The 144,179-nt window shown below is 32.5% G+C and overlaps 7 protein-coding genes and 4 non-coding genes across 17 annotated transcripts; 5 read left to right on the forward strand and 6 right to left on the reverse strand.

Moving 5' to 3' along the window:
* Positions 1 to 21,716: 21,716 nt before the first annotated feature.
* LOC107903019 (uncharacterized) lies at positions 21,717 to 26,309 on the forward strand. The gene is made up of 2 exons (XM_016829091.2): positions 21,717 to 22,028; positions 25,986 to 26,309. Exons 1-2 carry the CDS (start codon positions 21,747 to 21,749, stop codon positions 26,175 to 26,177), a joined length of 474 nt encoding a protein of 157 aa, XP_016684580.2. The 5' UTR covers positions 21,717 to 21,746; the 3' UTR covers positions 26,178 to 26,309.
* Positions 26,310 to 46,905: 20,596 nt separating this feature from the next.
* On the reverse strand, positions 46,906 to 51,194 carry LOC107904185 (ALA-interacting subunit 3). Of its 4 annotated transcripts, none has more exons than XM_016830468.2 (9): positions 50,922 to 51,194; positions 50,571 to 50,678; positions 50,113 to 50,171; positions 49,935 to 50,009; positions 49,714 to 49,827; positions 49,316 to 49,386; positions 48,423 to 48,720; positions 47,838 to 48,127; positions 46,906 to 47,224 (listed from the first exon to the last, which is right to left on the reverse strand). In XM_016830468.2, the coding sequence occupies exons 2-9, from the start codon at positions 50,656 to 50,658 to the stop codon at positions 47,170 to 47,172; spliced, it is 1,050 nt and encodes a 349-aa protein (XP_016685957.1). In that variant the 5' UTR covers positions 50,659 to 50,678; positions 50,922 to 51,194; the 3' UTR covers positions 46,906 to 47,169. The 4 variants fall into 4 exon arrangements, with proteins under 4 accessions (XP_016685957.1, XP_016685958.1, XP_040950583.1 ...); XM_016830469.2 differs by having other exon boundaries at positions 50,571 to 50,673; positions 50,922 to 51,114; XM_041094649.1 differs by having other exon boundaries at positions 50,864 to 51,017.
* Positions 51,195 to 58,119: 6,925 nt separating this feature from the next.
* LOC107904186 (nifU-like protein 4, mitochondrial) lies at positions 58,120 to 63,760 on the forward strand. The gene is made up of 6 exons (XM_016830470.2): positions 58,120 to 58,461; positions 58,569 to 58,730; positions 60,451 to 60,626; positions 62,354 to 62,457; positions 62,573 to 62,684; positions 63,440 to 63,760. Exons 1-6 carry the CDS (start codon positions 58,251 to 58,253, stop codon positions 63,512 to 63,514), a joined length of 840 nt encoding a protein of 279 aa, XP_016685959.1. The 5' UTR covers positions 58,120 to 58,250; the 3' UTR covers positions 63,515 to 63,760.
* A 709-nt stretch (positions 63,761 to 64,469) lies between these two features.
* Positions 64,470 to 64,543, reverse strand: TRNAI-AAU (transfer RNA isoleucine (anticodon AAU)). Its single transcript has one exon. It is a non-coding gene; the product is annotated as a tRNA-Ile (tRNA).
* An 88-nt stretch (positions 64,544 to 64,631) lies between these two features.
* Positions 64,632 to 64,705, reverse strand: TRNAI-AAU (transfer RNA isoleucine (anticodon AAU)). Its single transcript has one exon. It is a non-coding gene; the product is annotated as a tRNA-Ile (tRNA).
* Positions 64,706 to 64,798: 93 nt separating this feature from the next.
* TRNAI-AAU (transfer RNA isoleucine (anticodon AAU)) lies at positions 64,799 to 64,872 on the reverse strand. Its single transcript has one exon. It is a non-coding gene; the product is annotated as a tRNA-Ile (tRNA).
* A 90-nt stretch (positions 64,873 to 64,962) lies between these two features.
* TRNAI-AAU (transfer RNA isoleucine (anticodon AAU)) lies at positions 64,963 to 65,036 on the reverse strand. The gene has a single exon. It is a non-coding gene; the product is annotated as a tRNA-Ile (tRNA).
* Positions 65,037 to 65,288: 252 nt separating this feature from the next.
* LOC107904187 (ribonuclease H2 subunit A) lies at positions 65,289 to 70,379 on the forward strand. Its single transcript, XM_016830471.2, has 9 exons — positions 65,289 to 65,361; positions 65,445 to 65,544; positions 65,654 to 65,725; positions 66,250 to 66,373; positions 66,464 to 66,551; positions 68,871 to 69,008; positions 69,092 to 69,179; positions 69,277 to 69,397; positions 70,050 to 70,379. The coding sequence occupies exons 1-9, from the start codon at positions 65,329 to 65,331 to the stop codon at positions 70,225 to 70,227; spliced, it is 942 nt and encodes a 313-aa protein (XP_016685960.1). The 5' UTR covers positions 65,289 to 65,328; the 3' UTR covers positions 70,228 to 70,379.
* A 1,148-nt stretch (positions 70,380 to 71,527) lies between these two features.
* LOC107904188 (50S ribosomal protein L9) lies at positions 71,528 to 74,580 on the reverse strand. The gene is made up of 5 exons (XM_016830473.1): positions 74,170 to 74,580; positions 73,936 to 74,070; positions 72,860 to 72,964; positions 72,221 to 72,325; positions 71,528 to 71,896 (listed from the first exon to the last, which is right to left on the reverse strand). The coding sequence occupies exons 1-5, from the start codon at positions 74,314 to 74,316 to the stop codon at positions 71,732 to 71,734; spliced, it is 657 nt and encodes a 218-aa protein (XP_016685962.1). The 5' UTR covers positions 74,317 to 74,580; the 3' UTR covers positions 71,528 to 71,731.
* Positions 74,581 to 76,409: 1,829 nt separating this feature from the next.
* Positions 76,410 to 87,755, forward strand: LOC107904189 (nicastrin). Of its 4 annotated transcripts, XM_016830475.2 has the most exons (16): positions 76,410 to 76,690; positions 76,978 to 77,091; positions 77,222 to 77,336; positions 79,211 to 79,293; positions 79,398 to 79,474; positions 79,609 to 79,686; positions 80,568 to 80,639; positions 80,752 to 80,825; positions 82,738 to 82,870; positions 82,959 to 83,030; positions 83,126 to 83,245; positions 83,475 to 83,543; positions 84,328 to 84,468; positions 86,060 to 86,144; positions 86,241 to 86,679; positions 87,368 to 87,755. In XM_016830475.2, exons 1-16 carry the CDS (start codon positions 76,621 to 76,623, stop codon positions 87,630 to 87,632), a joined length of 2,007 nt encoding a protein of 668 aa, XP_016685964.1. In that variant the 5' UTR covers positions 76,410 to 76,620; the 3' UTR covers positions 87,633 to 87,755. The 4 variants fall into 4 exon arrangements, with proteins under 4 accessions (XP_016685964.1, XP_016685963.1, XP_040950585.1 ...); XM_016830474.2 differs by having other exon boundaries at positions 86,060 to 86,679; XM_041094651.1 differs by lacking the exons at positions 76,410 to 76,690; positions 76,978 to 77,091; positions 77,222 to 77,336 and adding an exon at positions 78,695 to 78,849 and having other exon boundaries at positions 79,398 to 79,492; positions 86,060 to 86,679.
* Positions 87,756 to 92,626: 4,871 nt separating this feature from the next.
* LOC107904191 (serine/threonine-protein kinase CTR1) lies at positions 92,627 to 99,112 on the forward strand. Its single transcript, XM_016830476.2, has 15 exons — positions 92,627 to 93,017; positions 93,547 to 93,848; positions 93,937 to 94,078; positions 94,237 to 94,340; positions 94,599 to 94,807; positions 95,144 to 95,560; positions 95,713 to 95,753; positions 96,067 to 96,135; positions 96,221 to 96,321; positions 96,422 to 96,506; positions 97,017 to 97,115; positions 97,603 to 97,671; positions 97,750 to 97,881; positions 98,476 to 98,570; positions 98,716 to 99,112. The coding sequence occupies exons 1-15, from the start codon at positions 92,742 to 92,744 to the stop codon at positions 98,813 to 98,815; spliced, it is 2,241 nt and encodes a 746-aa protein (XP_016685965.1). The 5' UTR covers positions 92,627 to 92,741; the 3' UTR covers positions 98,816 to 99,112.
* Positions 99,113 to 144,179: the final 45,067 nt, after the last annotated feature.

A 144,179-nucleotide genomic window follows, 5' to 3' on the forward strand; every position in this document is an offset into this window, starting at 1 on the left:
ATTGAAAATCATTATCTATCATAATATAAGTCATTCAGAACAAATTTAAACCTTTCTCGAACAAATTTGGATCGAACACAAACCAAATTGTAAAGTTTGAAAAATACAGGGTCAACATCGTGAAGTTGCCAAATAGTATGTCACGTCACGACGTTGGAGCACTAATCGAGTTGCTTTCGTAATGGTATATTGTTAGGGAGAGCTCAGTCACGATACTATAGTGGAATGACTTCGTGACTAAACGAGTTTATAATTAATAGATGAAAAGTTAGAACTTAATTAGAAATCATTTGAGTCTCAATTGCATATGTCCAATCAGTCTCCCCACTAGCTCGTTGAAACCAGAAATGAATCGCATAATAAATCAAATGAAGAAATAGAAAACATTTGGAAATGATTAAGCTTTTCTCCAAATAAAAATGAACATGGAGAAATGAAAATATTTGAAAATGAATGTGGTTTTCTCCAAAATGAAAATGACAATGAAAAATGAATTTATATTTTTTGAATAAATGAAGTTCAAAGATGGAAATAAATCATTTGGTCAGAGTGAACCGTTGAATGCAAAAATATTAAATATGTTTTCTCATAAATTCTTTTATGGTAAAGTTGTCGCGATTTTAACAAAATTAGAATTGGGTTGAGAGAATTATTTAATTAAAAATATATTGAAGTTTATATTTGGGAAATAGAAAAAAATTGAGTTAGATCAAATAATAAAGTATTGGATTAAAAACTCAGAAAGTACTTGTAATTGAATCCAATATGGAAATGCCCAAAAACCCCTTATGTAATAAGGGGGACGACCGGCCCTAGTAATAATTAACTAGGGTTGTCGCCCCTACACCCTAGTTGAATCTTTAAGAGTTCAATATATTTAGAGGTGATCATGAGCAAGACTAGATCGGGTTCAGGCTGGGCCCAAACAAAAATTTAAGCCCGTTTGCTAGGCCCCAGACTCGGCCCAGCCCGAAAAATAGGCCTAAAAATTTTTTCAAGCCCAACCCGGATAAAAATGCTAAAACCTGGATTCAGCTCGTCCATATTAATTTTTTTATATTATTTTATTTTTTTACATAATTTTTAAATATATATAATACATCAATAATACTAAAAACATTAAAATAAATATTTTCAAACAAATTGAAAATAAATTTTAAAGAATATGTATACTTAAATAATACTAAGATAGATGCAACTTAACAAGAAAATGTCTCTAAAATAATAACAAATTTAACAATAAAACAAGTTTTATACAATATCCAAACAATAATAACAAAATAATAGCAATATAATAGTGAAATGGTAGCAAAATAGGGAGAAAACAACAAGAAAATATCATTAAAATAAAAAAAATAGCAATTTTTTTTGTCATTTAGTGAATTTAGGTCGGCTCAGGCTCGGACAAAAAATGTCTTACTCGAGGCCTGACTCATTTTTAAAACGGGACTAATTTTTTTGTCCAAGCCCATTTTTCGAGCCTATATTTTTGCCCAAACCCTCCCACTTTTCAGGCAGGTCTTCGGATCAAATCGGGTGGCCTGGCCCATGAGCAAGTCTAAATATATTCTCCAAAAAACTATTTCTAAGTTTTTGTGTTTGATTTGTTTTGTTCGAGCCCACACTCGAAGCAATTCGTGGTACAAGAATAGCAAAGAGGATCATTTGGCTGAAAGCTGAGAACGACAAGGATCCGTCTATTCTAGAGGTGCTCATGAGCCGGGCTGGGTTCGGGTCGGGCCCAGAAAAAAATTCCGGCCCGCGTCCTAGGCCTTGGCCCGGCCCGGCCCGAAATATGGATCTAAAATTTTGTCCAGGCCCGGCCTGGGAAAAAATTTCCTAAGCTCGAGCCCGGCCCAGCCTATTTTTTTAATAAACACCAAAAATTTATTTTAAAAATAAAAAAATAAAAAAAAGTATTTTAAAAATATTTAAAATTTAAAAAAAATAAAAAAAATATATTTATTATATATTCGGGCCGGGCCCGGGCCAAAAAAGTTGTGCCCGAGGTACGACCCGTTTTCTAAACGGGCCTCTTTTTTTGCCCAAACTCATACTTCTGGCCTATATTTTTACCCAAACCCTCCCATATTTCGGGCGGGCTGTCGGGTCGGGCCGCCAGCCCATGAGCACCTCTAGTCTATTTGAAAACACATGTACAATTTCGGTCTAGGTTTATTGCTAAAAATATCACAAACCAAGTCAATTTTCAAAAATTTTATTTTCTGCTGTGTAGAAAAATAGTTTTCGAACCAAAATTTTTCCAACAATTGGTATCAAAGTTACGATTGTGCTATGTTTATAGTGTAAATGGAGACCGAAATTCTCTCTCTTCTTCATGTATGATTATATTTGATAAGATGTGGCATTCTTGTAATTATATGCATGTTTAGGGGAATGTATGCGAATGAATGTATAATGTTATTTTATTATTTTACTATTATGGATGATAAAGTAATTTTTGTCAAAGTTGTACTTCCTAAAAATTCAAATGTAATTCATTATTATCTCGAACATGTATATTTTAGATCCTGAATTATCATCTTCACACAAAGTTTTATTTTATTATTTATTTAGAATAAAATATGTGAGTCAGAAACAGACATAGAAATTTTGTAACCTAATTTTTCTTGGCAAAACCCAAAAGACAAAGATGCATCCAAACTGATCGAGACGAGACGAACCCAACCCAACCAAACTAGGAAGTGACCAACAGTGGTCCGACAGTTGCAGGTGGTGGTTCGACAGTAGTGGCGGAAGTCGACAATGATGACACAAAAATGGCGATGGAAAGATGACGATGGTAAAAACATGAATCGGCATCGCAACAGAAGTTCGTGGTGGCAAAATTGACGACCCAAAGTATGCTTTAGGGTGAATTTTGTAATTTTTCAAATTTTATTTTTCTAGGATAAAATCATGGAAACTTTGGTTGGTTAGATTTATTTAATTTTATGCATTTAATTTTTTGAGATAAACTTGATGAGAATTATATGACTGTGAATGTTTGTTCATGCATATATAAGATAAGCATGCCATATAGATTAGGGAGAATTTCACATGTACTTGTCATGCATATATTGACCATTCATGATTGAAACTAAAATTTAAAAACTTTGCATGTTTTTAAAATATTGAGTGGGAGAAGGTCCCTTAACAAGACCTATGACCACGAGGTAGATGTTGTCATGTGGATTTCACTGAGAAGACTTCCTGAAAGTAAGCAAAATTTTCTTATAATCGTATAATAGTTAGATCGGCCTTTGTGGTAGGTATTATCATATGATATATCAAGAAATTTTTTCTTCAAAGAGAACAACTAGTCACCACATGTTACTCGGTAAGATTGTTCTAATATAACTCATTTGTGGTGCATGATACGATAGGTGTTGAGTTGATGGTTATACACTCAAGATCTTCTAGTTAAATAACTCTCCAAGGAGTTATGCTTAAGTTAGAAAGATGGTCAAACGTTACATGATTATTAGTACATGCGAATGCCTTAGGAATTAGGTTCATCTAATTGGATGAAAATCTGTGTTCTCACTAGTTGATCATGATCACCCCTAGGTGAATTGATTCAATGGGTGTAGAAATTATCGTAGCAATGACTTCCAAATCTTTTCAAGGTTTAATGTAAGACGCATACATTATCTTAATTCATATCGTAATGTTGCAAAACGATTTCAAACATTTGCTTAATACATAGATATTAATATATGAATGTTTTATTTTTAATTTGGAAATGGCACCAACTCCCTTATTGAACATACTCACTAAAAACAAATTGAACGAAAATAACTATAATGAATGAAAAAGGAATCTGATAATTGTCCTAAGCTGTGAGAAACATAAATCAATTCTTGATAATAAGTGCCCTCCAATCACTCAAGCTAAGGCTAGAAAATGTTGGGAGGAGTCTGATGAGATAACTCATTCCTATATGCTGGCAAACGTGACCAACACTCTTTATAAGAAGCCAGAGAGCTATAAGACTGCCAAAGTGATTCTAGATAAGCTAGAGGACATGTTCAGAGGCGAAGCTACCTTGGCTTAATAGTCTGCTATAACTAGCTTGATGAATGCCCAACAACGTTTTGTATAAATAACAATGCATAAATCAATTTAAGCATATAAACTAGCCATAACTTCATAAATATAACAAATGTATAAAATGGATCATTGTCTCTAATTCATTAGCTAATGCTTCCTTATAAAATTCGTATTTGATTAACTTTGGTACACCATTGTCTTGATAAACCTTAAAGCTTTACATTACCATGTCTAATATCATAGTTTGATATAATTTGCCATATCATTAGCATCTCAATTTCAATAGTGTAACACATGACATTTTCATGTTGATATACATGAAACATAAATTGTGTTAAATTATTCGGGTTAGTGTAGCATTCAATACCCAGACCTAGCGGTCGAGTCAGGTAGAAGGCGTTACATTATCAAAAACACCCAATGCTCTAGAGCTAATAAAACGTATTCTCACATACACCCAATGATCTAGAAATACTACTCAATAAATTACATTCACATTTCCATTTCATATTACAAGCATACATAGATCATTTTTAACAATGTCATTAATATCAGGAGCATAATTATACACTTCATATCTATTCATCAATCATAGGTTGGTATCTATTTATCAATCATAGAAACATAACTCATTTCTAATTCTACCCACAATATTTATATATACACACTTCTTATTTACCATTCAAATTTTCAATTAATAACTAAAGATATATTCATGACGATTACTTGACACCAAATATTTGTAAGGTAATTTACTCAATGAATATGTGTATTTGAGGGTAAATTATACTAACACAAATCAGATTCATTGTTTGATTTTGTTTTTTTGTTGTCCTTCAATGTTCCTACCTTGTTTTCAACCTCATTCAATAAACTGACTATATAAAATATATTGAATCCTCATTTATAAACATATAAATATTCAATTTAAACACATTTTACGTGCTTTCCAATTTAGTCCCTTATAACCCTATTATTCAAAATTTTTGTATTTAACAATCCACTCGATCGAATCTAAATTTGACTTCGTAATTATACTCCAAATACCTCAAATTATTCTTTAACAATACATCCCAAAGTTTTCTTTCCTTGCAATTTGATCCCTAACAATTCAACGATGACTATAAGGTTCTAACTCAATTCAAATTACCCTTAGTTAACCCACTTCACTATCAACGTGATCTTACACAAAACTAAGCTTAGCCACCCTTCATCTCGTGGTAAAAAAATGGGCCTAAAAATTAGTCCAAGCTCGATCCAAATAAAAAATGCTAAAACCCGAGTCTGACCCAGTCTACCCGTATTAATTTTTTATATATTTTTTTAAGAATATAAAATAGTAAATACATTAAAATAAATGTTTCCCAACAAATTGAAAATAAATTTAAAAAATACATTTATACTTAAATAACACTAATATAGGTGCAACTTAACAAATAAATGATTCTAAAATAGAAGCAAAATTAACAATAAAATAAGAGTTATACAATATCCAAACTATAACAATAAAATAGTAGCAACATAATAGTGAAATAGTAGCAAAACAGTGAGAAAATAACAGGAAAATAGAAGATTTTTTTTTTTGTAAATTCAGGCTGGACTAAGTCAAGCCTAGGTCAAAAAGCTTTACCCGAGGCTCAGCCTATTTTCTAAATGGCCTTATTTTTTTATCCAAATTTATTTTTTGAACTTATATTTTTATTCAAATCTTCCTATTTTTCGAGCTGCCTTTGAGTCGGGTCGGCCCAGGACAAGTCTAATTGGGAGGACCAGACGGAGATGTTTCCAAATGCTAAAAGACCGCTGCTAGGCGGTTTTTTTAAGTCTATTCTACAAGCTATCCTTACATAGGTGATTCTTCCGCAATCAATGTCGAGAGATGGAAAGTATTATTAGCCGTTTTCTGTGGCAAAAATCTGATTCAAGAAGAGTTATTCACTGGTAAGCATGGTCTGACTTATGCATATCAAAATTTAATGGTGGTTTAGGATTTCGCAATCTAGCAGAGTTTAATATTGCCCTTTTAGCTAAGCAAGGTTGGCTAATCTTCTCAAACCCTTTACTTGTGGCAAATGTTTTGAAAGCTCGTTATTTTCCACACACAGATTTTATGAAGTCAAATTTAGGGTATGGTGTGCAAAAAGCCTTCTGGAAGCAAGTTTGAGGTGAAGGTTGGATCGGGTCACGTCATGACTATTTGGGATGATTTCTTGTTAGCTGGTAAGGAGTGCAGACGTATTCAAGAACTAAGGGTCAATACTAACATACAATGGGTATCACAACTTATTGATCAACCTACTAAAACCTGGAATGAAGAGCTCGTTTGTACCTTGTTCTCGAGAATGACGCTCAACAGATTTTTTGTATCCCTCTTTCCCAGTCTCGACCAGAGGATGTCCTGGTTTGGAATGATAAAAACACGGGTGTCTACTCTGTTCGCAGTGGTTATAAGTTGTTACAGATGGGGGTTTACATGGAGCGTTACAAGCTAATTCTACTAAGCCAAAGGAGTTCTATAACAAGCTTTAGAGAATAAATGCCACTGAAAATATCAAAATAAATGAATGGAAGTTCTCTTTAAATTTTATTCCTACTTTACAAAACCTTCATATTAAACGGATTGCCTCGACTGTTTTGTACCCTCGGCGTCGACAGGGATTTGAAGATTCCACTCATGTTGGGAGAGATTGCTGGCTCGAGAGTGTTGTTTGGTCATCTTTGGGAATTTCGTGGCTTTTAACGCCTGCTGATAGTAATTTCGTCGACTGTTCTAAGAATGGTTGTGAAATACATTGTAGATTGGCTACTAGAAATATGTTGATTCATGAAGGGTTGGAGCAATCAGTGCAAGAGGTGTCCACTTTTGTACAGTACCTTATGTGCGTGAACTGGTTGTGCCAATGGAAAGATTGATTTCTCACCAGCAACCTCTGGCTGAGCGGTGGAGTGTGCCGCAAACCCCTTTCACCAAAGTCAATTTTGATGCAGGATTTTCCAGAGAGAATCGGGAGTCAACAACTGGGGTTGTAATTAGGAATCATCAAGGACTGGTTATGGGTTCCTGCACTCATTTCAACAGAAATATATCAGACCCATGTTCAGCTGAGGCCATGTCATGGCCATACAGTTTGCTAGAGATATGGGTTTTCGCTATGTAATAATTGAAGTTGGATTCTAGAACAGTGATTCAAAAGATGCCGATGGTGACAGCAGATATAGATCCCAAATAAGTGCGTATTTGAATGATGCTAGATTTTTGTTGCCTTATTTTGCAAACTGTACTTTCTTACAGTGTATATAGACCCATCTAACCCAAAAAATTTAATATTTAAACTCTGATTCAAAAACATTCACTAAAATGACATGAAATAAACAGTAAAGTTGAGCTTTGAGAACCCCGACACTACCTAGTATTTTGGCCCCATCATTACTTAATAATTGTGTCAGACTTTAAAAAAATAATTTTTTTTAGTTTGGGAACCCAATAGCCAGTACCAGAGTATTGTTTTTTTAAAATCGTATCATACTGATATACAAAAATACTAATATTTAAAAATGTAATGGCCAGCACCAGGTACAATTTTCGGTTCCCAAGACACTTATTTTTTTAGTTTGGGACACTAATGTCCGGCAGCAGTGTATTTAAAAATAAAATTTTGGGTGCTGGCCATGTAAAATACGTTGGTACCGACCATTAGTGTCCCAAAGTAAAAAAAAAAGTGTCTTGGAAACCGAAAATTGTACCTGGTGCTGTCCATCTACTGGCCAGCACAAAAAAAAAATTATTGTCTCTGGTGCCAGCCATTACATGGCCAGAAACAATTTTTTTTTTTAAATATTGGTATTTTTGTATACCAATATAATACGATTTTAAAAAACAATAACCTGGTGCCGGTTATTGAGTTCCCAAACTCAAAAAAAATTATTTTTTAAAGCCTGATACAATCATCAGGTAATGATGGGGCCAACACACTAGGTAGTGCCGGCCATTGGGTTCTCAAAACTTAAATCTACTGTTCATTTCAAGTCATTTTGGAGAATATTTTTGAACTAGGGTCATTTTTATAAATATTAATTTTTTAGATTAAATGGGTAAAATAACCCCTTGAATGGTTTTATTGTAACTGATGGACTTTCCCTATTCTTTTAATATCTTATTTAAAAATATTAATTATCTAAAGCTTTTTATGTTATCACATTGATTTATTTCACCCTTAAACTTTATGTAAAAAGTTATTTTAGTTTCTCATTCATTTTTTTAAATCTTTTTTCATCCTTAAATTTATATTTTATTTCAAATCACTTTTAAAATGGACAAAAATTTAACTTTTTTTCAATTTTATTAACGTGACATATATGTGGATTGTTATGTGAATGATATATTAATATTTAATTAATTTTTTAAAATTTAAAAATTCAAAAAATTTATAAAATTTATAAAAAAAATTTTAAAAAAACATTAAAATGATTTAAAAAATATAAACAAAACTGATCAAAGGTCAAATATTTTTTTTATAAAATTAAAGAATCAAATAAATTATTATGTGATAAACTAATAATTAATTCCATTAGTATTGTGATGATAACATATATGTAAGAGAACAAAGCATGGATTGTGTCAATTGCATCTCCTTTTTATGTTGTTGGATATTAGTATATTTTATAATCATTTTATGGAATTTTATATAATTATGGTGACCTTTATTTAATTAAATTGAATTAGACTTCATGTTATAACTTTTTATAAATTATATTAAATCTTTAAATGATAATTGAACATTGAAAAAGTAAAAACCCTAACAAAACTTTAAAAACATATAATATAACAATTTAAAATTAATTGGTCATGATATAAAAATACAAGAGAAGACAAAAGTTAGATAGTTAGAAGAATATAGTACGTGTATTTGGACTTACAAACAACAACAGATTAGAGGTGTCTATGGCCAGATCAGGTCGGGTTCGTGTTAGATCTAATCAAAATTTTAGGCTCATTTTCTATGTTCGGGTTCAATTTGACTCGAAAAATGGGCTTGAGATTTTACTCAAGCTCGGTTCGGATAAAAATGTTCAAATCTGTGTCCAGCCCACCTGTATTATTTTTTTATATTATTTATTATATAATATTTTTTAAAATATAATACATCAAAAATACTAAAAACATTAAAATAAATATTTCCCAACAAATTGAAAATAAATATATATTTATACTTAAATAACACTAAGATAGGTCCAATTTAACAAGCAAATGTCTCTAAAATAGCAACAAAATTAATAATAAAATAAGAGTTATACAATATCCAAATAATAATTACAAAATAATATCAACACAATAATAAAATGGTAGCAAAATAGTAATAAAAAATAAGAAAATAGCAAAAAAGAAATAGTAAAAAATAGTAAGGAAAAGCAATAGTTTTTTTTTTTGCGTTACTCGAGGCCTAAATTATTTTCTAAATGAGTTTTTTTTTCTGTCTAAACCCATTTCTCAGGCCTATATTTTTACATAAACCCTCTCACTTTTTAAGTGGGCTTTCGGGCCAAGTTGGGTGACCAAGCCCATATACAGGTCTACAACAAACTCTAGAAATAAGTTTTGGAGAGTTTAATAAAAATTTTAGGAATTTAATGAGAATTTTAAAAAAAACTAAGGATTTAATTAAAATTTTTGTAAGATTAATGAAATTTTTCAAAAGTTTTAAAGCAAGTTTAATTAAATTAAAAAAAAGTATAATGAGAATTTTCAAACATGAAAGAAAATTTGAAGAGAAAAAAATAAAATTTCGCAAAATTGGGGAGGGGAAAGGCCCCATAAGGATCCACCTTAGCTTACAAAATTTTTACTGCTTCGTTTGTGAATAGATGACAGCGATTTCAAGTCGCTAAAAATGTTTAGAATCTGAATTTGAAAATTAAACAAACTATTAAAAAGAAGGAAAATAAAATAGATTTGAAAATGCTAAATTAAATTTTATTTGATAAATGTTTTGATATAATAAAGATAATGTTTTTGAATAAAAATTGATAAATTCAAGTGACAATTTATTTTAAATTATTTTTAAGAAATAAATTTTTAAATTTATTCATCAAACCCTTAGAAAATATTTTGAACAAGTTTAAATTGAGTAACAAATTTTTCTAACTTTTTTTAACAAGTGAAAATTGCTCCCTAACTTAAAGTATCGATCCTTATACCAAGAATCGATATCAATTTGAGCTTCAAAGCTTAGAAAAATCGAACAAAAATAAAAAAAATATCAAAACCCTTAACAAAGAGTCGATACCTTTCAAAATTTACCGATACCCTGCCTAGTATCAATACCGTTTTAAGTATTGATGTTTTGAAAATTTTAAGAAAAATTGCTCGAGTATCAATACTTTAGCAAGTATCGATATTTTCTCTATTGTATCGATAATATAGGCTTTAGTGGTCACTAAATTGAGACAGTAAATGTCCAAAGTATCAATATCCCTTAAAATGTATCGATACCTTTTGTTGCAGGAGTTGTTAATACTCTGATTTTTAGACCTCCAATGGTTCAATTCAATTTCCCATCAACCCAAACAGTTGGAAATCAATTAGGAGCTATAAATATCAATTTCCAAAGCTTCTACAATTACAAAAGAGATTACAGAAGATCAAAAGCTATCAAGAAAGATCAACAATTCTTTTATCAGTCATTTGTGCTCCGATTCTTCATATATTTTTTTACAAACACTTGTGAGCAATTCTTTGTATTTTTATCAACTCAAGTGTTTTTATTGTGTGAGTGCTTAATTGGCAAATATCCTAATATAGTAAGGATTGTTTCTTTATTTGCTCATTTGTTTACTCTTTTGAGAGGGTTTAAGTCTTAAGATATAGAGAGAAATCTTAAGGGAATTGTAAGGTTAAACATTGTCCTCAAAGGTTGATCAAATTAGTGAATTTGGGAAAATCCTTAGTTGTAAAAAGCTAAAGAAGTAGAGTAGGCAATTTGGGTTGAACCACTCTAAATTCTTGTGTTCATTGTCTCACTTTTTTTAATCTTACTTCCACAATTTTTTAAAAGGCTAATTCACCCCCTCTTAGTTATTTCGGTTGATTGATCGAGCGAACTAAAAAGAAAGAGATTGAAACAAGAGGAGATAGTGATATGGAATGAAGTGGAGGAAGCGAAAAGAGGATTGAATTCAAGTTGTTCGACTTGAAAAGAAAAGATTTGGATCTAATCTGTAAAAAATATATATATACAAATTTTGTAATAAAGAAGTTGAAAACAATAAAAGAAGAAATTTGAGAATAAATAATAATAATATAAAAATAAATAAATAAATAGACGAAATTTAAAAGTGGAAGATGGATTGAATAAACTGATGGCTGTGATGGATAGAGGATAAATATCCAATTGAACCCTTTGAGATATAAATCCCAACAAACTCAATTAATGGCTCTAATCAACCCTCCAAAAAATAATCCTTGGCAAATTGAAGGGTGAAGAATTGATTCCCATGACTCCTTGAAGAAAATCGAGAAGAAAACTACTTCTAAAAACTACAAGAAAGAAATCTTGCACGAGAAGTAAACTCCTAAAGTTGAAAATTTTATTAATGAAAACAATTGTCTACTTAATGAACAATGAAGAAGCTTTTGTATAGGCTAGCTAAATATATCTAAATAAAACTCTAAAATATACTAAAACTCTAATTAATTTAAATAAGAAGTAGTTTTAAACAAAACTTTCTTGTTATCATAAAACTCCTAAATAATTTAAAATACCTAATAATTATTAAAAAAATCGTAATAATAAAATAATAAAATAATAAGAGATAATAAACACAATATTGGGCTCATGTATAATAAAAATTAACCCTAGGACCCGAACCAAATATGAAACGCCTAAGCTTGTGGAATTGATTAGGGTCATTGAAATGAAACGCCTAAGCTTGTTAACATTCTCCACATGGGCTTGTCATCATAGATTAAGTGTTTAGGCCCACAAACAAAATTAATCCCTTCTAATTCATCATCGCTCCAAAATTCATCGTCTTGAAGCTTCAACTCTTCTTCTTGAATTTTTTTTGTGATAAAGTTTTGAACGAATAAGTTGAGATTTGACTTTAGCTAATTAGATTCGGATCTCATGATTGGACCTTGAGGGAAACTAATCTCATCTCTATTATGGCCTTTGAATTGGACCAAGCTGCTCGTATCAGGTAGATTTAGCCAATGCGTGATGAATTTTTTAAAGAGAAAAGTAGAATATTGTTATCTAAAAAGACTAGGTTGAATTTGAAATTAAAAGATAAATAAGTTAAGAACTATTCAAGAGTTATAACAATAATAAATAAAGAGAGATTGAGGATAGAAGGATGATAAAAATGATGATGGTGAGATGAAGAAGAAAGATATCTAATGGAACCCCCTGAAGAACAATGTAACACCCTGACTTTTGGGGTTACAACTTTGAGCTTTTGTGTTTAGGGTTAGTAAGTAGGTTGAGCTATTATTTTTAGTTTCGCATTTTAGTGTCAGAATGGGTCTGCTGGTCTGGTGGTTGGTTGTGTGTTAATCTAGCTTGGGGTTTCGGTTTCGAGTCCTTAAGTGTGTTTTGAGGGAACTATTTTGATTTAGCTTTGTTTTGGTTTTAAAAGCTTAGATAGTTATTTTTATTTGTGGTACTTATTTTACTTTTATTTTTTTTGGTTTTGAGAAAAAAAAGGGGGGGAAGTAACAGAAGGTTTTCATGTTTTTGTCTGTACGTTCCACTTTTCCCTTCTCCCTCTCTTCTCGCAAATTTTCTTTCTTTTTGGTTGTTGTGGTTTCGTCGTCTTGATTTGGTTTCGGGTTCTAAAGGGAGACACAATTGAGCAGCAAGTGAAGGCATTGTAATTCTTTGATTGTTGAGGCATTTTATCGCGAATTAAAGTGTGGGTTTCGAAACTCTTTTAGTTTATTTGTGAATTGATGACTCAATTCGGTGGCAATCTATATTTGCGTGTGTGATCAGAAACCCTTCCCTTTCGTTGTCAAATTTTTGATTTGTTTCGGTGAAATTTGACATTGTTTATGTGCTTGTGAAATTGACCATTCGAAAGGTCGAATATCGTGGGATGGCTTAAAACTGGGTGTGATTTTGATTTATTTCTGAGTTATTAAGTATTTGGGAACGTTTCGACAACAAAGACACATTAGGTAACTTGTTTTAGTGCGGTTTCGTGACCACACGAGCGGTTCACACGATTGTGTGCAATTAGGATTTAGGGTTTTCAGGCTAATTTGGGTGCCACGCGGTCATATGGCTAACTTGGGGAAATTAGTCGATTTTTACACGGCCGTGTACCATAGGCACACGGGCGTGTGTATTTGGGAATTAGGTATTTAGTGATTAGGTGCTACACGTCCTGGCCGTGTGGCTAATTTGGGGATTTAGGGATCTCACACGGTCGTGTTTGGTGGGCACACGGGCGTGTGAGATCCTCACACGGGCGTGTCTACCCTGTACTCTATTTTAGCACAAATGGATAGAGAGTTACACGGCCTATTCACACGGCTATGTCCCTAGCTCACATGGGCATATGCCTTCTCCCACACGGCCTAGGCTTTTCCACACAGCTGTGTGGCCCTAAGCCACTAATTTTGGTTCTGTGCATTTTTTTATCTGAAAATGTGTCTATGTGTTTCGACCCTTGACTAGGCTTTTGTGAGGGTAGTTAAGACTCTGATTTGGGCTTTAGCTTATGTGTTATTTATGATTGTTGTGCGAGATATCTGATTCTGAATCTGATTAGCTGGGTGTGTGCATGTTTGTTCCTGTCTGACTGTCTATCGATGTGTTCATTGTTTCTGTGAGGTTGTAAGCTTACATGCACTTACATGAAGTAATTTTTGGGTTGGTAATGAACAGTAGGAAGACTAATTCTGATATGATCTAGCAGTTTAACTGTAACTTATCAGTACAGTGGTTTACCGTACTGTACCGTATGTACGTCAGCTTTGCTGCGTACTATTATCTGATCTGACAGTTTAAACAACGATATATCTATACAGCGGTTTACCGCAATGCACTGTACGACATATACGCCAGCCTTGCTGCGTATTATTATCTGAGTGGCTTAATCCACATACATGGTGTCTAAGGTTCGAAGGGCCTTTCAAGGTCCTATGTGGTGTGTTTGGTTGGATGAGCTTAAACAGCTCTTTTGGGGTGTGATTGGGGGATGGAGAGGTGTTTTGGCTGGATGGGTGGGTTTTTAATACTTGACTACGTTCATATACATATGGATGTGAGCTACTTGTATGTAATCTGTCTGTTCATCATAACATTTATGACTGATTCTGCACGCATTGAGGTGTTAGCGTAGTAACATTTTGGATTATGATGATAAGTATTATTGTATCAACCCATTGACGGGTTTATCTGTCGAATATTCTGTGTGTGATTTGGTCTGCTTTGAATGTTACGTATATTTGGGACGTTAGTTCCGAGGTTACTTTTTGTTTTTGCGTATCTCTGTAAGTATTTTTTGTTATCAAACTACTATTTGGTTTCTGATCTGTAATTCTGTTGTTAGATACATTTTGAACTCACACTGAGCTCGTGTAGCTTACCCCTTAGTGTTTCCCCTTGTAGGTACATTTTTGAATTCTAATGCTGGACTCGGTATGTGGAGGTCTCAGACAGGCAGGATTAAAAATAGGCTTTAATAATATTTTAATAATTTTTGAGTTTATAATTAAACACTTTGAATTGTAAGTACTGTTTTGAAAACTATGGTATGGAATTTTGTCTTTTACGCACGTAAGTGTCATTGGAACTGTATTTTCTTTTGAAATATCAGGATTTTATAACTGAGAATTTTACGTAACTTAAATACTATAATGTTTTTCAGTTTGTTAAACTAAAATTTTTCTACGACCACTTTGGTGATCAATGTGACCTCCGAAATTCGGCCACAACTTCTAGGTCAATTTTAGGGCGTTACATTTAGTGGTATTAAAGCCAGGTTTGCAAAAACTTGGCCTATGTTTTTACGTAACCGTATGCGCGTGTGTTCGTCTTTTAAAAAAAATTCATAAAACTATACCACAGTGTTTTGAAATTATTTGTGTTTTTGGAATAAGTTTTTGCAAAAATGAAATGTCCGAGACTCTGATGCCGGTCCATACGAAACTTGTGAAAATGCAAGATTAGTTCTGTAATTTTAGAATTGTAACATTTTTGTGTGTGATACATAAATAAGTATCTGCTTCAGTGGTTAAATGTTCTGATTGTGTGCTTGAGGTATTGGGTTTAAGTCACGTTTTTAGAAAATACGTGTGTAAAATTCTAAAGTCTAGTATGGTAGTGCTTCGAGATCAGAGTGCGCAGTGGAAGTGTAATGGTGTAGTTGTGTTAGACAACTGTTCTGTTAGTGGAAATTTTGGGGATGAAATTTCTTTAAGAAGTGATGAATTGTAACACCCTGATTTTTAGGGTTAGAAGTTTGAGCTTTTGTGGTTAGGGTTAGTTAGTAGGTTGAGCTATTGTGTTTGGTTTCGCATTTTAGTGTTGGAATGGGCTTGCTAGTCTAGTGGTTGGTTGCGTGTTAGTCTAGCCTGAGGTCTCAGGTTCAAGTCCTTAAGTGTGTTTTGAGGGAACTGTTTTGATTTATCTTTGTTTTGGTTTTAAAAGGTTAGATAGTTATTTTTATCTGTGTTACTTATTTTACTTTTTTTTGGTTTTGGAAAAAAAACGGAAAAGTAACAAAAGGTTTTCACGTTTTTATCTGCACGTTCCTCTTTTTCCCCTCTCCCTCTCTCCTCACGACATTTTATTCTTTTTGGTCGTTGTGGTTTCGTTGTCTTGATTTGGTTTCGGGTTTTAGAGGGAGACACAATTGAGCAGCAAGTGAAGGCATTGTGGTTCATCAATTGTTGAGGCGTTTTATCGTGAATTAATGTCTGAGTTTCAAAACTCTTTTAGTTTATTTGTGAATTGATGATTCAATTTGGTGGCAATTGCATTTGTGTGTGTGGTCAAAAACCATTCCCCTTCGTTATCGAAGTTTGGATTTTTTTCGATGAAATTTGACATTGTTTGTGTGCTGGTGAAATCGAATATCGTGGGATAGTAATAGCCTAATTTTTAGAAATATTGAAAACAGTGGTACGAGACCACCAAATTCAGAAAATAAGCTCGTAAATTTTATTATTTAATAATTACGAGTCAAATATGATTTTCAGAGATTTTTGAATTTGTAATTTGTGCTTTATAAAAATTTATTAAGTCAAAAATTGAGGAAAAAAGGTATCGAGACCTCGATATTATAAATCGAGCTGTAAATATTTTTATAAATATTTACGGAGTGTCAATATGGTAGTGTTAAAGTTTCGTCAGAAAATTTTAACGTTTCGGCAGTCAATTAATTAAAAAGGACTAAATTGAAAAGATGCAAAACTTGCTAAAGTGATTAAATAGCTTAACAATTAAATAAGAAATGACTAAAAGAGTAAATGGACCAACTTAAATGGCAGAGACGGGATACCGTTAAAAAAATCAAAGATTTTTATGTATTTACGGACAAAATTGGAATTACAATAAAGTTTATGAGGCTAAAATTTATTTTAAGGACTTCAAGACCATTTCTTTTTGAAATTTCGGTGGGAAATAGCCATGGAAGAGGGTTTAGAGCTGGTCTTCCATATTTTAGCTTCAAGTAAGTGTAATTCTTACTTTTTCCTTGAAATGTTTATATTTTTAGACTTTTACAATTACGTCCAACCTAGTATTCTACTAGTTTCTCATTTTGTTGAAAGTTTAGGAAGATACCATTGATAATTTCATATGATTTTTGTTATTTTATGATGAAATTGATATGTTAATGGACGTTTAAAGGTTTTTTATTAAAAAATTTTGGATGAAAACATGTTTTGGGATTAAGTTGAAAAGTATTGAAATTGTGGAAAAATTCTGAAATTTCATGGAATCCATTGGCAGTTATTGATATGTATGAGAATTATTAGGCTTGGATCAAGGATTAAATTGCAAGAACTTCATTTTCCGAGCCTAGGGACGAAATTGTCATGTGTTAAAAGTTTAGGGTCAAAATGGTAATCAATATATTGCACTAAAACAGTTTTGGGCAGCAGCAGTATGCCAACTTTGAAAAATCACCAAAAGTCATGGGAATCGAATTAGAAGATGAGTAAAATATAAAATTAAAGCTTATTGAGTCTAGTTTTTCATAGAAGAAACGGTGTAAGCAATGGAATTGTAAATCATGAGATATAATAAATTTTGTGAGACAGAGTCAGAATAATTTTGGAATCCCCTGTTCTGACTTTGGAAAATCATTAAAAATTGTAAAAAAATTAATTATGGGTTAAACTTTATATTTTTAGAATCTTGAATGAGTCTATTTTCCTGAAAAATAAACGGGAATACCATCCGAATTCTGTACAATGAGATTATCAATTTTTAGTGAAGAGAGGTCAGAACTGTCGAGCAGTGCAACAGGGGAAATTTTAAAGAATAAATTTTACTTATTGGCTAAGTTAAAAATTCTGAAATTTTTATGGTAAAAAGATATATGAATCTAGTTTCAGGGGAAATTAACATATTTTAATTTGGAGCTCCATAGCTCCGGAATAAAATAAGTTAGTGACTCTGACTCAGATGGGCAGCTTTAAATTTGCATATAAGTGAGTAATGAAATTATGTATAATGTTATTAAGCGTGTTATATACATTAAGGATGTGGAATGGAGAGGAGGAGGAGGACAATAAAATATATGAATGAATTGTGTATAAATGGGTATATGCTAATCGGTCAATGGTAAATTGAATGGTAAATACGTATTGGTATTGAAAGAATTATTGCGGTATTGAAAGGCAATTGATCAAATGTTTAAGAAATTTAGTCATGGTATATATATATGTGTGTGTAGTAATTTTGATATATGGATGTATTTTGGTTGTGGATTGATCATGATGATAAAGGTTAGGTATATTTGGTCTATTAAGTGACATAATTGAGAAGTATGATAGGTGGGTCATTCTATGTGTGAGATGATAGTATAATTTGGCTTGGTTAAGTAAGTTAAAAGGATGATTACATCATTGAGGTTGCACTGATTACTTCGGTTTATGTGATGGAAATGTCAAGTACGTTTGTTTTTTATGCGTGATGATTATTTAATGCCATGAGAATTTGTTTATTAGTGAGGTTTAAAATGTATCTATATTTTGTTATATAACTTGTTTTGTAATTTATTTGACAAATGATAAAAATTAAGTCGGTTACTATGTGAGTTGACTTGTGATTTGGGTAGCACATCTATATTCTGCAATAATAGATAAAATATATTTATGCCACGGGTGAATGGTTAAACACTTGGGCTAGTATAATGTGTATATTTAGTAAGGTTAGTTGGTAATGAAGTAACATGTTCTGGTTTAACATCGAATAGAGAAAATTTGTACTATCTTTGTGGCTAATATTGATAGTTGTATGGGAGATGAATGGATAATGTATATGTGACACTTAGCTTATGAGATATTGAGTAATTGATATATTACAATAGTTAAATAGGAAAATGTGACGACATGAGAATATGTAATGATACGGATCAATTCAGGTACTCGTGATGAATTCAATAAGTAAGTGGAAATTTATAAATTCATACGAAGAGGAAGTGAAAGATTGTGAGTATATTGGGCCACGTAAACCCTAATTAGCGAATCAAGAATAACAATTTGAAAGTTTTAGTTTAGATGAAATTTTACAACTCGGTTTAATATGGTTAAAAGTGTATGTGTTCTGGTAATACCTCGTACCTAATTTCGACATCGAATACGGGTAAGGGGTGTTACAAGGATGGCTTGAAACTGGGTGTGATTTTGATTTATATCTAAGTTATTAAGGATTGGGGAACGTTCCGACAACAAAGGCACTATCGATAGCCTATTTCAGTGCGGTTTCGTGACCACATGGGTGGCCACACAGGCAGTTTACACGACCGTGTGTAATTGGGATTTAGGGTTTCTAGGCTAATTTGGGTGTCATACGGCTGTGTGGCTGATTTGGGGAAATTAACCGATTTTTACACGGCCATGTCCCCTGGGCACACGGGCGTATGTGTTTGGAAATTAATGATTTAGTGATTTGGTGCTACACGGCCTGGCCACATGGCCTTGTAGATAATTTGGAGATTTAGGGATCCCACACGGGCATGTGTTTTAGACACACGAGCGTGTGAGACCCTCATACGGCCGTGTTTGCCCTGTACTTTATTTTAGCACAAATGGATAAAGAGTTACACGGCCTGTTCACACGACTATATCCTTAGCTCACACGAGCATGTGCCTCAACCACACGGCTGTGTGCCTCCTCCCACACGGGCATGTTGACTCCCACACGGCCTAGGCTTTTCCACATGGCCAGAGCACACGGCCGTGTGGCCCTAAGCCACCAATTTTAGTTCTGTGTATTTTTTTATCTAAAAATGTGTTTGTGTGTTCCGACCATTGACTAGGCTTTTATGAGGGTAGTTAAGACTCTGATCTAGGCTTCGGCTTATGTGTTATTTGTGAATGTTGTGCGGGATATTTGATTCTGAATCCGGTTATCTGAGTGTGTGCATGTCTGTTTCTGTCTAACTGTCTGTCGATGTGTTCATTGTTTCTATGAGGTTGTAAGCATACATGCACTTATATAAAGTAATTTTTAGGTTGGTTGTGAAGAGAAGGAAGATTGATTCTGATCTGATCTGGCAGTTTAACTACAACTTATCGGTACAGTGGTTTACCGCACTGTACATCATGTATGTCAACTTTGCTACGTACTATTATCTGATCTGGCAGTTTAAATTGAGACAAGTCTATACAGTGGTTTACCGCAATACACTGTACGGGATATACCCCAGCCTTGCTACGTATTATTATCTAAGTGGCTTAGTCCACATACATGGTATGTAAGGTTGGATGGGCCTTTTAAGGTCCTAAGTGGTGTGTTTGGTTGGATGAGCTTAAATAGCTCTTTTGGGGTGTGATCGGGGGATGGAGAGGTGTTTTGGCTGGATGGGTGGGTTTTTAATATTTGACTACGTTCATATGCATATGGATGTGAGCTACTTGTTTGTAATCTGTCTGTTCGTCATAACATTTATGACTGATTCTGCACGCATTGAGGTGTTAGCGTAGTAACATTTTGGATTGTGATGATAAATATTATTGTATCGACCCGTTGACGGGTTTATCTGTTGAATATTCTATGTGTGATTTGGTGTGCTTTGAATGTTACGTATTTTTGGGACATTGGTTCCGAGGTTGCTTTCTGTTTCTACGTATCTTTGTAAGTACCTTTCGTTATCGAACTACGGTTTGGTTTCTGATCTATAATTTCGTTGTTAGATACATTTTGAACTCACACTGAGCTCGTGTAGCTCACCCCTTAGTGTTTCCCCTTGCAGGTACATTTTCGAATTCTGATGCTGGACTCGGTATGTGGAGGTCTCAAACAAGCACGATTAAAAATAGGCTTTAATAATATTTTAATAATTTCTGATTTTATAATTAAGCACTTTGAATTGTAAGTACTGTTTTGAAAACTATGGTATGGAATTTTGTGTTTTACGCACGTAAGTGTCATTGGGACTGAATTTTCTTTTGAAATATCAAGATTTTATAACTGAGAATTTTACGTAAATTAAATATGGTAATGTTTTTCAGTTTGTTAAACTAAAATTTTTCTACGATCACTTCAGTGATAAATGTGACCTCCGAAATTCGGCCAAAACTTCTAGGTCGATTTTTGGGCGTTACAAACTAGCTTCAATAAATTCCACTAATGACTTTAATCGAATCCTCTAAGCTAGATAACTTGAGAAATTGAATAGTAAAGAACTCCCACCAACAACCTCGGAGAAGAATGAGTTGAAAACTGTTCTAAAAAGAACAAGAAAAGATTTATTGCATAGGAGAAATTTATTTAAATCAAAATTGGGTGCCCTTGGCTACCCCTTTTTATACAAGAAGGGAACATCCAATATATTAGAGAAAATGGCAAAAATAAAATGCATATATTTTGAGCAAATTAGTTGAGACTCAAAACTATATATGTTTGAAAGGGATAAAAATATGGATTTGTTAAATCTCAAAGTATTTTAAGAATTCTAAATTTATTGCTAAATAAGTATCTAATGCATGAATTTGAGAAATTATTATAAATGTTACAATTTTAAATAATTTACTATTCAATTTATATTTTTTATATATAATGGAAGATAAAAATGATAATGTGTTTCAGCGCACTTAAACTCACGTCTTTCTGTATTAACAATAATGTCCATACCAATTGAGCTAAGACTCAATCCACATTTATATTATTTTTGAAATCCAATAAAAATATAAAATATACAGAAAAGGACAAAAGCTTGATGGTTAGAAGCATATTAGTTGTATTTGACTTACAAAACCATGTTAGGTTTTTTTTTAATAATTTAATTGAAACTGAATATAAAATTTGAAAACGACAAAGAAAGGTAAAAAAAACTTTGTCCAAGTTCCATTACATAAAAATGGAAACGAAACATAAATAGAGAAAATGAAATTTTTAATTGTAACAAACAACTTTTTGGCGTGTTATGTTCTAAAACTAGTATATAAGCATATGTTATTATGCCAAACAAAAGCAAACCCTAATATCATATTTAAGGTTTTAGATAAACCAGAAATGGCTTGTTGTGAGCAGAACTGCTCACATACTGATGTTGATATTCCAATTGTCTACACAGAGTGCCTGTTTCAGAATCAAGCTGGACAGTGTTTAACACTGTACAAGGCTTTCAATATTCATGGCCATGGAGATCCCCAGAAAACTATTCAAGATAAAGAAACCGGTGAGTTTAAGCACTTCCCCGATTCCGAAGGTTTGGTCGGAGTTGTTGAATATATTCTGGAACATAAGCTAAAGTGGGTCATTGCTTGGAGCAATATTCCTGGAAAACCAGCCAAGGTGCTGCTAATCTACTTTTATACATTCATCTTAGTTATTTCTTCTTCTTCTTCTTCTTAAATTTTTTGAATAAAATGGTTAAACTATCTTTAACTCCCTCTCACCTGCAAATTGGAAGATATTACCCACTTGTTGAAGCAACAACAGTAATACCACTTGAATTAACTCTCAATCAATATCTTAGTTATTTCTTTTTAATAATTTTACTGTCAATTGATATTTTAGAATTAAACTAATTTTCTCTCCTTAACTTTTAAATAAGAAAATATACGCACTTAAAAGCTCTCAAGCTCACATCCTTTTATGCCAACAAATTGAACTCAACTGGGCTGAGACTCAATTTAAAAATAAATAAATTTAAACAAATAAACTAGATGACATCACTTGGTAAAAGATATAATTATTATATTTATTGTTAAAATTATTTGTCATTTTCTAAATAAAGTGTTTAATATGGTGCAGGAGAATTTTTTTTTTGTACATTATTGGTGGAGTTTAAAAGCTTCGCAAATAGGGTTGAGGTGATGATAAGTAGACATAGGGTATGGTTAAAAATAAAAAATAAATAAATATATAAAAGAAATGAGACACATGATAATTTTTTAACTCTACTATAGGGTTAAAAAAAGATTGGTGTACCAAATATTAATCTATTATATATACTAGATTTTATCACATCTATGATGTGGGTGAACGAACAATATTTTATATTGAAAATATATTTATAAAATATTGGTGGAGTGGTAACAGATTTTTATAGGAATTTTTTGGTATTGTGTTTGATTCTCAAATACTTTTTTAGTTTTTTTTTATTTGAAGATTATATAAGAGTTTGATCTTATAATAATACTAATTAACTTTTGAAGTAAGGGCATTTAGTAATTGCACAACTGAGTTGGGGTTAAGTTGACTCGTGACACTAACTTAGTTAGCTATTTTATATATAACTAGAAATTCTATCACACACGTATACGTGTGGAAATAATATATTTAAAACACAAAGGTTAGTTCAAAAATAACGTACAATCATTAATGAAACGTATGATCTGAAACTAATTAATAATAATACATTAAACATGTACGATATTAAAATGCACTACAATTTTTTATCATGGTGTTGTCATCAATTTTGGGTTAGTGTCGAGCTGACTTGTCACACCTACTCAATCAACAACATTGTCAATATATATATACATTTGATGGCGGTAATAAAGGATGCATATATAATACTATTAATGTAAATAACACAACATGCAAATTTTTTATTGGCTTTTTTTTAAAAAAGAATAAAAAGAATAAAGTACATCCAAATCATATAATTTATTTTACCTATGAAAGAATATTTTTGTAATTTCCTTAATCGAATTGGTGTCCGATTGACTTGTGACACCAACTCAATCAGTAGCTTAAAAAACAGTATAGATGAAATTATAATTTTAAAAAAATATATTTTTATTGTTGTCTTATTTTTTATATATACCATGCTTATTTTTAAATATAAAGTCTCCCTAAGTTAAATTAGAAAAGAAAATGCACTTAAATACATTTAATTGTTATAATAATAGTAGCAGCTAAGCTTAATCGAAAATATTATCTGGTTATTTTATACAAAAGGTTTAGATATTAATTATTTAGATAAACCAATGGTTTCATTAAAACAATAGCTGATGGTTTTTATTTTTGGTACAACAACATGCATTAAAGAAGGAAAACATGTAAAAGAAATAACAAAATAGAATTAGGTAAAACGGTTTTTTGCAATTAACTAATAGTGTAATTAATATATTAAGTATCTCTTAATCATGAGATTGGCAAGGGAATTAGTTAGTAATTACTATTACCTATCAAAATTAGGTATACCGGTTTTCTAAACCAACATGCATCAAAGAAATCCACCGATAAAAGCATAAGGTAGAATTTGGGAATTAAAATTTTAAAAATAGTGTAAATTAGGTAGTAAGCTATGTAGAAAGGTCACATTCATTATAATTTCTCAAGTTCATGGATTCATTATTATCTAAATTAATTTGCGTTAAGCTTTTCATTCTTAATATTTATCTAATAAATTAAATCAAAATCCAAATTCTTAAATTCATGTTCCAAATACGAAATTCTAACCCTTTTAATGATTTTTGGGTACTAATTGAATGAAAATACGTATTGATGAAATACAAGTAAAAGTTTAACTAAAATTTGAAATGCTACCCAACTTTAATAAAATAGTCTTTAATGTTGAAATTTTAATAATAAAATTTTGTTCAATGTAATAATTAATAATTATAATATAGTATTGTAAGTTTAAAAGATTCCTTATATAATATGTATTGCCCATAATTTTATATATTACAGCTTTCTAATTTATCAAATAATATAGTTGTATTTCATGTAATTCATGCAAAATGATAATTAATTAAAATAATTAAAATATACAAATTATTTTAATAACTCAAATATCATAAAAATAAAAAAATTTTAATCATTATTAAAACAATTATCAATACTAAAAAATTATATATTTTAAATTAATACCCTACACTAGTCAATTTTCTTTCTTTTTTTTCATTTTTTGATATTCAATAAATTGATAATAATAGTTCATAGATAATATATAATTAATATAAATATGTTATATAATATGGGATTATATAAATGTATTACTTATAAAATTTTATATATGGAATATAAAATTAGCTATTATATAAATAATTAAAACTAAATTAATATATTTTGTTATTTTTACTTTTTTTTGGTTAGTGAAAAATATAATAGCATAACTTTACTTAATGAATTTAACAGTTATTGTTTGGTGAGGACTAAAATTTTAAATTTTGAAAAGTAAAGGGACTAAAAATGACCAAATAAAAGTACAAAAATTAAATCAACAACTTTTGTTAAGTACAGTGACTAATAGCATAATTTAACCAAAATAAAATATTAATTTTAAATATGAAAGGACATTTTATAATTTCCTTAACCAAATCGAGAGGAGAATAAATGTAAATAATACATATTCAAAATTTCAAATCATATTTAAAATTTTATTAATGTAAATAACACATTCAAATTGTATTTAAAATTTAACCAAATTCATGAAATTGACATGAGTTCAAATCTTACCATTTGCAAATTTTTTATTATTTTTTAATAAAAAGACTAAAGTGCTCTCGAGGGTATTTTAGTAATTTTATTAACCAAGTTGGTATCCTGTTGACTTATGACACCAACTCACTCAAGAGTTTAAATAATAGTATAGTTGTATTTTTATTATTTTTTAATAAAAAGACTAAAGTGTCCTCAAATAATATAACTTATTTTAAATATGAAAGGATGTTTTAGTTATTTTACTAAAGGATGTTTTAGTAATTTTCCTAAATAAGTTTAAATAATAGTATAGATATACAAATATATAACAAATTTATATAACATATATACTTATTAAAGTTTCATATAAAAACTAAAAATTGCTTTAGTTTAAATGGTAAAAAAAAAAAAGTTATATGCATGATGTTTTTTGTTTAAATTTTATTATGAAATTTTTTTATTAATTTATAAAAGTATAAAAAAGTCAAAAATATCCAAATGATCATATAACTTACTTTACAAATAAAATAATTTTTTGATAATTCCCTAACTGAGTTGAGACCCAACTAATGGGTGGCACCGACTAAGTAAAAGGCTTTAAATAAATGCTCTTTTTTAATAAATGAAAATCAAATTTGGGCTTCTTCTCTAGAATTTTGGATTGAGTTCAATTACTCGAATCATTATTATTTGGAGGATTTTACTCGTATATCACCTCAACAAGAATAAGATTAGACTCAAATCGTAAAAAAATTGAAAACACCTTTGTTTTACTAAAAAAATACATATTAATGATAAAAATAGTAAAATAAAATAAAACTAAATCTTATCATTTATGAAGAAAAACTCTTTGATCAAATAGTGTATGAATTGCAGGTATACACTCAGATCCTTGCGATGAAAGAAGGCATTGATTTGGTGAAAATTAAGTTCCAACTCGACTTTTCTGGGAACCAAAGCTGTGATAACAAATTGGGATACTTAGCAGAGGCTATAATCAACTCACACACTGATATTAAACCAACAATGAAGGCAACCCTTAAGCCAGCTGACCCTGCTCTTGTTTAAGCTGCCATGGCTTCCTCCCATGCTTATCAAAATTCAACACTACCAATAATATTGTGTTGCTTGCATAATTATTTGATATATAGTTTATGAACTTTAAAAACTCAATTATAATACAATGTACCTTTGCATTTACTCGGTTCAATTGTCTCACATGCATCACTTCTTTTTCCTTGAAGTCCGATGCACCATCCACCTCTCCCATAGGTGGAAGCCTTGTCGATGACTTGGCCAACTCCGACGCTTCACTCAATTTGAGCCTCATTGGTCTCAGCTTCACTGTTTTCATCGCAACTTTTCCCTCTAAGTCTGATGACAAACTCACATCTAATTCTTTGGGTAGAGGCCCCTCCGATGACTCATCAAACTCAGATGTTGCCTTTCCTTTGACTTCGGCTTACTTTGGACAGTTCCGCAACTCATACTTTGATGGGCATTGCTTAAGTATTATGATCAAATGATAAGATAATAAAAAATTACTAAAAAAGAAATTTTATAATAACAAAATAAACATTATTGTGATATCATTTATCTGCATCGGGCGTTCGATAGGATAAGAGGTGTTACAGTGTTGGAGCGATGTGCTAATGACCGGTACGCACCAGTACTAGATAGATGAGTGCAGTGGTGGGATGATTTATTAACATAAAATTTTGAGTTTTTATATGTAGTTTTTGAATAAGGTATAAAAAATTGAGAAATTATTTGGTACACTATGGGTAGAGTTTTTAGATTTCACAAGTAGGGTCGGGGGTTGACAAGTGTCTTCTAGGGATATAGTAAAATATTTTAAAAAAAATAGACACATGTCCATTTTTAAAGGTTGCTAATGGAATAAAAAAATTACATTGTCAATGTATCAAATACTCACCCTAAAAAGAGTGTACAAGCCCAATTTAGCCCGGGCCCACTATCCTAAAATTTCAAAACCCATTACAACCAAATCAGGCCCAAACATTAAAAAATGTGGCCCAAACCCAATGAGAAAAAAACTAGGGTTTCAGAACCCTAGCCCCTGCTTCTCATGTGCCGCACCTAATCCCTGGTGCCGTCAACCACCCCGCCGCTTTAGCAGCCACCAACTCCTGCCACCGCCACCTGCTCTCTGCCACTGTCGTCGTCCACTTGCCTGCAAGAAATGACAAGAAATAATATAAAAACACTGTAAAAAAGGCTATAAAAAGCCATTCAAATTTTTGTAATGGGGTTCGGCCCCTCTTTCACGATTCCAAGAAATAAAAAAGCAAAAACGGATTCAAGAAACCATTTTTTTTTGGTATAAGATCTATTTTCTTTTTTTTTTCTCTTTATTTTTCTTCCTCTCGAAGCTATTTGTATTAGATTTTGTTTCTTTTTTTTAAAACTATATATAACGTATAAACGTAAAAAAGAAGAAGCAAAAAATACCTTTTTTGAATTTTCCGGCCACCGTGTACAGTGGCCGGCGAGGCGGCGGCACGGCGGCGGTGTTGGCCTGATTCTGGGCAGTGCCCAGGGAAAGGGAGAGTTGAGTGAGTATTCTGAAGTTTTTTTTGTGAAAGAAAGGAAAAATGAAGAATTTTTAAAAATTTTCTGCCTTTTATAGTATTAATAAACGATGCCGTTTTGAGAGGGTCAGGAGAGCCCCAAAACGACGTCGTTTTGGGCTCCTGACCCGAGACCCGACCCATTTGCCCAGGGGATCCGCGTGTTTTCTAAAAAAGGTATATTTATGCATGCAGTCCCTTCGATTTTGCAACGCGTTGCAATTTGACCATTTTTCTTCTTTTTCTTCCATTTTCAATTTAGCCTTATAATTTTATTTCTGTTTCGATTAAGTCCGCATTAAAGCGCTGCGTTTTGGGGCTAGGGAAATTTTCCCTTTTGGTCCCCCATGTCAAACGCGCGTTGCGATTTGATCCTGGGACGTTTTTTTTATTTATTTATTTTTGATTTCTTCCCTTAAATTTTGTTTTGACTTTAATCTAATCCTTTTTACTTATTTATGATGTTCTTATTTTATTTATTTACCTTTTTTTTCTCTTTAATTTTTATTTTTTTATTTTCTATTCTTCATTATTTATGCTTTCTTTTCGTATTTCAATGTATCGTTGTTTCATTTTTACTTTATTTTATTTTTAGCTTATTATTATTATTATTATTATTATTATTATTATTATGTATATCTTTTAATTCCAAATTTCATTATATATATATACATACATATATATTCTCCGTAATTTTACAATCTCATGTATACATACTTATATATTTTTATTTTATTTTATAATCTATATACCTATATATGTAAATATTTATGCTTTTATTTTTTTATAATCCATATACATATCTTTTATTTATTTTCTTCATTTATTTATTTACTTGTATGTCCGTTATTATTATTTATTATGCTTTAGAATTTTTATTTGTTTATTGCTCGTTATTGTACATATGTGATTGATTTTATTTATATACGTGTGACTTCTTATTTATTTATCTTTTGTTTTTGCTTGTATTATTTTTACTTACATCATTATCATTGTTATTCCATTACACCCATTTTTATTTAGATTTCAAAAAAAAGAAAATTTAAAAATATAAGTAATATTCGGTATTTTGGATCTTCGAGAGAATCGAGCCCTAACGTATTGGGTTCCGATTTTCTTCGTTGAATTTAAATAATCGAGATTACTCTTTTAAAAATGATAAAAAGCTCGTTATCGAGAATTCAATACGTTGTGTCCTAACGCATTGGATGTGACACGTTGTTTTCTCGAGACGAGGATTTTTCGAAATAAATGCAATATTCAATGTTTAATATTTGAGAAATCGTGCCCTAATGTATTGGGTTGCGATTTTTTTATTTGATTTAAACAATTGAATATTCTTTTAAACTTTATTGCACGAATCTTTTTAAACTCAAGTTTTAAACGATATCGGGAATTAAAAAAGGATCGTGTCCTAACTTACTGGTCGTGATCCCTTTTTTAATCCAAGATAGTTAAATATATTTTAAATAAGCATTTTTTATTCGCATATCGAGAATTCGAGACATTGTGTCATAACATACTGGATATGATTCTCTTTCTCGAATAACGTGAAATATCCCCCTTTTCCTGAAAAGTTTCAACGTTTTAATACAAGGATCGTATTTTTAAAATTCTTCAAAGTTCTCAATTTTTGACATTAAGACATTAAGTAATCAACTAGGTACCAATTTTGGGCGTATCGAGGGTGCTAATCCTTCCTCGTGCGTAATCGACTCCCGAACCCGTTTTTCTAGATTTCGTGGACCAAAATCGTTGTTTTAATAAAATTAAAACCGTTTATTAAAAACAACCACTTTTCGAGGTGATCCAATCACACCTCATTAAAAAGGATTGGTGGCGACTCCCGTTTTCGTTTCATTTTCCAAAACCTAAGTCGACCCCGTTTTTCATCCCAAAAATGGTGTCAACAGCTTGGCGACTCCACTGGGGATTTTAAATAAGAGAGTCAAGCCACGAGTTGATTATTTCTTGTCTTTTTGTTAAAATTTGAAAATTTGATTTAAATATACGATCCTTTCATTACGTTTTGTTTGTTTTGAGTTATAGTTTTCATGATGTTTTGTATTTTAAATTTTTATATCTCTGCACATTGCATTGCATGACCGTTGGTCACACCTTTTTAAGTGGGAGTGAGAAGCTAGTCCTTCGTGAGGTTTTCACCTCCGTGCAGGATAGTGGATCACTTCGGGATACATCCATACCTATGTCTTCGTGAGATTTTCATCTCCGTGCAGCCATAGGGAAATGTATTCCCCTGAATCGAACTCGGTCCGTATGAGCCTATAATGGGTGAGGATCGAGGAATCTGCTGGTTCGGGTACCCTTACTTTAGAACCAAACCTCATGTAGTGAACCTCAGGAGCCCACCTTAGATAGAACCACTTCGAACCCCTAGTATTTACCCGAATAGGTACTCTATCTTTCTTGTTTACTTTTGATTTGTACTAACCTGTTTTCTTTTTGGTTATGGTTGCATTGCATTTTCATCATAAAGAGGTGTTGATTCAGGTTCGGTTGTTAAATAGAGAGCTTGTCATAAGGAAATGGGTCTTTTGATAAAGTGGAAAATAATACGGTTGCCCGAATATGTTCTAAGAAGACACAACGAGAGAAGGATGATAGTTTAATGGAGGACAACACAACTATTGCTCCATTGCCCCGAGGATTCAAGGTGACAAAGATTATTCGAGAGCCGCTGAACTTTCTTAAAGAGAAGCCAATGAGCATCATGAGGATAAGCGAGCATCGAGTCATGGCTCGGATCAAGCAGAAGGGAGATGGAAGAGACGTCATTTTTCAAAGTTCGTGAGATTCATCTTAACGCGCGAATGAAGAAAAGGATCGTTCTCTTGGAACATAAGGGCAAAGCCGTATATATATCCGCTTTATGTAAAGAGATTTGTTTTCTAGTAAAGTTGTTCTAATAGAATTGAATTAAGAATCAACGTCTTTTTTTGCATTCATTTCATGCATCTGCATTGCGTTTCATTGCATGCATCAAATTTCACTAAAATACCCTAATCAAACGAAATTATTTCAGAGTCAATGGAAACCAACCTACCAAACCAACACCCTAGCGCTACCCGAACAGGAAATAGAGAAGTGGAACAAAGGTTGAAAAAATTAGAGCGAATGCAGATAATGATACAGGAGCAATTGACCGAATTTCAACTGGAGGTGAGAGATCAGATGCTAGAATTACAGAGAACCATGGTGAGCCAGTTCAACCAATTGCTAGCTGGAGAAAAAAGGAAGGACCCGATGGACCACTCTGGGGTTGATAATGAGGTGAGGGCAAAGTACCCAGATACTATAGAGGCCCCAAGGAAGAAGGGGAATAGGGGGAATAATGCGAACAGATATAACAAGGGCCACTCAAAACCAATCACTGTGGGCCGGTCAAAGACAGAAACCACCAAACGTCGGAGTCCTTTAAAGCAAGAATCTGGGATGAAATCATGTACCGAGAAGCTCCAGTTCACACCAATTCTGACGTCATATAAGGAACTGTATCAGAGATTATTTGACGTGCGTATCGTCTCCCCTTTCTACTTAAAGCCTTTACAACCTCCGTACCCCAAATGGTACGACACAAATGTGCAATGTGACTATCATACGGGAATTACGGGGCATTCTATAGAAAATTGCACTGCCTTTAAAAAGCTGGTCGAAAGGTTTATCAATATGGGCATCGTCAAATTTGAAGATTCACTCAGTACAGAAAACCCGCTACTCAATCATACGGATAATGAAAGGAGTGCGATGAATGAAGAGATGTTGGGAAACGTTCACATCAGTGCTGAATACGAAGAAGCAACTGGAGAAGAGATCTTATTAGATGTTCGCCCTTATAAACTTGGGAGTGTTCTAAAGAAACCCCTATAGTATTTAGAGCTTACTCAGAGCAATATTCAAAACACACTTGTTGCTTTCAGCCTAGAGGCAACAAGAAATCTTTTATGAAATAGGCTCATGTCTGAACGTCATCATTTTAATGAAATGCATCTTTTCGATCATTTTTTTAGCCAATATTCTTTTATTCTTTACGAATAAGTATCTTTGATTCTTTCATTCTTTTCGATTTTCTTCCAAATTTTATTCTTTTAGATTTTCTTCCAAATCAATCTTGCATTCATAATTATATTGTACATAACTTCATATATTTTTTGTATATTCTTTTGTACCTGCAATAGGTCCCTGAATATCAACGACATGAATGACACTGCTACAGACTTAGAATCTCCTTCTGAGCGAGACATGCGTTTAGAGGGATCTCACGATTTTGAAGATGACATAGATTGTAGCCTATCTCCGGACTTGTTGAAGATGGTAGAACAAGAGGATAAACAGATCCTACCTCTCAAGGAATCATTAGAAATTGTGAGCTTGGTGAAGACTAGAATTGACCTGACCACAGAGACGAAGCAAGACCTTGTTGAGTTGCCTCTAGAGTTCAAAGATGTCTTTGTATGATCATACCAGGGTATACCTCGATTCCAATAATAAAACCTGCACAACAGCACGATATCAGAAATTTACAGTACGAACGATGCAATTCTTTGCCGGGGCAATACCTCTCTTATTGAGTCAGCATAGCTTTGCCCATTTGAAGTCGAGTTTCTATCCCTTCAAGATGTTGTTGGATTTTATCCAAATTAAAGAAGAAGATCTAAAGTTTTCTATCGTAGTTGTATCCCAAAGGGGCTCTATGAAAGAAATCTGGTACCAAAGAAGGTTTTTCACATACAAGATGAAAGTGAAAGATCTTATGTGGAAGACTTTAGAATAACATTGATTCTGGTCGAAAAGCATGACCAGGACTTGCCTGATCTCATGGGTTCAGATACAAAGCAAAAATAAAAAATAAAAAAAAATCAAAAAAATCAAAGTCAAAAATATAAAAAAATAAAAAAAATAAAAAAAAGAGAAAAAGAAAAAGGAAAGGTCAAGGCGAAAACCCGCAAATGGCACTTTGACCAAAGGTGGATTTGAGTTGAAAACCCAAAAAATGGCGACTCAAATTTTGAGCAAAATGGGGCATGGACATCACCATTATCGAAGACTTCTAATGGGCATTGCTTCATTTTTGAGAGGCTACTTCATGGATCAAGGTCATCCTATACCGATACAGAATTTCAGAGAGGATGGTTTTGGAAAATGCATTGAACTTAAATGATAGCACGATAACTGAGGTCTGAAATCAATTCAGAAGCAGACACCACGTTTTGTCACCAAATTACCTAGAGGTGAACAAGGACTAGCATGAGAAATTACCATTTGCCCTCATTGTTTGTTGAACATCTGTACTGGGGCAACACCTCTCTTTTTGGTTTACAGGATTGAGGTAGTTTTACCTATTAAAATCCCCTCATTGCTTGTTGAAGGGATCCAATCGCGATGTGATCAGTGGGCCCTAGGAAAAGGGTTAAAAGCTATTCATCAGGGTCGGATGTACCATAAATAAATAATATGAGCCCATAATAAATAGGCTCGTCTCAGAGAATTTCACGAGAGAGCTGGATGTTGAAAAAGATTCTTCCTTAACAAAAGGATTCTAAAGGGAAATGAATGCCAAATCAGGAATGTCCCTATGTGGTAAAGAAGACCATTTTCAGATGAGTACTGATCCTGAGTGAGATTGCCAATCCTATAAACTCGGATCCAGTTAAGAAACACTTCGTTTAAAGAAGAAGGAAGGACCAAGGTAAAAACTTGCAAATGGCACTTTGAGTCAAAAAAAAAGAAAAAAGATGAAAAATGAAAAAATGAAAAAGTAAAAATAGAGAGGCTAAGAGGAAAACCCGCAAAAGGCACCTTAGGCCAAAGGGGATTTGAGTTGAAAACCCAAAGGGCGGCTCAAATGTTGATCAGAATGGGGCATGAACTGATCAGATTGGGGCATGATGTGATCTTGCTATACCTGAAAGGGTAAGGCGACATCTTGGGGCATCGACAGAGTCTTGTAGATCTCCTAAACACATGTCAAACTCAGGAAAGTCTTCAGAAAGTTTGTACAGAGAAGTTCAAGCTGCGATATCTGGGGCACCTAACCTTCATACTATTTATATATTGAATTTGTTATTGTTCTTGGAATACTTCATTCTTTTTCAAGATACGTGTTCCAATCAATTTCTTTTTTATTCTTGCTACCCTTGATAATTCATTCATTTCGAACTTGCTCTCAAATCAATTCTATTTCATCCATCGTTATATTCTTTTTTGCTAGTATGTTGCAGTAGAATGATGATACTTTCACAATGAAAGTTTTGCATATTACTCTAGAAGTTTCTAAATAATATAGGAACCTGAAACGGGACTATTGTTTAGAAAACACCAAGTTTAAAGGGTGAAATATCTAAGAAGGAAGGGTCTAAGTTAAAGACTATCCTTTCAGATTTTGTTGTCCAAACATTGATTGAACAAATGACAAGATGTCGTGTTGGTGACAAAACTTCAATGAACAAACAAGCAAGGATCACCGAGTGATAAGAAAAGGTTTTCTCGGAGAAGAAAATTTTGCAATTGTGCATGAGCATTTGGTATGACACCTTGGGAATGGGGTAAAGGACCAAAGAGCTTCACATTCTGTATCCTTAAATTGCGATAGGAGAAGATTGAGAAAAGCCATATCTTTCTACCCTTGGGTTACAGTGGGAGATTGATGGTACAAATTTTGAGCCCTAATGGATTAAACTTTGAGGTTCACAGTGGGGGGCAACCTGGCTAAATGTTTCTTCAGAAGTGCCAGTCAAGCAAGAAGGCGTTGTAACACGTCAGTGATAAGACAATGAGCAATAACAACTCAAACATTAAAAATGGATCATTCTCATGACATTCTGCATTCATTCAAATGTTATTCATACACATCTAGTTAGGAGCATTTGATTCATTCTGATCATGCCATCCTAATCACTAGGCATAATTAGGTTCATAAAATAAAACATACAGGTCATGTTATCAATGAGGATAGCAGATCTTATCTTCCTGTATTTGACAGCGGAGGAGATCGAAGATAGCAGATCTTATCTTCCTGTATTTGGCAGCGGAGGAGATCGAAGATAGCGGATCTTATCTTCCTGTATTTGGCAGCGGAGGAGATCGAAGATAGCGGATCTTATCTTTCTGTATTTAGTAGCGGAGGAGATCGAAGATAGCAGATTTTATCTTCCTGTATTTGGCAGCAGAGGAGATCGAAGATAGCGGATCTTATCTTCCTGTATTTAGCAGCGGAGGAGATCGAAGATAGCAGATCTTATCTTCCTGTATTTGGCAGCAGAGGAGATCGAAGATAGTAGATCTTGTCTTCCTGTATTTGGCAGCGGAGAAGATCAAAGATAGCAGATCTTATCTTCCTGTATTTGGCAGCGGAAGAGATCGAAGATAGTAGATATTATCTTCCTGTATTTAGCAGCAGAAGAGATCGAAGATAGCAGATCTTGTCTTCCTGTATTTGGCAGCGGAGGAGATCGAGGATAGCAGATCTTGTCTTCCTGTAATTGGCAGTAGAGGGATTGAAGATTACAGATTATGTCACCCTAATCAGTAGTGGAACAGATCAAAGATGGTGAATCTTATCTTCCCAATACAGTGGAGAAGCAGATTTAAGCCATTAGTCCTATCACCCTAAGCAGTAGTGGAGTAGGTTAAAGATTGCAGATTCTGTCACCCTAATCAGTAGTGGAGCAGATCAAAGATGGTGAATCTTATCTTCCCAATAAGTGGAGAAGCATATCTAAGCCATTAGTCCTATCACCCTAAGCAGTAGTGGAGTAGGTTGAAGATTGTAGATTCTGTCACCCTAATCAGTAGTGGAACAGATCAAAGATGGTGAATCTTATCTTCCCAATACAGTGGAGAAGTAGATTTAGGCCATTAGTCCTATCACCCTAAGCAGTAGTGGAGTAGGTTGAAGATTACAGATTCTGTCACCCTAATCAGTAGTGGAGTAGATCAAAGATGGTGAATCTTATCTTCCCAATACAGTGGAGAAGCAGATTTAAGCCATTAGTCCTATCACCCTAAGCAGTAGTGGAGTAGGTTAAAGATTGCAGATTCTGTCACCCTAATCAGTAGTGGAGCAGATCAAAGATGGTGAATCTTATCTTCCCAATACAGTGGAGAAGCAGATTTAAGCCATTAGTCCTATCACCCTAAGCAGTAGTGGATAGGTTGAAGATTGTAGATTCTGTCACCCTAATCAGTAGTGGAGCAGATCAAAGATGGTGAATCTTATCTTCCCAATACAGTGGAGAAGCAGATTTAAGCCATTAGTCCTATCACCCTAAGCAGTAGTGGAGTAGGTTGAAGATTGTAGATTCTGTCACCCTAATCAGTAGTGGAACAGATCAAAGATGGTGAATCTTATCTTCCCAATACAGTGGAGAAGTAGATTTAGGCCATTAGTCCTATCACCCTAAGCAGTAGTGGAGTAGGTTGAAGATTACAGATTCTGTCACCCTAATCAGTAGTGGAGTAGATCAAAGATGGTGAATCTTATCTTCCCAATACAGTGGAGAAGCAGATTTAGGCCATTAGTCCTATCACCCTAAGCAGTAGTGGAGTAGGTTGAAGATTGCAGATTTTGTCACCCTAATCAGTAGTGGAGCAGATCAAAGATGGTGAATCTTATCTTCCCAATACAGTGGAGAAGTAGATTTAAGCCATTAGTCCTATCACCCTAAGCAGTAGTGGAGTAGGTCGAAGATTGCAGATTCTGTCACCCTAAGCAGTAGTGAAGCAGATCGAAGACGGTGAATCTTATCTTCCCAATACAGTGGAAAAGCAGATTTAAGCCATTAGTCCTATCACCCTAAGCAGTAGTGGAATAGGTCGAAGATTGCAGATTCTGTCACCCTAAGCAGTAGTGGAGCAGATCGAATATGGTAAATATTATCTTTCCAATACAGTGGAGAAGCAGATTTAAGCCGTTAGTCCTATCACCCTAAGCAGTAGTGGAATAGGTCGAAGATTGTAGATTCTGTCACCCTAAGCAGTAGTAGAGCAAATCAACAATAACGAATTTAAACCACAAACCTCGCCACCTAAAGTTATAACAGAGTGGATTGAAGATACAAGTCAGAGCTCTCTGAAGAGTAGTGCAGTGGATCAAAGCAACAAGACACAGTGGACTGGAGTGAAACTACTTGAAGAAGAGGAGTGTCAGAAGAAGTCGAGACTCAGCAAGACCGAGCAAAATTGGTCTTTTTTAGTCTTTGCTCTGTTATCGTTACACGACAATGAGCAAAGAGGGGCAGCTGTACAAGCCCAATTTAGCCCGGGCCCACTATCCTAAAATTTCAAAACCCATTACAACCAAATCAGGCCCAAACATTAAAAAATGTGGCCCAAACCCAATGAGAAAAAAACTAGGGTTTCAGAACCCTAGCCCCTGCTTCTCATGTGCCGCACCTAATTCCTGGTGCCGTCAACCACCCCGCCGCTTTAGCAGCCACCAGCTCCTGCCACCGCCACCTACTCTCTGCCACTGTCGTCGTCCACTTGCCTGCAAGAAATGACAAGAAATAATATAAAAACACTGTAAAAAAGGCTATAAAAAGCCATTCAAATTTTTGTAATGGGGTTCGGCCCCTCATTCACAATTCCAAGAAATAAAAAAGCAAAAACGGATTCAAGAAACCATTTTTTCGGTATAAGATCTATTTTCTTTTTTTTTTCTCTTTATTTTTCTTCCTTTCGAAGCTATTTGTATTAGATTTTGTTTCTTTTTTTTTTAAAACTATATATAACGTATAAACGTAAAAAAAAAAGAAGCAAAAAATACCTTTTTTGAATTTTTCGGCCACCGTGTACAGTGGCCGGCGAGGCGGCGGCACGGCGGCGGTGTTGGCCTGATTCTGGGCAGTGCCCAGGGAAAGGGAGAGTTGAGAGAGTATTCTGAAGTTTTTTTTGTGAAAGAAAGGAAAAATGAAGAATTTTTAAAAATTTTCTGCCTTTTATAGTATTAAGAAACGACGCCGTTTTGAGAGGGTCAGGAGAGCCCCAAAAACGACGTCGTTTTGGGCTCCTGACCCGAGACCCGACCCATTTTCCCAGGGGATCCGCGTGTTTTCTAAAAAAGGTATATTTATGCGCGCAGTCCCTTCGATTTTGCAACGCGTTGCAATTTGACCATTTTTCTTCCTTTTCTTCCATTTTCAATTTAGCCTTATAATTTTATTTCTGTTTCGATTAAGTCCGCATTAAAGCGTTGCGTTTTGGGGCTAGGGAAATTTTCCCTTTTGGTCCCCCATGTCAAACGCGCGTTGCGATTTGATCCTGGGACGTTTTTTTTATTTATTTATTTTTGATTTCTTCCCTTAAATTTTGTTTTGACTTTAATCTAATCCTTTTTACTTATTTATGATGTTCTGCTTATTTTATTTATTTACCTTTTTTTTCTCTTTAATTTTTATTTTTTTTATTTTCTATTCTTCATTATTTATGCTTTCTTTTCGTATTTCAATGTATCGTTGTTTCATTTTTACTTTATTTTATTTTTTAGCTTATTATTATTATTATTATTATTATTATTATTATTATGTATATCTTTTAATTCCAAATTTCATTATATATATACATACATATATATTCTCCGTAATTTTACAATCTCATGTATACATACTTATATATTTTTATTTTATTTTATAATCTATATACCTATATATGTAAATATTTATGCTTTTATTTTTTTATAATCCATATACATATCTTTTATTTATTTTCTTCATTTATTTATTTACTTGTATGTCCGTTATTATTATTTATTATGCTTTAGAATTTTTATTTGTTTATTGCTCATTATTGTACATATGTGATTGATTTTATTTATATACGTGTGACTTCTTATTTATTTATCTTTTGTTTTTGCTTGTATTATTTTTACTTACATCATTATCATTGTTATTCCATTACACCCATTTTTATTTAGATTTCAAAAAAAAGAAAATTTAAAAATATAAGTAATATTCGGTATTTTGGATCTTCGAGAGAATCGAGCCCTAACGTATTGGGTTCCGATTTTCTTCGTTGAATTTAAATAATCGAGATTGCTCTTTTAAAAATGATAAAAAGCTCGTTATCGAGAATTCAATACGTTGTGTCCTAACGCATTGGATGTGACACGTTGTTTTCTCGAGACGAGGATTTTTCGAAATAAATGCAATATTCAATGTTTAATATTTTGAGAAATCGTGCCCTAACGTATTGGGTTGCGATTTTTTTATTTGATTTAAACAATTGAATATTCTTTTAAACCTTATTGCACGAATCTTTTTAAACTCAAGTTTTAAACGATATCGGGAATTAAAAAAGGATCGTGTCCTAACTTATTAGTCGTTATCCCTTTTTTAATCCAAGATAGTTAAATATATTTTAAATAAGCATTTTTTATTCGCGTATCGAGAATTCGAGACATTGTGTCCTAAAATACTGGATATGATTCTCTTTCTCGAATAACGTGAAATATCCCCCTTTTCCTGAAAATTTTCAACGTTTTAATACAAGGATCGTATTTTTAAAATTCTTCAAAGTTCTCAATTTTCGACATTAAGTAATCAACTAAGTACCAATTTTGGGCGTATCGAGGGTGCTAATCCTTCCTCGTGCGTAATCGACTCCCGAACCCGTTTTTCTAGATTTCGTGGACCAAAATCGTTGTTTTAATAAAATTAAAACCGTTTATTAAAAACAACCACTTTTCGAGGTGATCCAATCACACCTCATTAAAAAGGATTGGTGGCGACTCCCATTTTCGTTTCATTTTCCAAAACTCAAGTCGACCCCGTTTTTCATCCCAAAAATGGTGTCAACAAAGAGTATCTCTATAAAACATTTATCAACCCTTGACCCTAGTGAGGTTTAAAAACTTCAATCACAATGTACCAAATAAAGAATTTTAAACAAAAATAATTATGAAAACCAATTTATATTGTGAATTTTTTAGAAATTTTGAAAAAATATATATTTTTTAAAATTATTAGAAATTTTAGATTTTTAAATGAGATGAGAGTGAGTAAAAATGAATTTAACCAAAAACAATTTAAAAAGCCAATTAGTAATAACATGTTTTTGCTTTTTAAATAGAAATATTATATATTTGTAAACAGCCCATGATTTATAGAGAGAGAGAGGTTTGTGTCAATCTTCTGACTCTTTGAATATGATCGAAGATCCTCTTTGGCTTTACTTGTTTCTAAGTGTTTTTCTACTTCTAAAAGACTCGCCAATGAAAGCAAGGCGAATTTCCAATTGGTTTACCTGCACCTTATTTCTGATGTTGTAGGAAAGAGGACTTTGTCTCTTTGACCTTTTATGACTCAAAATTATCACTGAAAACATATTGTACTTTGACCTTTTGTGACTCAAAATTATCACTGAAAACATATTGCATTAGAGGTGTTTGTTGTTTTGCCCAAATGATGATGAGTTTTTTTAAGGGTTAATGCACACTTTAGTCCCTGAATACTTGGCACCTAAGCATTTGGATCTAACCGGTACCTAAATTTGAATTCCATTAATCAGGTGGGTATCTTTTTTAGGTACTTGAATAACATCGTTAATATTATTGTATTTTTTGGATAATTATTTAATACATTGCGATTGTTTTTATTTCATAAGTGGGGTTAAAAAATCATCATGTCTTTAATATATTTTTTAATAAATAAATAAATAAATTATATATATTTTTTAGTCTCGCTTGTAAAATTTAAAAAAAATGTTGGTCTATAAAGATAAAAAATGAACTTATAAGAAACTAACGAAAGCTTCAATGTGTGTATCAATGTCACATTCTTTAAGGTTCTATTTGCCCTTACCTATATTTGGTGTACAAAAGAGTTACTAGCAAATGAACCTCGAGGATAAAATTAAACCTAATGACCGTCTACATTCTGCACTGACGAAAATAGTCTACTAAGAATTGCGCGAAGCATAACAAGAATATTAATTTTTATAAAGAAATTCTAAAATAATTCTCTATATAACAATCTAAAAACAATAGAATATGAATAATCAAAAGAAACAAAAGCTTTTATATTTTGGGTGTGTCCAACAAATAAAACTCCTATTTATAGGAGTTCTCATATTTCTTCATAGAGACATGACTATCCAAATGGTTAGTCACATGTTTTAGCAATAAGCATAATTATTCAATAGATATCTACTTGAATAATTATGACCATTTGTTATTAATTAAGTGACATAAATTTTGATAACATGAGACATAACTCATCACTATGAATAATGATAACTCCCGGTTAATAACCAAGTGACATAATTTTTGGGTCACTTCTAATTTTTCAATTATAACTATTGGAACATTTTAACATTATAAATATTTTGAAAATGTTCCAACAATCTCCCCTCGTTTTTAAATTATTCTAAATTTTGATAATCTTGAAAATCGATTGCATAAATAAATGTGTCTTACGATTGAACATTCACTTAGTGAAAACATGTTAAAAGTTAATCGAAATTGCATGGTCGACTATGCTTTAAACCATCTATTTCATTTGATTAACTGAACACATCTCACACAATGATTTGAACATCAGTGAATGTACAACATCCAGGGACACATTTATGGTCATGTGTTTGTAACTTCTTTTCACGAGTGTTGTTAAAGCCAAGCCCTTGAGCTCCTAGAATCGGCCACACCTCGACTCACTCACATAGATAGATCTCATCGAGAATGTTCCAGTAATTATAACACTCTAATATATTTATGTTATGAGTCTATTAATAGTGTAATACTCATCATTCCCCTTATAAGTTACATAATGATGATATACTTTATCTCATTGAACTTAAGCCTTAACGTTATACTAAGCTAGTTATGTTAATTTTATGTATCACATGGTGAAACTTTATATTTATTTGTCTTGAAAGTTTATAAGACCAACATCCATATCATGTTCATTATCCATTCTTTTGCAAAAGAATGCTATTAAGAATATCCATTGAATGATTATCAATTCACAATGATCACTTTATTGTTATTATCATGTCTTTTTCACCAAGTAAGTTATTACAAAGAGGCCTCAAATCTCTTGATGGAACAAGATAACATATTTGCTATTTTTGTAGCTTCTTATCATAGTCAATATAACATGGCTTTTTTTAAAAAACCATATACATATAAGGGTGATTCATATATTTTTAGATCCTAATCATATTTGAGGACCACTAGTTGTCCAATCTTTTTACTATGGTCAAAATCATGTCCAATCATATTGCTATTTTCATACTCATGAGATCTTTTGATTTATAGCAAATTTACTATATCTCAAAATTTTAGAGAATCATGAGACAATAGATCATATATAAGTCATATATAAAAACTATGTGCACCATCATAAATATGCACAATATGATCCCAGTTTCAAATATATGATTATCACGTTCACATTCTCACTAGAAGATTCATATCAGAACAGTGATCTTATTATATATATAAGCTAATGCTACTTTAACAAGAAAAATTAACCATGCAAATTGCATCTGACTTATTTCATTTCTTGTCAAAGCCACTTCTAGCCCAAACCTTATACCATAACCTAAATGGTTTTATATATGATTGCACATTTTTTTAGTCTATGGTTATTTTAAATCAACCAAGATAATTCATATTATATGATCATCTATATGATAACCTCCGATTCATGGTATCATTTATCGATTAATACACTTAAATAATGTCTCAAATGCCAGTTACTAATATCATGACCCGAATAAAGCAAATCATTAAATATCTCAAGTTCATGAGAAATAAAGAAAATTTTTGTATTGAAAAAATTTAACTCATAATTTGGATGGAATGGATTAATTATTTCAACTCCTACCAAACATCTATATATAATGTATCAATTAGTACATAAGTACCTTTTTGAAAAATCATAACTTTTCACATTTGGAAGTTTACCAAATAAACATGATTATTAGGATTTCAAATCACTGAACAAGAATATGTTTTCGATTTAAGGCACCAACCGAAACATCATTTCCTTGCATTGCTTAAAATTTTCTTCGACTTCTTTTCTTTCTCTTTTCATGATTGTAAAAATATATACATATCATATATATTATATAATTCTATATCAAACAAAACTATGCATATTAAAAATATCATACATATGATAAACTAGTATTTAATCTCTATCAAATAAATAATCCATGAGACAATCATACTTTTTGTATAATATGATTACTATCAATATAACTTAACTTTTGAAATCCAACACAAGTAAAATAATATATTTGACTTACCTTTCCTCGTGATAAAGATTTCTTCTAAATCAAAATTTGACAAGATTACTAATCCTAATGCAGCCACAATTTTCAATAGTCATCCTCATAGTACCATGCTAGTAGTGGCATATAAATGTGTGGTGAACAAATAAACCTTCTTTAATTTCTCATAAATTGTGAAAATAGAATTTTAAAATTGTTGGCGGGTGGAGATAAAAATGAACTTATAAGAAATTAATCGAAAGCTTCAAGGCATGTAGCCATTCTACTATATTTAAGGTTTTATTTGCCCCCACCTATATTTTGGTGAGCAAGAGAGTTACTGACAAATAAACCTTAATGATACAATGAAGTTCAATGGTTATCGACATTTTGCAAGGACGAAAACAGTCCACTGAGCATTGAGTGGAGCATAGCAAGAGTATCAATTTCTATAATAAACTTCTACAGTAATTCTCTATAGAACAATCTGGAAATATTTAAGATGGAGGAGGATAAAAAGAAACTTTTAATGTTTTTTTTATGTACCATACAAATGAATTTCCACTCCTATTTCAAGGAGTTTTCATGTCTCTTTATAAAGACATAACTATCCAAATATATAGTCATATCTTTTACTCAATAAATATATACTTTTCACTGAAAATATATCAAATAATAGTCTTTTATATTTTACGCTAAAATAATTAAATTTGATTCCTATTACACAAGGATTGTTAGTAGCTTTGAGTAGTGTCTATTGTGCACTTTGTTTGTCTTTGTTATTTTAGTAATGAATAAAATTTTAATGGACATCTTAGTTCTCCCATGATTTTTTTAAGGAAGAATGGTTGGATTCCATAATTAAAACCGAGCCCAAAAAATTGAAGAGACCCAATGCACACGGAAAAACAGAGCCCAAAAACTAAACAGGCCCAAAGCACAAGGAAAAGTCCAAACAAAAATAACAAAATAAAATCAGTCCAAATCTAAAACAGATATTAACACCCGACAAAGCAATAAATAAACCAAAAGAAGACTGCAAAACCCAACCACTTAGGCAGACTTTCCATTTCCCTAAGCATTGATATTTATTTATAGAGAAAATATGTTTTTTGATTTTTCAAGGTGTCTACCGGAACGAATTTAGTATTTAATCTTCCGTATTAATAGCGTTGCTTATTTTAATTTTGTCAATAATTTTGTAATTAGTTAGATGGTTACTCAGTCAGCTTATTCTCCTTTTTTCTAGGCTTGATATACTACTATGCAATAGATTTTCAGCAGCTTACACGGGCTGCAACACTTGTATAAATTGTAACATTTTCACAGCAATACAATCAATCAAGAATTTCACAAATAATTCATTTCTCTACATGTGTGAGAGGAGCTTATATAGAGATGTTTGAAGTGGATCCTTAGAATAATGTCTTACAACGTAGAGTAGCTGTAAAGGCATAGAGAGATTATGATTGAATTAGGCTGAAGCTCAATTTTAAAAAAATTTCATTCATACCATAGTTGGAGCTTGACCCGCCCAAATGATCTACTTAGTTGTTTAAAAATAATAATTTATTTATTTAAATTTAATTATAAAATTATAAATAATAACGTAAAATCATTTTTATTTTTTATAAATAATGAAATAAATCATGCCTGCTCAGGCTGAAAAATCTAGGTCCAAGCTTAGGGTCTGTTTGATTGAGAGTAAAATATTTTCCGTAAAATGATTTTTGGAAAATGTTTTACTTTTCTGTAAAATGATTTACTGGAAAATATTTTCTGGTGTTTGATTGAATCTGTGTAAAATATTTTCTGCTGCTTGGTAGATTTTTTGAAAATATTTTTCGGAAAAGTTGTTTTTACATATATTAATTTATATTAATAAATTTTTATATTTTAAATTATTTTTACATATATTGCAATGATTTATTTATAATAATAATCAATTATTAAGCTACAATATTAATCGTTATAAATTGAAAAAAACTAATATCAAATAAATTATTTGTACTTGTGTTAAAAAAACAAGTATTGAATAATTAAAAAAACAAGTTACTGAAAAATCGATAAACAGAAGCAGTTTTCTACCGGAAATGAAGGAAGGAATGAAGGAGGCGATAAAGAGGAGAGCACGGAAAATGTCTTACGGAAATTGAAAGGGTAAGAAATTTTCCCTAAAATGTAACCCATTTTCCCTTGTTTTGGAGTTCATTTTCCAAATGGAAAATATTTTCCGCCAATCAAACGCTGGAAAAGTTGGAAATGATTTTCTGGAAAATCAATTCCGTCAATCAAACAGACCCTTAGTCTAAAGTGGGGCAGATTGCTTGGAACTTAAACAATTCTATTTTAAGTTCACTACTGAATAACAAACATATTCATGGGACGGGTTACTGTTTAAGCCCAAAATTTAATTTGATATTTAAGAGTGTTGGGATAAAAATATTAAATTTAAAAATAAACTTCAACAAAAAGTTAGACTCATTTAAAATATGAGTTGTATTTGGCATTTAAATATATATTTAGGACTTATTTAAATACAAACTAAAAATTAAATGGTTTGTTTGGGAGCAATAAAATATAGAAACATACTTGAAGAAATTACGAAATTTAAGAGAATTTTTTATAATTATTTTAACCAATTTTGAAATAGTTGGCATTACTTGTTTCAAATTTTGTTCTTTTCTATAAAATGTCTTCAGATTTCATTTTCTTTTTCAAATTTATTTGCATAAAATATCTTCAGATTCCTTTTAACTTATTCTTTGGCAAAATATCTTCAGATATTTGGCGCTGCAAAAGGAGGTGTGAGTTTATTACATCAACTTGACTGCTAACACTTAAAATTGTAATTCCTTGTACTAATGTCACCTACAACTCTCAATATTAAATAGACATAAAGAAAATATTTTACATAAAAGCCTACCCAACAATCTCTTGATCCGGTCACAAAAATAATATCTTATAGACATAAAAGTTTGGATTTGATTCTGAGCAATCTCATTTTCCTCCCCAATTATATTAAAAAAAAGTCTAAATTTGGTGAATTTCCCCAATCCTTTCAAAATTATATATTCGATGTTTCTTATCGTGTCAATATTTGATTATTCACCAAATTGCTTTTGGTCTTTGCTTTGTTAAATAACTGATTTCTTTAAAAGAGTTAATTATATATTTTCAAAATATAATTCTCTTTTTAAATTGGTCATCAAGCTTTAAAAGATTCTAATTACAATTTAAACTATCAAGGTTATATTATTTAGACCATTTTATTGTTAAAATCGTTAAATCTTGTTTGGCATAAATTAAAATGAATTTTTAAAAGAAAATAAAACATTAAAATGGAAGAAAAAGTTAAATGAAAAATTAAAAGAAAAATAAAACGTCGTCGTAAAACAAAAAAAAGAAAAGAAATTTCACCCTTCACTTTTCTTTGTTTTTAGTTTTTAATTTTTTTAAGTAATGGCAACATTTTACTTTTCCTTTTTTTTATTTTTAATGTTTTATTTTAAAATATTTATAGTCGAATTAATTTATTTTAAATTATGTCACATAAAGTAATTTAGTAGTTAAATTAACAATTTAGTAATAGAAAATTATTGATATATGATTTTGAAGGTTTTTAAATGTAATTAAAACACGTTAATGTTTAAGATTAATTTAGAACAGTTTAATAATAGAAAGAACTTATTGATCTTCAATAGTTTGGAAATATAGTGAAGTTTGGGACTGAATTTGAAATTTTCTAGTGCAATTAACTGGTATTGAAGTTTGAGATTAGTGATTTGTGTTACAATGTTGGTGGTTTTTCATGTTATAATTATAATGATTCATACTAAAAGTGAATAAAATTTATGTCGGCACAGCTTCAACGTTTAACCTTGTACCCAAAACATAACATCTTTGTACAAATTTAAGTCACGAGCTTAATCGAGTATTCTTTATTGTCCCTCCATGGGTTAAGAAAAATACAAGGATTTAGTGAATATGCCTTACTTTCCCTTCGCATTTAAAAAATGAACCAAACATGAAACATAATAGTTGCAAGATTGAATATCTTTGTGCCGGGGGGTTGCTGAAATTTTACATAAAAATCTGTCATTGTTCCTAGGGTTTAAAATACACAAATGTATCAGGCAAACACAAACTATATTATATATATATATAGGCCATTTTAATACATCAACCCATCAACCCAACTGTAACCATTGGTGATGAGAGGTTCCAGGTTCTTGAATTGCTTAATGTCCTCCTGGATTTCTGTTCCATGACAAATACGATGGGTCTCCTAGTCGCCTGAAATGATAACACAATACCTCATCAGTTACAACTACCCAATATTATATTATGATACTCGGACTTGGGTGTGAATGCTGGATATGAGTAAATGTCAGAAATGGATACAGTTCACTTGTTTTAAAAAGAACACCCTGGCCTAATTTACATCGCTGACATGTTAGCTTCAAGTTAAAAGGAAAAAAGAGAAGGTAGACTTGAAAATGCTGCTTAAAAGACTGGGGACAAAGCTATGCTAAATTGTAGAGAAAAATATGGCTAAAAAAATTCTACAAGTTTAGGGTTTAGATGCTATGATACCTTGCAAATACCCTAAACATCCTAGCCTCATTTGTATCACTAAGATGTTAGCTTCACCTCCTCAGCTACTAGAAATTATTAACAGATAAAAGCAACCTTCGATAATATTTTGAAGTCTAGATGCCGTTTGACTATGGGCAGTATGAGTGGGTTTGGATGGGCGATTGAGTGCGGTGCGTTTAGCTTACTTTTTGTCTCACGCTACAATATCGCTACAGTATCTAATCTCACCGCCACAGCTGTTTTTACCCAAAACGCAAGTAAACGCACCGCCCATCTAAACTCACCCTATGAAATTGACCAAAGAAATTACCTTGGCTTGACAAGGTAGACAACAGTGAAAGACAAAGCCAAAAAGAAGCACAGCCCGCCAACAGTGAGATAAGCAATGCCAAGGAAGTCATTTTTTCCACCAAGCCAGCTAGTAGTTGAAAGCACTAGTTTTTTCTTGCCATTGAAACTGTAAGTATTGTAGTTATTATCCAATGTCACATGTATTTGATCATTTGGTTGGAGATCCTGTTCAATCTTCCCATACAATTTTCTAAATGTTGGCAGCGCAGCAGTTCGCATCCAAACAATGAGGTCTTCTTGCTCACTTAACTGTTATACAGAAGGAACTGGATAAATTAGGCAGTAGTTCAATGTATGCAGGAAGGAATTCAACAATAAAACAAATACTCCTTCAATGAAAAAAAATTGCAACCACGTGGGTGGTTTTTTTTCATGAAAATTGAGATTTGAGTTCCGGGATTTGACATTTGAAAGTTCATAGTATTTCCTTGGTGCTTATTCCAATTTTTTTTTTCGAATTCTACATCACTAGTTGAAGAAACTAAATAGTTCAGAAAATAAAACAGTAAACTAAATTATGCCAGATTTGAAGATGAAAGCTTACCGGGATAGATAGATTAAGCGTTGCACCACCTTTAAGACTTCCATTCTGAAAATTTTGGGGAAATACATCTTTCCCGAATTTACTGTCCCTATCACTTTTCCAGGAGATGCCCTTCTTGTTCACTGCCAATTGCTGATCGTTGAGGGAGAAACTATAGGTATCATTAAATAAACTCCAAGCTATAAGACCACAGGGAACAATTGGCTGGTCCTTAGACATATCTTCAGGCTTACAAGAACTAACATCATCCCAACTGCTATTTTCTTTCAACTGTGAGTCACTTCGGCTCTTCACATACCTGAGTTATAGAAAGCCATCATCAAACTTGATGAGAAAGAATCATCATAAATAAATGCATTTCCAAAAATGGGAATAGGAAAAAGGAAAAGGAGCAAGAGGTTGACATGGCTCAAAATAAATACAACAAATGCAGGGCTGAAGACAATGGATTGTCATCAAACCAATGGAAAAGCGAAATCAAGCAAACAAGCAAATTTAAAAGCCTAGAAGAAGAGCATGAGAATAGTTCAAAATAATTTTTTTTTTAGTGCACCAAAGGGAACATCTCAAACCAATCAAAGAATCCATCAATGCATAAAGTTTTCAAAGATCTAATTACTACCATTCCTTCATAAATCCTAGATCCCACCATTCCTTAAAAGATGTAATATTTTCAAACTACAGGTAGAGAAAATCTGAAGAATGTGGTTCATTCATTGAATATTTTTTTATTATACATTTTGACAAACTACTTCTGGTCCATTAGTTAAAACATTGCATGATGTCTGCTAATGAAAAAAAGGATATCCTTAACATCATTTTAAAGATCAGCCAGCAAGCAATAGAGCACATAATGGAGAGCAAAACTTATAGTGAAGGTAGAAAAGATATACCTCCGATGATTCTGGTAGAAATTGTCCAGTTGGTAGTAGACATAGATAGGCTTCTTCATTCGCTTCTTAACCTAGTAAAAGCAACAAGAGAATGGTAAGAAGATATATTTATTTTTCATTTGCCTGCAGGATTTAATTCTGATTATTGATATGCTAATATAATGACGCTGAGACCATGGTTGGGACTTGGAAGAGAGTGTCTTATCAGAATTTAATTTCTTTATATATGCCTGATTGCATAAAGGACATAAGCAAAGCAGTCAATTTATTCCCTAAAACCATAGTTAGATAACTACGAGTTACCTCCAGGATTTGATTTCTTTAATATGTGCTTGCGTGTGTATATCATGCATTCATCACTTGATGTTCTGATGAGAGAAGCTGTATAAGAAACTTACTGTCAATGTTCTGTTGCATTGTTTGGTCAAATTACTTTGTATGAATGTGACCTTATCATTTTTGTAGCCGTCCGGTACACATGCAGTTTCATACCGATCAATGATTTCGACGACCTGATAAAGAAAAATGAAAATGAACGCTTAACCAATATAAAAAGGAAGACAACTGAATATTGCAAGATTCTTTTCTCTTTTTTTTCTTTTTTATCTTATAATCATACATCTCGAGAAGCAAACAGAGAGACCACTCCAATAGGAATGAAGACAATGCTAACAAGCATAAAGGCTGATATGACCTGCATAACAAGAAAAGCCATATTTAACAAAAACAGTTTTCCAGAAATGCCATCGAATTGCAACGAAACCATTGTTTATGGACTCGAAATAATAAAAACCCACCCATCGTGGCGTGAGGATTGGCTTGCAAGCTGGAAGCTCTTGCTGAGTGAACTTAGAGTCTGAGATGAAAATCAAACAGATAAAAGAAGGGGTTATTATCACAATCAAGAGCTACTAAAACAAAAGATTTGATAACTTATTCTTCAGTTCTAATATCTAAAATTACAAGCACAAAAGGCAATATCAGGGTCTGATGAACAGTTAGATTTGATTAATAATACCAGTAAATCCAATAAGCCCTAATTATAAATCTAAGGATTTGAAATCTAACTTTGGAACAAATTATAACACAAAACTAACAACAAAAAACACAAAACAGACAAACAATCACGCAGCAAAACTAGAGCAAATACAAGAATTTAGAAAAGAAAAAAAAAAGATGATAAATCGCAGAAAAGCTAAAAACAAGTAGCAAAGTCAAACTACGCAGGCGATAAGAATAAAAGAAAGGAGATTACATTTGGGTCGCTTGGAATTTCTTCTAGGAGCAGCAGAATCAGCGGATCCAACACCTCCAGCGCTAGATGATGGCGTACTGGAACTCATTGGATCAACCTTTTACTTCTCTAAACAAAAAATAATTTATGATCTGAGAGAAAAAAAAAAAACGAACAAAAAAGCAAAAGAAGAATAGATAATTGTAGATGGGGGTTTGGGAGAAGATTGCTAGGCAGTAGCAATTAAAGAGGAAAGAAAATAGAAAAGAAAAATCAAAGTAAAAGAAAAAGAAAAATTCGAAGGAAGTATATACTAATGTTGGGGTTAATTTTGACTTTGAAAAGAGAAAAGAAAAGGAAGTTTCTTCATACGATGGGGGCGGCACCAAATAGTATTGTACGCGTCCTGGTGTCTAACTCCTTCAACTCTTGGGGATCGTCTAGAAGACGTTTGTGTTAACACTTAAACAACTAAAATTATTTGTCGAAACACAGCTTACTTGGTCAAACCTCTGCTTTGCCATTATCGCTCATTACATCAGTTTGAAAAACGTGCTTTGTATCCTGCATATTTTTAAAATGCAGTAATTTTATATTTTTAATAGAATTTTAGGTTTTTTTTTCTTTATAATTTCTTTTCTTCTTATGATTTCCAGAAGAATTAAGATATGATAAACCAAATGGATGTATACATTTAGGGGTTAAGTTAGGTTTTAGACTATAATTAGGATAAGAGTTAATATTAAAATATATTATAATCTTTTTAAAATTGTTAATGAAATAAAAAATACAGTATTGAGTTTTATGTGATGGTCAAGGGTGTTTACCGTCCCAGATATACTTGGGTTTGAATCGTACTAGTCGCATTTATTGTTCGGACTTTACTCTGTTATTATAATCCACCAAAAAAATTTAGTAATAATGTATCAAATATTTACTCATATATTTAAATTAGACTTTTTTATTTAAAAAAATAAAGAAATGGAACAAGTAGGTACACACAGATCAATAAATAAATAAATGCCTGAATTTTCAATGTTAGGCTTAGAGGCTAATTTGGGTGTTTCTGGGGCAATCATCTAGCGGGGAAGTGAGTTCCATGCATTCAACGAGTGCTAGCCTCGGCGACGGTTGAGGGTAAACGGATGATTCTTCGTAAAGAAATTTAGGGAGGGGAACAAGTATGAGTGACTAAATTGATAGCTGGATCGCCGGCTCGTATAGGCAAATCCCCTGCACCACAAGTGTTGATGCCAATTTTATAGGCCCTACATGATGGACTTCTTTTGTATAAAAATGCAAACATAGTAAAATTTGAATCGTGGATCACACCATTGGTTCAGTAATAAATTAGTGTTGATATCAAAGTTATTGACGTGAGTTTCTTTTTCTTCATTTTTAATTATTCACTTGTATACAAAACTTGAAGTTAAGCTGTCACTGCAATTATTAGCCTTGTGACTCTCATTAAGGAGTTTGAGAACCATTGCAAACACATGTTTAGGAAGAGAAACAAGTGTGCAATACTCTTACTCACTTTGGGTATATGCTTTCAAATCCTCACTTAAGGACTCTACTTTTGGTTTCTTTTATTTTGGTTAAATTTTGTTATTATTCTTTATACTTAGTAAAATTTACGGATTTAATCCTTGCACTTTTATTTAATTATTTTCAGTCATTGTGTTTTTCAAATTTTAAAATTTAAGTCATCACTGAACAATATTTTGTTAAATTTATTAAGTAAAGTTTGCTATTTCCAAAATTTGATGCGTCAAACATTTTGTCATATGTGTAATGTTATGTTAACTTATTATTTCTACATATTACTAACTAAAAATCCAGTTAATAAATTAAAGACTATCATTTGCATTAAAATTGAAAAGTACAGGGGCTTGAATGATCTAATTGAAGAAAATGGACTAAATTTACAACGTGTGAATAGTACAAGACTAGTAATTAAAATTAATTGTTACTGTCAAGACTAAAATTTTAAAAATTGAAAAGTGCAAGAGCTAAATTTGATCAAATAAAAATATAAAAATTAAATCCACAACTTTTACAAAATATAAGAAATAAGGGCAGAATTTAAGCTTTCATCTTTTATTTTCTTATATAAATCTATACTAGAATGGAATGTTTAAATCCCTTTTATTATCATATTGTTTTGTTTTTAAGTAATAAATGTTTGTTTGTTTTTAAAGATAAAAAGGGGGTAGGGCTCATGTCTACATCCTTTCTCTTAACCTAAATTAAACTACTTAATTTAAATAGTAAGCTTAAAAGTTTTGTTATCCCAAATCAATATCAAATTCAAAACAAACATAACTATTATGATTTGAAAACTAAACATTTTCCTATCTCCAGTTGTAATTAATCTTTTCCGTGAATTCTTCATCTATCATTGATTTTCTCCCTAAAATATCTCTTAATTTATTTATGTAATTCTTGGTACAGTGGTGAATCCAAGGGTTGAGAGGTCCAGTCTTTCTAAAATGAAAAATTTTCTATTTAAGATTTGTTTATAGTTTATAAAATTTTAAAATTGTAATGGTAGAATTACACTTGATCATTCAAAAATGATAAAATTTTAATTTAATTCTTTAAAAAATATTAAAATAATAAAAATATATTTTTATTATATAATTTAATAGTGATTCCTAAAAAAAAGTTTTGTTCGCCTCTGGCTTGTGCAATCAATTGTTGGTCACCAACAGTTACATTATACAAATAGCAACTTGGAAATAGGAGATTAGGTGAGTTCTTTTTAAGATAAGATGAGATGTTGAATTGCGTAGGCTATATTCAGTTCACTCATTACGATACGAATATACCTAAGGTAGCTTAATACAAGCTAATTTATAATTGGTTAAATTCTTCTATTAGTCTCTGTACTTTATAAATGTTATGGATTTAGTCCATTTACTTTAATTTGATATATTTTAGTTCCTATACTTTTTGAATTGGTCAATTTTAGTCTTTGTACTTTTTGAATTTTGAAGTTTTAAAGTATTGACCCAAACAGTGGATGTTAAATCTGTTTGGTTAAGTTCAATTACTACTTACTAGTCATGTATTGTGCGCACAGTTGTAGATTTAGTCATTATTCTCTAATTACATCATTCTAAGTCCCTATATTTGTCGAATTTTAAAATTATGATATTGATGCAAAAAGACCATTGTTAATCCATTAATTGATTTTTAATGAGTAATATATGAAAATAACAAATTGACATGGCATTACACATATTATAATATGTTTCCCACTTCATATTTAGGAAATAGCAAAACTTAATTGAATGATTTTAACAATTCTCGTTTGGTGAGGACTGGAATTTTAAAACTTAAAAAATATAGGGACTAAAAATGACCAAATTAAAGTATAATGACTAAATCTACATTTTTGGTGAAGTACAAGGACTAATAGAAGAATTTAACCTATTTAATTCAATAGCAATAGAAGTGGGTTGGATGTGATTAATATTTAGTCACGTGTTATTATTAGTTTTCATTTGATTATTACATCAATTTATCCACAATTTCGATCAGTTATTTTAAATTCATAAAATTTTATTTATGCTTACAATCCATCACAAATAATAATAATAATAATAATAATAATAATAATAATACAATTTCCTTAGCACACAAGAACAAAATCTATAATGTAATCATACCGCTTTTCTTTATCCTTTCAACTTTGAATTATTTTTTGTTTCTTAACCCTTTTTAGTTGCTTTAATATCTATTGTGATCCTTGTATCATAATGAAATTCCCTCTTTGGCCACATTGGTCCCTCTACTTTCATTCCATCTATCATGCTAGCCCCTAACTATATTCGTTAAAAAAGTTCCATGCAGAGCTATAAATGAATAGAGTGTTCGATGAACAATTTATGAACAATTCGATTTTTGTTCGTTTATTTTCGTTTATTTTAAGGCATGTATCTTAAACAAATCGAACACAAATAAAGCTTGTTCAGCTCAGTTACGTTCATGAACAAATTCATTTATGTTTGTTTAAACTCATTTAATAAATCATTTAAAGCTCATTTATTATTCGATTATTATATATTAATAAATTGTTATTGTTTGTGTGCTTATTTTATTTATAATATAATTATTAATCCTTGTATTTGATTATTTTTATATCAAAAAATTTAGGCTCAATTTGTTTCACTGAAAATGACTTTCGAAAAATGATTTCTGGAAAATGATTTATTTTTATGAAAAATCTAATATTTTTTGGTATTTGGATGAATCTGTGTAAAATATTTTCTGTTGTTTGGTAGATTTCATATAAACATTTCATAAAAGTTGTTTTCAATGAAACAAACATACACTTGAGATTTTTTTTATTGTTTAATTGAATTTATTTTTATCTATAATTTTATATTTTACATTGTTTTTACATATATTAAAAATATTATGTTAAATTCAGGTTTATTACAATGTTATTTTTTAATTGCATGACTACCAAGTGAGTATTTTTTATTTAAAAATATGACATCAACAAAATTGACAAAAAAATTTAACGATGTCAATAATTGGACTTGATTTTCAAATTTAAAAAGTAAAGGGACTAAATTCTTAAAAATAAAAGTACAATGACTAAATTGCAAATCTATGAAGTGTACATAGACTTATGACTTATTTTAACATTTACACTACAAGACATTTATTATTAATATATTTATAATTGTAATAAATATTTATTATTAAAATATTAATATTGAATATTTTCAATAATACGTGAATAATATTATTTAAAAATATTGTTTTTAAAATTTATTATTAAAATAAAATTGAAATATTAAACAATTTATTATAATAAATTATATTTATTCTATTAACAATTTATTATATGAATAAATATAAACAATTAAATATGTATGTTTAATAATATTGAAAATATAATATTTTAATAATTTTAAATATTTTAAAAATAAAAATAAAATTTATTATCAATATAATAATATTAAGCTTTAATTAAATTAATTTTTATATAAAATAAAATTATTTATAAATGAACTCTTTTCCGGAAAATGACTTACGTTTTTTAAAAGGGTAAGTCATTTTACAAGAAAAATGGCTTATTTTACATTGACTTGTAAGTCATTTACTGCTAACCAAACTATTTTCAGTGAAACAAACACAAAAAAATGCATAAAACATTTTTCGTAAAACTTTTTACATGTAATCAAACGGACCCTAAGATATATGTTTATGTTTTATTTGCATGTTTATTATCCATGAACATTATTTATTCATGAACATGTTCCTTGACGTAATATTTGTGAGCAATGTCATCGGAATCTCATCTAAAGTGGTTGGAATTTGACAAACTATAAAACTAACCCAAATAAAATAGATGGGTTTTAAGAAAAATAGATTAAAACATAAAGATTTCAAAAAATCTAAACCAAAACTCACCTTAATTGCTAAAATTCAAGATTGATTTAAACTTCCTCTTCTTTAGGGTTAGCTTTTCCCAAAATTCCAAAATGGATAAACTATCAACATAGTCACTTTTATTTGTCTCAGGTTACATTTTAGTCACTTATGTTTGAAATGTTATGTTTTAGTCACTTACGTTATCATGTTGTAACATTTTAGTCACTGAGTCGTTAATTACCTTTAATCATGTAACGATAAGCTAACATGGCACGTTAAATCATCATTTCAAATGAAAATTTTAGGTTAAATTCTAATTTTGAGCAATTTAATTTTTTTTCTTTTATGTTCTTTTAACATTCATTTTTTTTCCATTCTTTTATGTTTCTCCCTTTGTTATTTTCCCTTCTTCATTTCTTTTAATGTAGTTTTTCTATGCTTTTTATTTGTTAAAACTAGTCCACAAGCTCGCCTCACTCAAAAAAATTAAATTGTTCAAAAAAAGAGTATAGGGACTATGGCTTGGTCTCATTATCAAATATAGATTCAGGAGTATGATTATCTGTAGGAAGATTCTAGCACCCCTACAATGCCTATTTGAATACACTATGGAACATTTGGTTTGTTGAATCATAGATTACATTCTGCAAACGGATTACGAGAATGTAAGATTGCAAGTGAGATGTGAGATTACCTTGTTTGGTTCATTTAATTAAAATGTAAGATTCAGATATTTGGTTAACTGAATATAAGAAAACCTAAAAGCAAATTTTACTATATTGTCTTTGTTATAAAATATGGACCCATTAATCGAATAATTAATTAGCTACTAAGAGAATGCTAAAGAACAAGTTAGTTCGCCAAATTAATATAATCATAATAACTGAAAAAGAATAACCTAAAATCCTGTAAAGAAAAAAAAAAAGAATTTGGTTGAAAGCAATGACTTTAGTGAAATTTTCTATCGAAACAATAATTTAAATCACAAACAATAAAATAAACAAGCTTCAAACTTCAATCTATAGCAATGATATTAGATTAATCGGATAAGCATTAGTAATTGTTTTTGACAAAATAAATTAAACTCATAACAAAAAGAAATCTGGGATTTAAAAGTTAATTGAACTTACGAACAATGTAACACAAAGGAAGAGATGACAATGATGGCTATTATACAAGAGCTCTAATTTCTACTTATCTCTCTCTATATTCTCCTTAACTAATTAAATAAAGATTCATAACAATTGAGAGAACATTTATATAAAACAAAAACGAATGTTAACAACACGAAACCTTAATTTAAAAAATATCTACAACAATTAACAAATATGAAGTCTACAACAGATATCGAAAAAAAAACTTTCAATGCAATAAACCACAAAATAATATGAAGATATAACTAGAAGTTGAAAAACTAACTGGAGAGAAAAATGAATATACAGGAGAGACATAGAGTTAAAATTGGGAAGAGAGGTTACGAATTTTGATTTTTCAAATTTATGAGAGGAGAAAAGAGAAAAAAGAAAGGAAATATTTTTATTTGCGTGTTAAAATATAATAAAAAAATATAATATAATTTTATCTTAAAATTTATATTTAATTATAATATAAGATTAAAAATGATGAGAATTTTAAAATCCAAATTCTGTAATGGAATACAAGAGACAGTAATTTCATACTCGGCCAACTAAACTTGTTATTAGTAGACCTGTTTATGGGTCGGGCCACTCGGCCAGCTCGAAGGCCCACCCGAAATGTGAAAGGATTTAGGCAAAAATATAAGCTCGAAAATTAAGTTTGGACAAAAAAAAGCTCGTTTAAAAAAAGGGCAGGGCCTCGGGTAAGACATATTTGGTTTGGGCCCGGCTCAGCCCAAATTCACGAAAAGAAAAAAATCTATTATTTTTTAATATTATTTTTTTATTGTTTTCTCTCTATTTTGCTACTATTTTACTATTATGTTGTTATTGTTTGGATATTGTATAAAACTTATTTTATTATATTTAAAATTATATAAAAAATAATATATAAATTAATATAGGCGGAACAGGTCGGGCTCGAGTTTTAACATTTTTATCTGAATCGGGTTTAGACAAAATTTTAGACTTATTTTTCGGGCTAAGACCGAGCCTAAAAAACGGGCCTAAATTTTTAGTTGAGCCCGGCCCGACCTGGCCATGCACAGCTCTAGATATTAGAATTAAAATTAGAATACTTTTGAACCCGACCCGGCCATTATCAGGTCTCGAATTCTCAACTTGATAGCCGAAGGCGCCTTTCTAATTTTTCTTGAGAAAGAGGGTAGTTTCCATGAAAGGAGTGGGAAGATTGATTAGTAGAGCTCTATCTCATCGGCAAACATGCCGATCGGTCGCCCCTTCCGAGTTAATTTCTCGTCGCCTCATGTTCTCTTCCTCAAGAACGCCGTCCTTGCTGGCGGTCGGAAACCCAAGCTCCGTCCTTTCCTCCAATTCTGAGTTTTTAGCATCTTTGCCATCTCTCAAGTGGAACCATTTTATAGGTTCATCTGTTTGTTTTGTCTTTGCTTATTGTCCTTTTTGCCTTTGGGGTCGAATTTGTTTCTCAGTAATCTGATGGGTTTTTCACTTTTTTATTTTCGGGTTGCAGGGCAAAGGAGAAGCATGTTTATTCAAACTCAATCAACACCGAATCCTTCTTCTTTGATGTTTTATCCAGGGAAAGCGGTGATGGAAGTCGGGAGTGCTGATTTCCCAAATGCCCGTTCTGCAATGAATTCACCATTGGCCAAGGCCTTGTATGGAATTGACGGTAAGAAGCTTACCCTGTCAAGTTGCAGTTGAATGAGAGGGAGAGTGAGGATCTTAGACTGCAAGAACTAATCTATTGTACCGCTATATATGTCATGTTGTCTGAGTAGAAATGAAACTATGGCTATTATATTACGGATTATGGGATGAGAGAGGGCTACCTCTCATTGTGTGACGCAATTTCATATAGTACCAAAATATCGAAAAGGAATGGAAAGGGCCAAGGTGATCTGGCTTCTGGTCAATCAGGTTTTAAATCTTACAACGATGTCCCAGTTGGTGAACTAATAAAGCTTCCCGAGATCATTTGGTTAAGCTTGATTATCTTGAAAGTAAAACCTGGGTTGGTTTTTATTTTGGGATTTTGAGCTCTATTTCTCTTATTCATCTGTTTATACATTATTTGTAAGAATCATATTAAATAGAAATGCATGATGGATTTAGGATTGCTAGCTGCTTTTAAACTAGATTAAATTGGATTAAATTGCTCAAAATCAGCTCTCTAGAATACTAAGCTATGTGATCTTCAGTTTGACTTCATGGTTGTTGAGTCGAATTTGAATGTTGCATGTAGTTAGTAAGAGTGACTAAGAGTGACTAGCTTACACCTTTGTAATCTAGACTAACTTTCAAGTGATTATACCCAGATGAAGTTTTAAGGGTAAAAATGATAGTTGTTCTCCTGATGGTTTTGAGCGTAGAATTGCTAGCTTATGCTTCATTAGCTTGCATTTCATATGTTTATTCTTCCTTTCTTAATGTTTAACTCTTAAGGTTCAAATTGAAATGTAAATGAATGTTTTAAGATTGGAGGGGGATGAATGGCAAGAACATACATACTGTGAATGGTTAATTTTCCAATCAAAAGTAAATATATTATAAATTATTTGGAGAAGGAATGACCTGGCTATTTTCTTCTCAATTTAGTTCCATTACTGGACTTCGAAAAAGAAAAGAATGAGTTACTAAGCATCATATAGAGGGATTTGCCTGTTTGTGGAAAGAGAGCTTTTAGAAACATTTGGCTTTTTGGTGTTCCCTGTCTTTAGTTGAATTATACTCTAGTCTTGAGTTGAAGATTTTGATCGAGTCTGTTCATGTTTATTGGGATTTTCAGGTTGCTGTGAATCTGGTTTAATCCTGTTGTGCCTATTTTTCCTCTTCCAGTTATAGTACTTTAGTTCTGTTCTTTTGATGTTTTCTTTAACCATTTTGGAGGTTGTCATCGGTGTAGAAAGAACCACAGGAAAAGTCGCAGGCTTTGTGAGTAATAACTATAATGTATAGGTCACGTAGGTTTGATTTATGATAGAGCATGTGATCAGAAAAGTTGTGAAGAAGAATGCTAGTCTTCTTTGAAAGATGTTTTGAATAGCTGCATGATTCTTTTTTGTTGCCCAACCATTGTAAAATGTTTTAAAGGAGTATCATATAATGGTGTATTGCAGGAAAGTGGGGATATCTTAATAGAAACAAAATTGATTCATTTCTGTTGGCTTCCATCACAACAAAATTTCTGAACCATTTCTTTTGTTTAATTAATTGATTAAGGTATTACTTGAAATGAAATTAGAAATTAAAAGTTGGATGAAGATGCTACTATTTTTTATCTGTCATGTTTCAAACTCTATCAAAGTGTTTTTGCAATTACTTGAATGGAATATTCAATTATATTTTGATTGGTGAATGGATGAATTTAATCTCGTTTCCTTGAAATGCAGGTATCACTCGAGTTTTCTTTGGATCTGATTTTATCACTGTAACAAAATCTGATGATGCTTCTTGGGATCTCCTCAAGCCAGAAATTTTTGCTGCTATTATGGACTTTTATTCCTCCGGACAACCATTGTTTCTAGACTCAAAAACTGCATCATCCATGGACACTGCTATCCATGAGGTAATTTTTCTAATTTCAGTTTTTCCTATGTTTTGAAGAGTTTAAATCTATTTGTTGGCTGTGGCTGTTTGATGTGGTCTGCCATAACTTCTTGCTTTTCTCACCTTCTATCTGATTTTTTTAAGATGGGCGGTTTCTTTGAAACTTTGTGCTGTGCTATCATGTTTTCAAAGCTTTGAAGAAGGCACAGATTGAATGAAATAGGCATTTGCTTTTCAGCTTGAGCTTATCTTGTGTCTAAAATTTATGTCATAGCCAATGAAAGAAGTTTCAAATTGCACTATTTAGGCATGATCCTTCTGCAATTGCTGCAAAACCATTCTCTCTCCTTTCATATGTTTTATAGGTTTTTGTAGGACTGAGCAAAAGTCAGTTGGATTGACTAAAAACACTGAACTGGAGCCTAGTTACTTAATTTTCTTCAGTTTGGTTTAAAAAATAGAAAACACAAAATGACCAAATAAAACACTGAAACAGACCCTAGATGGCTCATTTGCTTTGGTTTGGTCGTTTTGGGTAGAGGTTGGTTTGTTAAGTCGGGTTAAATAGGTTTATTTGGTTATTTTTCTTTTCTATTTTTAAAACCAAACTGACCAAACAAACCACCACCTAATAAAAAAAAATTGTATATTTTATTTATGTTCTTAAACCCAACCCATTAATGGAATTGTTGTGCTACCCATATCCAACCGGACCAACACATAATCATACAACTGCTACACCGTATTCAACCCAAACCTAATTAGTACCTAAAACAGAAAAAAAACCCGTCTATAGTCCCTTCTATCTTCTTTCTTTTCTCTTTCTGTTCCAAACTCTGCCTAGCTGTCTTTGCCTCTTCATGCCCTCACCCTCAGTCCCTCTTTGGCCAGTGCATCGACTTCACAGCCTCAACCTCACTCATTCCTTCATGCCTTCTGCCTCATTTGCCCACTGGCCTGCTTCTCATATTGCGATACTTTATATGCCTCTGCATTTCTAAATGTTCATTGTCTTATTTATGGCCATTATTTGCATCTGTGTTCTCTGGAATCTGGATATTCCTACTTGGCTTAAGAGTGTCAAGTTATAGATACTTGTAAAATTACAAAAGACAGCAATAAAGAGCTTTCTTATGTTCCTGATTTAAAAAAAAAAGAAAAAAAGAAACCTAGACAAGTCTTTCTTGGTAGAGTTGTTCTGTTTGGTTAGTTTCTGTTGCCCTTGTTCTGTCTCATTGCGTACTTCCAAAGATTTTCTAGCAGCTCTCTCAAAGTTGCAAATAGACAAAACTGAACAGATCAAACCATTTGATTTTGGTTTGGTTATTTCGTTCCTTAGATTGATTTCGGTCAGTTTGGTTACTCATGAATATTTGGTCGTTTCGTTCGGTTTTGCATTTTTTAATCCAAATAAACCAAAATGACCAGATACTTTCCCCTATTTGGTGTTTTATTCTCATATGTATCTTTAATCTTAGAATAAGCTAGTGGGAGAACAAAAGAAGAATTATATTTGAAGATGAAAGGAAGTGAAAATGTACTAGTGTGGAAGGAAAAAATATGGAAGAGTAATATCAGTTATCGAACATTGTTTGACTGGGAAATAAAATAGATGTGTTTATCTTCTCTACTTGTGGAGAATATCACTCCTTACTTGCTTCGTCAGTATCTTTTTTTATCAGAAACACTACCCCAGAATTATGAAGGTCTGTGAACCAATCATGTAAATGCTACTGCATGATGCAGGATGACTCTGAAACAGTTGCAATGATCAAAGAATTGTTGGAGACTCGAATTCGACCAGCAGTACAAGATGATGGTGGGGATATTGAATATCGGGGATTTGATCCGTAAACTTCCTTTTATCCTTATTTGTTTTAAATTATTTTCTGATATCTACGCATTCTTTGTTTTTTCTCTTTTTTGTACTATCATTGATTGAACATGTCCTGTTCACATTTGTAGAGACATAGGAATAGTGAAATTGAAAATGCAAGGAGCATGCAGTGGCTGCCCCAGTTCATCCGTCACTTTGAAATCTGGCATTGAAAATATGCTAATGCATTATGTTCCTGAGGTAATATCTAATGACCGTCCTTATACTTTATTCAGAATTTATGTCGTACGAATATGGATGGAGAGAATAGCATAATTCACCCATATTTGAAAAGGGGAGTGATTGGTTTGAATTTGTTTGTGTTTAATACACACTGAATCATGGAAATAGAAAAGGATAAATATTCGGGTAGTGCATGCCAATGTTAATATGATCAAAATTTTAAAAATGATTGGATAATAAGTTTTATAGGTCAAATTACCCTTGTTTGTGCCATATCACTGTCTAGCTGTATCTGTTGTAGGCAGATTCCTATCAGAATGCAGCCATAGTGTTGGTGAATAGCGGGTCTACTGTTTTTGGTTGTGCTCAAGATTTGAATAATGACGGTTTCGCTGATGTCTATGCATATCATGGCAGCATCTTTGTCATATATCTGATATTCTGTTATCTTTTAGTTGGTGAAACTTTGTTCTGAGGGATTCAGTCGTCACAATCTGTTAACAAGTACGCGTGTGCTCTATTTTGACTTAAATAATCGTGCAGACAATTGACTTTGTCTCTCATTCCATTCTTGAATTTCAAAGCATACACTGTTCTAGGACGTAAAAGTGTATATTATTGCTTTACTAGCTTATTCTATTGATTTCGAGCAAGTCATTTTCCCCAAAGATAGCCACATGTAGCTTGCTTGTTAATTTGTCAGGGAATTATCGAGTAGATCTAGAACTCAGCATCCTTTCTAACTAGTTTCCTTACGGACTATCCTGATACAGGTAAAGGGCGTCGAGCAAGAATTTGATGCTGAAGATGAGGATGAGGATGCTGCATTAGCTGGTAAGTTGGAATAGTTCAAAGCTTAATCATCTCCTTTTACTCTGCCCATAGGGTAATCGGATGAAATAACGAGTTCAAGGACTACCGGCGGCTCTCCTGTGTAGGGTTAACATATTATTATATGTTGGTAGAGAATCATGTCCATTCCTTGATTTAGTTGCTGTAACATGTATTCGAGAGCAAGGCCGATGCTAATAACTATACATGCATTGTACTACTTAAGAGTATATGAAATGATTTAAATGATCTTTTCTCGTGAATTTCGGGATTTTGTTCCCAGTTGAGATGATCATTAAGTTGATCCTAGAACACGAATTTAATCATGTTAGTTCATATAGTTACCTTTAAAGGATAATGTCCAATAAGTTTGTAGTTCAAGTCTTTTTCTGACTTCATTTTACCAGAAAACATGGACAGCTGTGTCGGAAATAAAAAATTACAAGTTCCAACCATGACGAAATATAATGAAATATTAAAATAATTTTTTATTAAATAATAATTTGAGTTTAACTAAATTTATAAAAACTTTATCCAAAACTTAGAGAGTGATATTAACATTATTAGAAAAAAAAATTAAATGTTTAACGGGCTATCGATTTTATAATACCGATCACTTGAAATAAATAGTATAGTAGGTACTCAAAATAAAGTTAACTAATAGCAAATTTAAGAGGAAAAATTTAAATAAATTCGTACTCTTTTTCTTAATGAAAAAATAATTTATACTCTCCTATTTAGATATTTCATTTTCTGACTCTTAACTAGCAAGAGATGAAATAAATGTTACAAATAGAAATTTATTAATAATTTTCAATCTTTTTGTTGTGCAGAAAGATTTTCGTGCTTTATATTTCCAAAAGGGTAAATATTAAAACTGGAAATAACAAAAATGGAATGTTAAAATTGGATAGGACTTGCGGGAGCCAGGCATCTTTAAATAGGGCAAACGACAACGTTGACGTAACGATTTGGCCCATGCAGGTCTCGAACCTGCGACCTTCGCGTTATTAGCACGACGCTCTAACCAGCTGAGCTATTAGGCCGTTGATATTCTCGCCTAAATTCTGTTCTGCTAAATACTAACATGTTGCCGTGTTCCAAAAAACAAAAAATAAAGAAAAAAGCCATTAATGGCCCATGCAGGTCTCGAACCTGCGACATTCGCGTCATTAGCACGACGCTCTAACCAGCTGAGCTAATAGGCCGTTGATATTTCCGCTAAAATTCTGTTTTAATAAATACTATAACAGGTTGACGTTTTCCAAAAAACAAAAAATAAAGTAAAAAACAGCCATTAATGGCCCATGCAGGTTTCGAACCTGCGACCTTCGCGTTATTAGCACGACGCTCTAACCAGCTGAGCTAATAGGCCGTTGATACTCCCGCTTAAGTTTTGTTTTAATAAATACTGTAACAGGTTGCCGTTTCCAAAAAAAAAAAAAAGGGAAAAAAAAGCCATTAATGGCCCATGCAGGTCTCGAACCTGCGACCTTCGCGTTATTAGCACGACGCTCTAACCAGCTGAGCTAATAGGCCGTTGACATTCCCGTTTAAATTTAGTTTTAATAAATACTGTAATAGGTTTCCGTTTTCCAAAAAACAAAAATAAAGAAAAAATACCATTATTGGCCCATGCAGGTTTCGAACCCGCTACCTTCTCGTTATTAGCACGACTCTCTAACCAGCTGAGCTAATAGGCCGTTTTGTACCCTTGTAAAGTTTTTTTATATATAGTCTAGTATTTCTTACTAAAAAGTTCCCTGCTGGATTTGTTTTACTAAATGAAACAATTCTGTGACAGCGCAGAGAAGCAAACCAGAACCCTACGATGTCTGGCGGGAAAATTGTGAAAATTATTATAGTAACAAAAAACAGGAAGTCTTTAAATTTCATTAATAGCTAAAGCAGACATGGCGTTTGAGTGATTCAGTTTATTTTTTGTAGAATACAAATAGAGAAATGGGATCCGAAACTCCTCTCCCCAAGTGGGCATCTACTCCTTGCATTATGGGCATTGATGAAGCCGGGCGTGGCCCTGTTTTAGGTTTCAATCTCTCCCTTTTCTTCGATTCCATTTGATTTTCCCCAGTTTTTACCATCTCACTTTACCCATGTTTCTTACATCAATTTTCTTTTGGTTTTGTTTGTTTCAGGACCCATGGTATATGGTTGCCTTTACTGTGCTCGCTCTTATCAGAAAACTCTTGCTACCTTGAATTTTGCTGGTTCGGAATATATTTTCCTTTTTTTTTCTTTTTAATCCCTTTTTTAGATTAATTTTGTCTCAAAATTTAAACCTTTATATGATGATATATTATGCGGCTAGGCACTTGAAATGCATACTGTAGAATGTGAAATTCAATTGTTTTGGTTGGTGTAAGCATATAAAATTTAGTGAAGATCAGAGCTTCTTTGAGGAAATTAGTACTTGAGTATGGAAATTTTGGTCTGATTTTCTTTCAAAAGCTTTTTTCGCAGTAAAAAAATCCTAATTTAATTGATAGGTGGTTTTGATGAAAGGATTGTCTTTGTTTCTTCGTTTCAAGCTATAAAGCTTCTAATTTGTTAATTTCATGTAAACAAAATTGCAATTTGGAAAGAAGTTGTGGTTTTGATAAAAGGATTGTCCTCCTTTCTTCATCTCATGCTATAAGGCATCTACTTTGTTAACTTCATGGAAAAGTTACTTGTAAATTTAAAAGAAGTTGTATAGATTCATGAGTTTTATGGCATCCTTTTGTGTTTATAGATTCAAAGACTCTAAAGGAAGAGAAGAGGGAAGAATTGTTTGAGAATTTAAAAGCTGATGAGTCGATAGGGTGGTCTGTTGATGTTATAGATCCAAGGGAGCTCTCAGCTAAAATGCTAAAGAAGTCAGTTATTCAAATTGTAATATCTTTTAGCTTTTGCTTTGTGTATTTTTCTTTTCTCTTACAAGATTTCACACGTTTGATCATCAATAGGAATAAGGTGAACCTGAATGAGATATCACATGATTCTGCAATCGGTCTCATCAATAGGGTATTGAATATGGGAGTTCTTCTAACTGAGGTACAACTCCTTTTAACCTTTCTAAAATGAGCTGGCTGTTGATTGCATCTGTTAGTTTAATATGAATTTTACATGTATTTTTGGTGCTTCACAAGCAAAACAAAATAAAGTAAATGACATGTTATTGTTATGAGATATTACATTGTTCGAATAGTTGTTTGCTTTTCAATGCTGTAAGGTAATATCAATTTTCAGTTGGAATGGATGCCCGAATATTCTTGGATGATTATATACAAGGAAAGTTAGGCAGAAATACTGACTCTACTGCGTAACAAGTCATAAAACTCTAATTGTTTTTAGTTGTGGCAGATATTGCTTGAATATTCTGATCAATCTAAAGGTATAACGAGGTTAATGAAAGAAAATGGGGGACTGGTAATAGGATTTTATTCCTAGGGTTTGAATGCTCAAGTGGTAAATATTGCTTGAATATTCTGATTTACTCCTAGAGTGTCAGTGCACAAGCAGTTAAAAATAGTTAGTTTACCATGCAATAATTAACATCTTTAAACCTTTGTTCTTTCATGCATCCAAGTACAGCATAAGCCATACCTGAAGCAATGGATGCATGCTTCTCACCCAAGATTCAAAACAATCATTGATCTAACTTGTCAAACATTTGGAGATATAAATGATTGAAGCAGAACATTACTGTATAGAGCTAGAACTGAAACCATTTTGGAAGAATATTGACTTGTTTTAAACATGCCTAGCTATTTTATTTGCTGAAAAGCCTTGTAACGCAATTTCAAATTTCAGTAAGCTACAACAAAAATAAGTTGTTTCAGATTAGGTCATACCTAAAATGTACAAGAAATTTTACAAAATGCAAACTTGGCACCATTCCTGTATCAACAGTAAATTTATATTCATGAACTTGGTATAACATACAAGCATGGATATGAAAAAGGGAACAATTGCAACCTAGCTATCTAAGCTGCAATATTGAAAGAGAAACAATTTAGTAAGCTATAACGATCAATAAGGAAGCTAGTGATAATATTTAATTAAATATGCCCAGATAAGCATGAATGGAAGCAAGCCAAACTAAGGTATTTTCAGCACACTAACAAGACAAACAAAAGAGCTTTAAGGATATCATTTCAGGCAGTTAAGAACAGATGTCAAAATTAACGATTCAGATACTGAAAGTACACGATGACAATTGTAGAGTTTACAGCACTGAAAATGTATTAAAATAGAATTAGCATAACATTCTTATTAATAAGAACAGAGATGGATATTTTCTTAGCAAATTGTTTTGAATCCTGTTTTGGATGTCATATAATGATCTAGCTAGTCAAAAGATCTAAACGTTCATTATTTCTCTTCAAAGTAACATAGTGGAACTTAAACTCACGTGGATGCATATAAACTGGTCAAACTCCTATAATAAGGGACTATTACTTGCTCAAAATCAAAACACCATATTCTAAAGTCCCCAGAAGTGAACTGGATGGGTCAAAGCTCCTTAAAACGTATTGTAGAATGATGAGATTCTGCACTAATTTGATAGAAATCAGGAAATCTCAACAAAACTGTCTAGAAACATCTGATGTACTAAATTAAGCTATTATACCCAATTAACATTAGATTGAGGAACATACTAGCCTCCATTAGATTGGCAATAGGTTGAGATGCTTGAATGCTGGAAACATGCTATTTTGCGCTGAAAATTTGTATTTCAGCCCAAAGAGGCCAATAGCAGTCTCTTCCGCAAAATCAAATTAAACAGTGTGATAATGTCAAGCAAAATTCAAAAATAAATGTTGAATCAAATATCGCCTAGAATTCACAATGACTGCCATTATTAGATACAGTGGAATCTAATTAGAACAAAGGGTGTCTAAGCTTGAATTGGATTGAAGGCAGGCATTAATAAAACCCAAGGATTGTTAAGTAGAATTAGCTACTTGTCTAACTAAAGCGAAATAAAAAAAATCTTCCAGATTTCTGATTCTCTCAGCTGCACAAGAGGTGTGCATCCCTTATTTTCTCTCCATTCAGCTGCTGTCATTGCGATTTGGAGAAATTTGGAGATTACCCTTAAAGTCTATTAATCACAAACTTATTTTCAACTTATTTTCAGTCATCATGTGTTAAGTGAAGTGGAAATATTGTTATGACACTATGTCTAGGAGAGGATGGAAAACCCTTGCTTAGGTAGCAAAGGCAAAAGACAGTATCGGATGTTCTTCCAAATTTAGTATCCTTTTAAAATTAATGTTAGGCAAGATTTGAAGATCTAGCTGCACTGTTTTGTTTAAAGGTTTTTTGGGGAATCCTAAAAAAGGGAACATTTTCATGTCCCTGTTTCAGGTTTACCTTGATACAGTTGGAGATGCTGACAAGTATAGAATCAAACTGTCTGAAAGATTTCCATCCATCAAATTTGTTGTTGCAAAGAAGGCTGATAGTCTTTATCCAGTTGTGAGTGGGGCAAGCATAGTGGCTAAGGTCAGTTCCCTTTTCCAAGTCGTCACCTTCGGCTCATCTTGAACTGCTTTCATTTTCATTTTATTTTTTATTTAACTATGCAGGTAACCAGAGACAGAGCCTTGCGAGAATGGGTGCTGGAGGAAACTTCTGAAAACATGCATAGGAGTTTTGGTTCTGGATATCCAGGAGGTCGAAAGTGCTTGACATTATCTTATTTCATCTTTTTCTTTTTCCTAATAGAGAAGGTTAACTAAACACTCAATCTTGTTATCTTTGATTCGTCTAGATCCTGAAACAAAGGCTTGGCTGGCACATCATAAACACTCAATCTTTGGATTCCCAACACTAGTCCGCTTCAGTTGGGGTACATGCACTTCATATTACAAGGATATGGTTGAAGTGTTATGGTATTTGCTCAAACACTCAAATTCTATTTACTTTTTAACACTTCCACATAATTGTGCATGGCCCTTTCTTCACAATGTTTATGAAGTCTAAGTGTTCTTGTGCTTTAATCAAGGAAATTCCATGATTTATTGTTCATTAGAAAGAAGAAAGTAAAGACATTATTACCTTGATATGCCTTTAGAATTATGTATTCTCTATGTTTAGGGATAGGTCTACAAATGGGCTGAACCGACTGGTGTAATGCTTAGAATAGATGATTGATCTTTATTTGAGTTTGGTTGAATTCTGCAAAGACGGTTTTACCTTAGCTGCTAAGCTGAATTAATTTTTTTCATATTGCATTAAGCTTTAGCTATTGTAAAAGTTGATCATTTAGCAGAGATGTAGAAATGAATTTGGTTTGCTTTATACAAGGTTTAAAAAAACTTGACCGGAGGTCAATCTGGTAAGACCTCGATCATCAGTCTAATTAGTTCAACCATATGAACCTGCCGGTTTAATTTAAAAAATTCTAGTAGTAAGTAAATGACTTTATTTTTAAGTAAGTGCTAGATATATTAAATCATTGATAAAAATACATATTTGGCTTAATGGTATGGTCTTTAATATAAAATAAAGAAGGTTTGAATTGCATCCTATTCTATATGTTAGGGAATCTGATAAGGTGGATGAAGATGTTGGTTATGGCAGCAGTCAGAAGCAATTGAAATTAAGTAATGTTGGTTTCGGCAAGGTGGCGAAGCGGAAAATTGAAGAAATAGAATCAAGTGGTAAAGGGAGATGTAAGTTCTTCCATTCTCGTAAGCTTGAGCAACTCACTCATTTCTAGGAATGCACTTTGATTCCATGACTTGGTTTCTTGGTTGAATCCCTTTGATTTACTTTGTGATTTATTATATATAAATTTCTAGATGGAACTCCTTGGCCATGCATCTTATTCTTGATTATGCAATATATATTCCTAATTAAGATTGTAGAACATTTAACTTTGCCGTACTGTATTGTTTCTTTTGTTATTATTATGGTGTGCTGGATAGAAAAAGTGAAAAAGGTGGAAATAGAATATATATATATACATATATATAGAGAGAGAGAGAGAGAGAGTAAAATTAAAAGAAAAAAAAGTATATATGTTTCAAGCATCATAAGTTAAAAATAAAAAAGAAAAATAAAACTTTAACATGTTTAATTTTTTAAGTATATAATAGTTGCTCATACTCTCTTTTTTGTTATCTAGATTTTCTTTTTGCAAATAAAAGTGAAAATAATATTTTGTATTTTATTTTTTCCATCAAATACATTCGAAGTTTCTTTTTACTTTCTATCTCTCTCTATAGGGATAAATCTCAAAATTTTACATAAATTTTAGTTTAATGTGCAATTGTATACATGAATTTTAATTTGGTGCAATTATATACGTGAAACTTTGATTGTGGTTCAACTGTATGCATGAAACTTTAATTTTGATTTAATCATACACATTTAAATAAATAAATATTTCAATTTATTTTTATATTAGATAAATACAATTATTTCTGAATGTAATATATAAACGTGTTAATAACTTGTGAGAATTTGATCAAATTAAAATTTTATGTATAAAATTACATAAAATCAAATTTCATATATAATTTTGAGATTTATCTCTATATAATAAATTTTCACATTATATAATTATACAAGTTTAGATACAGATGTAACATAAAGTTTTATGCATGACTATTTATTTGGTGTGTTAATAATGAAGTTTTTTAATTTCATATTGGGGTTAATAAATCATTAAGTTTTCTTAATTCATATATTTTTTTTAAATAAAAAAAAATCGATATAGCTTTGTTTGTGAAATTGGACTGTAAGTGTACTAAATAATAATAAGATGAAAGTGGTGCAGAGTGAACGTGGAAGTTTTATACGCGTAAATTTGTTGAATCGAATAAATCCCGATAACAATAGCCGTGATTCAAATAAACTCAGCTTGAATTCAAAATGATTTTACCCAAAAATTGATTCTAACAATTAATCTTTTTAAGGATGTCTACTTAAAAAGTGCAGATATAAAAGTTGTTATTTTGATGAATTTGGAGACGTTAAATATTCGTCTCGCGCGCACGTTTAGTTCGGTATTGTGATTTAGTTAAAAATTTGAAATTATTACTCTTTTTTGGTAAAACAAAGAGTTGGAACAGATGGTAAATAGCATAATCAGACAACAAAGGTCAATAATCATCCAACATTTGATTCCTATCATTCCATTCTCAAGCTAATTCGAAAAGAAGACGGTTCCTCAAGCTTGAAAGCTCTTTTCAGTCAACCTCCTATTTCCTCTTGTCCGTTTATTTACCTCGGATTTTAACTTTAAGCGTCCAATTATACCTTCCTTCTGGGAGCGGTATGGATTTTGGCATCCGCAATTGCACATCAAACAGTCCAAATGTTTCCAAAGGTGTTGGAAGGTGCAGATTTTCAGGATCAATTTGAACGCAAAGCTGCCTTGCAACCTGAAATGGAATAAAAGGAGGAGATTAATCGAGTGCGTAAATGGAAATAACAAAATCATAACATTTCAAGTCCACATCTTAAACGTTTTATGATTAAGCTATGTCACTCGGACTTGAAGCGAGTGTTTGACATGGGTTTATTCAATTTGCTCCAAGTTTACTCACATATTTGGAGGATATAACCATGTACATATCTAAATACGCGTCGAACATAAATACTTCAGAAAAATAAGAGTCCGAATAACATAGCATATAACACAAGGAGATTGTCTATTGTAGTGACGTGAGAGAAACTATTACTATCAATAAATATCATGGCCATACCTCAGCAACAATTTCATCTTTTGTCACAGGTGAGCGCAATTCAATTGGGTCATCTTTGGTCGATTGGGCACGAAACTTTTCAACATTGATAGATCTCCTCAATACCTATAAAATGCAATACAAGTTACACACTCGTACCACAAAGAGCCTGACATAAATACAATTACTGTTTTCAAGCTTCAACAAACTTTTGAAAAAGATTCACCACTAACAAGTTGAATCAATTATGACTAGTCTAGTGGCAACTTGTTGTATGTGGGTTCAAGTGTTGGCATGCTATCTAGGGTTTGAACCTTGTGAAACCCCATCCTCCTCCCACTTAGAATGTAATGTAAGCTTTGCTTGTACCAAAAAAGAATTTAAACAAGTCTTAATTTAAAATTTGACACCATTGTTATCCCACATATGCCTAGTTCCACTATTGTTAGCCTAACCATAGAAGAGGCAGGTCCAATGTTTCAGTCCCACACACCTTGACCTTGTTTCCCCAAACCCTTTAAAAACACACACATACAAACATTGTTGAGAGGCTGTTTTTTGTGTATTTCCATGCGTTGGGAGGAAGGCAGATAAAGTATCAGACATTTAAACCAGAAAAAAACATTTACGAAATTAAGGGCTTCATAGATGGGAACTAACCAGCCGGCCATTAAGTAGACGATATGCAGCCTTTTCATATACTTTGCTCTTATCTTCCACATTCTTTGTAACTACTTGAACCTCTTCTTCCTTCGGTTGATAAATCTGATGAGGAAGTATACCACTGGTAAGTTATCATTTAACTGAAAATGAAAAGCACAATATCCCACATATCAGAAGTGACTCCACCAAATAAAGACTTTCAAAACAGTAACTTAATTTGACAAAACTACATAAGCAGAATGTGCATCTGAAATAAGGAATGGATTTTTACTTCATCAATATCTAATATCCATACGCAACATATGAATCCTCAATAAGAGTGAGAGAGTGAGAGAGAACTCAAGATTTAATATACTTGCAGTTGGAGACATGTTTCCTCCTTAAGGCTGAAATAGCAGATAATACATGTCTAAGAAAAGGCATTACTTATATCATAACAAGCAAAATCTAACCAAAAACCAACAGCAATATGAAAACACTGTTACTCAGACTCTTCATTTTCCTAAAAAACCTGTGTCAGACACATTCGGATATAAATATGTGTATGATCTTCTAAATATACAGAAAAACTTAGAAAAAACAAGTATACTTGTGTCGAACACTTAATTGTATCTAGCACTCACCCCCTATGTTAGATGGACTATTCATTTCCGTAATATATTTTTGTCTGATACATATACAGACATAGTATAGAGATATACTCCTCCAAATACAAGAAAAAAACCTTAAAAGCAACATATACTCATATCGGTCACATTCACATATCCAAATCCACTCCCAAGTCCAGCCAACATAGCTTACCCCATAATCCGAGCAACAAACTGAAAACGTTCTACCTTTATGTCAAGCTTGTTTTTCCTTGAACGTGTCATGACAAAAGGTTCATGAGAGACTTAGGTAATGCATACAGATGTGTGTGTTTAAGGGAAAACAAATTGATGCATATTTGTTTGTAAATTAACAATACGATTATGATTAATATCAACTGAAAAACTTCTTTTTATAAACAAACAGCATTGCAAGAACACATGTTTCAAGCATCAAACACAAACTAAAAGAGAGAAGAAAGCGACCTTACGCTGCTCCTTAATGAGATAAGCGAACTTATCAATATTAGGAACAGCAAGCAATTTCGGCATCAGATGATTGCGAAAATAACCAGGAGCGACTTTGACAGTCTCACCAGCTTTGCCAAGTTTCTCAATGCTCTAAAAAATGGAAGCAAAAGCAAACGTGAATGATATTTTGCAATCTGAAACAACAAAAAATTGAGAAAAGAAAAAGATTATTGGATCGAAATGACTCACCGTCGTAAGAATCACATCCAACTTTCTGTATCTAATTCCTTGACAAGCATAGAACAGAGGTTGCATCAAACGATCATGGCTTTGCTGGACATTCGTTTCTTTGATAATTTGCCGAAGGGCATGTCTTCCATACTGGATATAAGCCATTAATTTCCTAACTTCAAGTACCTGATTTGGCGGAGGGGCGGGAAAATGGATCGCCGGCTAACGGCGAGTGGGAAACTCGGCGAGCGGGAAAATGGATCGCACGGCGAGGTGGGAAACTCAGATGGGTTTAGGGTTTTTCGAGTGGACTGAAAAAGCTAAAAGCCTAAAAGGCTAAAACTACTGCATCTGTTCTTCTCGTACTCCTTTGGGCTTATATATTTAAAAACCCTCAAATTATAATGACTTATTGAAATAAGCCCTTGTAGTGTTTTTGTGCCTAAATAAGCCCTTATATATTAATAAATTTCATCTCATCAAAAAATCCCAATAATTAGAGATAAAGGCTTTTATGAGTATAGATTACGGAAAAGGGGCTTATTTAGGTACAAAAATACTATGAGGGCTCATTTAAATAAGTTACTATTGTTTGAGGGCTTTTTTAATAGTTAAGCTCTTTTTTTTTCATTTTGTTTTAAATCACCCTATTTGAAACGACGTTGTTTAGAGTTACTAACATCTCAAATTCTTGTCTTTTGGGTAAATTCTGCATTTGGTTCCTATACTCTAACCAAAATTTAATTTAGTTTTTCTGCAATATTTTTGGCTGAGGTGATTCTGATGGGTTAATTCTAGAGATGAGTATTCGATCGAGTTGAATCGAATCGAGTCCACAAATTTTTAGTTAGTTGAGTTGACGAATCCTATTTTAGCAACCGAACTCAATTTGAATTCTTTTAATCAAATCAAGTAAAAAAATTTCGAGTCAAGTCTAGTTAATGAATCCTATTATTTATACTCAATCTTGTGTTCACATTGACCGATTATTTAACTAGTAGACGAAGTATAAGATTATTAACTACATAAACAATATAATTATTTTGCCTTTTAACTTAATGAGTAAACATTTATCAAAACGACATATTTTTGCCTTTTAACTTAATAGTTTTGACTTTTAACTTTAGAAAAGGTAAACATTTACCTTTTATTATTCGGATTTTTGAATAACTCAAATTGTGTAATTCATATTCAAGTTAAACAAAAAAAATTAATTTTTTACTTGAGTTGATTCAAATAACTCGAATTATTTAATTCAAAATTTGATTATTTTTATCAAATTTTTCAAATCAAATCGGATTTTACTCACCCCTAGTTAATTCTCCCTTTGGACTAAATTATAAAGTAAAAATATGAAGGTTAAAATTTAAAATTATACTTTTATTTTCAAGAAATCTTTATACTTTTTAAATTTAAAATTTAAAGCTTAATTATTAAATTATTAAAATATTAACCATACATATAACAAAAATTATATCGTAATAAATTTAAATTTAAAATTTTTTATATATAACAAAAAAAATTACATAAATTTAAATTTAACAAAAAAATTTAAATATATATAAAAAAATTACATAAATTATAAGTTCAAAGTCATATTTTTCACACATTTAAAATTTAATATCATACTTATATTTTCAAGAAATCTTTATACTTTTAAATTTAAAATTTAAAGCTTAATTATTAAATTATTAAAATATTAACCATACATATAACAAAAAATTATATCGTAATAAATTTAAATTTAACAAATTTTTTTTATATATAACAAAAAATTACATAAATTTAAATTTAACAAAAAAATTTAATAATATTACACGTGACAACAGTTCATTGAATAAATTAATACTTTTAATCATTATAACAAAACAATTTGATGTGTTTATAGAAAATAGGAATCAATTTAATCAATTTACAATAATTCTTAATATTACAAAATTTGATATACATAGGAAAAATATGGAATAAAATTTTGAAAAATTATGTTGAAAAACATTAAAAATATATATAATAGTAAAATTCAAGATTACCTTCATCGAATTTTAGTATTCTTGAAATATCTTTATTATAAAAACATCATTTTATTATAAATACCTAATTTTTTTAAATGTAAAATGCAAAATAATACATTTATTTGAAAATGATATATACGATTAAACTAAAAAAAAGTTGAAAACATATATAATAGGGTTTAAACATTTATTTGGAACTTGAAAGTGGAATAAAATTGAAATTGAATAAAAATTTTATATAAAAAATTGAATTATTAATTAAAAAAAAAGGGAAAACACTTACAATTTTTAGTATCGAATATGCAAAATTTGTCCTTATCAATTGTTATTATTATTATTGTTTTCTTACCGATCGATTCCACTCCCTCCTTCCTTTTTCTCTCACCGAAGAACTTTTACCATTGAAGATTGTATACAGAATAACCTAGGGTTTCTGATTTCCGTCCAATTCTCCGTCATGGCTTTAAAAATCGTTTTTCTCATTTTGCTCTTTAGTTTCCGGTTTCGTCTCTCTCTGTCTGGTAATGGTAAGCTTTTCTTTTGCACATGCGATTTCTAACTCTTAATTTCTTAAATTTGAATATGCTTTTTTGATTTGATTACTTACAAAAAGTGAAATATATTCAAATTTGTTGAACACAATTGTCTTTTGTGACTTCCGTTTTATGATTGTTTCAGTATTTTTTTTTTTGCAATAACTACTTTGATATCTTTTCGTTTACTTCAGTTTTCATTTTTGTTGTTATTCTTTAACATTGTTGATTTGGCGTTTCTGTATTGAGTTTAGCATTTCTCTTTATTTTGGAAATTTTAGGACAAACGAACTCAATGGAATCAGTTCCTGATCTTCAGAAGTCAATGTATATGGTTGTTGATGGATACCCTTGTGTACGACTAGTCAATCTTTCTGGAGAGATTGGTTGCTCAAGTAAGACCTCCCCCCACCTCACTGTACCCCAATGATGGTGGAATCGTTGTACCTAAATGTTTCCATAGAGTAGTTCTTTCAGTTGCTGTTTGTCAATTTGTGCTTTTCCTGCTAATGTTTTGTTCTTCAGATCCTGGTCGAGACAAGGTTGTTGCTCCAATTATAAAATACAAGAACAACAAGGAGTTGGGTCTGCCATCTGCAATTTTGTTGTCAATGGATGATGTGCATGGTTTCTTTAGTAGGTATGTTCTGCCCATCAGTATGTTTTTGAGGCCTCCTTGGGAGTGTCTCCCTGGTATTCATGTAAATTTCTTTTCCTCTTCCTGGGTCTTTGTATTTTTCTAGTTGAGGGAATATATATATGTATGTATATTTGCCATACCATATAGATATGTTTCCCTCATTAACTGGAATTGTTTACCAAAACTTTCATTTCAAATTTGTTTTCTTTAGGTGTATATGTATGCATTTTAATTTCTTATATAATCTTTCGGGTTATTTATGTTATACATGCTTTGAATAAACCTGCCATAGAACTCTCTTATGTATTAAATATTCCATAAAAAGGTAATTATATAGTATATTGAAACAATGCCTTCTAAACTAAATTTCTCTTTTTGATTCGTTAAGTAATAGATTGATTAGACTTTTGAAAAGGTCCTAACTGTGATACTTCAAATTTGTGTCTAATTTTGGTTTCTTGACAGCTGGCAATAACTTCGGATAAAAGCTTAAAATATTGTCATTTTGGCAAGGACTGGTATCTTTTGACTAAGATGTACCAGAACCAAAAGAAAAAAAAATGTTGCAAACAAGGCAACAGACAAGATATAGAGTTAGAACTGCTAGGCAGTTAGGATTTTTGAAAGTTTTCTAATTTTAAAAAGTTGAGGAGAACAGGAAAAAATAAATAAAGAAAACAGAGAAGAAATCAATTCCTAAAGACCAAGCAATGATGCTGAAAATCCTAAAAGAAATAAAATTCTTATTCCTATTATGACATCAACAAATACTTTAAGACTCCAAATTGAAAATTAATAAAATTACCCACAGTAAGATTCTAGAGTCAAATCAGGAATTTCCAGCAAACCAGAAAATTAAGAAAATACTGTTGCACTTTAACATTCAGAACACAGAAAATGAAATGAGAACCTTTAACTTTAACATAAAGAAATGTAAAACTAAATTCAGAAGCAACCAATAAAGTCTGCCCAAGCAATTAGTCCCAGCTCAGCTTCTCATCATGGCCTCATGCATTAGGCTTGGGCATTCCAACCAGCCTTAGCATGGCTCTTAAACATCTTTGCAGGCTGCTGACAGTGTAGAGACTTGCAATTTCCCTTTTTTTTTTATAGAAAAAATAATTTAATATGTATGCTTTTTCAGTTTTAAATGTGAGAAGAATGCTATATAGTATATGGATGAAATTAGGGTTATTATGAGCGAGGATTGGGCTTGTTTGTGAATGTGGAATTAATTTTCTTGAAGTTGTAGAAAGCTATTTGAGATCACTATTCTATTCCATGTATTAATTTAGAGCACAAAAAAGGAGGATAATAATGTGTTGTTTGTATGTTTTAGAATAGTATATGGAGAAGGAAGGCTAGTGTAGCATTGTTATATTTTGAGGTAATCTCTGTACATTTGGGTAGCTATGAGAACTGGGGAAGTCTTGCAGCACTACTGAATTGGTTCTGAGGAAACATCTCAATGTGAAGAATCATATTCAAAGGTCAAATTCGTTTAACAATGGATGTAAGAACCTGTTTCTCAACTCTGAGTTTGACCACTATGGAATAAATATAGAGAAAGTTTGCAATATTTGTGTTATAATATTGGATCTTGGGGCCAAAAGTATTTATCATATGCTTGATTGTTGGTAAATATTCACAGTTTATATGTTTCCAAGTTGAAATTTTCTGAAGATTGCTATTAGAGAGGTGCTAGCCCTTCATTGCAATTTATAGCTTAAGTGCTCACTTTTAACTTTCAATAAGTTATGAAGATGGCAAACTTTGGGATGAATGTTGTAATTGGTGGCTTTCTGATGATTTTGTTTGTTGAAGTGATAATTCTCTTCAATAATCTTATCGTCAAATACCTTTTTGTATTTCAGAATATCAAATGATTCAAGCTTTGCTAGTAATGTTGCTGGTGTTTTAGTTGAATCGAGGGTTGAAATCCAACATAAGCTAAAAGGTAACCCTGTCTTTTACTTATTGCTTTTAGTCTTCTCTTTATGGAGCTAGGCTGGGTCAAGGAAATATGCTCATTTTACTAAAAAATTAATCTTTTTCTTGCAGGATTCTCTCCTGCTCGAAAGTTTCCACAAGCTGAATTTGCACCCTATCATAACACCACTTACGAGTGGAACCCAATTGTATGCCATTAGTCTATAGTAGGATAAAGATCCTTTGAGTTTTGAAGTTTCTTTGTTAGCTAGTTCGTATTGTACATGCGCTCAGGTTTTTGTCATCAATATCTGTTATGATGGGGCTTCATACTTTTTTTCAGGGATCTGGAATCATGTGGAAATCGTATAATTTTCCTGTGTTTTTACTTTCTGAAAGTAGCACATCAACCTTGCAAGAGGTAAATCTTGCAGTTTCCAATTCCAATATCTTTTAGTATGATGTTATTGCTCTGGTTTATAACATCAAATTAAGTCTAATCTAGTGATCATGTCTCTTGCATTCAAGAAATGAAAGAAGAGTCTTAGATTTTTTTTGTCAGCTTGATGCAATGGTTACAGTTAATTATCCTCTTGATTTGTCAAGTCTAATTGCAGTTGTTTGATGAAAATAGATTAAGAGACTGTTAAATTTCTTGGACAGCTAGTTTTCTGATTTTGATACAATATTTATATCTTTTTGGTTCATTTCTAGTTTTGATTTGCTGGGCATGGTTTATTTCAAATAAAAACCAATATATGATGCAGTTATTCAAGCAACATTGATGTCATGCTGGAAGAATTGAACAGAATATGATTGGGACACATGAAAACAGAGAAAACAAGCAGATGAATGTGCCCAAAACAAAAGACCAACCGGATAAAAAATGTGTCTAAAACTATAACACAATGGCCATTGACTAGATATTTAGGAGAGACTTATGGTTGCTCTACAATCATGGCATTTGATCTCACTACTAATTTTAAGACGTCCAAACTCATGACAACTCATATGTACATGAATCTTTAATCAAACAACAGTATTAGAAGGAAGTATGAAGAGGCTAAGAAATAAAGCTGCCCTTTTGGCCCTAGATTGGTGCTTAGATGCTCCTACATCTCAAATTGTGCCCAAAGTAATTGTGTATAAGGCATAGTTAGTACAATTTTAAGATCAGAAGCAAAGATGTCCCGGTATGTAATATTTTAGGCCACAGAAGCATCATGACTGATAGCTTACTTGTTTAGTTAGACTAGTCCTTTTTTAGAAGCAAATATCCTAATGAGTTCCCTTACCATGCAGATTGCAATGAAGAATGAGAAAACAGAGAAAGCTTATACTACAAATGTTGCAGAATTTGACGTGGTGATGCAGGTATATTTTACTACTAGTTTAATTGTGGTCGTGCAAGATTTTGTTGATGATGTAACTTCTTGCACCATTTATGACTTACATTCTAGTTTTTGATGCATTTGCTTTGTATTAGACAACTAAGGTTGGGACCCATGATTCAGAATCATGTTTGAAAGAAGAGACTTGTCTTCCATTAGGAGGATACAGGTAAAGTTTCCTTTCTCGTGGAGTTACCACTTCATAGTGCAATCTGTTAGTTTGGTTTTAATCTATTTGGGTTCTAAATAAATATAAACTTCTTTGTCTGGTATCTATTTGAAGTATGAAGTTCGTCAATTGGTTACTTCTTTGTTCCTGTCCTTACAGAATTATTAACTTTGCAAAGGAAGAGTTGGACCACTTTAGCCAAAAAAAAGAAGGAAAAATCTGATTAATATCTTCAGGAATAATATAAGAAATGAGTTTGCTGCAGCATTTGATTGGCTATTTTCCTAATTAACAATTGCTTCCTTATTTATTTTTGTTTTATCGGTGTTTTCAATTTGACTGGTACAAAAAATTTAAGCTTCGAATATTCAAGATGAAGTGATGTTTATTCTTTTGGTGACATAATGTTTCTACTGATAGGTGGCTTGATCAGAGGGGCGAGTCTTATGCTGCATTAGACTTCTATGCTTCAATTTGTGAATTCTAGTCTATGGAGTCACATCTGGCAAATGTTTGCAGTGTTAGTTTTGGCATTATAACCCTTTCGTTTAGCCAAAATTTAACTAGCCCTTGTCATTAGACAGGCCATAATAGAAAAAGACTAGCCTGTTAGGTGAGGAAAACATCTATAGCCAAAATTCCATTAGCCCCTGTCATGTGATGGCTATAATAAAAACGAACAGCCTGCTGGGTGAGGAAAATATCACTTCATTAGCTCCTTCATTTTCCTTTGTACCTAGTGTGGAGCTGATGCATCTCGTTTTAGTGCTTGGTTTGATCATTCTCTCCCACTTAACATCTGAGAACCTTGTTAGTAGTTGGGCTATTCTGCCTTCACTTAGGATATGGAGATGCAAAACAACAGATGTGAAGGGGATTTTAGGACATCTACAGATTTGGCAATCACCCTGTTATAAGTAATGACTAATGCGGGAGAAAGCTGTTACTAGGTCTGTTGGAATAAGGAGAGTAAAGAAACAGATAAGTAGAGTTGTGTCACAAGATATATTCTTAACATGTTCTTGGGCTACCATTAAGGTGCCACAGTATTATTAGACTGACTTGATAACCGTGACACAGAAGTAAAACTTGTTGGTAGCCAAGCTGAAAGTCACATAAGATGCTTGACTTGATGAAAACTGTAAGTGAAAACGCAACACTGCTATAAAATTAACTTGAAAATCCTTTCAAAATTCACTAAACTAAACTCAACCTGGAGTAAATCTACAATATCCCATGTCAGCTCTAATCTTCAGTATCCAAATTAGAATTTGTGTCTCTCACCAAACTTTCCCTTCCCTTTTGTACAGCTCGAGTCAATTCTGCCAGATTTATTTTCCCTGATGAGTCAATCTGGTACCATATTGTCAGAGGATGCTGTCAACCCAATAGACACGCCCATCAAGTTAGGCTACCATCCTGCTTTATAAGCTCCACAATTTCTTCACCCCTTAATATATTTGTTTGCTTCATTCCTCCCCTTAATTTCTACCTTACATGGCATCTCTCCTTGGAATTTCAAAATAATTATTTATTGAGCTTCTTTTAGTTAGCCGGCGCTTAACCTTTTCTTAGTGTAGATAGTTGAATTGTGATTAGTTCTTTGATACTGGATTTTGATGAAATTTAGAGCACTTCTCCATGTTGTAGTAGTATCTGATAATTTTACGGCTTATGTTCTTAAAGGGATGGGTAATGTGCAGAAATCATGTCTTTTTTTTTTCCAGGAATGTATATTACAAAAAATGTGATTAAACACCCAACAAAATGAAATTAAAAAAAGGGAAATGGTAAAACATGTTTTCTGATGACCTAAAACTGCTGTATGACGTTATTGAGGTGCAAGGGTTATTATGTTTTCTGAAATTTTACATCAGTGTCTAATTTTATTTATCTTAATAATGAAGGGCAGTGTTTGGTCAGCAGTCCCACCCATTAACAACTCATCTTCAAATCAGTCCAAGCCCATTATACTAACAGTGGCTTCTATGGATGCTGCATCATTTTTTCGGGACAAAAGCCTTGGTGCAGATTCACCTATATCTGTAAGTTTGTAAATTTCATGGTAATATTTACTTCATTTATGTCTTTTCTGCCAAATAAATACAAACTTCGGTTCACAATACTTTTCAGGGACTGATATCATTGTTGGCAGCAGTTGATGCCCTTTCTCATGTAGATGGTTTAGACAACCTTAATAAACAGGTTTTCTATGGCATTCTCCCTAGCTACATTTCTGGAAGGTGTCAATCTCCAAGATAAGTTTTTTGGTTGTTAATGTTTCTATAAATTTAATGCAGCTTGTCTTTCTTGTTTTCACTGGTGAGGCCTGGGGTTACCTTGGTAGCAGAAGATTTTTACTTGAACTTGATCAGCAGTCAGATGCTGTTCGTGGTCTCAATAGCTCACTGATTCAGTTGGTATTCTTCTCCTTTGGTTGAACTTGTTTTTCACTATGTTATTGGAGGGGGTTTCTTTGGCTATTCTCTTACTTTGATCAATTAAGATTACCTGTGTGGATGTGTATGTTGTGAAGTAATCGATCCTTCTTTTTTGCTTCTTCTGTGTTATGTAGTTGCCCTGTGATCATGTCAAGTTTGCTCTTTCGTAGATATAAATATCAATTTTTTCTTTGATTGCTTGGAAAAGGTCATGGAAATTGGATCAACTGGAAAGGGCTTCAGTCAAGGGAACAAAACCTTCTTTGCTCACACACAGGTAGTGAATGGCTTGTTTATTTCATTAATATTAATAATATATCGGAAGTGTACAGTAACACCAAAAAATTTCCTTAGACATTCTACACATGATTGGTTGTGTTCTTTTATTTTTAAGCATTCTATGCAGGCGTTTGTTCTTTGCAATACAACATAGTGCCATAGGTTAGAAAGGTGGAGATGATAGAAGGAATTGTTGATTTGACTTATTATTGCAGCTTGTGTTGAGGCATTAATGCTATTCGCTTTTATATATGGCTGCTGCATTAATCTGTTTAATGGCGGATCATTTACAATGGGGGTAGCAATGAAAACATTTTGCATTGTTGGGGCCCCTTTTAGTATTCCTGTTGAAAGTTAGCAATGTTTAAAATGTAAATGCAGCTAGCCACCCATGTTGGTTACAAAATGGTCGTTGAGCAAATTGAAAAGTTTTACTTTTAAAACATTTTTAAAATTGAGTGGAACCAAGATAGACATAGAATTTGTTGAAGAATGTCTGAATCTTCTTTTTGATAAGCAATTAACCATGGACATGTGTTAACCACTTTCCTTTTATCCTGGTTTGTGCTGCTTTAAATTAGCACTATAATAATGATCAGAAGAAGAATAGTTTCCATGATAATTGCTCTTAATTTCTGAGATCCACCTGTTTCCCTTGATTGAGATAGTTATTATGCTAGCATTCTTAGGCGCCCGATACTATGCCACTAATTAATATTTATTATCCTTCGGTAACTAATTGATATTCCACTCTCACTTAAGTTTGCTGGTTATTGCTGTAGGTTTCATCTGACACAAATGAAGCTTTGGATGCCTTGAAACTTGCTCAAGAGTCCCTTAAATCTGAAGGTGTTACAGTTTCAAATGCCAGCTCTTCTAATCCTGGAATTCCTCCATCATCCTTGATGGCATTTCTGAGAAAGGTTTTGGGGAGTAAACTTTAACTCTTACATTTGTGTATGGTCAAGCATATACATGATGCAGAGCATGCTGCTTTTTTCCAACTAGAGCTGCAAATCATTTTAATTTTAAGAAACCTTAAAATTTTAGTTTATTCTCATTAGAGCTGTTCCTTGTCAGAAATATATTGATTCGTAGTCTGCATGACCACATGATTTTTCCCCTTTTCTTAACTGATTTTTCTTGTTAAAAAAAATCTTGCCTTTTAGGCCTTCCCTCTTAAAGGAAAACCCATGTTCTTTTCAAAGAATTTTCTTGCAGGAAATACCTTGCCTTTTAGAGTCGATAATAACTTAACAGCAGTATGACATTATGATATGATATGGTAGGAATGTAGCATGCTTATCACTCCTTCCTTTTGAGGAGAAACAAATCAAGTCATAAACAACGCTAATCTTGCAATTCATTTGACTGCATTTTGCCCTAAGACGAAAGCCTCCCCTGGAGAGGGATTGGGAGTTCTTGGAACAAGAAATCCTGAAAATTTCTCTTTTTGATTAATTTAGATTAGTCATTTCCCTGGAGATTCTCTTTTGCTAAAACATCTTGGAGGGCTTGAGACATGAGGTTACATATCCTGGATCCTTAATATTGAAAAATTCTTGCCCCTCTTGATTTCCTTTCCTACTTTTATTTGAGTCGTTTCCCGCGGTAGTCAATTTCCCTGGAAAAGTAAATTCCTCATGTTCTTCACTCTCTAGTTGTTCATTTCCATGGCTATTCCTAGGATAGGAGTAAAGATGAGATTCACTTAACAGGCTTACTTTTATTTTACCTAATTAAAATATATGATATATTCATATAATCTACGACTTCGATTGTATTTCTGTTCTTCACCTTACCTATTACTTCTTGTACATATAAATAGGTTTTCTGAGAGGTTACCCTTTTGCCATAAAAGTAATACCATATATTCTTATGGATTTATGAATTAAAACAACTTATTATTTTTATGGGCAATGTTAGCCCAAACCTTAAACTAGTAATTGAGAGTAATGCATACTATTATTTGATAAAGGTAATTAAAACTTTTTAATTTTTTGGTACATACATTTGAGAGGCAACCTCCATCCGTTAAACCCACCTCCATTACCTAACATTTCAGGATTTGAGCGCAAAACCTCTAAGGTGGAATTTTTAACTGTTGGGAATTTGCTTGGGGCCATGCAACATTACTTTAATAGAAACATTTGATTTATTTTGGTGGAAAACTTTTTGATTTACTATTTAGGCATGGTAAGATCTTAAAGTTGTTACTTTCCCTCTAGGATTTTCTCACATGCACTCCTGAAAATACAGACCTTTTAATCTGTATATGTAAATTTCAGGATTAACAAACTGTACCTTTATTATTAACCCATTAAGACTAAGAAATATTTTTGGTTCCACTTGCCATTCTTGTTGCCTAACTTTGCTTTTCACATTAATCATTGTTATTAGAAGATCTTCCACTATGCACTGCCAAAATTGCGGGGAATTTTTGTTTTTATTTGTTTATTTAAATACATCACAAAGCAAAACCATATTTATTATCTGCTTTTGATCTCTTAGTAGAACTCTTCAACTTCTGGGATTGTGTTAGAGGATTTTGATACCGTTTTTGCCAACAAGTTCTATCATAGTCATCTTGATGATTCAGGTGAGTTCATTTCATTCTTGTTTGTTTTTCTCTGCTCTTCATTTTTCATTATGTTACTCAAACTTGCAAATACACTGGGCATCATCTATGTTGCAGCAAATATAAACTCTTCAGCAATAGTTGCAGCTGCTTCTCTTGTTGCTCGGACTCTCTATGTTCTTGCAAGTGATAAAAAGGATTCCACCAGTTCAGCCCTAAGTTCAATTAATGTGAATGCCTCTCTAGTAGAAGAACTAATTAGTTGCTTGTTGGATTGTGATCCTGGTCTGTCATGTGAGTTGGTTAGCAGCTATATTACAAGTGTTGATACATGCCCAAGCCATTATGTTGGTGTTGTTCTTGGAGAACCTTCCTCAACACCTTCTCCCAATCAGGTGGATGACATTTCCAGGTTCGTGTGGAACTTTCTGGCAGATAGAACATCAACTCCAAAGGGCAATACTACTGTTTGCTCAAAGGATTGTAGCAACAATGGTGGAGTGTGCATTAGAGCAGAAACCGATGGGAAAGGCATTTGTGTTAACTCCACAACCAGGTAACTTTGCCGCTTAAAGTTTCTAAAAGCTTTGTCTTAGTAAGACCTGAACGGATTGTCTTGAGCCAGCATTATGAGAAGCAGTGCGTGTTATGGCTTGTTGCTTGTCTTACCTTGTCCATTCTTCCATGCTCTGGATTTGCAGCCCATGAACATTCCATTTTGTTCAAGCATGTTTTAAATTCAACTTATGTTGGATAATTTCAACTTAAGTTGTCATTACTGCAATCATTCTACCAAGCATTGTTTCCTTCATTTTCTTTTTCAGTTACATTCCGATACCCACTTTAGAGCAAGTGTGTTCGTTCTGGCAAGTGAATTTATTGCCATTCTGTCAAAGAGAATCAATAATTAAAAAATGTAATATAATCTCTGATGCCTTAGATGATTAAATCTGCTTCATTTGCTTTTACCGAAGTAGATAATGCATATATATACATGGTTCGGTGTTCTCTGATGCTAGAGTATGATTTGTCTGGTTGATACAAAGCTCTGCACTAACTGTATACCACTACCATATTATCAGTACATTGTCTGTACAAATTGAAGCAGTTCGTATTATTAAGTATGATTGTATGAGAATTAGCTATACGGCTTGCAAAATGATTGATTAGTATCCTTAATTAAAATTGGACAATGCGATTGTTATATTTCTAGAATTGTAAACGAATGTTATTCCTCATCATAGGTACGTCCCGGCATATTCAACTCGCTTGAAGTTGGACTCTGGAACATGGAAAGTGCTGCCTCCGAACTCCTCAGATCCTATGGGGATGCTGGACCCTGTCTGGACGGAGAGCAATTGGAATACGATTGGTCTCCGGGTATACACCGTCCAGGAAGCTGCATATGACCGATTGGTTCTGCTTGGAGGTATAAGTGTCACAGTCTTGGCTTATTTAGCAATAGTACTAACAAGAGCCTACATAACAAAGGCCTTGAAGCAAGATTGACAGATGAAATTAGACTTCATGTCTTACAAATTTTTTTGAAAAACATCCAAAAATTGATAGTACCAAATGTCAAGTATGATAATTGAGGATGGCATTGCATAAATTAGTTTGATTTTGAACCTATATCAGAATTGCATAAATTCTAGTTGCCCTGTGAGCTGTTCTTTAGAGGGTAAAAGCTATTGGGTTCTATAAGATTAAAGCTTTTTAAGATGGATTTGAATTTGGATTTCAAAATTTTAGATCTAAAATTTTCTGAATTATGGATGTAAAACCCGTTTTGGGAGAAAAAAAGTTTTATGCTTAGAAATTTAATAAAAGTATATATTTATATATAACCGAATAAAAGATATATAATTATAAATTTTAAATAAAAAGTTTGTATTTTTAAAAATAAGAAAATATAGATGAGTTTAAATGAAATTGGTTTACTCATTTGAAAATATGGATGGATTTAGACAAAGTTTATAGCACATATTTTGAGTTGGGCTGAATTAACTGTGTTGCACACCCCATCCATAAAATGCTTTTAGTCTTTTTATCAATAGCAATGTTTTTTAAATTGGACTTGTAGTTGAATTTGCAAAGTTATCAATACTTGATTGGTTTAACTGATTTAATTAAAAGATATTAAAAATTTAAGATTAAGTGATAAAGTTAATTTTGTTCAATTGTCGATTTAATTATTATTTTAATTGATTCAACCGGTTTTATATTGGTTTTCAGTTTAATCGATTCAAAGTCATTCTCGTGCTTAGCTTACTTTCGGTTTGGTTTAGTTCAAACAATATTGATCAAGAGTCCATTTCTCAATAATAAATTTTTTCATATAAATATCTATTACTAATCAACTAGTGGTCGGAAGAAGCGGAAATGAAATTCGTCAAGTATTTGCATCTAGTTCTAATCATGAAGTTGACATTGTTGAGAGGATAACTTGTATAGCAACCTCAACCCATACAAGACTTGACTTAGACAATAAAATGGATGAAAGAGAGCGCATATATATATAAAAAGAAGGTAAAAAACCTTCCGTCTTTCACGAGCCGCAATTCAAAGTCTGTGACCATCGCACCAAATGCACCCAATGGAGGTCTATTGTTTAGATGGAGATATTTGACTCGTAAGAACTGACCTGATTCAAGAAGTTGTTGGAGAAGCCTGGTTGGCCCGATAATGAAGATATGACTACTTAGACTAATTTGGTAACTAATATTAGAAGATTGAGGGAATCATATCTTGTAAAGATTAGATTAGATTTGATATAGCATATATTGTAAATCCCTAAAATTAAGGGATATGGTCAATCTCGTCTGTCAATGTAAACATATCTTGATCGTCCGTTTTGGGGGAGCTCAACTATAAATAGAGAGTCTACCCCTCATTTGTACGTACTCTATTCATTGTTTCATTATTCTTTGTGAATAAGAGAATATTGAGAGCATTTACTCAAACACTTTGTGTGCGCTCTTTCTGTTGTTCTTTGTAGCTTCTTTTAGTATAAATCGTTTTCGCTCTTTAACTTGGTGCCTTGGAGGAGTTCTTAAGGAATCCTCATTTGAGTAAAGGTTGACTTAGGCGAGTTTGGACAAACGGATCGCGAGACAAAAGATCTAGCCCCGTGACACTTAGACATAGACGTGGCAAGTCCGACCTTTTTTTTTGGGGGGGAATTTCATCAAAATGGTTAAACTTTAGCTTTGGTCTCTTTAATATATCTAAATTTAAGATTTAATCTATATATTTTAATTTTTAATATAATTTGGTTTTTATATTTTTATCATATTATTAATTTGTCCAAATAGTCAATATCGTTAACCTTTTGATTAAAACATTACGTGACTATATATAATTTGAATACTTTAATAGTCTTAGAGTCTGACACATGGTTTTCTATTTTTTTTTAGATTTGCGTCATTTTTTTCTACGTCGCAAGACAATGGTCAAATTTCAATTTTGGCCTTTAGACTATGTTGAAACTTGATATTTAATCTATATACTTTAATTTTTGGCATAATTTAGTCTATCTACTTTTATAATGTAATTAACTAGTATAAATAGTTAATATTGTTAACTATTTCAATGTTGACATCAATTTTTCTTAAAAGCAGTATAATTTCAATGGAATTTTTTATCATGATGCTTCAAATGTGTTTTAATAAAATATCATAATAAGTCTTTTCAATGTTATTTTCATTGTTACATGATTACCGAGAAATTAAAAAAAAATATCACACCAAAGAAATTAATAGAAGAATTTCAATGATGATAACAATTAGACTTAAATTTTTTAAAATTGAAAAGCAGACTATATTTCTGAAAATAAAAGTAGATAAATTAAATTCCAAACATACGAAGTGTAAAAGGAGTTAAATTATATTTTAACATTTAAATTTTTACTCTATAATTTAAAACAAATAAATAATCAATTCAACGCGAAGTGCGTACTAATCACTTATGTGTATATATAAATAAGGAACACTTGCATTTTTTGTAATTTTCAATTTCAAATGAGTTATTATTTAACATAACTTTAATAAAATGTTAATTAAAAATTCTAAAAGAATGTAAATAATTACTTTTGAGGAAGAAAGGAGGGAATGTAAGGAAATGTTTAATTGTGTTATTTGTATTAGTATTTTTTTACGCATTTAAAATTTAATTTCAAAATTAATCTTTTTATTCTTGGTTTAATAGTAGAATTTTAGTTGATAATTCTATAAAAAACAATTCCATATATAAAAGAAATATGCTGATGAGGCCAATTTAGTGCTTGTAGAAGTAATTTAAGAAGAAAAATGACTTCCACTTTAATTCTTTGAAGCAACTTAAAACTCTATATTCAACATTTGTTTCTTTGTTCCACTTTTCAATAATACGTGTATTTTTTTTATTTTGAAAATAATATATAATTTAATTTAATTTAACAAATATCTTTTACTCGAATTTCAATCATAGCAGTCAATATGGTAACACTATTGATTGGTATGTCATAAACAAATACCAACTTTGAGTTTTTTTATATTTATCTTCTATAATTACATTTAAAATTAAGATGTAATCATTAAATTAAGTTATAAAACCTAATTAATAATTTTAAAACATGTATATGAATTAATTAAGATATATTTGCTAATATATATATAACATACAATTTAATAAAAATTAAAAATTTTTGTATGTTTAAAATATTGCAGATTTATTATTATGAATTTATATATATATTTTTACGTATTAATAAATTAAATACATTTTGACATATTTATTTGTATTATGTTGGTTTTGCATATTAATCATATATTACACGTTGTGCTTATGCCATATATTTGTTTATTTGAAATTTTATTTATCTCATGTATTTAAGTTGTACTAATTTCAAGGGATTAGCCCATATTATTTTTATGTGGTTCAAACAACCATAACTCTAAGTCTCTATATTTTGTACATTTGGAATGTAGTCCTTCAACTTTTATTTTTAAGAATTTAGTCTCTCAACTTTATGGATTTAAAATTTTGTTTTCAAATTATATATAACCACATAATATTTTAATCGAAAATCTAATAATTTTAACTATTTCAACTAATTAATAGAATTATAAAAATATAGAGACCAAATTATATTAAAAGTTAAAGTATATGATTAAATCTCAAATTTAAACATATTAGAAGGACCAAAATTAAAAATTAATTAGTTTTCATAAAATGAAAAATCAAAAGAAGGAGGTGATGGGTATGCCCCAAGTGTCTTAAGAAGAAACATCATTTCAACATTCCTTTAATTAGGGAGGTTCAAGCGGTTAACTGAACCGAAATATTTCAGTTAATTTGACCGGTTAATCGAATTAATCGAAATTTATATGTTTTGTTTTGTTTTTGTTAAAACAAGTATAAAACATACCAAAAAATAAATTAATAATGTTCACTTGACTGAATTAACCGAATTAGTAATCACCTAATACATATAATATATAGTATTATTTATTAAGTTCAGTTAATGCAGTTAATTACTTGATTTCGAACCGAATTAACCGTTAATCGAAATTTCAGAAATCCTATAGCCGATCGATTAACCGAATTAGATCGGTTCAGTCGATTAATTCGATTTTAACCGAAGTTTGAACACCCTAATATAAGTATAGATTAATTTTATGTTATTTTATTTAAAAGGGTCAAAACAATCATATATTCATATAAATTTATGTTATTTTTATTATGTAAATTTATAGCATATTTTGCATGTATAATTAGTATTATTGTGAAACTATTGAGAAAAAGAGTTATGAAAATGTAGTCATAATCGATAATTCAATTTAAAATAAATATGTATTCTTGATTTGTACGTGATTTTTAATATCAATTTTATCATAATTGTTTTTGTGTCATCATATTTTTTCTATATGAATTATATAATAATTTATCATAATTATATAAAATTAGTTTAATTTATTTTATTATATTTGAGGTTTATAGTTATCTCACTCAATAATATTACCTTCAACGTTTGAACTTATATTTTCTCAATTGAGAATGCAATGTGCCTTTAAGAAATCATATATCCGATTTATTTATCTTTAATTATTTAAATATAAATTGGCCGCGTAAATATTTTTAATTATCTATATTAATATTTAACATATTTATTTTGGTAAGTATTTAGTAGACTGACAATGTATTTCGTTAACAAAATTGTGGGATATTAGCAAAATATATTTTAATTCATCAAACATAACTTAATTTATGGGATGAAATCTTGATTCTATGAATTAAATAATGGGAAATATTAATTAAGATGCCAAACGGCATATATCTGACTATGCCATGAAAGCAATGTTTCCTAAATTTTAACCTTATTTATAAATCCAAACTATACGGACAGATTACCGGGAATCTACATTCAACGAACCAAAATCACCTGTAATAAAACAAACCCAAGTTCAGTGAATCTCCCCACTTTCCATTATATTAAATGGCCGTCCCTTTCATTCTTTTGCTTGTCCCACTGCCCTCTCCAATCACCGTACACCAAATTCCCTGTTTCAGACTTGTCCTTTTCTTACGAACTTCCATTTCCCATTCCTTTTTGAATTCTCCTCAGAGAATGAAAAAACAATGTATGGGAATCAATCTGACAACACTTGCAGATTACAAATCCAACTGAATGGTCTGGAGCCGGAAATGATGGCCTCCTTCAATAGAAGCTGGGCTCAGCAGACCGAAGAGAGTTACCAATTGCAGTTGGCGCTGGCTTTGCGGGTTTCTTCGCTGGCTGCTTCTGCTGCTGATTCCAACTTCTTGGATTTCAATTCTGATACTAACACCAACAGAGTTTCCTCCTCCTCTTCCTCTTCTTCTTCTTCACCTCAGCATGTGTCTCATCGATTCTGGGTATCACTTCATTTTTTCTGTTTCTTTGAGTTTCTTTTTGTCCTTGAATTATTGGTTAGTAAAGGGTTTTATGCTTTATGGTTGATGATTGAATTTATGTTACTAATTTTTCCATGATTATGAGGATAATGTCTGTGTCGTATACATTAAATATTGGGTTTTCTATCTATAATGTTTGTGCAATTTCACTTGGCCATTTTGTTCAAGTTTTCATGTTTATAATTTTTTGGAATTAAAAATCTGAGTGACCATGTCCTTCATAGTTTTTGTGATGTTTATCTCTTGGTGGTTGAACAATGTGTTTATATTTAGAATATTTCTATGAAACCGCATTCTTTGTAATGGTAATAAAAACATTTTTCGTCAAGTTTAAGCAGGCAAATAGTATTTTATGTAGGAAAAAGTAGTTCTGGATTATTTTTCTTGGTGGTTGATGAATTTTACATCCCAATGACTGGAGAAGTTCAGAAAACAAGTTTAATGATTCATATGAAGAATTTCTAAGGTACTCTGAGTTCCTTTGGTTCAGGTAAATGGCATTCTATCTTACCTTGATAGACTTCCAGATGGATTTTACCAAGTCAATGGGATGGATCCTTATGCATGGACTATAAGTGCTGATCAAGGAGAGATTGGCCTGATGCCCTCCATCGAGTCATTGAGGGCCATTGATCCGCATGCTGATTTGTCTATTACTGTTGTTCTGATTGATAGATTAAGGGATCCTAGTTTGAAGGAACTTCAAAATTGGGTTCTCAAAATATCTAGCAGCTGGATCAGCACAAAAGATGCAATTAATCAGCTTGCATGTCTTGTCTGTAACCGAATGGGGTATGCATGTTCTTCATTTTGCATCAGTTTTAGATTCAATGGTTTTATGTCATATCTCTTAGGAATAAAGTTTTGTTGTCACCGACAGGGGTGCAGCTTCTTCTGAAGAAGATGTTTATAGCCAATGGAAGGAGTGCACCGAAGTTCTGAAAAACTGCTCAGGCTCTATCGTATTTCCAATTGGAAGCCTATCTGTTGGCCTTTGCGTCCATCGTGTGTTACTGTTTAAGGTATATCTCTGAATACAAGCTAGCTGTCATTTCAATATGTGTATACATATATATATTTGAGTACGTATCGGTTAATTTCAGTCGATGTTTTATTTCTGAGTGACTGTTGATCAAAATGCTTATAGGACGGAAACATTGTCAAATTATAACTTTTGCAGATATTAGCAGACTTGGTTAATCTACCATGTCGCATCACAAAGGGTTGCAAATATTGCAGGAGGGAAGATGCTTCATCCTGTCTTGTGCAGTTGGGTCCTGACAGGTAAATTGGAATTGACTCTCACGCTTCACAAGTGTTTATTGGAATGTACATAGGTTTTATTTAGGTGGTTATGTGTCAAATTTTTTCAAATTGAAAGCTTCTTGAATGATGAATTTTTAATGTCTCAAATTGATCCTTATATAGTAGTTAGACTTTTTTGTTGGCATTTTATTTTGAAGTTAGAACTCTATGAGGCTATTATTGAGAAGATCCAGCCCCCTTTCCTCTCATTCCATGCTTTAACATACAAATTTCCAGGGAATATTTGGTTGATTTGTTTGAGGAGCCAGGAGCCTTAAGTCAGCCTGATTCCTCACTCAATGGTACTTCATCAATTTTAGTTTCTTCACCGCTGTGTCATCCAAGATTTAAACCGGTTGAGATTGCTACAAACATCAAGACATTGGCCAAACTCTATTTCATTGATGATCAATCCCATAAACATGCTTGCCTTGATGCTTCCTCAGGTTATTCTCTTAAGTTATTCGTGCACTTACGAAAAGACGATGTTCTTGATGTATTTTTTTTTAGAGTCAAATATTTGAGGACAAGCACTTGAATTGAAGAAGTGCTTTTTCAGTCAAACATCTATCTATCTATCTATGTATTATTTGCTACCTCATTCACTCTTTAACCCCCTGACGTTGTGATTGCTAAGAATCAATATTTTTGATGTTCAAAATGGTTTCTTAGAATTGCATGTCAAACACGACCTAAAAAAGTGATAAATTGAGCTTGCTTGAGAAATTAACTACCGCCCAATACATGGTTTTTACAATTTTTCTGGTCTTTGATTACTGCAGACAATGCTAGCAATCAAAATGAGCAAACTGGTCCACAGCCTAGGAAAGCATTTGATAGAAACTACTTTAACAAGAACAACCCCTTTTCCACCTTAAGCAACAACAAAGAATCTTCTCTTTCACCTCTGCACCAGAGCACTTTGTGGAATATTGGCTGTGATAAAGATCTTCAGATGCTGAACTCTTCAAAATTGTTCCCAAAAGCCATCAACTCAACACACTTGATCAGAAGTCCTCCTCTGCCAAGTTCTGTTACTTCTCACATGCACAAAGATGTTTATCAAGCTTTTCCATACTCAGATCCAATGCAATGTACTATTAACTTCAAGCAATCAGATGATCCAGTAATGAGCTTTGACCAGGAAGATCTAAATATTCCTTGGAGCGAACTTGTTTTAAAAGAGAGAATTGGAGCAGGTATATGATGTTTTAAACTCTGAAGAACATAAAAACTGCATGATTTAATAACATTGGACACTGCTCATTTCTCATTCAAGATGTGCATTGTGTTTTAGCTTATGATATGTTCAAAGGTCATACTATTAAGGATGCTGATAAATGCTTTTCAGGTTCTTTTGGAACTGTTCATCGGGCTGAATTTCGTGGTTGCGTAAGCACATTTTACTCGTGTTTGTATGGATTTCTACTTGTTTTCGTAACTTCCCCCTTTTGTCCTTGTATGAAGGAGGGAGCTCATAAATTGAGTTTTTTTTCTTAGTTCATGCTTTTCTTGGAGGTTCAGAACTTGTGAAATTAAATAGAAAATCCTAAATCTCCCTTCTCAAACATGGTTCCACATTTGATTGTCTTTGAAGGCACCCAATTCAATTGTTTATATCAGATTACTACTCCTAATTAAGTTATGAATCCACTGTCATTGTGTATGAACTGTTAAACTTATTTTATACAAAATGTGCCTTCAGGAAGTTGCTGTCAAAATTCTCATGGAGCAAGATTTTCATATAGAACGCTTCAGGGAATTTTTACGGGAGGTATGATTAGGCTACTGTTTTCCATCTGTTTGTCCCTTTTAATGTTTTAAATCACCATTTTCTCATTTCCATTGCTACTTGCTAGGTTTCCATCATGAAATGTTTACGGCACCCTAACATTGTTCTGTTTATGGGTGCTGTTACTCAACCACCAAAGTTGTCCATTGTTACTGAATATTTGTCAAGGTACCAAGATTTCCCTCTTATATCATTCTTATGTGCTTTCCTTGCATTTCATCTTAAATTTGAGGCCCTTCTGATACACAGAATGTTTCTTTGGAACTAGACGGAGTCTCTTTCGACTTTTGCAGATGCCTGATGCTTGGAAGGTTTTAAATGAGAAGCTTCGCTTGAACATGGCATTGGATGTGGTAATGTGTTGTCAAGAAGTAACTTTATTGAATCTCACAGGAATTCTAACTTGCGGTATTTGAAATTATGTCATATTTCCATTGCATGCCGTTGAGAAGGTGGGAATAGGATTGAGTCACCAGGCAATTAACGGGAATGCTGGAAGTGATGGCCTTCCCTTTATCACTATTCCTAGAACGACCTATGCTGATTGATGATCAGCTCGTCAAAGGGATACTGAAACCTTTAGGACTTGTTTAGAGAGAAACCAATATCTCTTGAATATTAGATAGAAATTCTGCTTATTATTTTATTTTACCATAGGACTCTTAAATAGAGACTAGTTACATAGAAAGATGTTTCTAGGAGATAAAACAATTTAACCTTAATAATTAAAAATATAGCTTAAAGTAAACTAAACCGAAGTAAATAGTTTTACTTTAAAGACTTAACTAAAGCCTTTTTCCTCTCATATGTGCGACCTATAAAAGCGTCCACAACACATGCTGAGACATTTTTTCTGGTGACAGGCAAGGGGAATGAATTATCTTCATCAACTTAAGCCTCCCATTGTTCATCGGGACTTGAAATCCCCAAATCTTTTGGTAGACAGTAATTATACGGTTAAAGTAAGTGTTAAAATTCAATTCATGTTACATGCTACATACCTGTTTGTTTTTCTTTTTCCTTTTCTTTCATCTTTCTTTTCTTTTAATGGCTCAATGAATAGATTTCCTAAGCCACTTGTTGCGCAATTTTTAGTTCTTCAACTTAATATGACAATCTAGATACTAAGATCATATTTTACCATTTGTTCTTTTAATGTTTCAAGCTACAATAGAAATGTTATTTGAAAAAGAACCTCTACACAAGGTAATTTTATTGGATAGTTTCTGAAAATGTCTTCTTGAAACCTTCATCAAAACTCACCCTTAGAGGGCATAGGACCGGTGTAATTTCTTTTGTTGTATAGTTTTAGAATAGATAGTCAGCTGTATGTGATAATTCTGTAAGAACTGATATGAACTGTGATACACTGCCTTTCTCATATGCTTTGCAAGAGGGCAGCATTGATAAGAAGGACCTGAATATTTTTCTGCAATTTTGGTCATGCAGGTCTGTGATTTTGGTCTTTCACGTTCTAAGGCAAATACATTTCTTTCATCGAAAACAGCTGCCGGAACAGTAAGTTTTGTTTGGATTCATTATTTGCACTTGGATGATTTACGTACTAAAAGTTAGATTTCCTTATTCTTTGTCTAGCCGGAGTGGATGGCACCTGAAGTTCTATGCAATGAGAATTCAAATGAGAAATCCGATGTTTATAGCTTTGGAGTGGTTCTGTGGGAACTTATGACACTCCAGCAACCATGGAAGCATTTAAACCCACCACAGGTCAATCTATCTTTTATTTAATTAGAAATAATTGATCTACAGATCCATGCATCTATGTTGCTCCTGCTTTTCATTTTTTCTGAAATACTCATGTCTGACATATAAATACGGGGATGTGATCTATGAGGATCCTTAAAATACATAGGACATGTTAGACGACATGTCTGTATCACACACACCCAAGTTCAGGTAACATTGCCTTACCCGTGTGCACAAATAGGGAAAAGAAATGATTAGTAATAGAAGGTATCTTCATGAAAGAGATCTGAAGGTAGGTTTTAAGGGGAAAAAAATCTAGTTGGGGGAAACAGTGTTCTTAAGAACAGTTTTTGCTCTTTACTACTGTGTTCTTAAAGAATAGTTTCAGTTAATTCAGTCGGTTTGGTTTTACAGTTTATGAACCAATAATCGATTGACTTAACCTATTAAAACTGACTATTCGAAGAGCATCAATTAAAGTCGGTTAAGCCAATTTTGGTCTGACTTTGGGTTGGACCTATTAATGACTGCAAGGTAGCTGCTGATGATGTTATATAATATAATTTAGAGGCCAAAGCATATATAAATATAAATCTTGCTGATCTGTTTCTGTAGGTTGTGGCGGCTGTAGGTTTCAAAGGTGAAAGGCTTGAGATCCCAAGCCATGTAAACCGAGTTGTAGCTTCCTTGATTGAACAGTGTTGGGCTCGGTAAGTAGGCTTTCTTACAGCCGAAAGTTTACATCTCAATAATCTCAAAACTTGTGAAACCATTCGAGTTTAACATTATTATTTATTTGGGACCCCCCCCCTCCCTCTCTTCTTGGTCCTAATATCTTTTTTGGTTAACCTGCAGTGAGGCTTCTGAACGCCCTCCCTTCTCCCATGTCATTCAATGTTTGCAGCAAGTCATCCAAAATACTGCATCTCAAGAACTTAATGGACTGAGTCTTTGATCCACAACATATATGGGTATGTCCAATTTTTCATGCAAATATATGAAAACTTTAGACAAAATTCAACATAATTGTATTAACGCATATCCATATTAAAGACTTGCCCTAATCCAAATCACATGGGTGATATCCTCCTAATTATCAATTTTTATTTTAAAATATCATCAAACATCTTTGATAGGATTAGTTCATTAAATAAGGTTGAATGCATGTAGTCTTGGGAGCAAATGTGCGATTCTTCTAAATGTTATTTCGATTAAAAAGAATTAGTATAATATAATTTATTATTTGCTAGTAGCTGTCGGATTGTTTATTATTGAGGTTATTCGGAACGGGAAGAAGTTAGAATTTTTTTCTGGATAGTAAAAATGTAATTTTATCATTAATAGCCTATATCTTTATAATTTTTAAAATATTAAATTATTTTTTATCACTTTTAAGGGGTTAATATATAATCTCATACTTTCATGATATTGCATTTTAATGGTGTTAAAAATAATTCAAGTATTTGATGGAATCCAAGTTTATGGATTAATACGAATAAAAAATTCAAGTTAGGAAAATAATGCCAAATTTGCTTTACCCAATATAATAATTAGACTCCTACTACCTGGACTATGAAACTTTTACCCAAAATAATAATTACAAACGCTTATACCTAAATTTAATTATTGAATAGCTTCGCAAAACACAAAAAGAAACTCGAGTAAAGATTTTATACACAATTTTTTTTAAACATTAATCTCATTATAGGTTTTTATTATATCTGTTCTTTTTGATACAATGCCTAGAACTATTTATAACATTTCCCCAACCCTTTAATAGGATGATAATGCGTTTTAGCACACTCAAATTCATATCCTCCTACATCAGCAACAATGCCAATGTCAATCGAGTTAAAACTCAATCGGTGATTTTATGCGTAAATTAAATTCAAATTAGTTATTATTAAACAATGTTTATCTATTATTGTTTCTTTGTATAAAATACCTTGCGGTGTAGTTATTAGTAACACTAATTTATATTATGTTTAAGTGTTAATTAAGTTGGTGTCACAAAGTTAGTTGAATATCAACTCAAATAAAAATAGATTAAAAAATTATTTTTTACAAAGTAAAGATATTATTATGAGGATTTTTTTTATTTTTTTTATTTCAATTTTTATAAATACATTTTTACGTAAATTTTTTCACCTGTGGATGTGTCATAATCTAATAAAATTTAATTATTTTAATTATTATTTATTTATTTAAATATTTTAGGTTATATGCCACATTTTGTTTATTTTATGGTTTAAATGAAAATATAAGCCAGTATGAGTAATATAATTTTGCATTTTCTTCTTTTAAATTATTACAAGAAAAACGCAACGTATCCTATCCTGACGGTAAAAGATCTGTAGATTGTCGCCATCCGAACCACAATAATTTGGGTTAGGTTCACAACTGTCCCTATCAGTCCCCAACTCTCCGACCTTTTGTCTTTCCTTTTAATGCCTCAACATATCTGTGTTAATCACGTCCACAGCCAATCCCCTCCATACGACAATCTCTCAAAATCTTCAAAGTCAAGTAAGTTGACACTAAATAAAATATATGGTAGTTGAGGAGAAAAGAAAGCTTCTACATCTACACATAAATTAAAGAAATTTGTTAGCTTTTTTAAATTAGACATTGATTCAATCTTTACATCATAAAGAAAACAGGAATTTGGTCTTAAAAATTCAGGATCAGGAACAATATTTATTTTTTATGAGAGATAGAGTATTAATTAAAGGTTTGAATACAACTTTTTTTATAGTAATTGTACCTGTCATTGTTAACATTATTTGTACTTAAATATCGTGTAATCATATAACAAATTATGAGTATAAAATTTGATACTTTCATTTGTTAACACGAAAGAAAGTTCAAGTAAGAAAGAAATGCATAAGGGTCAACTTAAAAATTCAATTAAGCATTCATTGAAAATTTTCACTTAATTGAGTTTTTATTGACAAAGAAATAATCAATTAAGTCTCTATGTTAAGGTTGATCATTACATTTTATTAACGTGGTAAACAATGACAAGAGACAATGATGTCATGGGACTAGAATTTTAGTCTCGCAACTTGCGCGGTTTTAGATGATTTCTTTGTTTTGAATATTCTCAAGTCAGCCTAACTCTCGCAAGGGTGAGAATTCTCGCAGAATTTCTTTAAGGCATCGAATTATAGCGGAAGCAAACTTGAACCGAAAGAGTAACAAAGAACATAAAAACCAAAGGAAAATAGCACGCCAAGTGTTTGAGTTATACTCTCAAATATATTCAAACTATGAATGAAGTGAAGTGATTACAAATGAAAGGGAAGACCTCTATTTATAGTTGAGCTCCCCAAAATCCAATGGTACATATCGATTTATATCAACGATTAAAATTAGTTCTCATCTACAATAAGAGAGTCCAAAGGGATGTAAATTCCATACATGTTTATCATTTAGGATTTTACAATAATTATCCCAGTAAAATATAATTTACTGGAGTGTTTCAACTCAACCAGGATTCAAGTAGACGGGCCTTTTCATGGGTTTCACGAATTGAGCCAACTCATGTGGGTTGAATGAGCCCTATTTAACAAGTTGACCTCTATGAGGCATTTTTTGCGCAATGGTCACAGGTTTTGATCTGCGGTCCTTAACATTCTCCGCCACCCATTCTTGCAATGCCCTCGTTGCGTCCTTGGGAATGACACTGTTTTAACTCATTTTGGAACGGTCTCGATGCCTGGGCTGTTTCCTAACTAATCTCTCTGTTGGGTAGTTTTGCTCCTCAGAACATTTGCCTCAGTTTATGTCTCCACTGTCGCCTAACTCGAACTATATCTCTCTTGTACATTTCGATCGTAAGAGGCCACCGCTTTTACTTGTCCCCATTGTGACTTTTCTCGATTAGGATCTTCTTGATCCGCACCAATAAGCTTAGGCATGCCTACATTAAACACCGGTTTCACTTTGAGTCTTGCTACTAACTCTAGTTTGTAAGTCCTTTGGCTTACCCGCTTTGGGACTCTAAAAGGACTCATGTGCCATTATCAAGCCAATAGTAAGTTAAAATGTAAAACACTACCAAAGTGTTTAAGATGTACCTCGCTTGTAGCATTTACTCGTCTTGTCTGCCCAGTTTGTATCACTATTTCACCCCCAAAGTTTGAAGCACAACCCACCTCTCTTATAGGCGATAACCCCTCTGACGACTCAACAGGCTTCATATCGATTTTTTGCCCCTCTAGCATTTCTAATGAGGTATTTGTAACAACCCAATTTTCAGTGGTGTCGGAAACAGTGGTTCAAGACCACTAAATCCTACAAGTGAGCTGGTAAATTTTATTATATAGTGTTTATCAGTCGATTGTGAATTTAGGAAGGCTTATGAATTAGTGAATTATGCTTTAGAAATATTTGTTAGATTAATTGGTTTTGAAAACGAGGTATCGAGACCTCGATTTTATAAATCGAGCTATAAATATTTACGGAGTGTCATTAAGGTAGTATTAAAATTTCGTTAAAAAATTTTATCATTTCGATAGTTAATTAATTAAAAAGGACTAAATTAAAAAATGTGCAAAACTTGCTTAAAGTGATTAAATAGCATAAATGGTAAAAAAGGAGGACTTAAAGAGAAATTATGCCTAAAATAAAGGCATGAGGCAGTATAAGCAGAAAAGAAAACAAAAACCATGTGATTAAAGGGAAAAATTGTAATTTTTGTGAAATTAACTTAAATAAATTGAATTCTAAACTTTTCTAGGCTATTCTTCTTCTAATTTTCAGTTCAAAAATGCCATTGAAGGTCCTATAAGCTGGTTTTTCATATTTTTGCATCATGTGAGTTCAATTCTTGCGCTTTAGCTGGTTTTTCATATTTTTGTATCATGTGAGTTCAATTCTTGCTCTTTTCTTGTAATTTTTGTGTTTTTAAGACTTTTACAATTAGGTCTAACTATCTAATTCATTAGTTTTTGATTCTATGAGTAATTTTGAAAGTTACCATTGATGAGTGCTGGATGTTTATGATGAATTAACATGGATTTTAAGTTTTAATTTTGTTATATGAAGATTTTATCAAGTAATTTCAATAGAAATTAATTTTAGGACCAAATTGTGAAAAAAGATTAAATATTAGGGTTTGGTATTAAATTATTTTTATTAAAGGCTGCGTAATAGCTTATAATATTTAGATAAAGTGTTAATTGATAAAAATTATCTCATTTGATGAATTAATTGGTGAGAGACTAAATTGTAAAAACTGTAAAAGTTGGGGTAATTGTGTAATTTAGAACTTTAAAGGGTATAAATTGTGAAGTGGAATGAAATTGAAATATATGCTAATAAATTAAAAATTTTATATTCTAGATCAAAAGCTCGTAGATCAATGAGAAAAAGAGAAATTAGCCGAGTAGTATTTGAACTACTACCAATTTTACAATCCAGCCCAAGTAAGTTCATATGGTTAAACTTTCATGATTGTTTGTTAATTTAGGAATGATATAATATATTTATTCATATTTTTTTGTTGAAATTAAGATTATTGTAAAAGTATGAAAATTGAATTGAATGTTTAAAACGAGTAGAACGCAGGATTGAGTATGATCGTTCTGTGGTGAAGAATGAATTGACGGGTAAAGCCATGGTTAGACCATGGCAATGTTTAAATGTAAGACCATAGCCGGGCTATGGCATTTTAATGAAAAGGCCACAACTAGGTTATGACACCTTGAACGTAAGACCATGGTTGGACTATGGCAGTATAGATAAATGTGTAAGACCATAGCTGGGCTATGGTATTCTGATGATAAGACCATAAATGTGTTATGGCACTACAATGTAAGACCATGGCAGGGCCATGGCGATGCATGTGTAATACCATAGTTGGACTATGGCACAAAAGAACGATGTACTCATATTCGTAAGCCGTTCTTCGATCAGTAAGAAATGGTAAAAGACTTATGTGATTGAATTGAAAGATTTATAAATTATTATTGATATTGATATGTAGGAAGTGTGCTTATTGATTATATTGCATTTGACGGGAAAAAATGTATGATTTAATTACAATTTAATTTATTATATTATATTATGTTCAGTAATATCAATGTTTAACTTATTGAACTTACTAAGTTTCATTAAGCTTACTCGTGTTGTTTAATATTCTAGTATATTAACGAGTAGTCGGAAGATCGGATCAACATATTAATCTACACTATCCAATTTATTCCGGTAGTTTTTGCAATGTAAATTTTGGTTTATATGGCATGTATAGGGTTGGTTTGTCAATGAAATAGTTTGAATTGTGGTTGTGAATATTAAATGTCTATATGCATGTAATTAGTAGTAGAATTTGATAATCAATGAAATGAGTTAAATAGGTAGGTATAAGTAAATGAAATATTTGTGATGTTATGTCATGTTGAGAACATGTTTTAGCTTGTATTGATTGCTTGGTTGGGATATATTGGTGTATGTGAATGTTGAGTACAAGTTAATGTCAAAATGGGTAAGAAAAGTGGCCTTAAAATGACCTATTTTTGTTCACATGGGTAGAGACACGGGCATGTGACCCCTCTTTCTAAGAAAATTTTTAAAATTTTGGAAAAAATTTCTTGAGTACACGGTTTAGTCCCGATTCACTTCTAAGGTGAATATTGGGCCTCAAAGATCCATCTAAAGGACAATATGAGTGTTATATGATTGATTCTTAATATGTGTAACAAAAGTTGAGAAATGTCCGTATTTAATTCATAAAATTCGGTAATACTCTGTAACCCTGTTTCGGTAACAGATAAGGGTTAGGGGTGTTACATTTATTAGTATCAGAGCTTCGATTTAGTCGATTCTTAGAATGATAGTAATGTGTAAAGTGTCTAGAAATACATGCTATATAAATTTGTGATAGTGTGATGTGTATGATTCGATCTAACTCTTGTTTTTCTTATAGATTGTAAAGATGTCAAATAGATCTGAACATGCTGAACATGATGAGGTCAATACTAGAGTACAGACATCTGAGCACGAAACAAGTAGTAACGTCCCAATTTCTCCAATTCAAGAACAATAACTTAAAAATATGTTCTTTGGGTTTATGAATCAATGGTTTAATGAATCTATGCAAGAAAGAAATCAGGCTCAACAACCTCCTCCCCCTACTGTACCATCCGAAGTGCCTCCGGTAGCACTTCTACCTTATTCGGTGATTGAATCCAGTAAACATACTCAGATCGAAAAACTTAGAAAATGTGGGATCGAAGAATTCTGAGGTAGGTTAGATGATGATTCTGTCAAAGTTGAGTACTGGCTTCAGAACAGAATAAGAGTTTTTAAAAAATGGCTTGTTCCCCAGATGATTATTTGAGATGTGATGTTTTCTTACTGAAAGAGGAAGCATATAATTGGCGGATGACTATAGTGGCCGTGGTGCCAAAAGAGAAAATCACTTGGGAATTCTTCCAGAGTGAATTTAAAAAGAAATATATTGGCAAGAGAAATTTGGATAAAAATAAGAGGGAATTTTTTTGACTTACGAAAAGGAAATCGGTCAGTAGCTGAATACGAGAGGGAATTTGTGTACCTTAGTAGATATGCCCAAGAAATTGTACCAACCGAAGAAGAAATGTGCATTTGATTTGAGGAATGACTGAATGATGAAATCAGAATGATGATTGGGGGCATAGAAATACGAAAATTTTTCGTTTTGTTAGATTGTGCTCAGAAATTGGAAAAGGTATATAACAGAAAAATAAAGAGAGATAGAAGGAATAAAGAATCTTACAAGATAAATTCCGTCAAGTCATTTCTAACAATTTCGGCTAAAAATTCTAGAGATGATTTTAGTCGAGCCACTCCAATGCTAAAACGATCAAATAAGAATAAGGCGACTCAATAAGATTACGAGATGACTATTAGACCTACAGCTAATGTGGGTATTGTGCAAAATGTTCCTAAGCCCAAATGTAAATATTGTGGGTAAAATCACTTCGGTGAATGTAAAGGCAAGGCATGAGCTTGTTATAAATGTGGAGCCAACGATTATTTTATTCGAGATTGCCCTCAGTTGCAAAGAGAGGAAGAAGAACAGAAAGAGAAACAGATGGCCACTTCCTAAAAAAGTAAACATTCAGGCCAAAACAGTACCGCTGGGACTACTCGTTCGGGTATGAGAGATTCTACTGCCCAGTCAGAGGCTAGGGCACCTTCACGTACTTATGCTATCCAAGTGAGGGAGGAAGCTATGGTCCCGGACGTAATAGCTGGTACATTCTATCTTTTTTATGCTATTGTGTATGCATTGATTGATCCTGGATCAACGCGTTCTTATATTTGCACTGTATTAGTAACAGAAAAGAAAATGCTTGTTCAATTTACTGATTATGATATTCAAGTCACTAATCCATTAGGCCAAAGTGTGATAGTTAATTTAGTGTGTCGAAATTGTCCACTAAAAGTAAACGACTGTGAATTTCTTGCTGATTTGATGTTGTTACCCTTTCGGGGATTTAATGTTATTTTGGGAATAGATTGGATGACAAAGCATGATGTTGTAGTAAATTGTAGAGAAAAACAGATTGATTTGAAATGTTAGACAGGTGAAATGATTACTGTTGAGTGTGAGAATCCGAAGGAAATTGTTAGAATTATTTCAGCTTTTTTAGCTTAGAAACTAATGCGGAGAGGTAATGAGGCATTTTTAGCCTACATTCTTGACGGAATTCTGAATCAAAGCTCAAACAGTTACCAGTTGTTAATGAGTTTGATGATGTGTTTCCTAAGGAGTTACCGAGTTTACCACCTGATCGTGACGTTGAATTTGTAATTGATGTAATTTCTGGAATAGTTCCAATATCGGTAACACCATACCGTATGGCACCAGCTGAGTTAAATGAGTTAAAGACACAGTTGCAAGAGTTATTGGACAAAGGGTTCATCAGACCGAGTATGTCACCTTGGGGTGCACCTGTCTTATTTGTGAGAAAGAAAGATGGTTCTTTGAGACTGTGTATAAACTATAGACAATTGAATAAGGTTACAATTAAAAATAAATATCTTTTGCCTCGTATTGGTGATTTGTTTGACCAACTGAAAGGTGCTACAGTATTTTTGAAGATAGATCTCAGATTCGAGTATTATCAGTTGAAGGTTAAAGAGTGTGATGTATCGAAGACTGCTTTCAGAACTTGGTATGGTCACTATGAGTTTCTGGTAATGCCATTTGGTTTGACCAATGCTCCTGCTGTTTTTATGGATTTAATGAATCAAATTTTTCAACCTTACCTAGATAGATTTGTGGTTGTATTTATTGATGATATACTAATCTATTCCAAGATAGAAACCGAGCATGTACAGCACTTGAGAATTGTGCTACAAATCTTGAGGGAGAAACAGTTGTATGCAAAGTTCAGTAAATGTGAATTCTGGCTTCATGAGGTTAAATTTTTAGGTCATATTGTATTAGCCGAAGGGATTCAAGTGGACTTGAGTAAAGTATTTGCAGTGGTGAATTGGAAAACTTCAAAGAATATAATATAAGTGCAAAGTTTTTTGGGTTTAGAAAGATATTACCGCCGATTTGTCAAGAACTTTTCGATGATTGCTTCACCGATGACTCGATTACTACAGAAAAACGTAGAATTTGTTTGGTCTGATAATTGTCAACAAAGTTTTGATCAGTTGAAGAAAATGGTAACAGAAGCTCCGGTCTTGACTCAGCCAGAATCGGGTGTACCGTATATTGTTTATAGTGATGCGTCTTTAAATGGATTAGGTTGTGTACTGATGCAGTTGGGAAAAGTAGTGGCCTATGCTTCTCGGCAGTTAAAATTGCATAAGAAGAATTATCCTACACATGATCTTGAGTTGGCTGCAATTGTGTTTGCTTTGAAAATCTGGAGACATTATTTATACGGTGAGAAATGTTATGTGTTTACAAATCATAAAAGTTTGAATAAAAGTTTGAAATACTTGATGACTCAGAAAGAGCTGAATTTGAGACAGAGACGGTGGTTAGAGATACTAAAAGATTATGAACTGGTTATTGACTACCACTCAGGGAAGGCTAATGTGGTTGCAAATGCACTTAGTCAAAAGTCGTCATTGTTTGCACTTCGAGCGATGAATGCTTATTTGTCTCTTGATGAAGACGGTTCTGTATTAGTAGAATTGAGAACAAAACCTATGTTCCTTCAACCATTTCGGGAGTTGCAAGATAATAATCCAAAATTGGTGTTGAAACGACAAATGGTTCGGGACAAGTTGAGTTTAGAGTATTCCATTAATGATAATGGTATGTTGCGTTATCGCAATAGAATTTGTGTTTCGAATAATTTAGATTTGAAAAATGACATTCTTTTTGAAGCTCACAGTAGCATGTATTCCATTCATCCGAGTAGTAAAAAAATATATTGTGATTTGAAAAGAATGTATTAGTGGCCGGGTATGAAACGAGAGATTTGTGAGTTTGTGGCAAAGTGTCTGATTTGTCAACAAGTCAAAGCAGAACATCAAGTGCCAACGGGTTTGTTACAACCTGTCATGATACCTGAGTGGAAATGAGAGCATGTCACGATGGATTTTTTATCTGGATTACCTGTGGCTCCGAGAAAGAAAGATTCAATCTGGGTGATTGTTGATAGATTGACTAAATCGACACATTTTATCCCAGTCAGAATAGACTTTTCGCTTGAGAAGTTAGCGGAATTGTATCTATCAGATATTGTGAAGTTACATGGGGTTCCCACATCCATTATTTCGGATCAGGATCCGAGGTTTACATCAAGATTTTAGAGTAAATTACAAGAAGTTCTAGGTACAAAGCTAAATTTCAGCACTGTGTTTCATCCTCAGTCTGACAGGCAGTCAAAACGAGTGATTCAGATTTTGGAAGATATGTTGAGGTGTTGCATACTCGAGTTTGGAGGTAGCTGGGAAAGGTATTTACCGTTAGCTGAATTTGCATAGAACAACAGTTATCAATCCAATATAAAAATGATACCATTTGAAGCTCTTTATGGAAGAAAATGTAAGACTCCGTTGTATTGGTCTAAATTGAGTGAATCTAAGCTAGTTGGAGTCGACTTAATCTAAGAAACTGAAGATAAAATTCGAATCATTCGGGATAGTTTGAAGGCTGATTCTGATCATCAGAAATCATATGCAGACTTAAAAAGAAGAGATAGAATTTTCAGTTGGTGATCGAGTGTTTTTAAAAGTCTCTCATTGGAAGAAAGTACTACGAATCGGTAGGAAAGGGGAACTGAGTCTAAGATTTATTAGACCGTATGAAGTTATTGAAAGAATTAGCCTTGTAGCTTATAGATGAACTTTTCCTCCGGAACTTGAGAAGATTCATAACATGTTTCACGTATCAACGTTAAGATGGTACAGACCAGATCCTTCACATGTGATTCCTCATAGTGAAATTGAGTTACAATCGGATATGACGTACTCGGAAGAACCGATAAGAATTTTGGCTCAAGAGGTTAAAGAACTATGGAATAAACGAGTACCATTAGTTAAGTATTATGGCACCGTCATGGTTCAAAGGAGGCTACTTGGGAAATAGAAGAATCGATGAAATCATAATATCCGAACTTTTTCTCAGGTAACAAATTTCGAGGACGAAATTTCCTAAAGGGGGAGAGTTGTAATAGCCCAATTTTCAGTGTCATCAGAAATAGTGGTTCGAGACCACTAAATCCGACAAGTGAGGTCATAGATTTTATTATATAGTGTTTATGAGTCGATTGTGAATTTAGGAAGGCTTATGAATTAGTGAATTATGCTTTAGAAATATTTGTTCGATTAATTGGTTTTGAAAATGAGATATCAAGACCTATATTTTATAAACCGAGCTATAAATATTTTTATAAATATTTATGGTTAGAAAATTTTATCGTTTTGATAGTTAATTAATTAAAAATGACTAAATTAAAAAAGGTGCAAAACTTGCTAAAAGGATTAAATAGTATAAATGGTAAACAAAGGAGTACTTAAGGAGAAATTATGCCTAAAATAAAGACATGAGGCGGCATAAGCAGAAAAGAAAAATCATGTGATTAAAGGGTAAAATTGTAATTTTTATGAAATTAACTTAAATAAATTGAATTCTAAATTTTTCTAGGCTATTCTTCTTCTAATTTTCAGTTCAAAAATGCGATTGAAGGTCCTATAAGCTGGTTTTTCATATTTTTGCGTCATGTGAGTTCAATTCTTGCTCTTTTCTTGTAATTTTTGTGTTTTTAAGACTTTTACAATTAGGTCTAACTATCTAATTAATTAGTTTTTTTATTCTATGGGTAATTTTAAAAGTTACCATTGATGAGTGCTAGATTTTTATGATGAATTAACATGGATTTGAAGTTTTAATTTTGTTATATGAAGATTTTATCAAGTAATTTCAATAGAAATTGATTTTAGGACCAATTTGTGAAAAAAATTAAATCTTAGGGTTTGGTATTAAATTATTTTTATTAAGGGCTGTGTAATAGCTTATAATATTTAGATAAAGTGTTAATTGAGAAAAATTATCTCATTTGATGAGTTAATTGGTGAGGGACTAAATTGTAAAAATTAGGTTATGGCATTATAAATGTAAGACCACGGCAGGGCTATGACAATGTATGTGTAAGACCATAGTTGGACTATGTCACAAAAAGAATGATGTACTCATATCTGGAAGTCGTTCTTCGATTCAGTAAGACATGGTAAGAGACTTATGTGATTGAATTGAAAGATTTATAAATTATTATTGATATTGATCTGAAGGAAGTGTATTTATTGATTATATTGTATTTGACTGAGAAAATGTATGATTTATTTACAATTAAATTTATATGATTTATTTATAATTTAATTTAATTTATTATATTATGTTCGGTAAGATAAATGTTTAACCTATTGAACTTACTAAGCTTCATTAAGCTTACTCGTGTTGTTTAATATTCTTGTAGATTAACATGTAGTCGGAAGATCGAACCAACACAACAAGCTACACTATCCAGTTTATTCGAATAGTTTTTGCAACGTAAATTTTGGTTTATATGGCATGTATAAGGTTGGTTTGACAAAAAAATAGTTTGAATTGTGGTTGTGAATATTAAATGTTTGTATGCATGTAATTAGTAGTAGAATTTGATAAATCAATGAAATGAGTTAAATAGGTAGGTATAAGTAAATGAAATATTTGTGATGTTATGTCATGTTGAGAACATGTTTTAGCTTGTTTTGATTGCTTGGTTTGGATATATTGGTGTATGTGAATGTTGAGTACAGGTTAATGTCAAAATGGGTGAGAGAAGTAGCCTTAAAATGACCTATTTTCGTTTACACGGGTAGAGACACGGGCATGTGACCCCTGCTTCTAAGAAAATTTTTGAAATTTTGAGAAATATTCCCTGAGTACCCGGTTTAGTCCCGATTCACTTCTAAAGTGAATATTGGGCCTCGAAGATCCATCTAATGGGCAATATGAGTGTTATATGATTGATTCTTAATATGTGTAACAAAAGTTGGGAAATGTCCGTTAATGCTCCGTAACCCTGTTTCGATAACAGATAAGGGTTAGGGGTGTTGCAGTATTCATAACACTCTCATTTAACAAGTAAATATTTCTCCCATACCGAATATCTTTAGCTAGTTGGATTGTCGACAATACATTCGTTCTACTCTCGATGTCTCAACTCACCAATACAACGCATTGTTTTTTTCGAGTATCCAGAATGTAAACACTGTTAGCAAAATGAACCAATAGAGCATTAATCTTATCAAGAAATTTTAAGCAATGAACAAAGTCATAATCATCCAAGTGAATTATCACAAAGTCTTCATTATCTTTCCACTGACCGATCTGTAGCTGAACTCATTGTGTTATTCCCACGATTGAGACCTTCTTAGAATTAAAAATCTTGATCCTTTTAGTTGATTCACTAATTGAGAGACCAAGTTTACCCACGACTTTCTCTTATATGAACAGGTGTGATGCCCCCGTATAAATAAGAACACTCTTCTTCTAACCAACAATGTTGATATCCACATACATAAACTTCCTGCTTATGATCCTTCTTCTCCTTAGCAGATTTGAGCATCATTGATCCAGGCTCCAACACATTAACCTCAATATGTTCTGTTTCAACTTCTTTAGTGACTACGGACAACTTAGATCGCTCTGGACAGTCGCGCATCCTATGCATACCACAACATAATAAAAACTTCACTAGCTTATTCTTATTCTCATTTCCCCTCTTGGTTTTGACCCCACGCAGCCTCATTGAAGCTTTTTCTGGATCATCATCCTCTCTGATGGTGTAAAACACAAATCGTTTTGGACAGTCTCTCACCATATATAGGCCCTCACAAATGAAGTATTTCAATGGCCCCTTCTTCTTTTCCCACGACTTGTCAGGTTTCCTCTTCCAATTTTATGGTTCCCCTTTACCATTATGACCACCATTACCGTTACTAAACTTAACCTATCCACCTTTATCGTCCCTATCACCGTACTTCTCTCTGGGTTTGGAAGACTCGAACTTGTCTTTCCTCTTAACAAGCTTGATTAAATATTTTGCCACGATCATGTCTTTTGATAGATTTAAACCCCTCGACGTTCTAATTTCTACTTAACCCATGACTTAAACCATCCATGAAAAAGAAGAATACCTTATTCTCACTCAGATCCGTAATTTGGAGCACCAGTTTATTGAACTTCTTCACATACTCCCGAATTGTGCCTCGTTGCGAAAATTGATACAACTTAGTCTAAGCCTTGTTCTCGACATATTGAGGGTAAAATTGCTCATTGAACTCATTCTAGAACTCCACTTAATTCCCAATCACAGCCTGACCATGCTTTTCATCTGTTGACCTACACCTCCACCAAAAAAGAGCAAAATCAGTAAACTTATCGAGCAATAATATTTACCTTAGCATTATCATCCTTGATGCCCACGACATAAAAGTATTGCTCCATCTCCCACAAGAAATTGCCCACTTTCCTCGCAGACCTTGCCTCCTTAAACTTTTCTGGTTTGAGGACATTAATCTCTCGGTTTTGTGTTACACTCAACACCCCTTTACCCACAATAGCTCTACAAAGAACAATCTCTCCTTCGAGCTCCTCGACTTTTGCATTCAAATTCGTCATTATGGCTTCATTTTTATTCTTCATAGTTGTCATCTTAACTTCAAGAGCATCATTTTTCTCTATCAGCTTACCCACAGTAGTATTGAGTAGTGTTTTTATTACATCCATATTGGAACTAAGGGCCTCCACCATATATTCCTTGAACTGCTTTTTTATCGAGTACAACTAATCAGTATATGACTCCACTATCTCAAGCGTCTCCCTCATGTCTCCTATAGACTCCTTGACTGCCTCTGAACGTACTAACGTCTAGAGTGTGAATGTTGCAACCAAAATATAAACGTTTGAAAATTTCTGCGAGTATATGGGCCAGGTTGTAATATAGTTTTACAACAAAGTATGGAAGTACTTCAAGGATCATACCCAATGAAGGCTAGACTAAACTAATCCTAACTTCTATGCTAATAGGTCTAATTTGTAATTTAATTAAACTATATTACGATTACTCCTAAGGTGATAGAAAATAATAATTTATTAAAATACTAAAAGAATATAAAAAATAATTAATGAGAATAATTTGTGGATTTTCTCAGATCTAACGATATAAGACTAACTCGCTTCAGTGTTCATAATTAACTCATATTTCGGGTTCTATCCAATCAACTAGTTATTAACCTAGCAGGGCCTCTCGGCCTTCCACTAACCTAATAAGTCAGTAAGAACTACTTATCTCTTGACCTCACAGTCCAGACCAGATTGGGGTAAGGTTTTCAAGGATAGGCAATACCCATTTTGGGTTCATTCGCACCTATATGACTTCTTAAGGTCATCTAGCATACGGTTTTAAGTTCTTCCTATCCCAACCAGCTAATCCGCTAATAAACCCTTATATAGAAGCTAATTAATCCCACATCCATTCGTTACTGTCCCGTTACCAGATTAGTTCCCCATAGATTTAACAAACATCATGAACTTGATTAAAAACATAAATAATAAGAATAGATTAAGAAAAGAGTTTAGAAAAATCTTGATAGATATGTTGATAATGTGCAAACAATAATCTTTTGAAGAGTTTGATTGATCCACAATCTAAATTCCATGAAAAATAGAATATAGCTAAAATCATAATTATGACTGAAAAGAGACCTAAATTACAAATAAAAATAAACTAAGCAGAAAACGAAAAATTAAACTTGGAAAAAAACTGTCCATAAACTAAGCAAAGCAATCCTATTTATAAGCCTAGGGTTGGTCATTGGTCATTGACCTAATTTGGCTGACTATTTCCCATAAAGTTGTTGTCTAGATGAAAGCACCCTATGGCCTGTGTCGCGACGCGATGGCAGTCTATTAGTCTTGGGCTTGTCTTTAGGGCTGTATCATGACAACGAAGGCAATATGCTCCTTTTGAGTATTCTGTTCACTGTATTGCGACATCGAAGCTACATGTTGTAACATCGTAGGCAGTCTACTGTCTCTAGGCCCCCCGTATGGTATCCTACACACTCACTAAATATGTTAGTCTACCTTTAGGCCCGTCTTGGCCTACACGAACATATAAATAGTCAAAATTGCTCATTTTATTATCTACGAACTACAAATGTAAACTAAACAAAAACATAACTAATTTATTTTCCTACGAGCTCGTTAAGTATGAAAAATAGTTTAATCTGCTAAAATAAATTACTACAGATCGCTCCTCGAGATGGACCATACGACTTTCCAAAGTCGACAATATATCCATCAGTCTGTTATTTTTCTTGGACCTCTCACGGGTCTCCATCGAGACATTCTACTCGTCTCCTCATTGTGTCATCTCAAAAACGTCTTCAAACCTTAGCTCTAATACCAAATGTCACAAGACTAGAACTTTAGTCTCACAAACTGCACGGCTTTAAGTGATATTTTTTTGCTTTGAATCTACCTAAGTCAGTCTAACTCTCAAAAGGGTGAGAATTCTCGTAGAATTTTTCTAAGTCACCGAATTATAGCGGAAGAAAACTCGAACTGAAAGAGCAACAGATAACAAAAAAGTCGAAGGAAAATAACACGCCAAATGTTTGATTAAATGCTCTCAAATATATTCAAACTATGAATGAAGTGAAGTGATTACAAATGAATGAGGAGACATCTATTTATAATTGAGCTCCCCAAATCCAACGTTTAGATCGGTTTACATCAACGACTAAGATTAGTTCCCATCTATAATAAGAGCGTCTTAAGGGATTTAAATTCTATACATGTTTATCTTTTAGGATTTTACAATAATTATCCTAGTAAAATACAATTTACTGGAGTGTTTCAACTCAACAATGATTCAAGTAGATGGGCTTCTTCAAAGGTTCCACGAATTGAGCCAGTTCATGTGGGTCAAATGAGCCCCATTTAATAAGTTGATCTCTATGGGGTGTTTTGTGCGCAATAGTCATTGGCTTTGATCCGCGGCCTGTGACAATGACACGTGGTGTGCCTCGTACAACTAATGTTGATGTGGCATTTTTTATAATTAAATAATGGCATATTGATAAATTTAGTTCAACATTTATATATTCTATTATTTTAACTTTTATTCCTTTTTAGTTAAATTTAGCTATTAACCTTTAAAAAATAATCAAGTTGCATTTCTTTAACAAAAATGCTGACTAAAACATTTATTTATTTTTACTGATGTTGGCCTAACAACCCTTGTGACAATCCACATGCACTTCATGCTAACATAACACTTTTTGTCTTATACGACACACCAACAAATAGTTTAAAAATTATAAAAATATTCAAAAAAATGCATAATTAAAAATATTATAAAAAGTTCAGAAAAATTCAAAAAAAAATTAGCATGAATGACATGTAATTGTTATGTGCTAAAAAATGAATTCTGAAATATAATTTAAAATTTAAAATTATTTTTATTATTATTTATTTTGGATTTATTAAATAATGGATTGTTATATGTATAGTATGAGATCGTCTTATTGTTTAATTTATGAAATATTTTTTTACTTGTTTATTTTGAGTTTATTTAACAATTGATTGGAGAGCATTTTATAATATTTTATATTTGAGATTTATTTAATCTCATTATTTGATATTTTTAAATATTTTATAGTATTTTATATTCGATTTTGGTTGCTATTTCTTCCAAGGAGAAGGAATTTGATGAATATGGTGAAATTCATATGGTAAGACTTATCAAATCAACTCCGAATGCTAATGCAAATGTTGAGTAATTGGATCGATATGCCAAAGTTATATCATATACATGACATGAGGAATGTTATTTTTAGACAAGTTTAATAACTTGGTTCATGGCATGTCTACAAATTTTGATTTTGTTGGTACATTTAGTTGGGGGAAGTGACTCTAATGTTCCTCTAACGGACAAATCTGTGAACGGGTATGTTGTTGGTATGCTTATTAACAATGCTTGGAATGCATGTGGGAAGAAAGAAACAGGAGAACAGGTTCTTTTATTTGCCCAAATGCCCCCACAAGTACAAGTACAAGTACAAGCACAGGTTGGCATAATGCGGCACACCATGATTCTAACATGTGCCGAATACTGAAAAATTATTTATGGAATACACCTTGTAATTAAATTAGATTTTTTTAATGTTATAATATAAAAATAAATATTTTATATTTAAGCAGTAAAAATAACTTAAATTTTTTATATAAAAATATATATTTTTTAAAAATAGCATATATTGATTATTTTTTATTTACTTGAAGAAAAATATTTTTGTTATATATATATTTATGAAAACAACTTTAAAATTTTAATAAATAATATTCAAAAGTCTTAAATCAAACCTCATTTAATAAAATTAAGTTTAAAAATCCAAAATAAAAAATTAATATGAAAAAACGAAAAATTAAGTCGTACCAAATCGAACTAATATTTCTAACTCAAGGCAACGAAAGATGCGAACTCAACTTGGTTTTGGTCACTTAGTATTAGAGATTGAAATTGAGAGAATTTTGTGTATATTGATACTTTATCACATTACAATACAATAAATAGCAAAAGAAAATGGTATATGTACAGAAAAGTGAAGACTGCTAAGGCTGTTAACAGAATAATTTACTGCTAACTATTAAGGTATAGGTATATTAGTTAACTGTTAGCTTTTGTTAAGCTGGAGTTATATAATTGTTTTCAGTCTGTCTGTTAGATAGGTAGTTGGTAGTTTGTAACTGTTTTCTAGGTAGTTAGTGAATGAGCTTGTAACAGCCCGATTTTGGGTCTAGATGAAACAGTGGTTTCGGGGCTACAAATCCGACAAGGAAAATTTTATTTTAAAATTATGACATGGGTTGTATTATGATAGGAAGGTTGTATGAAAATACTGATATGATAAAATAATGAAATAAAGTGATAAAAAGGGTAATTGAGTATGTCAACATTGGAAAGTATATTATGACATATTAATTCAAGGAATGATTAAATTGCAAAAGTGAGAAAAGTTTTGTTACCCAAGAGTAAATACTCAAAATTTGAGGGGTTAAAGTGTAAATATGAAAAAGTTGAAGGACCAATAGTGTAAATATTTTAAGGGTGGAATGATCTAGAAACTAAAAAAAATGGATGGATTAGGACCAAATTGAAAAAGGTGAAGAAAAAAAATGGATGGATTAGGACCAAATTGAAAAAGGTGAAGAATTTTGAGGGACTAAATCGTAATTTTACCAAATTAAGTGATGACTCAAGGATGGAATTTCAAAAGATTATGAAGGGCAAAATGGTCAATTAGAAGGAGAGAGAATTCTAGAAGGTAATGATATGTTGGTGATATTTTTAATTAATTAATTAGATAAATGTTATTTAATTATTATTTTATTAAGGTTTTTAGTATTATTTTATTAATAAATGATTAATATAAAAGGAAGAAAAGATGATGAGAAATCATCTCTTCTCCATGGAACCAACGTGAGAAGAAGAAGAAAGAAAAAAAGTTTTTTCTTTACAATTTGGTCCTTTTTACCAAAAATTTACCATTTTCACTTAGAAATCAAAGAAATTTCCATAGCCACCAAGAGAGAAAATTGATAAGGAGACTATGGGGAGCTAGAATATCAAGTTAGATTCAAGAAATAGAAGCTGGAGGAGAGAGAAAATCAAGTTAAAGATTGAAATCAATAGCACAAGGTAAGAACATCAAGATTTCAATATATTTTTAAGTTTGGTGTTATTGAAAAAAAAAGCATGGAAATAATGTTATAGTAGAGCTTTCTTATATATGGTCTTATGTTCTTGATATATTAGTAAAGAGAAATAAGTGAAAGTGATGAAAAATATTATAGAGAAAGAGAGTTATACACCAAGTAATCAACATTTTGAACTAAAACAGTTTTGGACAGCAACAGTAGGTTAACTTTGAAAAATCACCATAAATTGTGAAAATCGAATTAGAGTATGAAAAAATATGAAATTAAATATTATTGAGTCTAGTTTCTCATAGAAGAAACAGTGTAAGCAATGGAATTGTAAATTATGAGATATAATAGGTTTTGTGAGATAATGTCAGAATCATTTCGGGTTCCCCTGTTCTGACTTTGGCAAATCATCAAAAATTGGATAAAAATAATTAGAGTTTTAAATTTATATGTTTAAATCCTTAATTAGTCTATTTTCAATAAAAATAAACGGTAACATCATTTGAATTCTGTATGAGGAGAAAATTAAGTTTTAGTGAAGAAGGGTCGGAACTGTCAGACAGCAGAATAGGGATGACTTTAAAGAATAAACTGTACTTATTGGCTAAACCAAAAATTCTGAAAATTTTATGGTAAGAATATATGTGATTATAGTTTCATATAAAATTAACGTATCTCAATTTGGAGTTCTGTAACTCAAGATATAAATAATTTAGTGACTATGACTCAAGTGGACAGCTTTGAATGAATATAAATAAATGTGAAATTATAGATAATGTTACATATAAGCATGTTATATATATAAAGGATGTGGAATGGAGAGGAGGAGGATGAACACATATGATTATCCAACTAGCATGAGTTTTTATTAAAAATGACCAATTTATATGTTTCAGGGACTAAATTGAACAAATGTGAAAATTTAAGGGTAAATTTGCAAAAATGTCAAAAAGTGACCAAATTGCATGAAATGAATTGTTTTATTATTTAAATTAGTAAATTGAATGAAATATTAATTTAGATCAAGATTGGGTGAAAATTCGAGAAAAATAGAAAATTTCCAAAATGTCCCTAAATTTTGGTATTTCTGCAATTTAGCCTGGTAAGTTCGTATGAACTATATTTTGTTTAATTTCAATTGAAGTGAATGCTATTTGGTAATGAATATTATATATATGTGTGTTTTATATTGGAACTGAATTATTATTGGTAATATGTATAATTATTAGAAGCTTTGAAATGATTATCGGGAGCTTGTTGGAGATATATCACATTATTCATTGGTTCTATCGGTAATTTTGGATGATTTGATTCTGATTATAATGGTGTGTATAAGTCAAATTGGTTAATGTTAGCTCATTAATGTTTTGATTTTGATTGGTTATAAATATGAATCTTAGATAAAAATGAAATGTCAGTAAATTAATTAGTAAACTCCGGAAATGCCTCGTACCCTATTTCGGTGTCGAATACGGGTAAGAGGTGTTACAAAGCTAAGAATATCAGTTAGTTTTCTTGTTAGCACTGATCATACTTAGCTAATTCATTAACATTCTTGTATAAATACCATAGCTCGACCCTTTAGATTATTAGAGCTAAAATAAATAAAATAAGTAGACATTTTTTTTATTTCTTTGTTGTTTCTATGTGAGCTCTAACATGGTATTAGAGCTAGTTGTTTTGTTATTGTGAGAGGTTGTTGCTGTTAAGGTGTGTGTTTTTCAAGTTTTTAAGTGTAGTTTTTTCCTCCATGACTTAAGAAGTTGAAATCAGCTCAGAAAACAATAGTAGCCAGCAACGTCCTTCTTCAAATGTTGATGAACAAGTGCACTCTCACAACATAGAACCACTCTCATCTTCTTGTATGATTGCGCAAAGAGTTCAGCAACTTCCAAAACATGAAACTATTAAGCTTAGTAAAAGTAATTTTCTTATTTGGAAGCATCAAATAATGTTGATTCTCGAAGGATATGGATTACAAGGTTATGTTTTGGGTACCACTAATATTCCCCCTCAGTTTATAGTTGATAAATATGATAAATTGGTTGATAACCTTGATTTTCTAATGTATAGACAACAAGACAAACAATTGGCATCATGGCTATTATTTACAGTATGTTATGAGGTGTTAGCATAACTAACTAATGCCACTACTAGTTTTGATGTATGGACAACCATTAAGAAAAGGGTTGCTACCAGGTTCAATACCAAGATTTTAAGTTTAAGGCATATGTTGCATTCTGAGACAAAAAAGGTTAATTGACCATTAAAGAATATTTGTCCAAGATTAAAGGCATTTGTGATATTTTAACTGCAATAGTAAATCTTGTTTCTGAACAAGAAAAGGTGAGTATCATTCTTGAAGGGCTCTTGGTTAAGTATGAATCAGTTCGTGCAATGGCATCAGCTACTAGTGTTTCTCTTTATCTTTTTTGCTGAGATGTTATTTGATTATGAGTCAAGACAACTAGAGTTTGTGCCTAGTGTTTCTATGCAAGCCAATATGGTTCAATAACAGAAGAATGCTGGTGCGGTTCAAAGAATATTGAATCAGGTTATAGCTATAACAAAGGTTATAATCAGAGAAACCGTCAACAATCTAGAGGTGGTTTTCAAAATGGTAGAGGTTACTATCGTGGTAGAGGCCATGGCAGTCGTTTTTCTCACAATGGATTTCAATGTCAACTATGTGGAAGTATTGGACATCTGGTGCAAAAATGTTATTATCATTTTGATCAAACATTCTCTGGTGTGTCTGATATGAATTAAAGGATGTAGTTGAGTGTGAATTATCATAATTTTGCTAATCAAGGTCAATCATCATAGTTCCCTCAGGGTTGTGAAATTCAAGGTGTGGTTTCACAACATTAGTGTTATGGTCGGGTCCGAGTTACGAGCGAGTAAATTTGTAGTATAGTATGTAACAACCCGGTTTTGACTCTAATCGGACATAGTGGTTTCGGGACAACAAGTCCGAGTCAAAAAAATATTTTAATATTATTTTGTGTGTTTATTATGTGTGAATTTAATTGTGTGAAATTTTCGTGTTTTAATTTTATCATTTGAGAGTCCGATTAAATAAAAGGATTAAATCGCTTAAAATAAAAATTTAGGGGTTAAATCTAAAAGTACCTAATTGTTGTTGTCTTTTTAAAATGGGGGATTAATGATGCAATTAGACTAAAACATAGATAGTGGGTGGCAAAGGACTAATATAACCTTATTATATATGTTTTGTTTATTAATTATTAAAGGTTAAATAAGTAAATTAATAAATAATGTATAGTATAATAAAACAAAACATAAAACAAGCCATTATCATCTCTTTTGTTGGCCGAATGTTGCAAAGAAAGAAAACATCCATGGCATTTAGGGTTTCGGCACTTTACTAGCTTGATTAAGGTATGAAATTGTTTCGGTTTTTGATAATTTTTACGTTTTTGATATCGTTGCTTTGAATACTTCAAAACCCATGTATTAATTTTGTGAATTGTTGATGATTTTGAAATGTGCCATTGATGAATGTTTGAGTTTTGTCATGTTAGTTGATGAAATATGAAATATATGTGTTAGATTAACATGTTTTGTCTTTAAATTTTTAGTGAATTTGTGTAATTAGAGTTAAATTCTGAAAATAAATTTTTGAAGGACTAAAATATGAAATAAATGAAATGTGTGGACTTGTATGAGAACCATGAATATTCGGCTCTTGTGTGGTATGGGCAAATTTTGTGTATTTTGTGTTTTGTGCAAAAAGGACTAAATTGCAAAAAGTGCAAAATATTAGTGGCAAAATGGTAATTTTCCCATTTATGTATTTTTGAACTTAATTGAATGTTTTGATGAATAGAAAAAAGTTAAATTTGATTATGTTTAGATCAAGAAACGAAGAAAACGAATTTGGATCAGGGAAAAACGAAAGTAATCGAATAGTCGATCGTGTCCGCTGATATCCGAGGTAAGTCTATTAGCAATTAAAATTTATTATGTTAATATTTATTCATGTATACTAATTGTATTTGGAGTTGAGCTATAATTAAAAGTATATTGATTGAGTAAATTTTTAAGTATGGATGATATTTATATATATAGAATGTTCGAATATAAAAGTATAATCTTGTATAGATTTATGGGTTGAAATAAAGGTAAGAAATGTATAAGAGTATAGTTGATATTCGAATAAGCATGTATATATATATGTATATATATAATGCTAGAATATATATATAAAAGTTATTGAAATTAGTTAAAGTATGAATATTGCACAGGTATAAATTCTTGATTTTAATTAAAGAATTGTATAATATATATGTGTATAAACTCATGGATTTATTTGAAGTTATGTAACCCATAATTGTAAGAGAAGTTTTAAATAGATATGTACATGTGAATTATAATTTATATATATATGCTATATTTGAATAAGCATGCTTACATATATGTATATGTTCTTATAATGAATTTTAAGTATGAGTGTTATATATATACATATGCATAAATTAAGTTCGAATATGTATATATATATAAATATAAATGTACATCTATTATATATTTGATGAGTTAAAAATTTAAAAGTATATGTATTGAAATTAGGTATGGAATTATATATTGATATACATGGTTGATTGTATATATATATAGGTTTAAGATTTGCATTGAATTAAAAGTATAAATTTTAAATGCTTGCATGATTCAAACATGGACTACCAATTTTCTTGAGATAGAGTTGAGATTGTGAATTATATATAAATGTTATGAATGTATGTTGTTATTAAGAAATATACGAGAAATCATCCTTGTATCTGTGAAATTGAGATTTTCAGGCTAAGCGCCTAGCAGGCTACGTGCCGGTGATTTGAATCGGGTTATAAACCTAGCAGGCTACGTGCCGGTGATTTGAATCGGGTTATAAACCTAGCAGGCTACGTGCCGGTGATTTGAATCAGGTTATAAACCTAGCAGGCTACGTGCCGGTGATCTGAATCAAGCTATAAGTCTAGCAGTCTATGTGCCGTTGAATCTGTTTTAATTAAGTGATTGTATACATTGAATATATATATGTATATGATTTGGTTATTTATATTGGATTAATATATGAACATCTGTTGCTATATTTTTGAAGAGCATTTAAAAGCTCGAATCTTTGTGTCTGGTAAGTATATATATATCTATGCGTTCGGCATATGTGAACTAAAGTATATATACATATATGTGTGCATTCGGCACGTGTGGCCGATAAGTATATTTGGAATATATATATGCAATTAATGATGATGTATATAAATTAATTTTTTTATGTATATAATGATAATACAAGTGATCGTTAATATGTATTTTGGATATGCTATAAACTTACGGAGTTTTAGAAGCTTACTTTGATTGTTTTTGTTTATTTGTTTATAGATTTTGGAGACGCGTTACGAGTTCGGGGATCGTCAGCTTAGTCTATCACACTATCGACCGTTCTTGGTATTTTGTATATTTTGAACTCGAAGATATGGCATGTATAGTCTAGTTAATATGTTTAAATTATTTTTTGATATGTAAATATGAGCCATGCGAAAATGGCTTGTCTCTTTTCGTTTTTGAATTTGGTATTAAAGAATATGTTTTAACAGTCTATTTCTTATGCTTAATTTCGGTTTTGTTAAAAATGGCTTGATCATTATGTTTAAACTTAGTTTTTTATATATTCTAGGTTGAATGTTCAATGTGATTGATTTAAATGATTCGACTATGGCATAGGTCTATTTGTATAAATGATAATTAGTATGATTGATAGCTTGATTATATTTCTTGATTGGTTGTGTTTGCTCGGTAATACCTTGTAATCCTAATACGGCAACGTATACTGGTTAGGGGTGTTACATTTTATTGGTATCAGAGCTACGGTTTAGTCGATTCTTGGACTAACGTAGCATGTATGAGTCTAGCTATACATGCCATATTTTTATATCGAGATAGTGTGATGACTGCTGACGTCTAAAAATGTGTTTTCGTATAGTAATGGATCCCGATCGAGCCGTAGCCGATGATGTTGAGAGTATAGCGCCTGCTCCCGCACAAGGGACAGAGCCGGTAGATTCTCGACCGGCCTCGAGTAACCAGGAGGGAGAGGCTAAACAAGCCTTCTACCAAATGATGAATGACTGGTTTACTCAATATGTCCGAACTAATCCGGTTGCACAACAACCTCCACCCCCGGCTAATCCACCTTCGATTCCTGTTATACCTCAAGTAAGTGATCCAATGAGATTACTTAAGCCTTCTGTTGACAAAATTCGGAAACACGGGGCCGAAGAGTTCAGAGCTACTGATGATGATGATGCTGAGCGAGCTGAATTCTGGCTTGATAATACTATTCGAGTGTTTGATGAGTTATCTTGCACCTCTGATGAGTGCTTGAAATGTGCCATATCTTTGCTACGGGACACTGCATATCACTGGTGGAATACACTAGTATCGGTGGTTCCGAAAGAGCGAGTGACCTGGGAATTCTTTCAGATTGAGTTCCGTAAGAAATACATCAGCCAAAGATTCATTGATCAGAAACGTAAGAAATTTCTTAAATTGAAACAGGGTCGTATGACAGTGACAGAATATGAGCAGAAATTTGTGAGACTCAGTAGATATGCTCGAGAATGTATTTCGACTGAAGCTATCATGTGTAAAAGATTTGAAGATGGGCTGAATGAAGATATTAAACTGTTAGTTGGTATACTTGAGATAAAAGAGTTCGTAGTACTTGTTGAACGAGCTTGTAAAATTGAGGAGCTCGGGAAAGAGAAGAGGAAAGCTGACTATGAAGCTCGAGATTCTCGTAAAAGATCATTCAGTAAATCATTCCAGTTGACCTCAAGGAAATCCAGAGAGGATCATAGCCGATCTAAAGCTACTGCAGGGTTTCCTAAGTATGATCGAGATCAACCCCCTGTGAGTTCACAAGCTACTTCAGTTGCTAGCGTTGGTAGTGTTCGACAAAATAGATCAGAGCGCAAGCATTGTGGGAAATGGCATCCTGGAGATTGCAGATTTCATGATCGGTCTTGCTTTAAGTGCGGTTTAAAGGATCATTTCATTCGAGAGTGTCCGATGGTAGCTGAGCAAAACACTGTGCAGAATACCAGACCGAGTAATGTGCCAGTACGAGGTAGACCGCCGAGGCAATTGAGTAATGTAAGTGGTAGTCAGAGAGGAACAAAGGACACGGTAGTTCGATCTGAGGCTCGTGCACCTGCCAGAACATATGCCATCCGTGCTCGGGAGGAGGCTTCTTCTCCAGATGTTATTACTGGTACTTTCACTCTTTATGATACTAATGTTATTGCATTGATTTATCCTGGTTCGGCTCATTCTTATGTGTGTGAGACTTTAGTATTTAGTAAGACTTTGCCTGTTGAGTCTACTGAGTTTGTAATTAAAGTATCGAACCCCTTGGGCCGGTGTGTTTTGGTTGACAAAGTGTGCAAGAATTGTCCGTTGATGATTCGAGATTTATGTTTTCTGGCTGATTTGATGTTGTTACCATTCGACGAGTTTGATATAATTCTGGGTATGGATTGGTTAACTCTGCATGATGCTATAGTAAACTGCAAACGGAAAACTATTGATCTACGGTGTCAGAATGATGAGATTATTCGGATTGAATCTAATGATCTGAATGGTTTACCAGCAATAATATCCTCGATGTCGGCTCAGAAATATGTGAGAAAAGGTTGTGAAGCTTACCTTGCATTTGTTCTTGATAGTAAAGTGACCGAAAAGAAGATTGAATCTGTGCCAGTAGTGTGTGAGTATTCAGACGTGTTTCCCGAAGAATTACCGGGTTTGCCACCTATTCGAGAGGTAGAGTTTGGTATTGAGTTAGTACCAGGGACGACTCCAATCTCGATAGCTCCGTACCGTATGGCACCGACTGAATTAAAAGAATTGAAAGTACAGTTGCAAGAGTTGACTGATAAAGGTTTTGCACGACCGAGTTTCTCTCTTTGGGGTGCACCAGTTCTATTTGTGAGAAAGAAAGACGGAACGATGAGAATGTGCATTGATTACCGGCAACTCAATAAGGTGACTATAAAGAATAAGTATCCGTTACCACGGATTGATGATTTGTTCGATCAGTTGAAAGGGGCTACTGTGTTTTCGAAGATAGATCTGAGATCAGGCTACTATCAGTTGCGAGTTAAAGACTCTGATGTGCCAAAGACTGCTTTTCGAACGAGGTACGGACATTATGAGTTTCTTGTTATGCGTTTCGGACTTACTAATGCACCTGCTATTTTCTGGATTTAATGAATCGGATCTTTAGGAAGTATCTAGATCAGTTTGTGGTAGTATTTATTGATGACATTTTGATCTACTCTCGTGATGAAAATGAGCATGCCGAACATCTGAGACTTGTGTTACAAAATTTGCGAGATAAGCAGTTGTATGCAAAGTTTAGTAAATGTGAGTTCTGGTTACGTGAAGTCAGTTTTCTGGGCCATGTTGTATCAGCATCGGGTATTCGGGTTGATCTGAGTAAAATTTTAGCTATACTTGATTGGAAACCTCCGAGGAATGTTTCGGAAGTTCGAAGCTTTCTGGGGCTCGCTGGCTATTATAGACGTTTTGTGAAAGGGTTCTCTATGATTGTGACCCCGATGACAAAGCTACTACAAAAAGATGATAAGTTCAAGTGGTCAGAAAAGTGTCAGAAAAACTTTGATCAGTTGAAAGTTCTTTTGACCGAAGCTCCAGTCCTAGTTCAACCCGAATCGTGTAAAGAGTTTGTTATCTATAGTGATGCATCTTTAAATGGTTTGGGCTGTGTTTTGATGCAGGAAGGTAAAGTTGTAGCCTATGCCTCGAGACAGTTAAAGCCGCATGAAAAGAACTATCCGATGCATGATCTGGAATTGGCCGCTATTGTATTTGCGTTAAAAATTTGGCGTAATTATCTGTTTGGCGAAAGATGTCATGTTTATTCCGATCACAAAAGCCTAAAATATTTGATGACTCAGAAAGATCTGAATTTGAGACAGCATCGATGGTTAGAATTGCTGAAAGATTACGAGCTTGTGATTGACTATCATCCGGGAAAGGCTAATGTTGTTGCTGATGCCCTAAGTCAAAAATCACTGTTTGTTTTGCGTGCAATGAATGCACATATGGTTATGTCTGATGATGGTACGATAGTAGCTGAGTTGAAAGCAAAACCGTTATTTGTTCAACAGATTTGTGAAGCTCAGAAAGTCGATAATGATTTAAGTGCAAAACGAGCTCAGTGTGACTTAAATGTTGATTCGGAGTTTTTAGTTGATGCTGAGGATTGTTTGAGATTTAGAAACCGATTATGTGTTCCAAAAAATTCAGAATTAATTCAGATGATTTTGAAGGAAGCTCATAGTAGTCAATTTTCTGTTCATCCGGGTAGCATGAAAATGTATAACGATCTGAAACAGCACTATTGGTGGCAAGGTATGAAACGAGACATTTCTGACTTTGTTTCGAAATGTTTAATTTGTCAGCAAGTTAAAGCCGAGCATCAGGCACCATCCGGGTTGCTTCAGCCAATCATGATACCTGAATGGAAATGGGATCGAGTCACGATGGATTTTGTATCCGGTTTACCGTTAACACCGAGCAAGAAAGATGCAATCTGGGCTATTGTTGATAGGTTGACAAAATCGACACACTTTATTCCGATTCGTACAGATTTTTCGCTCGATAAACTTGCGGAATTGTATATTTCACAAATTGTGAGGTTGCATGGTGTACCTATTTCTATTGTTTCAGACAGAGATCCGAGATTCACATCGCGATTTTGGAAGAAACTACAAGATGCTTTAGGTACGAAACTACATTTTAGCATAGCTTTCCATCCGCAGACAGATGGTCAATCTGAACAAATCATTCAGATACTTGAGGATATGTTGAGATGTTGCATTCTCGAGTTTGAAGGTACGTGGGAACAATACTTACCTTTGATTGAATTTGCTTATAATAATAGCTTTCAATCTAGTATCAAAATGGCACCTTATGAGGCTTTGTACGGTCATAAATGTCGTACACCACTGTATTGGACCGAGCTCAGTGAAAATAAGATACACGGGGTTGATTTGATTAAAGAGACCGAACAGAAAGTGAAAGTTATTCGGGACAGTCTGAAATCAGCATCGGATCGTCAGAAATCTTATGCGGATTTGAAAAGAAAGGATATAGAATTTCAGATCGGGGATAAAGTGTTTTTAAAAGTCTCACCGTGGAAGAAAATACTCAGATTCGGTCGTAAAGGCAAATTGAGTCCGAGATTCATTGGACCGTATGAGATTACAGAGCGAGTTGGATCGGTTGCTTATAGATTGATGTTACCGCCTGAGTTAGAAAAGATTCATAACGTATTCCATGTTTCGATACTCCGTAGATACCGATCTGATCCTTCACATGTGATTAGTCCGACGGAGATTGAAATTAACTCTGATATGACATATGAGGAAGAACCGATTAGCATCTTGGCTCGTGAGATCAAAGAATTACGAAATAAGAAAATTTCGTTAGTTAAAGTATTGTGGCAAAAACATGGGGTTGAAGAAGCAACTTGGGAGTCAGAAGATACAATGAAAGAGCGTTATCCAAACCTATTCACCGGTAAGATTTTCGGGGACGAAAATCCCTAAGGGGGGAGAGTTGTAACAACCCGGTTTTGACTCTAATCGGACATAGTGGTTTCGGGACCACAAGTCCGAGTCAAAAAAATATTTTAATATTATTTTGTGTGTTTATTATGTGTGAATTTAATTGTGTGAAATTTTCGTGTTTTAATTTTGTCATTTGAGTGTCCGATTAAATAAAAGGATTAAATCGCTTAAAATAAAAATTTAGGGGTTAAATCTAAAAGTACCTAATTGTTGTTGTCTTTTTAAAATGGGGGATTAATGATGCAATTAGACTAAAACATAGATAGTGGGTGACAAAGGACTAATATAACCTTATTATATATGTTTTGTTTATTAATTATTAAAGGTTAAATAAGTAAATTAATAAATAATGTATAGTATAATAAAACAAAACATAAAACAAGCCATTATCATCTCTTTTGTTGGCCGAATGTTGCAAAGAAAGAAAACATCCATGGCATTTAGGGTTTCGGCACTTTACTAGCTTGATTAAGGTATGAAATTGTTTCGGTTTTTGATAATTTTTACGTTTTTGAGATCGTTGCTTTGAATACTTCAAAACCCATGTATTAATTTTGTGAATTGTTGATGATTTTGAAATGTGCCATTGATGAATGTTTGAGTTTTGTCATGTTAGTTGATGAAATATGAAATATATGTGTTAGATTAACATGTTTTGTCTTTAAATTTTTAGTGAATTTGTGTAATTAGAGTTAAATTGTGAAAATAAATTTTTGAAAGACTAAAATATGAAATAAATGCAATGTGTGGACTTGTATGAGAACCATGAATATTCGGCTCTTGTGTGGTATGGGCAAATTTTGTGTATTTTGTGTTTTGTGCAAAAAGGACTAAATTGCAAAAAGTACAAAATGTTAGGGGCAAAATGGTAATTTTCCCATTTATGTATTTTTGAACTTAATTGAATGTTTTGATGAATAAAAAAAAGTTAAATTTGATTATGTTTAGATCAAGAAACGAAGAAAACGAATTTGGATCGGGGAAAAACGAAAGTAATCGAATAGTCGATCGTGTCCGCTGATATCCGAAGTAAGTCTATTAGCAATTAAAATTTATTATGTTAATATTTATTCATGTATACTAATTGTATTTGGAGTTGAGCTATAATTAAAAGTATATTGATTGAGTAAATTTTTAAGTATGGATGATATTTATATATATAGAATGTTCGAATATAAAAGTATAATCTTGTATAGATTTATGGGTTGAAATAAAGGTAAGAAATGTATAAGAGTATAGTTGATATTCGAATAAGCATGTATATATATATAAAAGTTATTGAAATTAGTTAAAGTATGAATATTGCATAGGTATAAATTCTTGATTTTAATTAAAGAATTGTATAATTATATATGTGTATAAACTCATGGATTTATTTGAAGTTATGTAACCCATAATTGTAAGAGAAGTTTTAAATAGATATGTACATGTGAATTATAATTTATATATATGCTATATTTGAATAAGCATGCTTACATATATGTATATGTTCTTATAATGAATTTTAAGTATGAGTGTTATATATATACATATGCATAAATTAAGTTCGAATATGTATATATATATAAATATAAATGTACATCTATTATATATTTGATGAGTTAAAAATTTAAAAGTATATGTATTGAAATTAGGTATGGAATTATATATTGATATACATGGTTGATTGTATATATATATAGGTTTAAGATTTGCATTGAATTAAAAGTATAAATTTTAAATGCTTGCATGATTCAAACATGGACTACCAATTTTCTTGAGATAGAGTTGAGATTGTGAATTATATATAAATGTTATGAATGTATGTTGTTATTAAGAAATATACGAGAAATCATCCTTGTATCTGTGAAATTGAGATTTTCAGGCTAAGCGCCTAGCAGGCTACGTGCCAGTAATTTGAATCGGGTTATAAACCTAGCAGGCTACGTGCCGGTGATTTGAATCGGGTTATAAACCTAGCAGGCTACGTGCCGGTGATTTGAATCGGGTTATAAACCTAGCAGGCTACGTGCCGGTGATTTGAATCAGGTTATAAACCTAGCAGGCTACATGCCGGTGATCTGAATCAAGCTATAAGTCTAGCAGTCTATGTGCCGTTGAATCTGTTTTAATTAAGTGATTGTATACATTGAATATATATATGTATATGATTTGGTCATTTATATTGGATTAATATATGAACATCTGTTGCTATATTTTTGAAGAGCATTTAAAAGCTCGAATCTTTGTGTCTGGTAAGTATATATATATCTATGCGTTCGGCATATGTGAACTAAAGTATATATACATATATGTGTGCATTCGGCACGTGTGGCCGATAAGTATATTTGGAATATATATATATGCAATTAATGATGATGTATATAACTTAATTTTTTTTATGTATATAATGATAATACAAGTGATCGTTAATATGTATTTTGGATATGCTATAAACTTACTGAGTTTTAGAAGCTTACTTTGATTGTTTTTGTTTATTTGTTTATAGATTTTGGAGACGCGTTACGAGTTCGGGGATCGTCAGCTTAGTCTATCACACTATCGACCGTTCTTGGTATTTTGTATATTTTGAACTCGAAGATATGGCATGTATAGTCTAGTTAATATGTTTAAATTATTTTTTGATATGTAAATATGAGCCATGCGAAAATGGCTTGTCTCTTTTCGTTTTTGAATTTGGTATTAAAGAATATGTTTTAATAGTCTATTTCTTATGCTTAATTTTGGTTTAGTTAAAAATGGCTTGATCATTATGTTTAAACTTAGTTTTTTTTATATATTCTAGATTGAATGTTCAATGTGATTGATTTAAATGATTCGACTATGGCATAGGTCTATTTGTATAAATGATAATTAGTATGATTGATAGCTTGATTATATTTCTTGATTGGTTGTGTTTGCTCGGTAATGCCTTGTAATCCTAATATGGCAACGTATACGGGTTAGGGGTGTTACATAGTATTAGTTATTCTTTTTTGTACATAGGAAAGAAATATTTAACTTTATATAATGTGATTTTTTTCTTTTAATTTTTTTTACAGTTAAATCATTCATACTTTTTAAGAAATATTAAATTGATTTATTTGATAAGAAAAAAGTATCCGAAAAGAATTGACCCTTTTTTGCGTTAAAAAAATGGTCGTTCACTCCCTTGGAGTAAAATGTTGGATCCGTCCCTAATTCTAATCCAATCTCTTCAAACTAGGGAAGTCAATTTGCTTGATCCAATCCAAACCTATAAACCTTATCATATCAATAAATTCAACGATTTGATTATTAAAATATTAATCATACAAAAAGATAAGAAATGATGTAAAACTAGAATAGCTTTGCATTGGTGTAAGTGGATCTCTCCCAAACCTAAACTACTTGGTAAACAAAGAAACAATAATTCCTTTATCTCCAAGCAATTGACCAAGTCATGATCTCACTCTTTAAGCTAAATTAGTCTAAAATACTTAAAATTTGTACTAATAATTCCTTAAATTTTAAGAATTAATAAATACATTATTAGGCTCATACATACTAAAAATAAAGCCTTGTAATTGAACTTGATATGATTTAAAAGCTTATCTAACATATAGAACTCAAAATTCAAGATTTATTCATCTATAGAAGATTTTGTTTATGACGTCTTTAGTAAAACAACCATATCTTGAGCTTCTGAAGTCGAAATAAGATGATTCAAAGTGCATTTCGAAGTTAAGAGACGACTCTTTCATTGGTCATAATACATCTCATCCTAGAAATGCCTAGACATCATTAAAAAATGAGTCACAAAATGACTACTCTTCTAGACTTAAAAATAGATAACTTTGGTGAAATCAATTTAATGTATTCCAACCCATCTGCATGAATAAATGCGTCATTAAGAAATTAATAATTCCTAAACCATGTGAAAATTACTTAATTTCTTAAAGGATATTTAAAACCTTGAAAGGTGTTTAAAAATTTAAGTAACTCATAAATCATTAGAAAATTACTTATATTTTTAAGAGTTATTAAAAACTTTAAAAGCACTCTAAGAAATGAAATAATTCCTAAATTATGCAAAAAAAAAAATACTTTCTTAAGGGTACTTAAAACCTAAAGTGTTTTTTATGGAAGTAATTAATTTTGAAATCATGAGAAAAGTATTTTATTTCTTATAAACAGTTTTATCTTTTAAGTAAACATTTCAAATTTTAAGTACCTCTCATCGACGATAAGATATTTCCAATTTTTATAATTCTTCAAAAATAAATAAATTAGTCAATATATGTTAGATTAAATATTAAACTGATCATTTCTGTTAAAAATTTCATTTATTTACATTGTTAAAAACTGATTTAACAGACAAAATAATTAAACAGTGACTCTTAACGTGTAATGTGTATATCATGTTGATATGCATGAATCGATTTTTAATAATAAAAATGAATAAAATTTTCAACAGAATGACATATTTGTTTCTTAATTTAACATACAATAATTAATTTACCTTTTTTAAATAAAAAATAAAATACAATATAACTCTTAATATAAAATTTCTATAATACTTTTACTGATTTATTTACTAATTTTTTTAACATTATATCAATATTAAAATTTCTAAAAGAAAAAGTTTAAAATGGTTAAATTTTTTGGTGTATACTAAAAGAGGACGATGGTATTTTAATCGAGAAGCAGCTAGCAATGTGGCAGCCGGTCTTGTCAGGTCTACCAGTGTAGTCACTTCGATAATTAATGAAGTTGTCACCCATTGATTTGTAATCTTCTTTTCACTTCTTTTTTGTTGAAATTTCATATCACCTCAAAATTCACGTCACTCCATACTCGTACGCATGGTTCACGTGAACGATTCTGCACATGTAAATATATTTCTAAATTGAATTAGTATGTATAGAATTAGTCGAATTTTTAATTTTTTAATTATTAATTAAATTAATTTTTTAAAAATTAATTGAGTCAAAATATTTTAATTATTTAAGTTAATTATCTGAATTAATTAAAATTTCTATATTTTATTTTTAAAATAAGTATAAAATATATAAAATAAATAAATTTATAATATTTATTTGATCGAATTAACCGAACTAGTAATAGTCTAATACATATAATATATAATATTATTTATTAAGTTCGGTTAATTATCCAATTTCGAACCGAATTAGATCGGTTCGGTTGGTGAATTTGATTTTAACCGAAGTTTGAACACTCCTAGGGCTACTTGAAGGTTTGTTTAAAACGTAAAAGATTTAGGTAAAAATATAAATCCAAAAAAAAAGTTTGTACAAAAAAATAAGATCTATTTTCTAAATGGATTTGGTCTCGGATAAGTTTTTTATCCGAACCCAGACTTGGTCCAACCCGAATTTGCAAACAAAAGAATTGTTGTTTTTTCTTCATTATTTTGTTATCATTTTATTATTATATTTCTACTACTTTTTTGTTATTATTTAGATATTGTGTAACTCTAGTTTTATTATTAATTTTGTTACTATTTTAGAGGTATTTGCTAGTTGTATTTATCTTAGTATTTTATATATTTTTAATTTTTTTCCATTTATTGAGAAATATTTGTTTTAATATTTTTTTAGTGTATTTGATGTATTATATTTTTTAAAATTTATTTTGATATAAAAAAACAATATATAAAATTTTAATATGGGTGGGCCGAATCGAGCTCGAATTTTAACATTTTTATTCGGGTCAAACTTGGACAAAATTTTAAACCCATTTTTTCGAGCTAGGTCCGAACCTAATTTTTTTACTTGGCCCGACCCGACCTAACCATGCATAATTTTAATCTCATTATCGCATAAAATTATTTAAAAGTAACTTCGCTTTTTGAATCCTTTCTCATAAATTGAATAATAGAATTAAGGGTGAACGTTCAATCAAATCAAGTGAAAAAGTTTCAAGTTAACTTAGTTCACGTATCCTATTTTATCATCCTAACTCAATTTAAAAAGTTTTCAAATTGAGTCGAGTGAAATTCAATTCGAGTCGAGTCGAATTTAGTGAAATTATTCGAGTTAAATTAAAAAAAATTAAACATGCCAAATAAAATTATCGTTACATTATGACTAATTCTATGTTAGAGCACATGAAATTGAAACCATATATATTTTACAATTTTTTCAAAGCAAAATAATAAAAATAAGACACTTGAGTATGATAAATTTAAATCATTAATTAGCTCCCAAAATTATTATTTTTATAAAATTTTTAAAAATTTTGTATATATTTTTTAAAATATAAAATTTGAAATTTTGATAAATGTTTTGAAATTTTGAATTTTTTTTAATTTTATGAGAGAGATCAATTTATTTATTTTCAAAGTTAACAAAAACCAAAAAAGTATTTCTATCAATTTGTTATTCGAATTGTGAAATTCAACTCAACTCAAACTCAAACTTCTAATCGAAATATTTAATTTAATTCAAATAATTTGAGTAACTCAAAGAACTCGATTCCATCAACTCGAAATTTAACATTTCTTTTAATTTTTCGAAGAATTGAGTTATGAATTTTGTTGTAGTGAGAGGCAATTATGGTGGGCAGTTACTTTAATTGTTTTTTAAAACATTAATTTATTGAATTTTAAAATAATATTAAAAAATCAACGATATTTGAAACACGACAAAATTTCTATTTTTATGCTCCTTTCCTTGGCTAATTTACCAAAAAAAGCCCTCTTTTTTTAAAATTTACAGAAATGAGCCAATTTTTTGATTATTTACCAGAATGGTCTATTTTCCGGGAAATCGCGTCCACGTCAGCGCGATGTCAGGGTACGTATCAGGACATCGCGTCCACGTCAGCGCGACCTGCTGACGTGGACGGAAATCGCGTCCTTAAGAGAGCGATTTCCTTCCATGTCAGCAGGTCGCGCTGACGTGGACGCGATGTCCCCCGCCGTGAACAGTACCCCAACGATCAAAAATTTGACCGTTGCTCCCCACCCCCAACGTTCAAAAAAAAAAACTATAAAAATCCCCCACCCCTTTTTTTTCCACAAACAAATCCTATCTCAATTTCCTTCCAAAATCCTCTCAATTTCCTTCCAAAAATCTCTCAAATCCATATTAAATTTCAATTTCCCCTCAATTTCATTTTTTTAAAAATAATTTTAAATTTTTTTATATTTTTTAAAAATAATTTTAAATTTTTTTATATATTCATCAATGGCCGGATCATTGATTCGTCTTGATAGCAATCACATATCGGTGGAGCAAATGAAAATGGTAAGTATTAAATTTAAATTTTAAATATTATTTGAGATATTTTTATTTATACATTTTTAGATAATTATTAATTTATTATTTGTTATAAAAGTCTGAAGATCGGGTATTGGAATGCAATATCCGGAATATGCATGCTCCTCCATCACCGTTAGTAGAGAACTACCAGCGGGAAGCAGGTTTTTGGCATGTGGCGACGATAGGCCGAGGATGCAAGTTGGAGCCGAAACTAATCAGTGCGTTGATCGAGAGGTGGAGACCCGAGACGCACACATTTCATCTTCCATGTGGAGAGTGAACTATCACTCTAGAAGATGTCCATCTGCAATTGGGATTGCCGGTGGACGGGCACCTAGTCACCGGGTCTGCCCAATCTAACAATTGGGAGGCGGTGTGCTACGAGCTTTTGGGCGCTGTTCCGGATAAAATGGATGGAGGTAAGGTGGAGATGGGCTGGTTACGTGCCACCTTCCCCGATCCGAATGCAAATTCAACCGAAATTGAAAGAATCCGATATGCTCGATCATACATTCTTCAAATAATTGGAGGTTATCTAATGCCCGACACGCCACGGAGCCGTGTACATCTAAGGTGGCTGCTAAAACTCGTTGATTTTAGGGGAGCCGGTGAATTTAGTTGGGGATTTGCCGTCTTGGCAACATTATATCGGGAGATGTGTGGGGCGACGCGACCGAGGAGAGCAAACATCGGAAGTTGCCTGTCACTACTGCAATCATGTGCACAGTTTCGCTTTCCATTTCTACGTCCTCGAGTGAACCACCCATATACATTCCCACTCGTAACGAGGTAAATTTGATATTACATTTTGGAATTGTTATGTAGATTTTGTAAGAATAAAAGTATGCTAAAATTTTATTTAATTAGGTGGAACCATCCGGTAAGTTATCGTGGATTACCGTCTGAACTTGAAGATATACGGCTTCTATTGGAGCAACGGTCGGAAGCAGAAGTAAGTATTATTGCAAATAGATATTTCCATACATTCGCTAGTGGATTGATATTTAGTATTTAGTATTTTGTATTACGTATATAACTAATATTTCTATCATGTTCATGTAGTTTCAATGGACACCATACGAGGATCCGGCAATCCGGGCAGTAATCTCGGAAGAGTTTTTACAAAATCCGAACGCTTGGCACGCGAAAATAGTGTTGATCAACTATGCAACCGTGGAGCCCCACTAGACAGACAGAGTCTTACGACAGTTTGGATGTAGACAACCGATTCCTGAGGACCCTGAGGCGTTTGACGATCACCACAAAATCGACCTTCGGCTATTAGGTACGGATTGGCCTAGATACTGGTTAGAGTACACGAAAATGTGGGAAAATCGGCCGTATTTACTTACGCCAGAGGAGAGGCAGCGGCAAATACGTGGAGGAAGGGAAAGGCGCGGGCCTTTAAATCTAAGGTGATAAGACTACGAAGCCAGCCCCTCAACGAGCCCCAAACATTCACCCGGCTCATGATCAGCAGCCATGCAATCACCATCCCCAACAAGAGCACCGACGCAGTCATCTGACGCAGCAATTCAACAGATGATACCCACGTAATCGCCTTTCCCTATGATGCCAGGTGTGTTTCCTAGCCCTTATATGTACCCTAACCCGTACATGTATCCTTTTCTAATCCTATGGCAGGTTGGAGCCAAATGCCCGGATCAGTTCCATTTCCTGTTATGCCGAGCGGACCACCGATAACTAGGCCAGCGGCGCAGGAGGGGTCGTAAGGGGGGCGTCATGGAGCTCTCCTTTTTACCAATCGCTAGCAACGCATGGCTTTCAAACACCGTCGCCGTTCATGATGCAAACACCTCGACATACACTATTCTTTGAAGGTGGATCATCGTCCCAAGTCCGACAACCAGATGCCGAACCGGAAGAACAACAGTCAGCACCGGAGGAAGAACAACCGCTGCCTGAAGCTAGAGGAAGAAGGAATCCAACGCGTAATCGTCGACGGCCGCCATGTGGAACCGAATCCCCCGGGCATAGACATTGATTACCGTATTAAAATTTATTATTTTATGTAATGAAATAGAAGTTTATTTTATTTAATACGCATAAAAAAATTTCCGAGTTATTTTGATATTATTTGATATAATTAAATAGAAGTTCTATTTGATGTAAAAAAAATCCTAATTTAATTAAAAACCCTAAACACTAACCTAATTTAATAAGAAACCCTAACCCTAACCTAATTTAATTAAAAACTCTAACCCTAACTTAATTTAATTAAAAACCCTAACCCTACCCTAATTTAATTAAAAACCCTAACCCTAACTTAATTTAATTAAAAACCCTAACCCTAACTTAATTTAATTAAAAACCCTAACCCTAACCTAATTTAATTAAAAACCCTAACCCTAACCTAATTTAATTAAAAACCCTAACTCTAACTTAATTTAATTAAAAACCCTAACCCTAACCTAATTTAATTAAAAACCCTAAACCCAAACCTAATTTAATTAAAAACCCTAACCTAAACCCTAACCTAATTTAATTAAAAACCCTAACCCTAACTTAATTTAATTAAAAACCCTAACCCTACCCTAATTTAATTAAAAACCCTAACCCTAACTTAATTTAATTAAAAACCCTAACCCTAACCCTAACCTAATTTATTTTAAAACCCTAAACCCTACCTTAATTTAATTAAAAACCCTAACCCTAACCTAATTTAATTAAACCCTAATCCTCACCTAATTTATTTTAAAACCCTAAACCCTCACCTAATTTAATTAAAAACCCTAACCGTAACCTAATTTATTTTAAAACCCTAAACCCTAACCTAATTTAATTAAAAACCCTAACCCTAACCTAATTTAATTAAAAACTCTAACCCTAACTTAATTTAATTAAAAACCCTAACCCTAACCTAATTTAATTAAAAACCATAAACCCTAACTTAATTTAATTAAAAACCCTAACTATTAACAAAAGTTTTTGGGCTTAATAATTTTACATAGTTTGATAATTTTACTAACCATTAACAAAAGTTTTTGGGCTTAATAATTTTACATAGTTTTACATAATGTTAGATTTGGTAAAATGTTTTGACTGGTACTAACAATTAAGAAATTAAACTAATTTGATAATTTTTTCTAAAATTACATTCAACTATTGCGATTAGGGCATGATCGACTTGTATGGCCTGGGTTCCTACACCATCCGCACAACTTCTGTTGACTGGCTGTTTCTCCGATATCAATATTGTTCCGTATTCTAGTGGAGCAAGGTCGACCTTTTGGTTTGCGACGCAATTCTCTCTCCTGTAACAGCTTAAAAGGAGCAAGAGATACGGGCGGCCACTTACGTTCATCTGGGACCGGTGGGAAAACGTGTCTCCATACGTTGTACATGTTTTCTAATTTGTACACTTCGTCCACATAACTCGGCGGATCCAGACGGAGTTTCTGACAAGATGCAATAACATGAGCGCATGGATAACGAAGTGCATCAAACTTCCCACAGTCACAAGTTCTATTTCGCAAGTGTACACGATATTGCCCGCCAACAACACCTTGGTGCGGTCTGTCAAACTCCGTCACGCGAAACCATAAATTGGCTCGATCGTGACACACTGTGTGCATGATGTTTGCCCTCGCCTTCGCCTTGTTAATTTCTTGAACTACCTTACTGCATCATACATGGCCACCCTGCATCTAGCCTGCATAAGTTGCTGCTCGCTTTGGAAATAGCGCCGCCAAACGAAAATATGTCTCTCGCACAACCGATGTTATCTGTAGATAGCGCGTTCCTTTAAGAACAGAATTTATGCATGCTGCCAGGTTCGACGTCATATGGCCATATCGTAGGCCTCCGTCGTATGCTTATGCCCACTGTTCGAAACGTATGTTACAAAGGTAGCCCGCCCCTTCTTCGTTTTGGGATCGTAAAATTGCCAACATCTCGGGAAAACGATCTTTATTTAATTTATACCCTGCCAATATAAGTTCATAGCGAATATTTTATACCACTTCTACCAATAAAACTAATTCAAATTGACAAATGAAATAATATAGTTATAGAGTAAATACCCATGTTGGTCACTTGTCGTCGTTCGCTCTTAGATGAATATTGCCTGTAGTAGTTCGAAGCAACGTGTCTTAGGCAATATCTATGGTGTGTACGCTGCCACAAGCTTCCCCCTCGATCAAATGCAGCTAATATACCGGCGCCCCGATCTGAAATAACACAGATATCAGGTTGGGGGCACACATGCCTCCTTAACCTAGAGAGAAAGAAATCCCAGTCATCAGACGACTCCCCCGGTGTTATTGTAAATGCAATTGGAAGAATTCTCCCACCACCGTCCTGTGCCACTGCAACCAATAGCCGATGAGTATACCTGCCGAACATGAAGGTACTGTCAATTTGTACCAACGACTTGCAGTATGGAAATACGTCTCGGCATTGCTTAAAGGTCCAAAATAAGCGTTTGAACACTTGGCATCCACGTAGCAATCGGCCGTTGTAGTACGCATGTTCCGTTTCAAGGTCTGTAATGGCACCTGAGACGTATCTCTCTAGCACCTGACACCACTGCCATATTTCATTATATGAGACGTCCCACCCACTATGCAGCATCTCCAATGCCTTTCGCTTAGCTATCCAAGCCTTGCGGTAAGAGGGCGTGTACCCCATTTGGCTACGGATATTGGCAATTATCACCGGCACTGAAGTCCTAGGATCTGCTTTTATCGTGGGCAGTATCAAGCTAGCCAACATAGCTGAATCCATTTTGGGATGATCTTGTGAAACACCTACAGAGGGAGTACATTAAATAATACAACATCGCAAAATAAAATTATTATTCAGATATATTCAATACTATACCTGCAGCACATGTATGTGGACCTTTGCACTTTTTTATCTCCCACAACCCTGTCCTTTTCCTTAACGAGGCGACGATTTTCCATGAACATGTGCCGTCTTGCACCGCACACTTCGTCTCAAACTTATCAGATTTTGATTTAACGACGTGGTAATTAACGCCATTTTTGATGCTGTGTTGTTTCAAAGCACCAATAAAACTATCCTTATTGGTAAACTGATTACCAACTTCAAGTTCACCGAAATCTACCCCCGAACTTGTACGATCGCGCATCCGGTGTGGTAGATCCAGAAACTCTAACGCATCATCCGCTGACAGATCGACATTATGCATGTGGGCTGGAGATGAGTATGCTCTGAATCGTGGATTTTCTTCATCATCTGAACTCTTTTCACCATCTTCACCTTTTGTTGGAATAGGCTCTGGTTCAGAAAATAATCCCACCTCTGCACCATTCGGCCCGGGCTCTCGAGGCGGATCTACATCGAAGTCATCTTCTAACCCACAAGTATATGCAGCGTACGACGTCCCTTCACTGGTTGATGTCAAAGGTAGTACGTCATCCCTTCTTCTGGGCATTTGATAACGTCCCCAATTGGATGTAGATTGCCATCCACTAAAACTTGATGCAGTTCCTCAGTACGTATTTCCAGCGTCAAACGTCGAGCCACTGACGTACATGTCCCGTCCACCGATAGAGTGTCTTGCGGGGATGTGCATTCGACACCGCTACCAAACACGGGCTGTTTCGTATTTTGTAACCCGCTAACCGAGTGTCGGCCAGGGGTCGTGTATACATCTCGAACACCGGACGGAAGTACATCAGTTGGCGACGTAAATTGTACATATAACTTAATATAAGTTGCTCCGCTAGCAAGATGAGTCTGCACCATTGCCTCCAAGCTACGAGCACCTTTTATGTCGAACGAGTCATATATCACCGGATCAACACAAGAACAAAATCGATACGTGATTGACAGAACTTTCATTGGCGTCGTTCCGAATATTTTACGCCTAATTCTTTTACGAAGTTCTGTCAAATCTATGTTCTGGTTAAATGACAGTCGCACCGTATTCTCCGAGAAAAACAACACCATTCTCGGTGTGGCAAACCTCACCATCGTAGTAAATAACAGCACTAATACGTTAACTCATTTTGAAACTCTAACTTTCTTAGCCTCTCTAAAATGTTTCTACTATGACTTAAGCATTCTAAGAACATTTTCTGCCTAATTTATAGCATCAGCCCAAACTTGCTACTGTAGCAAAATCGCGTCCACGAGGGCACGATTTTATACTATTTGCTCAGAAACGTCAAAAAAAATTATTTCTTACATGACCAACTGTAGCGAAATCGCGTCCACGAGGGCACGATTTCACAATTTCTTCTCAAATAGAATCCTGGTAGAAGCGATTTTATACTATTTACTCAGAAACGTCAAAAAAAATTATTTCTTACATGACCAACTGTAGCAAAATCGGGTCCACAAGGGCACGATTTCACAATTTCTTCTCAAATAGCATCCTGGTAGAAGCGATTTTATACTATTTGACTAGAAACATCAACTCGAAATAATTTATTCCGGGACCCCTAAACCCTAAAAAGCCTGCACCCTAAACCTTAAAAGCCAAAAAACCCAAACGTAAAATCAACGTCAAAATCGCATCCCCGGGAACGCGCTACGTGGTAGGGCATCGCATCCACGTCAGTGCGACCTGCTGACATGGAAGGAAATCGTGCCCTCAAGGACGCGATTTCAGTCCACGTCAGCAGGTCGCGTTGACGTGGACGCGATGTCCTGACACGTACCCTGACATCGCGGTGACGTGGACGCGATTTCCCTGAAAATGGACCATTCCGGTAAATAATAAACAAAATCGGCCCATTTCGGTAAATTTAGAAAAAAAAGGGCTTTTTTTGGTAAATTAGCCCATTTCCTTTAAATTTTATCTAATTTAATTAAAGATTTGTTTTTTGAAAATTACTTTTAAAAAATATTTTTGAAAAGTTTGACAATTTTACCATTCAAATTAAAAAGTGCTAAATATTTATTAAAAACATAATTGTGAAATAAAAATTATGTATTTAAATCCATCCAAGACATGAAACCAGAATCACAATTGTGCATATATATAAAATGTCTAAAGTTCAATTATAATAAATTTATTAAAACTACTTTATTAAATAATATTTAATAAATATTATGATATATGGATTTCTTGAAATATATAAACTCAAGTTCATTAGTGTTATGATATATGAAATATATAAGCTTAAATTCTAAAAACAAGTATATTGACTGAAATGTAAAGAATCCAATGTTTTTGGAACCTAGACCAGTTGTTGAATCGGTTAAGTCATTGAATCTCGGTTCGACCAATCCGAATAATTCAAAGCAAACAAATTTGTAACACCCCAGAACCCGGTCTAGGAGTTTAGACTGAACCTCGGAGGTTACATTGATCCCCGAAGTGATTGTAGGAAAATTTTACAAAAACGCATCATTTCAAAATCTAGTGACAAACTTCGTTGCCAAATTTCAGAACACAACGTATAACCATTTAAAATTCCAATCGGATGATTTAAGTTATGTTTAAAGTGTTCATGAACATTAGTCTGCAGTTTAAGAAAATAGTCTAAATTAAAAAATTTGAAAGAAATCTCAAAACGATACTTAAACCACAGTTCTTGTAAAACCTTACAGTCCAAAACCATTGATTAAAACTTTAAAATTAGAGAATAATTTATTAGGTCGTTTTAAAATGCGGCTATCTGAGACCTCCACATGCTATATCCATGTACAGAAAACGAGCGTACCTGAAAAAGAAAATGAAAAACTAAGGAGTGGGCTACACAAGCTCAGTGTGAGTCTAAACTGAAGTAAAAACAAGGAACTAAAGATCCAACCCATATATGGTCATATATATATATACGAATCATACCTCAGATCATATAGACCGCACTTACAAAATTTCAAGCACATATAATACTTAACCACAAAAACAGAGTAATATTGCTAATACCTAATAGTACTAGAACTTCCAGCAATCAGACAAACAATATGTACATAGATTCAGATGATATGTCACATGTTAGAAAACAATCCCACCCATCCAACCAAACACCTCTCCGCCTCACGTTCACACCCTATAAGAGCTATATGAAGCTCAACCAACCATGCACACCCTATAGGACCTCAAAAGGCCCATCCAACCCTACACACCTGGTATGTGGGCTAAGCCACTCAGATATCAATATGCAGCAAAGCTGACATATGTGCAATACTGTGCGATAAACCGCTATACTAATGTAATGCAGTTGAAACTGCCAAATCAGAATA

The sequence above is a fragment of the Gossypium hirsutum genome, chromosome D05 (assembly GCF_007990345.1).
Source record: "Gossypium hirsutum isolate 1008001.06 chromosome D05, Gossypium_hirsutum_v2.1, whole genome shotgun sequence".
NCBI classification, from domain to species: domain Eukaryota; kingdom Viridiplantae; phylum Streptophyta; class Magnoliopsida; order Malvales; family Malvaceae; genus Gossypium; species Gossypium hirsutum.

Bases quoted from the DNA above. Each gene is read 5' to 3' on its own strand.
- LOC107904189 (XM_016830474.2), top strand. From the start codon at position 76,621: ATGGCTTTAAAAATCGTTTTTCTCATTTTGCTCTTTAGTTTCCGGTTT. The intron at 76,691-76,977 runs GTAAGCTTTTCT...TGGAAATTTTAG, and splicing joins TCTCTCTCTGTCTGGTAATG to GACAAACGAACTCAATGGAA. The intron at 83,544-84,327 runs GTAGTGAATGGC...TTATTGCTGTAG, and splicing joins CCTTCTTTGCTCACACACAG to GTTTCATCTGACACAAATGA.
- LOC107904187 (XM_016830471.2), top strand. From the start codon at position 65,329: ATGTCTGGCGGGAAAATTGTGAAAATTATTATA. The intron at 65,545-65,653 runs GTTTCAATCTCT...TGTTTGTTTCAG, and splicing joins CGGGCGTGGCCCTGTTTTAG to GACCCATGGTATATGGTTGC. The intron at 69,009-69,091 runs GTCAGTTCCCTT...TTAACTATGCAG, and splicing joins GGGCAAGCATAGTGGCTAAG to GTAACCAGAGACAGAGCCTT.
- LOC107904185 (XM_016830468.2), bottom strand. From the start codon at position 50,658: ATGAGTTCCAGTACGCCATCATCTAGCGCTGGAGGTGTTGGATCCGCT. The intron at 50,010-50,112 runs GTGGGTTTTTAT...CTTGTTATGCAG, and splicing joins CAATCCTCACGCCACGATGG to GTCATATCAGCCTTTATGCT. The intron at 48,721-49,315 runs GTATATCTTTTC...TCTATAACTCAG, and splicing joins TTCTACCAGAATCATCGGAG to GTATGTGAAGAGCCGAAGTG.
- LOC107904188 (XM_016830473.1), bottom strand. From the start codon at position 74,316: ATGGCTTATATCCAGTATGGAAGACATGCCCTTCGGCAAATTATCAAA. The intron at 72,965-73,935 runs GTCGCTTTCTTC...CTTCCTCATCAG, and splicing joins TCATTAAGGAGCAGCGTAAG to ATTTATCAACCGAAGGAAGA. The intron at 71,897-72,220 runs GTATGGCCATGA...ATTCCATTTCAG, and splicing joins AAGATGAAATTGTTGCTGAG to GTTGCAAGGCAGCTTTGCGT.
- LOC107904186 (XM_016830470.2), top strand. From the start codon at position 58,251: ATGAAAGGAGTGGGAAGATTGATTAGTAGAGCTCTATCTCATCGGCAA. The intron at 58,462-58,568 runs GTTCATCTGTTT...TTCGGGTTGCAG, and splicing joins CAAGTGGAACCATTTTATAG to GGCAAAGGAGAAGCATGTTT. The intron at 58,731-60,450 runs GTAAGAAGCTTA...CTTGAAATGCAG, and splicing joins GGCCTTGTATGGAATTGACG to GTATCACTCGAGTTTTCTTT.
- LOC107903019 (XM_016829091.2), top strand. From the start codon at position 21,747: ATGGCTTGTTGTGAGCAGAACTGCTCACATACTGATGTTGATATTCCA. The intron at 22,029-25,985 runs GTGCTGCTAATC...TATGAATTGCAG, and splicing joins TTCCTGGAAAACCAGCCAAG to GTATACACTCAGATCCTTGC.
- LOC107904191 (XM_016830476.2), top strand. From the start codon at position 92,742: ATGTATGGGAATCAATCTGACAACACTTGCAGATTACAAATCCAACTG. The intron at 94,079-94,236 runs GTATATCTCTGA...TAACTTTTGCAG, and splicing joins ATCGTGTGTTACTGTTTAAG to ATATTAGCAGACTTGGTTAA. The intron at 94,341-94,598 runs GTAAATTGGAAT...ACAAATTTCCAG, and splicing joins GTGCAGTTGGGTCCTGACAG to GGAATATTTGGTTGATTTGT.